The 121896-nt window shown below is 45.8% G+C and overlaps 1 protein-coding gene across 1 annotated transcript; it reads left to right on the plus strand.

Moving 5' to 3' along the window:
- The first annotated feature begins 59289 nt into the window (after positions 1-59289).
- Positions 59290-120478, plus strand: ALDH1L1 (aldehyde dehydrogenase 1 family member L1). Its single transcript, XM_038739928.1, has 23 exons — positions 59290-59429; positions 74241-74396; positions 80869-81103; positions 83865-84030; positions 87872-87973; positions 88181-88270; positions 89138-89275; positions 90802-90927; positions 91952-92043; positions 94721-94868; positions 95700-95819; positions 97387-97514; positions 98741-98891; positions 101125-101195; positions 104096-104201; positions 105025-105112; positions 107202-107295; positions 108495-108594; positions 109886-109984; positions 110599-110764; positions 112394-112499; positions 114932-115131; positions 119803-120478. The coding sequence occupies exons 2-23, from the start codon at positions 74270-74272 to the stop codon at positions 119856-119858; spliced, it is 2709 nt and encodes a 902-aa protein (XP_038595856.1). The 5' UTR covers positions 59290-59429; positions 74241-74269; the 3' UTR covers positions 119859-120478.
- The last annotated feature ends 1418 nt before the right edge of the window (positions 120479-121896 follow it).

Raw genomic sequence — 121896 nt, forward strand, 5'->3', positions numbered from 1 at the left:
ACTAGAGATGTTGTGCAGAATATGTTCGCACCCAGAGGATTTCAGTTTAGATGCAAAATAACAGGTCTTTCCTTAATCACTCACTTGGTGAATGTGGTCAAGTGAATATGTGTGTGTTCATTCATTCATTCATTCAATCGTATTTATTGAGTGCTTACTGTGTGCAGAACACTGTACTAAGTGCTTGGGAAGTACAAGCTGGCAACATATAGAGACGGTCCCTACCCAACAGCGGGCTCACAGTCTAGAAGGGTGTGTGGGTGTGTGTGTGTGTGTGTCTATGTGAGTGTGTTTGTTGAGTGGGGTGGCTGTCAAGAGAATGGCTTCAGTTGCTTTCCTTCCCCTGATGTGTTCTGGAATGAGAGCCCAGATTCTTCTATATTTAAGACACGCTTGGGGGGATGAAATTTGGAATAAGTAGGAACGATGTTGTGGTGGTTTGGGGGTCATTCCAGCCCTTTCCCAGAATAACCCCAGGAGCCAATTTTAAGAGATTGGCCATCCAGAGGTGCTCCCAGGCTCCAGCACAGTTGGTTTTCTCTCTGTTAATGTAAGGGGTGGTTTTTTGGAGTTCAACCTAGCATATTTCTCTGCAGTCTCACTTTTCTTCCTGCCTTCAAGACATCGTTACTTGGATGTCCCGCTGTCACCTCAAACTTAACATAACAAAACAGAACTCCTTATCTTCCCACCCTAATCCTGTCCTCCCCTGACTGTCCCATCCCTGAAGATGGCACCACCATTCTTCCAGTCTTACGAGCCCGAAACCATGGTGTTATCTTTGACTCCTCTCTCCCATTCAACCCACATATTGAATCCATCATTAAATCCTGTCAGTTCAACCTTCACAACCACTAAAATCCACCCTTTCCTCTCCATCTAAACTGCTACCACATTAGTCAAAGCACTTATCCTATCCCACCTTGATTACTGTATCATCCTCCTTACTGATCTCCCAGTCGCCTATCCCTCCCCACTCCTGTCCATAGTTCACTCTGCTGCCCGGATCATTTTTTTCAAATACATTCAGGACATGTTTCCTCACCCCTCAGTAGTTGCCCATTCACCTCCACATCAAACAGAAACTCCTCACCATTGGCTTTAAAGCATTCAATAACCTTGCCTGCTCCTACCTCACCTCACTACTCTCCTACTACAACCCAGCCCGCACACTTCTCCACTCTAATGCTAAGGCCTAAATGAAGGTACATCTCCTCCAAGAGACCTTCCCTGAATAAGCCCTCCTTCAACTCCCATCTGCATCACCCTGACTTGCTCCTTTTATTCACCCCCCCTCCCAGTCCCATGGTACTTATGGACACATCTGTAATTTATTTATTCATATTAATGTCTGTCTCCCCCTCTAGACGGTAAGCTCATTGTGAGCAGTTAATGTGTCTGTTCTACTGTTATATTGTATTCTCCCAAGTGCTTAGTACAATGCTCTGCACACTGTAAGCACTCAATAAATATGATTGACTGACTGACCCCTTCCTTCAAGACATCTCTACTTGGATGTTCCACCAACTCCTCAAACTTAACAGGTCCAAAACAGAACTCCTTATCTTCCCACACAAATTCTGTGGACAGCACATCACTGTAGGCAGCAGCACCATCCTTCCTGTTTTGTAACCCCTTAACCTTGGTGTTATCCTTGACTCCCCTTTCTCACTCAACCCACATATTCAATCTATCACTAAATCCTGTCTATTCAACCTTCACAACATTGCTAAATTCCACCCTTTCCTCTCCATTCAAACTTCTCTGTGCTTAGAAACAGTGCCAGTGCTCAGAACAGTGCTTGACACATAGTAAGTGCTTAACCAATGCCATTTTATTATTATTAACCTAAGCACTTATCCTATCCCACCTTAATTACTGTCAGCCACTTTGCTGGCTGCCCTGCCTCCTTTCTCTCCCCATTCCTATCCATACTTCACTCTGCTACCCAGATCATTTTTCTACAAAAACCTTCAGTCCATGTTTCCCCTGTCCTGAAGAACCTCCAGTGGTTGCCCATCCACCTCCACATCAAACAGAAACTCTTTACCATCGACTTTAAAGCACTGAATCACTGTCCCCACTCCTCTATCACCTCCAGTGCTCTTCCACTACAACCCAGCCCACACACTTCTCTCCTCTAAGGCCAACATATTCACTGTATCTCAATCTCATCTAAATCTCTGCCAACTTCTTACGCACATCCTGCCTATGGCCTGGAATGTTCTCCCTCTTCCTATCTGATAGAAAATTAATCTCTCCACCTTCAAAGCATTATTGAAGGCACAGCTCTTCCAAGAGGCCTTCCCTGACTAAGCCCTCATTTCCTCTTTTCCCACTCCCTGATTTGCTCCCTTTATTCACCCCTCCCTCAGCCCCACAACACTAATGTATCAGTAACTTATTCATTTATTTTCATATTTGCTTCCCCTTCTAATCTGTGAGCTCATTCTGGGCAGGGAATGTGTTTACCAACTCTGTTCTATTGTACTCTCTCAAGTGCTGAGTGCAGTGCTCTGCACACAGTAAGCACTCAATAAATATGATTGATTGATTGATTCCCTTTGGCAGGAGTTACTCAGGAGTATGTAATGTCTTTTTCCAAAAATCTCTGGACTTGTTTACTCCTACCTTTAGGCATGGTCTAGCCTATTTCGACAGTCTCAGAGGAAAATAACCTGGAGGAGATAGCATGGGATGGGAGGGTGAGTGCAGAGAGGATGTAAAGAGCTGGAGGAAATTGGGCCCTGAGCTTGAAGGAGGAGTATTATCATCTGAAATAAGTAATATCACAATGAACTTGGGACCAGGTTTCTCAATGTGTGTGTGTGTGTGTGTGTGTGTGTGTGAAAGAGAGAGAGAGAAAGAAAAAAAATTATATAACACCAAAGTTCGTATCTATGTGTGGAATTGACTATGATGCTTTGAAGCAGTAGGAGAATTCAGGTAGAACAACTGTATGCTATCAGAAGCATCTGTCCTGCCATAGATCACCTCTCTGCTGTCCAGATGAACAGCCAGGGGATAGGGATAAGCCAGCTGCATGTCGCAAACATCTGATTTAAATTTTGCACTCCTGTCTCTATGAGACTGGAGCAGAAGACATTCTCTTGGTGGGAGTGGGACGGGGGTGGGGGTAGGAAACTACTCAGAGCTCCGGAAAATTGGACAGAATGTTGGAGGGTGAAGTGCCAGTAAACTAAATAGCAGAGACCCAGCTTTAAATAAGACTAGGAAAGTGCTTGACAGGCTCAGAAGGTGTGTCCAGAATGCTGATTAGTGTGGGCCGTGAGCTATCAAAGCATACGTGCTGGGAAATTTAGAGAGTGTGTGCTGGAATAGGGTAACTCTAGGCACCGGGACCTATTGAGAGCCCTCTCAAACACCAGACAAGGAATCACATGTGACATCACATGCATTATGCTGGACAAGCAGTGTAACATGATGATGCCTTGGAGCATCTTTCCTAGAATGTTTTACCAACGGGTACTCATGAACCACCCTCTCCCCCTCCCCCTCCACTGACTTGCTTCAAGGAGCCTTTGTGTTCCCCTCCCAGGTCAGCATGAAGTCCAGTGCAAGATCCAAGTTGTGGAAATCAGTGACAGGAGTGAGGCAGGGCACTGAAACTTCAAATCTACATCCAGTACTATATCAAAACTGGCCAGGGGAAAGATCAGCTGAAAACTGGACTGTTTGGGTATAAAATGGGATAACTGGCCACTCAATATTGAGTTCTTCCCAGATTTGCTGGGAAACTGAGTGGAGCTGGAGCTAGAAGAGGAGAGAGAGTGGGAAATAAGAAGGAGCAAGGCCAGTAGCCCCCTTGTTACTTGAGTTTGCTCTTGCTAAACTTGGTTCTGCATTTTTCCAGGAGCCTGGAATGTAATGTGGCTAAAATCAGCAGCAGCCAAACTCCAATCATACTCCACCAACAAGTATGTTGGGAAATAATCTAAAACCCTGAAATGCCATGTCTGGAGATTTCCTTCTTCAAACCTTTGGTGTTTTTGGTGTGTGTGTGTGTGTGTGTGTGTGTGTGTGTGTGTGTGTGTGTGTGTGTGTGTGTGTGTGTGTGTGTGTGTGTGTGTGTGTGTGTGTGTGTGTGTGTGTGTGTGTGTGTGTGTGTTTGGCTCATATTCCAGAGTAGGGACTTCGTGCTCAACTCTGTGGGTAGCTCTGGCAGATTTTTCCTCTCTGGCTCCATTTGGAAATAGAGGGAGCCAGCGATTATGAAGAAGCCATTTAAAATAAGGTTTGGGGACGGGCAGGGTCAAGAAACTGAAAGTTGTTTATAGCTCATACACAGACAGGTTTTGTGTTAAAACAGAAAAGCTGGGAAATGTGGATGTGAAGGGCAGATGGATTCTGGAAAAAGGCAAGAAAGCCCACAGGAGGTCTGATAGTGGGAGAGATCTCCCTCCACCTGACATCTTCCCAGATGAGTTGCTTGCACACATCTTCCCTATTTCTGTGGGTCATTTCAGTTCAAAATACGATTTTATTTCTTATTATTTTGCCTCTAACAAAAACCTAGGACACTAGTTTCTCTGAGCTCTTTTTTTCAGGAAATGTCAGCCAAATCAAACCCAGTGGAAATGAGCCCCATGTTTGCATTGGCTCCCTTGCCCCCCTGATGCTTTTCCAATAGCAAAAGCAGAAAGGAACTAAACCTGAAGTAAAGGAGATTTGGCCTTCAGCTTTGGCTGCAGCTCACTGGGCTTGTGTGTGCTGGGCCAAATCTGAAGGCAGAGCTGTGCCAACTGGCTCTTTTCTGTTGCTCTGCCAAGCCCCTGGTAGCCACAAGAATACTCATTTTCATTTTCAAAAAAGAAAACCAAGGCTTCAAGACCCTCCTGTGTCATTTTTATGTCATAGTAAGATTACAGTCAAATCATTGGAAAGTTGAGTGACCCTACAATAAATGCTTTCTACATGTTTGAAATCCAACTAGACAGTAAGTTTCTTGAGGGCAGGGATTTTTGTCTGCTAACTCTATCATGCTCTCCCAAGCCCTTAATGGGAGGCACTCACTAAGGGCAACTGATTGATTGATTGAAGCTCTGGCTGGCACAGAAGACTCCCTTCTGGATCTTTCCATGGTGGATGTCATGACAAGTTACAAGGGGCCATGTTTACAGAAATGAGGCACCTGTCTCATTAGCAGGGCAAAGAAATCCAAGGGAACAGCTGGGGAAGCAGTGTGGCCAAGTAAAAAGAGCATGGGCCTGGGAGTCAGAGGACATGGGTTCTAATTCTCTGGCTCTGCCACATGCTTGTTGTGTGACCTTGAGCAAGTCACGTCACTTCTCTCTGTCTCAGTTGCTTCATCTGAAAATTGAGAATTCAATACCTGTTCTCCCTACCATTTATACTGTGAGTCCTGTGTGGGACAGGGACATTGTCTGACCTGATTATCATGATGATGATGGTATTTCAAAGTACTGGGGTAGATACAAGGTAATCAGGTTGTCCCACGTGTGGCTCACAGTATTAATCCCCATTTTACAGATGAGGTAACTGAGGCACAGAGAAGTTAAGTGACTTGTCCAAGGTCAAATGGCAGAAAGTGGCAGAGCCAGGATTAGAACCCATGACCTCTGACTCCCAAGCTCATGCTCATTCCACTAAACCAGACTGATTATCTGGAATCTTCCTTGGTGCCTAGAACAGTGCTTGATAAATACTACAATTATTATTATTATGAACAATTTTATGGCCCCACCAGAGGAACTAAAATAGAGGATGAGATGAGAGAACACCAAGAGAGCCTTGGTGACCTTAAGCCTCTGTCCCTATCACCCAATCAGAATCACATCAGCATTCTGGAAAGGGTCTGGTGCAGACATCCTTAGCTAAATACAGGCTACTGAGAACTTGTGGGTGCTGTTAAGGAATGGTTTGAAATCATAGCCCACATGCTAAACTAGACCAATGCACAGATGTGGTTTAAAAATACCTTCGAGGACATATGCCCACAGTAATAGATTCTCCTGGCTAGGCAGAAAAGGTTCTATTCCTTTTGCTGTTTTTTCAGTTTCTCTCTCTCCTTTTCACTGGCTGTTACTGAAACCCCTCAGCAAACTGTAAACCACATCATATGCCACCTTGTCAAGCATTCTCTTAAAAAAACTTAGGATCCTTGAAAGAGTGTCTTGGATTGCAGGATCTATGGCTTTTTAAGGAATATTAATTATAAATGTAATGATTATTAAATCAATAGTATTATTAATAATAATAAAAAACCATCACCAGGGACTCTAGATCCCTGGTTTTGTTCCTGTCTCAGCTTCTTACTCCATAGAAACTGCCCTCTCAAAGGTCACCAATCACCTTCTTCTTGCCAAATCCAATGGTCTATAATTCATCGTAATCCTCTTCGACCTCTCAGCCACCATCGATACTGTTGACCATCCCCTTCTCCTGGAAACACTCTCCAACCTTGTCTTCACAGACACTGTCCTCTCCTGGTTCTCCTCCTATCTCTCTGGCCACTCATTCTCAGTCTCTTTCACGAGTTCCTTCTCTATCTCTAACCCTCTAACTGTGGCAGTCACTCTAGGCTCAGTTCTGGGACACTTTCTATTTTCCATCTTCGCCCATGCCTTTGGAGAACTCATTCACTCCCGTGGCTTCAGCTATCACCTCTGTATGGATGATTTTGCCCGGATTGTCTTTGTCCAGAAATGCTCTGGGCATGTTACTCCCCTCCTCAAAAATCTCCAGTGGCTACCAATCAACCTAAGCATCGGGCAGAAACTCCTCACCCTCGGCTTCAAGGCTCTCCATCACCTCGCCCCCTCGTACCTCACCTCCCTTCTCTCCTTCTACAGCCCAGCCCGCACCCTCCGCTCCTCTGCCGCTAATCTCCTCACCGTGCCTCATTCTCACCTGTCCCGCCGTCGACTTCTGGCCCACGTCATCCCCCTGGCCTGGAATGCCCTCCCTCCCTGCATCCGCCAAGCTAGCTCTCTTCTTCCCTTCAAGGCCCTACTGAGAGCTCACCTCCTCCAGGAGGCCTTCCCAGACTGAGCCCCCTCCTTCCTCTCCCCCTCGTCCCCCTCCCCATCCCTCCTGCCTTACCTCCTTCCCCTCCCCACAGCAACTGTATATATGTATATATGTTTGTATGTATTTATTACTCTATTTATTTTACTTGTACATATTTATTCTATTTATTTTATTTTGTTAATATGTTTTGTTTTGTTCTCTGTCTCCCCCTTCTAGACTGTGAGCCCACTGTTGGGTAGGGACCGTCTCTATATGTTGCCAACTTGTACTTCCCAAGCGCTTAGTACAGTGCTCTGCACACAGTAAGCACTCAATTAATACGATTGAATGAATGAATGATTCCAAATTTACATCTCCAACCCTGACCTCTCTCCTCTGCAGTCTCACATTTTCTCCTCCCTTCAGAACATCTCTTCTTAGATGTCTGATTGACATAGCATACATAACATGTTCAAAACAGGAGTTATCTTCCTACCTAAACCCTGTCACCACCTCCCCCACCACCGAATTTCCTATCACTGTAGACAGCACCACCATCCTCCCCGTCTCACAAGCCCGAAACCTTGGCTTTATACCTGACTCAGCTCTCACTCTCTTTTTTCATGGTATTTGTTAAAGTTCTTACTATGTACCAGACACTGTACTAAGCACCGGGGAAGTTACAAGCTAATCAGGTTGGATATAGTCCATGCCCCACATAGGGCTCACAGTCTTAATCCCCATTTTACAGATGAGGTAACTGAGGCTCAGAGAAGTTAAGTGACTTACCCAAGGTCAAACAACCTACAGGTGATGGATCCAGGACTAGAACCCAGGTCCTTCTGAATCCCAGGGCCGGGCCCTTTCCACTAGGCCATGCTGCTTCTCATTAAATCCACAAATTCAATTTGTCACCATATCCTGTCAGGTTCACCTTCATAACATCTATAAAATCTGCCCTTTCCTCACCATCCAAACTGCTACTATGCTAATCTAAGCACTTATCATATTCCTGCCTTTACTACTATCTCAGTCTCCTTGCTGACCTTCTTGGCTCTTGTCTCTCCCCACTCCAGTCCATACTTCACTCTCCTATCACTTGTTGCCAGCCCCTGGCACATACCAACCAGGACCTTCCTGGACCAGGGGAGCTTCAGTGGCACGTAGTAGAGTCAAATCACACCACTGACCACCAAGATTCATGTGCAAAGTTTTTTACTTAGTTTTACCAATATGCAAAGGAGTGACACATACACACTCTCACTCACTCCACTCCACCAAGGGTCCAATACCAGTCTGCTGGTCAAGGGAACCCGTTGGGCCAGTACTTCTTATTCTTCTTCCAAGCGCTGCTGCCTCCTGCTGCTTTCGACTGCTGCACTCCTGCTGCTTCTGCTTCAATGTTTGCTCTGCTCCAGGTGCTTCCCTTTGCATGCTTCAGTGCTGCATGCCTCTCTGCTTGCCTCAGCGTGCCTCCTTCCTGCTTCTCCTATGTGTACTCTGCTCCAGGTGCTGGTTCATGCCTTGCTGTATGTGCTTTCTTGTGATTCAAAGTGACCGCCTTTTATCTGCCTTGGGCATCGCAGCTGTGGCTCTCCGTGGCAGTCATTGATTGGTCCAGGCCCATTACCAGGCAGAGCAGGGAGAGAAGGCCATGCCTCCCTCCATGCTCCACTCCCAAAGGCCTTCAACCACTTGTCCTCGAGTAGAGCCCATGAGTGCCTTTGCGAGTCTCTTCCTTGTTGTGGTTCGCAGAATCGCAAACAATCACTAATAAGGCAGCTTGTTGTGGGCTTAGCACACCACTCCCAGAAAGGACTAGTGTAGCAAACACAGAGACAACTGCTGGTTCCAAGTCAGGCACTGGAATTCCACTTTCTCCCAGGAGGACTCAACAGAGGGCTGCTGGCCCAGGTACTGAGTGCAGCCCATTTATACTTGTTGTGTTTTAACACATCCATTCATTTGCATAGGCCCACCCCTGGCTGACACACTCAGCTCCCCTTGACCCTCCCTAAAATGCTTCCACAGGAACAAACCATTATTTGTCTCCATTCTGTAAATCGGGTTCTGCGGCTTCTCGTTGGTGGTTGAGCAGGAAGTTGACATCCCTCGATCTCCAATTTAGCAATCGTATTTATTGAGTGTTTGTATGCCGAGCACTGTACTAAATGCTTGAGTGTGCACTACAACAATATAACATATACAGTCCCTGCCCTCAGTGAGCTTACAGTCTAGAGATGATTTTACAGTCTAGAGTGACACCCTTTCATCGCTCTTAGTCCCTCCTCCAGCAGTCCATTTATCTCCACCTCTTAGCCCAATCTGCCATTTTGGAGCCATGTGGCCCGGGCAGTGATGGGGTATTGGGAGGCAGAGGGGTTGGGGAGGTATAGTAATACTAGAAATACTAAGGTGTTGTGGAGACATGGGGCACTATGTCATAGGTGGCCTCATTGGTGCCTAAATTCCTGAGGCCAGAGGGGAGCAGCTGACCTGTGAGCTATCTTATCTCCTTCCCCACTGAATTGTGCAAAAGATATTGTGTCCTACAAAGATATTGTGCCCTTCTCTCTCCTCCTCTCTTACATCCCTGCTCCCTGTGTGCTCATTTTCCTTTTTCCCTTCCCTTTTCCCAAGCCCTAGCCCTCTCCATCCCTCCCTTTCCCAGCCCTGGGGCTACTGCCACCCTGAACATCCTTGGCCAAATAAAGTAGAGGACCGTGAGTGGTGCAGTCTGGGCTGCTGTGTTGGGAGGGACACTGCATCTGCCATTGACCTGGTATAGAGTCCTACCAGGGTTAGGAAAGAGATTGGGGGAAAAGGGTATGGCTTTCAGCAGGAACAGGAGTTGTGATGGCATACTGTGGGAAGTTTAGGGGGCCTCCCCCTTACAGGCCCTATACCTCTAATCAATCTGCCTCTGCCTGAAGGAAGTGCTGAATTAGGGAATCATCAATTTCATCCCAATTCTCATTCCCCAGCTAAAATCCATTTGACCTAATTTGTATTAATAATAATCATCTTCTTATGCTACATGCCAGAATTTAGAAATTGGGGGGGGGGGGGGAGGTATGGAAATTGCAGTTCAGTCATCCAGGAAACCATTGGCAGAACAATGAAAAGAACCCAGAAATTTCAAATCCACATGCTGCAATCTTTCAGCTAGAAGCATTCTCCAATTTTTAACATCTGTTGCTCCTGACAGGAAGTTCACAAAAGAATTTTTTAAAATCCAGAAAATATACAGGGGTTTATGGAAAAAGTGTCTAGTAGAGAGAATGCTTTTTGAAATTCCAAAAGAGGTTTTGGGAATTATTTCAAGTCAGTGTCCCCATCAAAAACAGTATAGACTTCCCCATGCAAAGGGGAAGAATGAGCTGGTGGCAATTTGAGGGGATGAAGTCCTCCGTACATGTACACTGTGGTGAGCCTTTTGGTCCCAGAGTGTGGCTTTAGCCTAATGTGACCAGGTGTCCCAAAGGCAGGTGGGGAGGGAGGTTTTTGTCCTGCCACTTGAAAAGCCTGAGGTTGGACCTACTGGGTCTTGGTCTTACTGCGGTGAAAGGAACAGATTCCACAGGCTCACACCTTAAGCAGGGATGATTGGAGTTTTGCAGGAGAGAGGAAAAGGAAGAGAAGAAGGAAGTGGAGGAAAAAGATGATGTAGATTGGAAATCATCTTCACTGACTTGTGAGCAGGAAAAAGCAGGTTAGCAGAGGCACTCTCCAAGAGTGTGGTGGAAAAGGAAAAGCATGGCAATCCAATGCTGACAACATGCCTGAATACTAAAACAAGGTAACATTAAATACCAGGAGAGGGACAGGGAGGGGGAATAAGATGCCTAGGGAAGGGGCTCAAGAGGGCTATAATTTTTTTTAGAAAGTTAGGGTTTACCCCTTCACCCCATCCAGGTGACAAGGAAGTGAGCCTCTTTTTAATTATTTTTTTTCAAGATATTTGTTAAGTGTTTAATATGTGCCAGGCACTGGGGCTGGAGTAGATAGAAAGTAATCAGATTGGGCACAAGTCCATGTCCCACATAGGGCTCATGGTGTTAAACCCCATTTAACAGATGAGGGAACTGAGGCACAGAGAAGTTAAGTGACTTCCCCAAGGTCACACGGAAGAAAAGTGTGGGAGCTGGAAGTAGAACCCTGGTCTTTCTGACTCCCTGGCCCATGTTGTAACTCTAAGCTATGCTGCTTCTCTTTTTATGTAGGTGTGATCTCTTATTAGGTTTGTAGCTTGTAGCATAACTCAGGACCGTAAGCTTATCACTAGACTGTAAGCTCAGTGTTGGCAGGGAACATGTCTACTCTGTTGTACTCTTCCAAGCACTTAGTACAGTGCTCTGCACATGGTAAGCATGCAATAAATTTCATTTTTATTGTACTTGTTAAGTGCTTATTTATGTGCCAGGCACTAAGCAATGGTATAGATTATAAAATAATCGGGTTGGACATAGTCCATGTCCCACCTGGTGCTCACAATCTTAATCCCCATTTTATAGAAGAGGGAACTGAGGTACAGTGAAGTTAAGTGGTTTGCCCAAGGTCACACAGAAGACGAGTGGTGGAGCCGAGGTTAAAACCCAAGTCCTCTGACTCCCAGGCTGGTGCTCTTTCCACTAGGCCACACTGCTTCTCTTTCATTGATTGATCGATTGATTGATTAATGTGAAGCTTGTCCATAGGGCACAGGCAGGAACATGACTCTTGAGTGTACTAGATCAAGTCTCCCCTAGTTACAGTTCTGGGAAAATTGTGCTAAAACTGAATTAGGTTATTAATAAATGTAATGTTTCACTTTCATTTTGGATGCTCCTTTTGGAAGTGATTTTTTTAATCAGCACATTCTTTCCCTCCTAATAGAAAGAATCAGTCCCTATTCATTGTTGGAGTAGGGGAATAGCCCTCTGAACTCTGATGATCTGAATGCTGGTCATCTATCTGACGATACTCAAAATGGGAGGGAAATCAGCCCACTCAGAGAGTGTGGAGGGGAAGTGTATCAAATAGTAGCTCTATCCTAAAATGTGCATTCTCAACAGTATTTATTAAATAATAATAATGTTGGTATTTGTTAAGCACTTCTATGTGCCAAGCAATGTTCTAAGCACTGGGGTAGATACAAGGCAATTAGGATGTCCCACATGGAGCTCACAGTCTTAAACCCCATTTTACAGATGAGGTAACTGAGGCATAGAGAAGTTAAGTGACTTACCCAAAGTCACATAGCTGACAAGTGGAGGAGTCAGGATTCGAACCCTTGACCTCTAACTCCCAAGTCCGGGCTCTGTCCACTAAGCCACCCTGCTGACTACATGCAGAACACTGTTCTAGAGAAGCAATGTGATCCAGTGGGAAGAGAATGGGGCCTGGGAGTCAGAGGACCTAGGTCCTCATCCTGCCTTTGCCATTTGTCTTTCTGTGTGGCCTTGGGGAAGTCACTTCACTTCTCAGTGTCTCCCTTTCCTAATCTGTACAATGGGGATTCAATACTTGTTCTCATTCCTATTTGCACTCTGGGTCCCCTGTGGGACAGGAATTGTATCCGACCTGATTATCTTGATTCTTCACTAGTGCTTAGAATGGTGCTCCACACATAGTAAGTTCTTATCAAGTGCTTAATTAGTAATAATGATAATAATGACTATTATTATCATTATTATTATGTGTTTGGAAAGCATACAGAAGTATAAGATGCCACCCTTCCCATGGGAACCTTACCACCCCCCACAGCAGGTGTCAAGCACCTGTTTGAGAATATGACTGTTTTCAGTTGTTTCCTTGTGAGTTAGTGACAGAAGGATCCCAAGAAGGGGACCTAGAAGGTTACTGTCCTCTAAGCCGATAGCTGGATATTCACTTTTGCCTGACTGTCCCTATTTTGATAAGCTAAAGAAACGTTGATCCAAATCAGCTTGAAAACTCCTATTGCAATTCCCTCAGACTGACATTTACCCCCATCCCCCAAGATACCCACCCTTACACAGAGGATGCCCACTTAATAAATACCCCCTGGTCTTGTAGGCTGATCCAAACCTGGCTTTCTCAGCTGAATGGACTAGAATGGTCTAATGGTTTAGCTATGGCACCTAAGTGAATGAATAGTTGAAATGTAAGAGTAAAATATTTTATTGATGCAATCACTTGCTGCCTGAGCTGAATGGTTGGAATGTTGTACAACTCTGTTATATTGTGCTTCCCCAATTGCTTAGTACAGTGCTCTGCACACAGTAAGCATTCAGTAAATAGGATTGATTGATTGATTTTTTTCATGGCATTTGTTAAGTCTTACTATGTGCCAGACACTGTATTAAGCACTGGGGTAAGCACCAGATATTCAGGCTGGACACAGTCCATGTCCCACATGGGGCTCACAGCTTTAATCCCCATTTTAGATATGAGATAATGGAAGCACAGAGAAGTGAAGTGACTGGCCCAAGATCACACAACAGACATTTGGCAGAGCCGGGATTAGAACCCAAGTCCACTGACTCCTAGGCCCATGCTCTTTCTGCTAGGGCAGGCTGCTTCTGATTGATTGACACCATTTATTTTCATGTCTGCCTCCCCCCACTAAATTGAATGCTTCTTGAATGCAGAGGTCATGTCTGTATCATACAGTTCCTGGCACACAGTAAGCCCTAAATAAATGCCATTGATTGATTGATTGATGGTCACCATTTGAAATCCTAAAATCAATCAATCAGTGGTTTTTGTAGAGCATTTATTATTCCTACTAATAATAATGATGGTATTTGTTAAGTGCTTACTTTGTGCCAAGCACTGTTCTGAGCACTGGGGGAGATACACTGTTATCAGGTTGTCCCAGGTGGGGTTCACAATCTTCATCCCCATTTTACAGATGAGGTAGCAGAGGCACTGAAAAGTTAAATGACTTGCCCAAAGTCACATAGCTGACAAGTGGGGGAGCCAGTATTAGAACCCATGACCTCTGACTCCCAAGCCCGTGTTCTTTCCACTAAGCCACGTTGCTCCTCAATTATTGTGTAGGGCAAAGCCAAAAAAGGGGGGAAAATGAATAAACATATCCAAACCCCAACTTCTTACCACCTTGGCTACAGCAGCTAAATAGGACTTCAGAAAAAACAAGCTGGGAAGTAGTGAGATCTTCAAAGCTTCGCTTTGAACGTAACTATTGACTCTCTGGTTTGAGATAATACACCTCCACTGTTTCTGCCAGAAAGGGTGTGAGGAAGTAAGGAGCTGGCTTTTCCACTACCCCTGAAGTAGTTTTGTGTGTTTATTTCAGAAATATTTTGAGTGTTTAATTAAGCTGTCATGAAACTTCTTTGGCTGACAGAACATAAGTACTGCCTTCATAACCCCCTTCATCTGTCACACAAAGTTGGGATTCGATAAACCCTGTCAATAGAAACTATTTGTCCTGTGGCTGTGGCTCCTAAACTAATAAACAGTTGAAATTTCGGAGAAAAATCCTTCATTGCTGTATCACTATTTTTCTTCATTTATCAAACTGAACTCTGTGTCCTTTTAAAAAAACAAATTCTGTTCATGAAGATTGAAAAAAAACAAGCCATCCTTTCAATTCCTTTGCTGGATCAAACTTCATTGGGTTTTGATGTCAACTTAAGTGTATTTGGCAGTGTTGCTGTTACATAATACAGTCCTGTCTTTAACACAAAAGAACTCTGTGCTACTAATATGCAAAGGTTTAGCCCACTGATTTGCACCAATTCATGACAACTGTCAAAACAACACTAATACATTTTTCATGGTATAGATTGATATATATTCAAAACTCCCATGTGGATAGAAACTCCAGAAAGTTAACAAAATATATTTTTATTTAAGCAAGGACAGCATTTTAAATTTTGGAAACTATCATGAAAACAGTCATTTATGTTAAAAAATGCTATATATATGTATATTTAAACATATATTATATATATATATATGTCTTCATTCATTCATTCAATCGTATTTATTGAGCGCTTACTGTGTGCAGAGCACTGTACTAAGCGCTTGGGAAGTATAAGTTGGCAACACATAGAGACGGTCCCTACCCAACAATGGGCTCACAGTCTAGAAGGGGGAGACAGAGAACAAAACAAAACATATTAACAAAATAAAATAGAGTAAATATGTATAAATAACATAAATAAATAGAGTAATAAAAATACATACAAACATATATACATATATACAGGTGCTGTGGGGAGGGGAAGGAGGTAAGGCGTTGGGGATGGAGAGGGGGAGGAGGGGGAGAGGAAGGAGGGGGCTCAGTCTGGGAAGGCCTCCTGGAGGAGGTGAGCTCTCAGTAGGGCCTTGAAGGGAGGAAGAGAGCTAGCTTGGTGGATGTGCGGAGGGAGGGCATTCCAGGCCAGGGGGATGATGTGGGCCGGGGGTCGATGGGGGGACAGGCGAGAACGAGGCACGGTGAGGAGATTAGCGGAAGAGGAGTGGAGGGTGCAGGCTGGGCTGTAGAAGGAGAGAAGGGAGGTGAGGTAGGAGGGGGCGAGGTGATGGAGAGCCTTGAAGCCGAGGGTGAGGAGTTTCTGCCTGATGCGTAGGTTGATTGGTAGCTACTGGGTCTTTATCCAAATAGATAAAAAGTTCTAATCTATCAAATATAATATTGGAAAAAAACTAACATGCAATTTTCAAACCCGTATTTGTTACAGACAATTTGTTAAATGAGGTAAATATTGAAGAAGGTGATTTTTGTTTTTAGCATATGTTAAGAACATGGAAAGCAGAAATAACTTTGGAATTGGCTATTAGCTGCAGGAAGGAACAGGTTAAAGCACTTCATTTATTTTCTGACTACATCTTTGGCTTGAAAACTAGGACATTAGCTTGCATGATTTTCCCTTCTCACTCAATGAAAATGAGAGGGGGAGGTGGGGAAAATGTAGGATTAAAATCACCCTGCAATCTAGAACACCCATATTACAAGTCCCAGAATGCTGAGGGTCCTCAACTGAACTTATACTAAGTATGTGCCAGCCCAGATGTGGAAGTCTGATCTTCATTTTGAACCCCAATATTCAGTCTGTCATCAGTTCCTGTCGATGTTTCCTCCACAACATCCCCAGAATCTACCAACCCTTCCTTTCCAACCAAATGTCCACTATGCTACCCCAAGCACTTGGTGTATCGTGCCTTGACTACAGTATCAGCCTCCTAGGGAGGGCCTGCTCAGGTCTCTCCACCTCCAGTTTCTCCCCTCAGCAATCCATACTTCATTCTGCTGTCTGGATCATTTTTCTAAAAAATAGTTCTGCTCATGTCTCCCCACTCCTCAAAAGCCTCCAATGGTTGCCTAACCACCTCTGCATCAAGCAGAAACTCCTGACTGTTAAATATCTCTGTCCCCTTTACTTATTCTTGCTCATCTCTCACTAAGTGCTTAGTACAGTGCTCTGCACACAGTAAGTGCTCAATAAATACGATTGAATGAATGAATACCCCCCTCCCACATTTTGCTCGACAACCTACCTGCTGTGCCTTGTTCCTATCTCTCCCACTGCTGACTTCTTGCTCATGCACTCTCCACTGTACTTGTTACATTCAGTCACCTTGAGGCAGAGAGAAAATGTCTCTTCCTTCCCCCACAATGCCATCCTGGTGACTGTCCTTCAGTGAAGTATCCCAGGCAGCTCAACTCCAATATGCAGCAATCACTTTGATGCTGAAGCGGTGGTCATCTTAGGAAGGTAGATGGCCAGTCATCCAGTTTTATACTGCACAGTACAGTTTCAAACTGTCCCCCCAACCCCTTCTTGTTTTTTTTTTTAAATTTTTTTAAATTTTTACTTTTGGCACAGACGCTTCCTCCACTGACATCTCCTGATGCTGAGTTCCACTGATCAGACATGGCAGCAGAGTTCATATGGACCTGGGAGGGGAATGACAACCCTCTAAAGTGATTGTGGAGTTTAGGGATCCCCCTTGTGTATGTCTGCAAAATAGTGCCCATAATTCCATTATGCATGCTGCATGCCCAGCTTAAGGTGTGTCTTCTTGTTTGGTATACAGTAGAGTTATCTGGGCTACCCTATTGGGATTCTTGGAAGCACTGTCTATCTTTGAGAAAGGCAGCTGACCCTGCCATCTTTGAAAAAATCTGTTTAGTCCTGCGTGATTGCCCCTGCCATACTGGGCTTTTAGCTAATGGCTTACCTTGATTACTGTCTGAAGTAACAGTAGTAGCATTAGTATTTGTTGAGCACCCGCTTAGTGCAGTGAAGAAAAAAAGAGTACAGAATAAAGAAATGACACCTTCCCTGCCCACAAGGAGTTTACACTTTAACTGGGGAGCCAAACATAAAAATTCTTTCAGGAGTAGGTTCAGGAATGTGGCAAAGGGTAGATTTTTCCCCCTTCTCTGTGTAGGAAGACATGCAACTAGTTTGTGCCTGTCCTGAAGAGAAAATTGCTTTCAGGACACTGGTGACTTACATAGGCACCAACGAAACAAGTTCTTATGCTGATGCTTAAGTGGCAACTGAGAGCAGTTGCAAGGGAATGAGGAGGCAGTTGTAGGGGAGCTGCAGTAAGTCAACACAAAGAACCTGAAGCAGCCACTAGGACAGATCTTTAAATTTGGGAACTGCCCCACTTCAAATTGAAACATTTCATCTGGCAACTTAGTTCACTGCCAATCACCACTCCTTTTCTATCTTGATAGTACTGATTCACTCTTAACCACATGCACCTCCGACAGTGAAGATAAGCCCAAAGCCCAGGTGTGCCCAGTAGGTACTCAATAAATACAGTTGATGCTGATGATGAAGGCTCAGACTGGATCAGGACTGTAGGAGGGAATAGAAGGTCAAAGACAATACAAGGGGAAGAGGTAAAATACATCAGTCTTCTTGGTGGTCAGAAACCCAGGTTGTGCCTACCTTCTCACCTGGACCAAGTGCAAAAAGGAGTCATTAGGGGGATTGGAGTGTAAAATTTGCTGGGAATTGTTATGTCTGACAAGATGGGATCACAACAGCCCTTTTTTTTCCTCCCGTGATAGGTCATTTTGCATTCTGCAACTCAAGGGTGGGGAGGTGGGGTGTGTGTGTGTGTACATGTGTGAAGAAACTTGAGTGACCAATTTCCAAATCCAAATAGAGGCCAAAGGAAGGCAGCTAGTTTGTAGTAGGTTGATTTGTAGTAGGTAGTTTGCTTTGTGTCTCCATGAGTCTTATGTCTGAATGTACATCATATTTTTCTGGTGTCCAAAGTGTGCCTGTTGTGGGCAGGGATTGTCTCTCTTTATTTGTTGTATAGAGAAACAGCATGGCTCAGTGGAAAGAGTACAGGCTTGGGAGTCAGAGGTCATGGGTTCAAATCCCAGCTCCACCACTTGTCAGCTGTGTGACTTTGGGCAAGTCACTTAACTTCTCTGTGCCTCAGTTACCTCATCTGTAAAATGGGGATTAAGATTGTGAGCCCCATATGGGACGACCTGATCACCTTATATCCTCCCAAGCGCTTAGAACAGTGCTTTGCACATAGTGAATGCTTAACAAATACCAAAATTATTATTATTATTATTTTACTTTCCAAGCACCTAGTACAATGCTCTGCACTCAGTAAATGCTCAATAAATTTGACTGAATGAATGAATGGGATGTAGCTCTGCATGGGACACATTTTAGGGCTCCACCACACCTGACCTCTTCCCTGTCTTAGCCATAGCCTGACCTGCACTAACATTTTGGGGTCTGTCCAACCCTAATTAGGAGGACAGACAGGGGTACAGACACACCTATCCCCATATGAACCCACAGGGATATACCCACCTACATACATAAACACCCCAACATCCAAACACACAGAACCCCAGACAGGTCACATCCCCAGAATTCACCCTCTAAGACCTGTCCACCATCCCACTTTGAACCTCCCAAAATAGGGTCTCTTAATTAAGGTTGGACAGACACCAAAATGTCAGTGTGTGTCAGGCTCAGGCTGAGAGAGGGACCAGGTCAGGTGTGGTAGAGCCCTGAAATCTGCCCCATGAAGAGCTACATCCCACACTTTGGACACCAGAAAAATATGATGTACATTCACATGCACTACCTCTGGAGACACAAAGCAACCTCATCCAATTATTGCTGCTGTCTTTTGCTCCTGTTGGCCACTGCGGGAGCTGCCCAGTCTCAACTGCAGCACTTGGACACCCGTGCTACCCCTGTGGAATCGGACTGAGCCTCCAACAACCGTAAGATAGTTCCAGCAGTTTTTGGAACAGGTGGAACAGATACAATTCTAGCTGGATTGAGAGTCTCCAAGCAACCAATTCAGAAGTGGCAGTGGTGGTAGCAGCAAATGGGAGGAGAAAGAGGTAAAAAGGGAAGAGAAGTAGGTAGCATTTCCTCCACGCCTCCATTTTACTGATGGTGCTGCAACTGCCCTGAAGGTAAGCAGGAGTTAACCAGGCCCTCTGGCCATTTTTCAGGTTATGGATATGGGAACCCTGATATAAGGCACTGTCCCACTTAATATGGGATGGTTGTGTTACCTTACACTTGAATCTCTAGATTTTAAATGATTTGCATATGACCATGAATACTAGCAAAGGGGTCATTGGTCCTTTAAATGCTGATCCAGGCTTTTAACAACCTGTAACTTGGTAAATCAGATATAAATAACTTCTTTTTAGTTTTATCTCCTGCAGAGAATGGAGGGGAAAGCCAAAATAAATCAGAAAATTTAAATATGTATTTAACCCCCTTTAGTCTGACTGCTTAGCATTCTAGGGGGCAAACAGTACATGGAAGTGTGTATGCCAGGGGTGCTATCTGAGCCCATCCAAACCTGATTGGAATTGGTTTTCTGCTATCCTTGCAGACTCAAGACCTGGGCGCAGTCCCTAAGGGCTTTCAAGTGGAGTGATCATTGGGTTGAGCAGGGCTATGCTATGTGCTGGGAAGAGCTGCTTTGGGGTAGAGGGGTAACAAGAGGAGGCAATTATTGTGAGAAGAGTGGGGTAGAGGATTGTGGGAAGGCAGTGGGAGGGTGAAGGGTCAAGGGAAAGCAGTGAAGTTGGGCGGAAGGCAGGAGTGGGGCAAGGGGATGTTAAGGATTACAGCCCTGCCTCAGGCTAGAATCAGAGGCAAGACCCAAAGGAGATTTATTTGCCTTGATACTGGCTTTCTTCCCAGGAGGAGAAGCCAGCCAAAGATCCAGGGGAAAGAGGAGTCTTGGAGTCTCCTGGCTCCATTTAGTCACTCATTTTGGGCAAATCATCTAACTGCCCCCTCACTCCTGTAGCTCATTTTGTATTTTACAAAGTGGCACTGACCCTTGCAGAATTGCATTAGGGAAAGGTAGAAAAAATAGGACCAGATCAGAAAGCAACCCAGATTATAGAAATGAAAGGAGCGCACTCTTCCTACACCTTTCTTCTTCTCTGGGCTAATCTGAATTTACCAATCTCCCATAAAGTGTAATTCTCACTCAGGTATCGACAGGAATGGAATGGTGGATCAGTGTTATGTATAGAATGAAAATAGGTAATCTGCAAGATAGTAGTAGACTTGTCTTTCACTTTGGAGATGGCACTGCAAATGGAGAGCCTGCTTCCCTGAATCTGAATGTCTTTGAGAGATAGTCTCTTGCATCCTTGCCCACTGGGTCCACAACAATACAGGAATTCAACTCTTCTGGCCCCTGGCTATTTGGGTAAGCATCGTTCAGACACTGGTGGTCAAGAGGGGAAAGGCATGTCCTACTACAAATGAACATTTTTTTAATGATATTTGTTATGTGTCAAGCTGTGTTCTAAGCACTGGGGTAGATGCAAGTTAATCAGGGAGAATACAGTCCCTGTCCCACATGGGGCTCACAGTGTAAGTATGAGGGAGAATAGGTATTGAATCTCCATTTTGCATTTGAGGAAACTGAGGCATAGAGAAGTGAAATGACTTGCCCCAGGTCATACAGCAGGGCAAGTGGTGGAGCTGGGATTAGAACCCAGGTTCCCTGACTCCCAGGCTGGTGCTTTATCTGCTAGGCTAACTGCTTCCCCTATTCATCTTTGGCATAGTGGATAGAGCATGGGCCTGGGAGTCAGAAGGTCGTGGGTTCTAATCCCGGTTCCACCACATATCTGCTGTGTGACTACAGGCAAGTCATGTCACTTCCCTGGGCCTCAGTTACCTCATCTGTAAAATGGGGATTGAGACTGTGAGCCTCACATGAGACAGGCACACAATTTGCCAAAACAATTTCCTTGTATTCACCCCAGTGCTTAGTACAGAGAAGCAGCGTGGCTCAGTGGAAAGAGCACGGGCTTGGGAGTCAGAGGTCATGGATTCTAATCCCAGCTCCGCCACTGTGTGACTTTGGGCAAGTCACTTCTCTTCTCTGTGCCTCAGTTACCTCATCTGGAAAATGGAGATTAAGACTATGAGCCCCATGTGGGACAACCTGATTAGCTTGTATCCCCACCCCCAGCACTTAGAACAGTGCTTGGCACATAATAAGCGCTTAACAAATGCCATCATTATTACACTGCCTGGCACATAGTTAGTGCTTAACAAGTACCATAATTATTATTCAGGGAAATAGATAGCTCTTTGCCCTTACAACTTCCCCTTCAACTCTCAGAATCTCAGCCTAAACTTAGCACTTGCAAAAAAAAAGTTTGTATTTTCACAGCAGTTAAATCAGGTCTGGGAGAATGTAGGTTAGGGGGAGGAAGGCAAAAAGGAAAATGAGAGGAGGCCCACAGATAATCAGAATCTTATGAGTTGGGCTAATCTTAATGAAAGGTGTTTAAGGAGAACAAGTGTTGTGGGGCTGAGGTGGGTGAATAAAGGGAGCAAATCAGGGTGATGTAGAAGGGAGTGGGAGAAAAGGAAATGAGGACTTATTCAGAGAAGGCCTCTTGGGGGAGAGGCCTTCAAAGCCTTCAGTAGGGCAGAAGGTAGGAAGGGTGATTGTCTGTCAGACATGAAGAGGGAGGGCATTGCAGGCCAGAGGCAGGATGTGGGCGAGAGGATGTGAGGTAGACAGGATCAAGGTACAGTGAGTAGGTCAGCATTAGAGGAATGAAGTGTGTGGGCTGGGTTGTAGTAGGAGAGTAGCAAGGTGAGGTAGGAGGAGGCAAGGTGATTGAGTGCTTTAAGGCCAATGGTAAGAACCATGGCCTGAACGTTTTTGTAGAAAAATGATCTGGGCAACAGAGTGAAGTATGGACTGGTGTGGGAGGAGACAGGAGGCAGGGAGGTCAGGGACGTCAGCAAGGAGGTTGCTACAGTAATCAAGGCGAGATAGAATAAGTGATTGGATTAGCTTGGTAGCAATTTGGATGGAGTGGAAAGGGTGGATTTTAGCAATGTTGTGAAGGTTAAACTGACAGGATTTAGTGATAGATTGACTATGTGTGTTTGTGAGAGAGGAGTCGAGCGCCCCATTGAAAAAGGTCCTTGGTTGATTTGTGAAACCTTAGGGAAAAGCTATTTTGAATGTTATGCCCAATGCCAAACAGTATCAGTGTGGGACATAAATGTCCCTTGCAAAAGTTGAGTTCTTTTTTTTCCATAAATATGCCTTTCATTAGATTGTGAATTCATCAAGACTTGCTCAATCCATTTAATAATGGAAGTTTAATGATCCCAAAGCATCAATAACATGCACATACACTGGATTATAGAAACCAAACGACTTCAAAATTATGAGATGAAACTCATCAAAAGAGAAAAAAGGAAAATGAACTGTTGTAATAAAAATGACAACACTGACCTTAAAATAATTAAAAAGAGTGCATCAAGTCTGGTAGGTCACAGAATTCCCAGAAAAATATATGTGACACGGGATTGTTGCTTTGGTTTGAGGTAAAGCACTAATGTGGCTGAATTTGAAAGGAAAGAGGATCTGTTTCATGTCAAAGATTTCAAGGAAGTCCCTTCCATATGGAGTTCTTATTGTTATAATTTAGGACATCTGAGGCAAACTCAAGAGCCAAAGAGCATAAAATAGGACAAACATCGTATTTCAATTAGCCATTAACTTTCATTCTTGGAGAGATGGAGAAGAAAGATTGAAAATTGGGACCAAAGTGATTGTACCCTCTTTATGTCAGCTATCTTGGGTTTGAGCACCCCAGCTTTAAGAGTACGGATAGTCATTATTTTGTCTGCTTTAGCCAACTATTGTCTTTTTTCTTATGGAGTAATGTAAAATTATTGTCAAACTTCATGTATACATGATACAAGAACACCCAATCAGATTTTTGCGGGGAGGGGAGCCAAACATTTTTCTTTCCTTTTTCCAGATATATGCTTGACCAGAACAGAGACCAGAGAAGCTGCTCGAATTCTATAGGTCAAATTCTATAGAGGGCAAAGCTTGGAAAGATAGCAATTTTATATACCCAGTTACAGAAACTTCACAGAAAATCTATGCTGCCCTTGGCTATGAAGACAAAGAATTTCGAAGAGGGGTGGTAGAGACTGGGAGAAACCTTTTCTATTCTCCCCCTTGGATATTTAAAATGGTATATTCTAATCTTGCTTCAAAACATTCCCTAAGGTTTGGTTAAAAATTGGGATAAATCCAAAATAAAAAGGATTTTAGACACCCCAAGGGAGCTCAAACTTCAGGCCATATTTAAGAAAGGTACTTCTCCTGCTTCAACTCAAGGTTACTTTGGGCATTTTGGTAGTAAAGGCACCAGGGAAAAGCCATTTTCTGTCATTGATATCAGATGCTCAATGTTATCTATGGATCTACGCATCTGGATTGGTCTGGATCTGAGTCTCTCTTGGAATTAAGCACTGCATTCTCCTCAGCATTCCTCAACTAACAGCCACCAACTCACTACTGCTGTCTTTCCTGGGATAGTAGTGCCTCTGCTAGTAAAGGGGCCTCTCTTCAGTCCCCATTTTCCCTCCATGCCCAAAACACATCCATCCTCTCTGCCTTCCACTCTAGCTCCTTCTTATTCAACTTCTACTCCATAACAGCTCCCAATTCATACCTCACCCAGGGTAAGCCTCTGGCTCTTGGGGCCCCTGTTTGAGTAATAGTGGACTCATCTTAAATGATATAGGACCAGTCAACCTCTGGGATATTTGAATTGGCTTTCTACTTTGGCTTGTTATGATTAGCGTGGCTCCTGCCAGGGGAATTGAGCAACTTCCCATCGTGGAGTGGGGAGGTGGGGGAGGAGGATGCAAGGGGATGGGGGGCACAGAGCAGGTGCTCCATTGCAAAAAGGTTAATATGGTGGTCTGCAATTTGAGGCCTCACTGTCGGCAGTCTGACTCTTCCATGAGGCGACCCTTGGTTACCCAAATACACACCCCCCTTATCACAGTTTATACATGAGTTCTCAGAGACATTTTCTCCCATATCTGCTCACCAATAATCTTTGCAAGCAAAATGATAAACTGGATGGAGTGTGATTCCCAAAATAAATATAATAATAATGATCATTATTATTATTAATCAATTAATCATATTTATTGAACTTACTATGTGGAGAGCACTGTGCTAAATTTCTTGGGAGAGTGCAATATAACAACAGAACAGAGTTGGTAAACATATTCCCTGCCCACATCGAGCTTACAGTGTTGAAGGGGAGACAGACTTCCCCTTGTCTAATCAAGTCCAACTTGATTAGCTTCTACAGCCCAACCCTCACACTTCATTCCTCTAGTGCTAACCTTCTCAATGGGACTTGATCTCCTCTGTTTCACTGCTGACCCCTAGCCCACATCCTGTCTTTGGCCTCCCTCCTCAAATCTGACAGACAATTACTCTCCCCTCCTTCAAAGTCTTACTGAAGGCACATCTACTCCAAGAGGCCTTCCCAGACAAAACCCCACTTTTCCTCATCTCCCACACCCTTCTGCATCTCCCTGACTTGCTCCCTTTGCTTGTCCCCCTGCCCAGCCCCACAGCACTTATGTACATATCTGTAGTTTTATTTATTTGTATTGATGTCTGCCTCCCCCACCTCTAGACTTTAAACTCGCTGTGGGTAGGGAATGTCACTATTTATTGTTGTGTCATACTTTCCCAATCAATCAATCAATCGTATTTCTTGAGCGCTTACTGTGTGCAGAGCACTGTACTAAGCGCTTGGGAAGTACAAGTTGGCAACACATAGAGACAGTCCCTACCCAACAGCAGGCTCACAGTCTAGAAGGGGGAGACAAAGGAAAAAACCAAACATACTAACAAAATAAAATAAATAGAATAGATATGCACAAGTAAGATCAATAAATAAATAAATATAGTAATAAATATGTACAAACATATTTACATATATACAGGTGCTGTGGGGAAGGGAAAGAGGAAAGATGGGGGAGATGGGGAGGGGGACATGGGGGAGAGGAAGGAAGGGGCTCAGTCTGGAAAGGCCTCCTGGAGGAGGTGAGCTCTCAGTAGGGCCTTGAAGGGAGGAAGAGAGCTAGCTTGGCGGATGGGCAGAGGGAGGGCATTCCAGGCCCGGGGGATGACGTGGGCCGGGGGTCGATGGCGGGACAGGCAAGAACGAGGCATGGTGAGGAGATTAGCGGCGGAGGAGTGGAGGGTGCGGGGTGGGCTGTAGAAGGAGAGAAGGGAGGTGAGGTAGGAGGGGGCGAGGTGATGGAGAGCCTTGAAGCCCAGGGTGAGGAGTTTCTGCCTGATGTGCAGATTGATTGGTAGCCACTGGAGATTTTTGAGGAGGGGAGTAACATGCCCAGAGCATTTCTGGACAAAGACAATCCGGGCAGCAGCATGAAGTATGGATTGAAGTGGGGAGAGACAAGAGGATGGGAGATCAGAGAGAAGGCTGATGCAGTAGTCCAGACGGGATAGGATGAGAGCTTGAACGAGCAGGGTAGTGGTTTGGATGGAGAGGAAAGGGTGGATCTTGGTGGTGTTGCGGAGCTGAGACCGGCAGGTTTTGGTGACGGCTGGGATGTGAGGGGTGAATGAGAGAGCGGAGTCGAGGATGACACCAAGGTTGCGGGCTTGTGAGACAGGAACGATGGTAGTGCCGTCAACAGAGATGGGAAAGTCAGGGAGAGGGCAGGGTTTGGGAGGGAAGACAAGGAGTTCAGTCTTGGACATGTTGAGTTTTAGGTGGCGGGCAGACATCCAGATGGAGATGTCCTGAAGGCATGAGGAGATGCGAGCCTGGAGAGAGGGAGAGAGAGCAGGGGCGGAGATGTAGATCTGGGTGTCATCAGCATAGAGATGATAGTTGAAGCCGTGGGAGCGAATGAGGTCACCAAGGGAGTGAGTATAGATCGAGAACAGAAGGGGACCAAGCACTGAACCTTGGGGAACCCCCACAGTAAGGGGATGGGAGGGGGAGGAGAAGCCTGCAAAAGAGACCGAGAATGAACGACCGGAGAGATAAGAGGAGAACCAGGAGAGGACGGAGTCTGTGAAGCCAAGGTCGGATAGCGTGTTGAGGAGAAGGGGGTGATCCACAGTGTCAAAGGCAGCTGAGAGGTCGAGGAGGATGAGGATAGAGTAGGAGCCGTTGGATTTGGCAAGCAGGAGGTCATTGGTGACCTTTGAGAGGGCAGTTTCCGTGGAATGTAGGGGACAGAAGCCAGACTGGAGGGGGTCGAGGAGAGAGTTGGTGTTGAGGAATTCGAGGCAGCACGTGTAGACGACTCGTTCAAGGAGTTTGGAAAGGAATGGTAGGAGGGATATGGGGCGATAACTAGAAGGTGAGGTGGGGTCAAGAGAGGGTTTTTTTAGGATGGGAGAGACATGGGCATGTTTAAAGGCAGAGGGGAAGGAACCAGTGGAGAGTGAGCGGTTAAAGATGGAAGTTAAGGAGGAGCACTTAGTACAATGCTCCGCATACAGTAAGCGCTCAATAAATATGATTCAATGAATGAATTCCTGTCAATTGAACCTCCATAACATTACTAAAATCTGCCCTTTCCTCTCCATCCAAATTGCTACCATGATAATCCAAGCACTTATTCTATCTCACCTTGATTACTGTATCTGTCTCCTTGCTGACCTCCCTGTCTCCTATCTTTTCTATCTCTGAGTGAGTCCAGATCATTTTTCTAGAAAAGTGTTCAGCCCATGTTTCCTCACCTCTCAAGAACCTCAAGTGGTTACCCATCCTCCTCTGCATCCAACAGAAACTCCTTAGCATTGCCTTGACCCCTCCTATCTTACCTGGTATTTCTCCTACTACAACCCAGTCTGCACACGTCACTCCTCTAATGCCAACTCGCTGTACTTCAATCTTGTCTATCTTGCCTCCAACCTCTCACCTACCTCCTGCCTTTGGCCTGGAATGCCTACTGTCTTCATATTTGACAATTACTCCCACTACCTTCAAAGCCTTATTGAAGACACATCTCCCAGAAGCCTTCCCTGACTAAGCCCTCATTTTCTCTTCTCCCACTCCCTTCTGCATCTCTCTTGCACTGTATTTGACCCTTTATTCAGCCCTCCCTTAGTCCCACAGCACTTATGTACATATCCATAATTTATTCATTTATATTGATATCTGTCTCCCCCTTTAGGCTGTAAACTCACTGTGGTCAGGGAACATGACTACCAACTCTGTTATATTGTACTCTCCCAAGTGCTTAATATAGTGCTCTGCACATAGTAAGCCCTCAATAAATATGATTGATTGATGGATGGATTGATTTAGCTATGTTCTGAAGGTTGAACTGAGAGGATTTGGTGACAGACTGAATATGTAGGTTGAATGAGAGAGATGAGTCAAGAATAATACCAAGGTTACAGGCTTGTGAGACAGGGAGGGTGGTGGTGTTGTCTACAGTGATGGGAAAGCCATGGGTGTGAATGTGAGGAGTTCTGTTTTGGGCATGTTATTTTTGAGATGTCGGTAGGACATCCAACTAAAGATGGCCTGAAGGCAGGAGGACATGTGAAAGTGAAGAGAAGGAGAGCTATCAGTGCTGGAGATGTGGATTTGTGAATCATCTGCGTAGAGATGGTAGTTGAAACCATGGGAATGAATGAATTCTCTAAGGGAGTGGGTGAAGATAGAGAATAGAAGGGGACCCAGAAATGAGCCTTGAGATATTCTCACAGTTAGGGGATGGGAGGAAGAGGTGGAACCCATGAAAGCAATTGAGAATGAGCAGCCAGAGAGATAACAATTGATCAGTGAAAGGTACTTATTGAGTGCTTACTACACAAAGAGCACTGTACTAACCTCTTGGGAGAGTACAGTACAGCAGAGTGGGTAGACACATTCCCGACCCACAATGAACTTACAGTCTAGAGGGAGAGACAGACATTGATATCATTAAGTAATTTATAAGATATAATTTAATGATTTGCATATAAGTGCTGTGGGGTTGAGGGTGGGTTGAATATCAAATACCCAAAGGTCCCAGATCCTGGCACATACTAAGCACTTAACAAGTACCATCATTATTATATATGATGCAGAAGGAAGAGCAAGCCAGGGAAAAGAGGGATTAATCGGATAAGGCCTCTTGTAGGAGATGTGACCTTAATAATGCTTTGAAGGTGGGGAGAGAGGGGAACTGGCATATGTGGATGGGGAGGGAGTTCCAGGTTAGGGGAGGATGTGGGAAAGGGGTTAGTGGCAAGATAGACAAGATCAAGGCCCAGAGAGTAAGCTGGCATTAGAGGAGCAGAGTGTGCAGGTTGGATTGTAGTAGATCACTGAGATGAGGTAGGAGGGGGCAAGCTGATTGAGAGCTTTTCAACCTCTCTGTGCCTCAGTTACCTCATCTGTAAAATGGGCAGCAAGACTGATAGTCCCATGTGGGTCCAACCTGACTACCTTGCATCTACCCCAGTGCTTAGAACAGTGCTTGGCTTAAGTGCTTAGCAAATACCATACTTATTTTTATTATCTGTACCTTTTGGGCACTTGATATTCACCCCACCCCACAGCACTTATATACACCCGCATAAATTATTTATTTATATTAATGTCTGTCTCCTCCTCTAGGCTTCAAGCTCCTGTGTACTCTCCCAAGCACTTAGTACAGTGTTCTGCATGCAGAAAGCACTCAATAAGCACTTATTGATTGTCCTTGGTGAGCTTGTCCTGCCATTTGGAGGATTCAATTCTTTCCCTTTATTTCCCCCACATCCCAGCACAAAGCCATGCTGGTTGAGCAGTAGGTTTTTTTCAAAGATATTCCATACAACCCTGATGAATAGAGGTGTGGCTGAGTTAACAGAATCTCCTAGCCTCCCAACCCCTGCAGTTATTACTGGGGAATATGCTGCCCAGGAGCAGGGCATTTATTTTGTAGCACCACAAAATCACCTTTCACCATTCAAGTCATATCTTCACCTGGCTTGACCCTCAGCCAACCTATCCCAAGCATTTTGAAGCCCACTACCTCAACCAATCGTGCCCTTTACCTTTACTCACAGTTAGCGAGAAAAGGAGAAACAGTGTGGTCTAGTGGAACGAGGACAGGTTTGAGAGTCAGGGGACCTGGGTTCTAATCCAGGCTTTGCCACTTGCTTGTTGTGTGAACTTGAGCAATCAGTGAATTGATCAATTCATATTTATTGAGCCCTTACTGTGTGCAGAATTTATCTGTGCCTCATTTGTGAAATGAGGATTAAATACCTGTTCTCCTGCTCCTTTAGACTGTGAGCTGGGGGTGGGATAGGGCTGTGTGCAGACTGTACTAAGTGCTTGTAAAAATACAATATACCAGAGCTGGTAGACATGTTCCATGTCCACAAGAAGCTCATAGTCTAGAGGGGGAGACAGATATGAGAATGAATTACAGATATGTACATAAGTACTGCGGGATACAGGATACAAATCCAAATGCAAGGGTGAAGCAGAAGGGAGAGGGAGTAGGGGGAATGAGGGCTTATTCAGGGAAGGCCTCTTGGAGAAAATGCGATTTGAATAAGGCTTTGAAGAAGGGGAAAGCAATCATCTGGAAGTACAGTGCTTGGCACATAGTAAGTGCTTAAGAAATACTACTATTATTATTATTATTAGTGGTAATTTTTGAGAGTCCCACTGATGATCCATCGAACAACTTCCATCCTCTTCTATTTAAAATATGCCAAAAAAGGCAAACCTTTTGAAAATGATATAAAGACGCTCCATGGTATTTGACAGAGGGATAAGTTGGCAGAGGGATGAAGCCCAAGATAATTAAATTACAGATGGTAATTTGCTTTCACTTGGATCTGAACTTTTGCTATGTTTTGCAGTTTTGAGAAAAACAGATAGACCTTAAATGTGATTTGAACAGCGATTTTATTTTTAATAATACAAATGTCCCTATCTTACTTGGAGCTGAGCTTTGGCATACAATGGTGGGATTTCAGGGAATTATAACACAAAGAGCATTGTCCTATTGCAAATAATAAAATACTCTGCCAGGCCAATTAAACAACAACTGGATATGTGTGTGCTTAGGAAACAAACCCTTAGATTTGTATACCCATTTCATTCTCACCAATAGATTTGGCTCCTGTGGCCATCATTTCATTTAATATGAATCCTACCTACTCCAGCTTCCAATTTCACTTTTTTATTTTTCTCCTGATCTCACTAAAATGACATCAGAAGAAGGGAAACAAGTAGAACAAGAGCAGCAAATGCCAGAACTGGAACCAGCAGCACTGGGAAGGAAGTATAATAAGGTTGGGCCCTGCCAAGGCTGGATGGAGCAATACAAGCAAAAGGGAAATGAAAAACGTTCCTGGCAAGGGACTGCTGATTTCGCCAACTGAAAATGCATTCCAGCCCACACCATTGCAACCCATAATCTATGTTTCCCTGGAGAAAATACAGATGTTTGTAATATTTTGCACTCTCTTTTGCAAATGTACAAATGAAATTACTGTTATTTTGAAAGAGTCCTCCAGGATCTGCTATTGCAAATGTTTTGTTCAATAGTAAAATTGCTGACTTCAATGTAATATATTCATGCTTGTGCATGCAGGTGTGAACACAAATACACACATGCACACACACATACACACAGTGATCCCACACACAATCAGTAAATTAGCTTCCAGGAGTAAAATATACCCAAGTATGAACAAAGTCCTAAAGAATAAAGAAAAGAAATAGCTCAGCAATTGGAAACAGAATCCACAGGAAAAACAACCGCAGTTCAGTGTTGTGGTGGAATTTGATCCTGATGGTGTATTTTTTAATGGTATTTATGAAGCACTTACTGTGTACCAGGCACCGTGCTAAGCACTGGGGTAGATACGAGCTAATCAGGTTGGACATAATCCATGGCCTGTAGGGGGCTCAGTCATGGTGTAGTGGATAGAGGTATGAGTCAGAAAATCATGGTTTCTAATCCCGGCTCTGCCACTAGTCTGCTGTGTGACCTTGCTGTGTGTGTCGCTTCACTTCTCTGGGCCTCAGTTCCCTCATCTGTAAAATGGGGATTAAGACTGTGAGCCCCACGTGGGACAGGAACTGTGTCCACCCCAATTTGCTTGTATCTACTCCAGTGCTTAGTACAATGCCTGGCACATAGTAAGCACTTAACAAATACCACAATTATTATTATTATTATTCTTAATAATAATAATCTCCATTTTACAGAGGAGTTAACTGAGAAGTGAAGTGACTTGCCCAAGGTCACAGAGCAGAAAAGTGGCGGAGCCAGGATTAGAACACAGGTCCTTCCGACTCTCCGGTACAGAGGAGTTAACTGAGAAGTGAAGTGACTTGCCCAAGGTCACAGAGCAGAAAAGTGGCGGAGCCAGGATTAGAACACAGGTCCTTCCGACTCTCCGGCCCATGCTCTATCTACTAGGCAACATTGCTTCTTCTTTATGCATTATGTGCTTTTTATGCTTTATGCCTTTTGGCAGCTCCCTATATAAAATTGTATGGTATTGAGTGATACGTCTATATTGATCCCAATTCTCCTCCCACTTCCTGGGGAAGAGAGAGTTGTCTATAAGCATACATGGAGAAATCTTCTGTGGATTAATTGGTTTATGCACGCTCCATCTCACTCTCTTGTCCTTTCCCTCCCCAATATGCTCAAATATAGCCAGGTCATTGTTTATTTCTCCAAGAAAGAATCCAAAATGATTGACTTCCTGACTGAGAAACCTAGGGGTGGGATTGGGGGTAGGGATAAAATGCCTGAATATTTCTGTACCGGGAGACCATTGCTGAAGAGAAATGAGGAGCCCTGGACAGCTCTTTGGTGGTGGTCAGGTCAGGGAACCTCTTTAAAAACAGCACCTTCCTCCACTTCTCTTTTCCTGGCTTAGACATTTGCTCTCTGGATGCCTTTCCCCATGATCAGAAGTTCTGAACTCACATCCTGTGCATTCTGTCGGACAAAAAGGGGCAATCTGTGGGGCAGAACCTGAATCCAACCTGGTTGTTTCTATGCCAGCACTTAGTAAAGTGCTTGGCATTTAGTAAACACTTAAAAAGTGTCATTAAGAAAAAAATACTGAAGGCCAGTCTCAGGCCCAGTGGAGTTCACAACATCTCTCAAATACAATGGATCCCAGACTGCATGTGACAGCATACATGTTATGCTGTCCTGTGATGTAATGTGATGACTCACAAGCGCTTAGTACAGTGCTCTGCACACAGTAAGCACTCAATAAATACGATTGAATGAATGAATGAATGACAATATATGGATGCCAATTTTTGCCAAAATCAGCTCAATTCCAGCTGAATTTTCCTGAATCTAGAGAGTTTTTCCAGGCTACTCTCACCCCCCCCACCCCCTGACTTGCTTTAAGAGCCATTGTGTACCCCATCAAGGTCACTGTAAATGAAGGTGTCACTACTGAGCCTTAGGAGGGTGGTTTGGGGTTTAAAATCACATTTATGTCCAATGCTGCATTGGTACTGTTCACAGGGAAGACCAGCTGAATGCAGGAATGTTTATTATAGAGCTGGACTCATGGCCACCCCATTCAGGTCAAACAGCAGGAAGGTGAGCCAGGCTCCATATTTTGATTTCTGGTTTATTTTCTTCACACTGGAGACTGACTTCTAGACTTATGTTTTCTTGGCTTATGCATATGCTGTTCTGTCACCTGGTGCATTTTCTGTAGGGTGGTGATTTGTCCAGTGTTATGATGTATAGTCCAGTTTTGAGCTCATCTGCCTCCTGACATTAGCAGCAGGATGCTTGGAGGAACTGTGAGATGGTTGTCCTCTTGAAACAGCCATTTTCACAGTTAGGGATGGACCATCTAACATCTAACACCCCTAACTTTTCATCAATCAATCCATCCATCCATCCATCAAACTCTAACTTTCCGTCTAGTAACTTATTATGGACTGTTCATCCTTAAATTGATCCAAACCCCTTTTGAACCTTGCCCCTTTGATTATGAATTCCAGGTGTTCACCATCCATTGAGGGCAACACTGTTTTAGGAGAATATAGGGCAAGCCTCTAAACACTAATGCTCTTAAGACGTGCTTTCATCCTCTAACATGTATCTCAACTCTTAAATATTCAGAAAATACCTTCAACAAGCATGACTCAAGTTTTAGAAGGACCCAAGGTACACAGAGCTCACATTTTATTTAGACATATGCCTCAATTTCCTTTGCATATCGATGATATTTCTAAAGGTCTGACTCCCAAGCATGCTGCATAATTGGACAATACAGGAGCAGAGCTGTGGCTACATATTACTGAGCCCATGGCAAGGCTGTTTTGCTTAGCTACCCTTCAGATACCTGAACTTGTTTGAAAGGCTCCTCACCCAGACCACAAACCATAGCCTGCCACCAAGATAACTAGCCTGAAGCAAAGGTCACCCTTTCTGTGTCTTTGGCACAGCCCTGATCAAGAGAGGTATAGCACTGTCATTTAATAAATAGCTAATGAACTGACTAAACAAAATCATCTTGATAATCCCTAGTCTCTGAGAAGTGGGCTATTGAAAGGCATATAAAGCTCCCTTAAATGCCCTCAAAATGGGCAAGAATCTTTCTTCCCCTCAATCCTCCTTACACAGTTGTGGTGCTGCTTTATAGTGGGCCTTCACCTTAGGCTGAGGAAAAGGTGACAATAATTTGGTAATCTTGGCTGGGGTGGAAGTGCAACTTCCCAGAGGGTGGGGTTTACACAACAATTCTAGTCCTGGTTAAGCGATGTGCCAAACACAGTACTTAAGCTCTGGAGTAGAGGCAAGATAATCAGGATGGACACAGTCCAACAGGAGCCAGGTTCAGAAAATTGGGTAGGAGGAGGGAGAGAGAGAGAGAGAGGGAGAGAGAGAGAGAGGAAGAGAGAGAGAGAGAGAGAGAGAAGAAAAAAGGATCGAGGGGAAGGGAAAGAAGTAAAGGGGAAATTAATGGGGAGATTGAAAAGGGAGAGGAAAAATTGAAATAGGAGGGAAAATAGAAAGAGATGGAGAGTGGGGAGAGATAGCGATGAGGAGGTGGGGGAACTTAGCTCCTTCTTTTCATCTGCTGCTATCTTCCATTTTCTATTGTATTTCTCCCTCTGGCCAGAAGGGTAGGTGACCTTAATTGCCCACCAGGGCCGTTGTCTCCCCAGTTAGGCAGCTGTGGCCAGGGATGTGTAGTTGTGGTAACAGACAGCAGTGAGTTGCCCCAGCAGTTGTGTGTGGCTGGTGATGACAAGCCTTCACGCCAAAACTGGTCCAGAAGTGTCTGGAGAATGCTCTTCTAGTTGCATTCAATGTTTTTGAGTCAATTAGCAGTAGGATAAAATATTTCCTAATTCAGAAGAACCTGTTTCTGGATCTTTTCGGCATTGCTTGGAAGCTCTCAGATTTTGTTGGAGAATGGTGATAAGCAAGTCTGGAATCCTGTTCAATAACCTGAAGGGGGAAAGTAATGGCCTTGCCACTCTTCTGTTGTTTGGCACCTAAGACCTCAACCATTATGCGATTGATCCTGTTGGGAAAACCTACCCTGAGAGAGAGGGAGCAGTCTGTGAAAGTAGTCTATCACTCCAGCCGGGCATTAGCTTGGCTGAATGGAAGAGATCCAGATGGTGATCGGAGATGGAGGTAGGAGGGAAGTTAAGGTGTCAGACAAGAGAAGACAGTGCATGGCCTAATGGAAAAATCAACATGCTATCCAACCTTGGCTTCACAGACTCCGTCCTCTCCTGGTTCTCCTCTTATCTCTCTGGCCGTTCATTCTCAGTCTCCTTGGTGGGCTCCTCCTTCCCCTCCCATCCCCTTACTGTAGGGGTTCCTCAGTGGTCAGTTCTTGGTCCCCTTCTGTTCTCTATCTACAATCACTCGCATAGTGAACTCATTCACTCCCTCAGTTTCAACGATCATCTCTATGCTGATGACACCCAAATCTACATCTCTGCCCCTGCTCTCTCTCCCTCCCTCCAGGCTTATATCTCCTCCTGCCTTCAGAACATCGCCATCTGGTTGCCTGCCCACCATCTAAAACTCAACATGTCCAAGACTGAACTCCTAATCTTCCCTCCCAAACCCTGCCCTCTCCCTGACATTCCCATCACTGTAGACGGCACGACCATCATCATCATCATCATCATCATCAATCGTATTTATTGAGCACTTACTATGTGCAGAGCACTGTACTAAGCGCTTGGGAAGTACAAATTGGCAACATATAGAGACAGTCCCTACCCAACAGTGGGCTCACAGTCGGAAAGGGGGAGACAGAGAACAAAACCAAACATACTAACAAAATAAAATAAATAGAATAGATATGTACAAGTAAAATAAATAAATAAATAAATAGAGTAATAAATACGTACAAACATATATACATATATACAGGTGCTGTGGCGAAGGGAAGGAGGTAAGATGGTGGGGATGGAGAGGGGGACGAGGGGGAGAGGAAGGAAGGGACTCAGTCTGGAAAGGCCTCCTGGAGGAGGTGAGCTCCCAGCAGAGCCTTGAAGGGAGGAAGAGAGCTAGCTTGGCGGATGGGCAGAGGGAGGGCATTCCAGGCCCGGGGGATGACGTGGGCCGGGGGTCGATGGCGGGACAGGCGAGAACGAGGTACGGTGAGGAGATTAGCGGCAGAGGAGCGGAGGGTGCGGGCTGGGCTGTAGAAGGAGAGAAAGGAGGTGAGGTAGGAGGGGGCATGGTGATGGAGAGCCTTGAAGCCCAGCGTGAGGAGTTTCTGCCTGATGCGCAGATTGACTGGTAGCCACTGGAGATTTTTGAGGAAGGGAGTAATATGACCAGAGCGTTTCTGGACAAAGATAATCCGGGCAGCAGCATGAAGTATGGATTGAAGTGGAGAGAGACACGAGGTTGGGAGATCAGAGAGAAGGCTGATGCAGTAGTCCAGATGGGATAGGATGAGAGCTTGAATGAGCAGGGTAGCGGTATGGATGGAGAGGAAAGGGCAGATCTTGGCAATGTTGCGGAGCCGAGACCGGCAGGTTTTGGTGACGGTTTGGATGTGAGGGGTGAATGAGAGAGCGAAGTCGAGGATGACACCAAGGTTGTGGGCTTGTGAGACGGGAAGGATGGTAGTGCCGTCAACAGAGATGGGAAAGTCAGGGAGAGGACAAGGTTTGGGAGGGAAGACAAGGAGTTCAGTCTTCGACATGTTGAGCTTTAGGTGGCGGGCAGACATCCAGACCATCCTTCCCGTCTCACAAGCCCTTGACAAGCTACCTTGGTGTCATCCTCGACTCTGCTCTCTCGTTCACCCCTCACATCCAATCCGTCACCAGAAACTGATGGTCTCACCTCCGCAACATCGCCAAGATCCGCCCTTTCCTCTCCATCCAAACTGCTACCCTGCTGGTTCAATCTCTCATCCTATCCCGACTGGATTACTGCATCAGCCTCCTCTCTGAGCTCCCATCCTCCTGTCTCTCCCCACTTCAGTCTATACTTCATGCTGCTGCCTGGATCATCTTATTATCATCTAGGCAAGTGACAGGACAAGATAGAGACAGTCACACAAGAGAGAGCAAGAAACAGAGAGAAGGCAGAGAGATACAGACTAAAAGAGAAAAAGAAAGAGACAGACCTAAAGCAAAGATAAGAACCTAACATAACATAAGCAACACTATTCCTGGACAGACCAGTGGTTCACCCATCCCAGAATTCTTTCTTCAGCAGGGTCAGCAGACTACTTAGAGAAACTATGTGATTGTCACCTTCCTGGATATCCAATGGATTTGGAAAGAGAGAGAGAGAGAGAAGGAGAAATGCTATTTGGCTGTTCACTCCTCTCCCCAGGTATCTCTGCTCCCTGACCCCCCCCTTAACAGGTCCACCCCACTCCAGCACATAATAGTTTGTATCTGCTCTCTGTGACATCATTATCTGCCAATTTTATTATTGCCATAGAATGTTAATCGTTAACTACTCCCTGTGATGCCATCACCTATTTATATCATTGCTACTGTTTTATCGCTTCTGCATCTCAATTGTTAACCTCCTGCTGTACTGTCACTCGCCCTGCTGACCTCACCATGAACTTTCAATTCCCTTGCTCCCAACTGCCATTCCCATTCCTCACCTTCCCCTTCCCCTTTTCCACCCAGCTTTTTCCCTCCCTCTCCCCGACCAGGACCACTCCCCCTCACCCCCTACCAAGGATCCCTCTGTACCAGCGCCAATCCTCCACTCCTCCCTCCCAGCCCCTTCCTCCCCGCCCCCACCCCATCCCAGTTCTCCTTTCCCATCGCCACCCTTCTTCCCACTCTCCCCGCCTAGGCCCCCATGAACTCATCCCAATCCAAACCCTCTCCACCCCTCGCACCCTTCCCCCTCCCTCCCCTCCCTCGACAGCTACTGCCAAGTGTGGCCTCTGGAACCCCTGCTCCGTTATAAGTAAGATCCCTTTCATCCTGGACCTATTCCTTTCCAGCTCTTTACTCCTCCTCGCCCTAACTGAAACATGGCTGTCTGCAGACGACACGGTCTCTTCTGCTGCTCTCTCCAGTGGAGGCCTCTTCTTCTCCCACTCCCCCAGACTCACCGGAAAAGGAGGAGGTGTCGGTTTCCTTCTCGCCCCCCAATGTCGCTTTCGCACTATCCCTCCTCCCCCTTCCCTTTCCTTCCCTTGAAGCCCACATTATTCGCCTCTACCACCCCCTCCAGATTCTGGTAGCTGTCATTTACCCGCCCCCCCCGGCCCCACCTCCAACTTCTTTAATGATTTTAACCCCTTCCTCACCTTCCTTCTCTCCTTTTCCATGCCCACTCTGATCCTCGGAGACTTCAACATCCACATGGATATCCCTGGTGACTCCTCTGCCACCCGCCTTCTATCTCTCCTTGACGCTGCCAACCTCTTGCTCCACCCCACCTCACCCACTCACCAACTTGGTCATACCCTCGACCTCATCATCTCCTACCACTGTACTGTGTCCACCCTCACCAACTCTGAAATCCCTCTCTCTGATCATAATCTTCTCACCTGCCTCCTCACTCACACTCCTTTCCCCTGTAAATCCATATTACTCCCTCACAGAGATCTCCGCTCTCTTGACCCCATCCGTCTATCTGAGCGCCTCACACCCCACCTCACCTCCCTCTCCTCTCTACCCAGTCTTGATGATCAGATTACTGCTCTCAACTCTACCCTTTCTACTCAGCTAGACTCACTCGCTCCCCTTTTCCTTCACCGCTCTCGGACCACTAACCCACAGCCCTGGATCACTGCCACTGTCCGCCTCCTTCGCTCTTATGCTCGAGCTGCTGAACACTGCTGGTGAAAGTCTAAACACTATGCCAATCTCGTTCACTTCAAGTTTATCTTTTCCTGCCTTAACTCAGCCTTCTCCTCTGCCAGACAAAACTATTTCTCCTCCCTTATTGACACCCATGCCCATTATCCCTGTCAGCTCTTCCGTACATTCAACTCCCTTCTCAGGCCCCCGGTTCCTCCCCCTCCTCCTTCCCTCACCCCCAAAGATCTGGCCTCCTACTTCATTAATAAAATTAAATCCATCAGGTCTGAATTCCCCAAAGCCATTCCCCTCCCCCTTCTCCAACACCCCAGCTCTCAACGCTCTCGGAAGCTTTCCTGCCTCCTCTCAAGTGCTACTCTGGCCACCTGTGCTTCTGACCCCATTCCCTCTCATCTCATGAAATCTCTCGCTCCATCCCTTCTCCCCTCCTTAACTTCCATCTTCAACCACTCACTCTCCACTGGTTCCTTCCCCTCTGCCTTCAAACATGCCCATGTCTCTCCCATCCTAAAAAAACTCTCTCTTGACCCCACCTCACCTTCTAGTTATCGCCCCATCTCCCTCCTACCATTCCTTTCCAAACTCCTTGAACGAGTCGTCTACACACGCTGCCTCGAATTCCTCAACACCAACTCTCTCCTCAACCCCCTCCAGTCTGGCTTCCGTCCCCTACATTCCACGGAAACTGCCCTCTCAAAGGTCACCAATAACCTCCTGCTTGCCAAATCCAATGGCTCATACTCTATCCTAATCCTCCTCGACCTCTCAGCTGCCTTCGACACTGTGGACCACCCCCTTCTCCTCAACACGCTATCCAACCTTGGCTTCACTGACTCCGTCCTCTCCTGGTTCTCCTCTTATCTCTCCGGTCGTTCATTCTCAGTCTCTTTTGCAGGCTCCTCCTACCCCTCCCATCCCTTTACTGTGGGGGTACCTCAAGGTTCGGTTCTTGGTCCCCTTCTGTTCTCGATCTACATTCACTCTCTTGGTGACCTCATTCGCTCCCACAGCTTCAACTATCATCTCTAAACTGATGACACCCCAATCTACATCTCTGCCCCTGCTCTCTCCCCCTCCCTCCAGGCTTGCATCTCCTCCTGCCTTCAGGACATCTCCACCTGGATGTCTGCCCACCACATAAAACTCAACATGTCCAAAACTGAACTCCTTGTCTTCCCTCCCAAACCCTGCCCTCTCCCTGACTTTCCTATCACTGTTGACAGCACTACCATCCTTCCCATCTCACAAGCCCGCAACCTTGGTGTCATCCTCGACTCTGCTCTCTCGTTCACCTCTCACATCCAAGCCGTCACCAAATCCTGCTGGTCTCAGCTCCACAACACTGCCAAGATCTGCCCTTTCCTCTCCATCCAAACCGCTACTCTGCTCGTTTAAGCTCTCATCCTATCCCATCTGGACTACCGTATCAGCCTCCTCTCCGATCTCCCATCCTCTTGTCTCTCCCCACTTCAATCCATACTTCACGCCGCTGCCCAGATTGTCTTTGTCCAGAAACGCTCTGGGCATGTTACTCCCCTCCTCAAAAACCTCCGGTGGCTACCAATCAACCTATGCATCAGGCAGAAACTCCTCACCCTCAGCTTCAAGGCTCTCCATCACCTCGCCCCCTCGTAATAATAATAATAATGGCATTTGTTAAGCACTTACTATGTGCAAAGCACTGTTCTAAGCGCTGGGGGGAATACTAGGTGATCAGGTTGTCCCGCGTGGGGCTCACAGTCATCATCCCCATTTTACAGATGAGGTAACTGGGGCTCCAAGAAGTTAAGTGACTTGCCCAAGGTCACACAGCAGACATGTGGCAGAGCCAGGATTCGAACCCATGACCTCTGACTCCAAAGCCCGGGCTCTTTCCACTGAGCCATGCTGCTTCTCATACCATAACTCGTACCTCACCTCCCTTCTCTCCTTCTACAGCCCAGCCCACACCCTCCGCTCCTCTGCCACTAATCTCCTCATCGTGCCTCGTTCTCGCCTGTCCCTCCATCGACCCCCGGCCCATGTCATCCCCCTGGCCTGGAATGCCCTCCCTCCCCACATCCGCCAAGCTAGCTCTCCTCCTCCCTTCAAGGCCCTACTGAGAGCTCACCTCCTCCAGGAGGCCTTGCCAGACTGAGCCCCCTCCTTCCTCTCCCCCTCCTCCCCCTCTCCATCCCCCCGCCTTCATCATCATCATCATCATCATCATCAATCATATTTACTGAGCGCTTACTATGTGCAGAGCACTGTACTAAGCGCTTGGGAAGTACAAATTGGCAACATATAGAGACAGTCCCTACCCAACAGTGGGCTCACAGTCTAAAAGGGGAAGACAGAGAACAAAACCAAACATACTAACAAAATAAAATAAATAGAATAGATATGTACAAGTAAAATAAATAGAGTAATAAATATGTACAAACATATATACATATATACAGGTGCTGTGGGGAAGAGAAGGAGGTAAGAAGGGGGGGATGGAGAGGGGGATGAGGGGGAGAGGAAGGAAGGGGCTCAGTCTGGGAAGGCCTCCTGGAGGAGGTGAGCTCTCAATAGGGCCTTGAAGGGAGGAAGAGAGCTAGCTTGCCGGATGGGCAGAGGGAGGGCATTCTAGGCCCGGGGGATGACGTGGGCCGGGGGTCGATGGCGGGACAGGCGAGAATGAGTTATGGTGAGGAGATTAGCGGTGGAGGAGCGGAGGGTGCGGGCTGGGCTGTAGAAGGAGAGAAGGGAGGTGAGGTAGGAGGGGGCGAGGTGATGGAGAGCCTTGAAGCCCAGGGTGAGGAGTTTCTGCCTGATGCGCTGATTGATTGGTAGCCACTGGAGATTTCTGAGGAGGGGAGTGATATGCCCAGAGCATTTCTGGACAAAGATAATACGGGCAGCAGCATGAAGTATGGATTGAAGTGGAGAGAGACATGAGGATGGGAGATCAGAGAGAAGGCTGATGCAGTAGTCCAGACGGGATAGGATGAGAGCTTGAATGAGCAGGGTAGCGGTATGGATGGAGAGGAAAGGGCGGGTCTTGGCAATGTTGCGGAGCTGAAACCAGAAGGTTTTGGTGATGGCTCGGATGTGAGGGGTGAATGAGAGAGCGGAGTCGAGGATGACACCAAGGTTGCGGGCTTGTGAGACGGGAAGGATGGTAGTGCCGTCAACAGAGATGGGAAAGTCAGGGAGAGGGCAAGGTTTGGGAGGGAAAACAAGGAGTTCAGTCTTCGACATGTTGAGCTTTAGGTGGCGGGCAGACATCCAGATGGAGATGTCCTGAAGGCAGGAGGAGATGCGAGCCTGGAGAGAGGGGGAGAGAGCAGGGGCAGAGATGTAGATCTGGGTATCATCAGCGTAGAGATGATAGTTGAAGCCGTGGGAGCGAATGAGGTCACCAAGGGAGTGCGTGTAGATCGAGAATAGAAGGGGACCAAGCACTGAACCTTGGGGAACCCCCACAGTAAGAGGATGGGAGGGGGAGGAGGAGCCTGCAAAAGAGACTGCAAAAAAAGAGCCTGCAAAAGAGCCTTACCTCCTTCCCTTCCCCACAGCACCTGTATATATGTATATATGTTTGTACATATTCATTACTCTATGTATTTTACTTGTACATATCTATTCTATTTATTTTATTTTGTTAATATGTTTGGTTTTGTTCTCTGTCTCCCCCTTCTAGACTGTGAGCCCACTGTTGGGTAGGGACCTTCTCTATATGTTGTAACTTGTACTTCCCAAGTGCTTAGTACAGTGATCTGCACACAGTAAGCACTCAATAAATACGATTGATTGATTGATTGACTGAAGAATAATGATCTGTGCCGAAGAGTGAAGTATGGACTGGAGTGGGCAGAAACAGGAGGTATGCAGGTCAACAAGGTGGCAGATGCAGTACTACTAGTCTCCCTCTAGTTTATTTTTCTTTTTGTGCAAGATGTTGTAGACAAATTTAATTCAGGGTTTTAGTTCCAAATTTTTCCATATCTGTATCTAAAGATCCCTTCTATATGTTTTACCTGAAGGCAGGGGATCAGACTAAGTGACCTTAGATGTCCCTTCTGCCTCTACTGCCAAGTCTAAATGGCACATGAGTAGATAACGTTATCCAGAAATTTCAGGCAGCTATTATCTGCCACACTGAACAAACCAGGTCAAAAATGTGACTTTTTCCTATAGAAACTGACTTTCTGTTTTTACAAATGAGGCTTTTCAGCTCTGAAGTTTCCCAAGTACCAGAGCTTTTGTAGGCCTGCCTCAACGATCTCTGGAAGAAAGCAAGGGGTGCCTGAAAGAAGGAGCTGGGATGGACGTAATGGGCCAAGCTATGCCTTGAGGATCACATGGATTTCAGAAAAACATCAAGAACATCTTTCATTTTCAAACATTCCCAGCCAAGGACTTCCATCTGTACAGCAATCATACCATCCTTAAAATGTTCTTATACTGCTTTAAAGTGAATGGATTTATTTTGCCATTGCTCAAAGCTTCCAGTACATCATATTTCAATAAAACATGTAATTGTGCAAGTGCTTCTTGTATGGGATTAGTGCATGAAGTGCACATGTGTACACACACGCACGCACATACACACACACATTCTCCCTCTCTCTCGCACTCACACACTGAGGAATTTGATCTAAAGCAGCAGAGTTCCAGTTTGTGCTTGCCCTGATATGTTATAATTGTGCGCTCCGGAAGTACAAGTTGGCAACATATAGAGACGGTCCCTACCCAACAGTGGGCTCACAGTCTAGAAGGGGGAGACAGAGAACAAAACCAAACATATTAACAAAATAAAATAAATAGAATAGATATGTTCAAATAAAATAGAGTAATAAATATGTACAAACATATATACATATATACAGGTGCTGTGGGGAAGGGAAGATTTCAAAATGGAAATGGCCTGATGGTCTGTAGGGCTGTTTTTCCTGGAAGTGTCTCCTGAATCTGAGCTGCTTCACATTCTCTCACCATGCATCTGCATGAGGAGCCCATTTAAAATAGGTCATTGCTGTGTTTGGGACAAAGCATGACTCAGTCCCTAGGTATGTATTAAGGACCCACTGGGTACTGTACTTTGGATAAGGGTTAAAAGAGCAACATGGTCTGTCTTTGAGGAGCTCATGATTTAAAGTGAGGGGGGAGGAGGCACATAGCAAAAATGGTCATTTCATACTGAATAAACTTGACAGTGAAAAAGAAACATTCATACAGCACTTGTGGGGGCCTCTGTTTAGATCAGTCACACTGCTGCTCTGAACCCCTGTGCCTCCAGGCATTTTTCAGTTTATCAGCTCAGCTGCTCTTTGCTCTTTGTGCCCTGTCCCTTTGGAGAATGAAGGAACATCTGAGCTCAACTGGGCTGTATCAAACAGGCCAGCTAGCAAGACTGGGGTGACTAGATGAGACCAGTCATAGGACTGCAGAGATCCTAGAATACCTGAGCTCAGTTTGGGACAGTTGAGTAGAACCTCGAGTAGAGTCTGTAGTTGACAGAGCCAATGAAAAGCAATGACCTGAAACTCGGGTGCCTGGCCTGCTCAAACCGGAGAGTGATGTGTAAGTAGATAAGAACAACTATGGGACAGTCTTGACTGCCATCAATAATATGTAAGTGACATCCACAGAGTGAAGAGCCCTCTATATGAATTGAATGTGAAAAATGCCCTACCTAAAGCCAAAACCTCCTTTCTTCCCTCCCACTCTGATACCCAGCTCTTTTGGGCCACCAGATATCAGTGGAGTGTCATCCATTTTACTCTTAGCAAAATCTTTGCCTGCTTTTCTGTCAAATGGTTTGATCCTGGTGAAAATGGAAAATCTGGGAACTTGATTTCTATGAGTTTCCTCCCAAACCCTCCCCCCCACCCTGCAACTGCACTGTTTCGTCCATATTGCTATTTAGCAGAAGACTAAACAGCAAATATTGTACACTTCAAAGCACCTAGTACAGTGCTCTGCACACAGTAAGCACTCAATAAATATCATTGGCTGACTGACCAACAACACTTCAGGCTAGATTTTTCCCCCTTTATTAGGAGAAATGGGTGGCATAGATATGGAGAGTCAATATGCCTCACCACTCCTCTCCTGTATTTTCCTTTTTAATCAGGATAAAGGGAAGAAATGTTGACTGCCCCACTTACAGTCTGTGCAGTACCTGGCAAAAAGGCTTTCCTTAGACATTTTTGTATGCCCGTTTTTCTGCAGCATGTCTATACATAGCTTGCCCCATTACTTAAAGCAGTGTATTCTTCTTCTTATCTGTGAATTATTTTAGTCTCTGTCTCACATACTAGATTGTAAGCTCCTTGACGGCAGGGATTATGTCAACTAACTCCATCGCACTTGCCCAAGCAAGAGCTCAGTACAGTGCTGAGTACACAGAAGGTTCTCAATAAATACAATTGACTGGTGGATAGAGGCAGTCAACGGGTGCACTTCCATAGGATACGGTACCATCACATTCCCTCCTTGACTCCACCATGCTGCCTTAGGACGGGTGGAGTGATCAATCAATTGTAATCAATCGTATTTATTGAGCGCTTACTGTGTGCAGAGCACTGTACTAAGCGCTTCATATCATCTCTTCATTTCAGTATATACTGGTCATGGCAACCAGTCTACTCCCCCGACATACTCGGAGGAGATTGCAGACAGACTAGAAACCAACATAAACGAGCCAGTCTTTGAGCTAATCAATGCACAAGAGCAGGGCCCTGAAAATGAATTAGCTGAAAAGCCCTTGCTTTTATCTATTCACGTTTCCTCTAAGTATGGCCCATTTAAGCATCAAAAACAATGAGCCAAAGTGGTAATATGTGTAAATGTTGGGCATCTATTTAAGTAATTTACATTATTGCTGGCTGCCTGCATAATTTCCTTGAGGTTTGGTCCCTGTCATTTGACTCTGGATGTTAAATATATAAGAAGGCTGTATGTGTTTAAGCAATTTAATAATACTACCAATAATAATTGTGGAATTTGTTAAGCACTTATTATGTTCCAAACACTATGCAAAGCGCTGGGGTGGATACAATACAGTCAGATCAGACACAGTATATGTTCCACAGGAGGCTCACAGTCTAAGAGGAAGAGAGATCAGGTGGGTGAATGGCCTGAGACTCAATCCTCATTCACAACAGCAGACTTCACCATTGTCCACATCATCATCATCATCACTTTGTACAAGACAATTCACTAGGTACTCAGGAGAATACGATAAGAGTAAAAGATATGGCCCCTGCCTTCAAGGATTGTACAGTCTGATCCAGGATGTAAATCCAGGCCCCAGATCAGATTTGTGGGAGCTAAGGATGATCCAATTAACCAAAAGACCTCACTACAAAGGGTATTCATTACCTGGTGTTGAGAAGCAGCGTGGCTCAGTGGAAAGAGTGCAGTCTTGGGAGTCAGAGGTCAAGGATTCTAATCCCCGCTCCACTGCTTGTCAGTTGTGTGACTTTGGGTAAGTCACTTCACTTCTCTGTGTCTCAGTTACCTCATCTGTAAAATGGGGATTAATACTGTGAGCCCCATGTGGGGAAACCTGATCACCTGTATCCACCCCAGCACTTAGAACAGTGCTTCGCACTTAGGAAGAGCTTTACAAATGTCATTATTATTATTCTGACAGCCCTGGAGAAACGGTGATTGGAAAAGGTGAAAATTTTATTCTAACAACTATTCTTAGCTAAATGGCGATTCTTACCAATTCCCTTTGTAAACTGAAAGATCTGGGTGGGCAGGGATCACATCTATAAACTGTTATATTGTACTTTCCCAAGTGCTGCGTTCAGTACCACTGATTGACTGACTGCTGGATCTGTGGGGCCTTTCCTTATCAATCTTGAAGATTAATGAAGTTAGTAGGGCCCCAATAAGGGAATAATTAGATGTCTAATAAAAGATATGCAAAGGTAGAGATCAATCTGGGCTAAAATCAGGTGGGAAATCATAGGATCATAGAATCAAAGGGATAGAACAGATCTTTAGAAATCATTTAGCCCATTCTCTTGGCTCCAAAAGGTTTCACTTTCATCACCCCAAATGGTGGGCGTCTATACTGTTCTTAAATATCTCCAGGAATAGAGCATCTATAACCCCTCTCAGCAGTTCATCCTAGTGATTGTTCTTATGCCAAATTTAAATCTCTCCTGTGGCAATTTACATATGTCTCATTTCTATTAAGTAGAGAAGGGAAATATTCCATTTGTACTCCACCTTCATATAGTTAAAGACCATTTTGGTCAGTTAACCCTCTAATTGGGGTGGGGGAGGAAACAACTCCCATGTACTTCTCACCCCTGAGCCATAATAATAATAATAATAATAATAATAATAATGATGATGGCATTTGTTAAGGGCTTACTATGTGCAAAGCACTGTTCTAAGTGCTGGGGGGGGGTACAATGTGATCAAGTTGTCCCACGTAGGGCTCACAGTCTTAATCCCCATTTTTACAGATGAGGGCACTGAGAATCAGAGAAGTTAACTGACTTGCCCAAGGTCACACAGCAGACTTGTGGTGGAGCCGGGATTTGAACCCATGACCTCTGACTCCAAAGCCCGTGCTCTTTCCACTGAGCCAATATTCATGCCACCCCCTGCCTCACTCAGCATGCTCACTTCCATACTCTTCACCAATCAGTATTTCCTCTCCTTCAACACTGTGTAAAAATCCCTACCTCCCTCCACAGCACCTACCGGATTAACCCAATCCTTGCTGCCACACCTCCCTCCAGTTATAACCCCAACTCCCTCCCCTCCTACTATTTCTCTCCAAATTCCTTGTGTGAGTTGTCTATACCTGCTGTCTCCAGTTCCTCTCCTCCTGCTGTCTCCAGTTCCTCTCCTCCAATTCTCTCTTGACCCCCTCCAATCTGGCTTCTGCCCACTTCACTCCCTGGAAAAAGCCCTCTCAAAGTCACCAGTAACCTCCTTCTTGCTAAATCCAATGGCCTCTATTCCAGCCAAATCCTCCTCCTTGACCTCTCAGCTGTCTTCGATACTGTGGCCCACCCCTTTCTCCTGGAAACTTTATCTAACCTCGGCTTCACTGACACTGCTCTCTTCCAGTTCTCCTCCTATCTCTCTGGCTGATCATTCTCTTTCACAGGCTCCTCTTCTGCCTCCCACTTCCTGACTGTGGGAGCCCCTCAAGGTTCAGTTCTGGGTCCCCTTCTATCTTCCATCTACACCCACTCCCTTGCAGAACTCATTCACTCTCATCACTTCTACTACCATCTCTGTGTAGATGATTACCCAAATCTACATCTCCAGCCCTGCCCTCTCTCCTTATCTTCAGTCTTGCATTTCTTTCTGTCTTCAGGACATCTCTACTTGGATGTCCCACTGACACTTCAAACTTAACATGTCCAAAACATAACTCCTACTCTTCCCACCCAAACCCTGTCCTCCTCCTAACTTTCCTATCACTGTAGACAGCACCATCATCCTCTCTATCTCACAAGGCCATAACCTTGGCATTTCCTCAACTCATCTCTCTCATTCAACCCACCTATTCAATCTGTCACCAAATCCTGTTGGTTCTACCATCACAACACTGCTAAAATCTCCCCTTTCCTCTCCAACAAACTGCTACCCCTTATCCTATCCAGGCACTTATCCTCTCTCTCTTTGACTACTAAATTAGCCTCTTTGCTGACCTCCTTGCCTCCTGTCTCTCCCCATTCCAGTCCAAACTATCAGTAGGCAGTTTTGCAGGGCTGGAACAGAGAACAAAAGAAGGGGTGAATGGGAGTTGAATGGGAATAGGAGGAAAGCCTTGAAATCCAGTCAGGAATTGTTGTTTGATGAGATGAACAACTGGGAGTGGCTATAGGCACCCAAAAAAGAAGTGACATGATCAGATCAGCTTGAGAAGAAGGTAATCCTTGCTGCTGGGTATCAGTAAATTAGAATAGGGGAGAGGCTGGAAGAAAGATGACAAGCCTTCCCTGACTAAGCCCTCCTTTCCTCTTCTCCCTCTCCCTTCAGCACTGCCCTGACCTGCTCCCTTTATTCATGGCCCCCTCCTGGCCCCACAGCACTTACATACCTATCTGTAATTTATTTATTTATATTAATGTCTGTTTCCCCATCTAGACTGTAAGCTCGTTGTGAGTCGGGAATGTGTCTGTTTATTGTTGTATTGTACTCTCCCAAGCACCCAGTACAGTGGTCTGCACACAGTAAGCACTCAATAAATACAATTGCATGAATGAATGAAAGAGGCTTTTCCAAGTGATGCAAGCATATGGTGATGAGGGTCTGGACCAGGGTAAGAGCTGTGGAAATGGAGAGGAAGGGATGGATCCAGGTGTTATTTCTGAGAGAGAATTGGTAGGTCTTAGTTGTGGATTAGATGTAGAGGGCAAAAAAATGAGGGACGTCAAAGGTGATTTCCAGTTTGTGAGAACAGGAAACAAGGAGGATTGCTCTGGCAATGGAGAAGTTTAGAAGTGCTATTTTAGAGGAAAATTATGGTTTTGACATGTTAGGTTTTAAGACAATAACAGAATGACCAATTGGAGTATATTGGAAAAAATAATCATTTTAGGACAGGGAGAAAGTTAAAGGGCACAGCAATATATGAAGATCAGATTATCCAGATGGTAATTGGGGCCCTGCAAACAGAAATGTTCCCTAAGGGAGCGTTTTAAGGGAAAAGAGCCAATTGAAACCATGGAGGACACCCACTGGAAAGTGCAGAGGGAGAGAGGGGAAAACGTGGGAAAAAAGAGGTGGAATCAGAGATGTCTGGGGAAATCCAAGAATGTATGATGTCCTGAATGCCAAAGTGAAAGCCTCTGGTAACCAGATGGAGGTTCCTCTTAGCCCCATTGGACTTCAGAACCCAGATGGGGAGTCTGTGAGTTCTTCAGGCTCCTGTTCTGGGCAGGATTGGGAGAATTTTCCTTCCCACATTAGGCAATGGGGCAGCTGAGGGTAGCATGAGCCTTCACTGAACCACTCAGGAGGGGAGACTTCCACCCACTCAAAACCATGCTCCCTGAACCCCACATGCCCAAGTTGTCCCACTCCTCAAATCTTCCATAATTGTCAAAATGAAACTTTGGTACCCTTCCTGGGACTGCTGGGACAAGCCCTTCAAGCCATGAATAGGGTACCATATGGGAAAGCATTTGAGATTTTGAGGTGTGTGTATATCAAAGCCAGTTAGATAGTGAAGGGGTTTGTTTGAAAATTGGGCATATCGTGTTCTCCTGTTGCCCTCTTGTGGCAAAACAGTAGAATCCTATTATTTTCCTGGGTGATGATGGAGTCATGATGCTACTTTACCACTAAGACTACAAACAAGATTTTTATAAAAAAAAAAAAGTCCTGTAAATATCAAGATTCAGGACTGAGGATAGCTGTGTGATTGGGGAAGGGCCAGAAAAAGAATAAAGGGAGCGGCAGATGTAGGAGTACTCAAGAGCACTGGTCCCAGAGAAAATAACAGAGGGCTCTGAATAAATATTGATGGTGGCAGGGCAGGGTAGCCCCATCCTCCCTTCCCTTATCAATCAAAAATATTTACTGAGTGCTTACTTATCTTTTCCTAGCCTGGGTGTTTGCTCTCCTGCTGTGACTTTTGGAATTTACTGAATCCTTACTGTGTTTTTTTCACCTTCCCATTTGGCAGAGGAGCAGAAAGTGCTTTCCCTTGTGTTTCTGCCAAAAACAAATCCTAATTGCTACTGCTCTTTTAGATCTATTTAGTGTCTTTTTTCCAAAGACCACAGAAAGAAGCCAGTGGACCTGGGTTCTAATGCTGGTTCTGCCACTATCCTACTGTGTGACCTTGGGCAAGTGACTTAACTTCTCAATGGCTCAGTTTCCTCACCTGCAAAATGGGGATTCAATACCTGCTCTCCCTCCTACTTAGACTGGAGCCCCAGGAGGGACCTGATTATCTTGTATTGTCCCAAGCACTTAGTACAGTGCTTGGCACATCGTAAGTGCTTAACTCCCTTATTACATGAAGGGAGTTTAAGGCAGGAAGGAAGGTGTGAGTAAGAGGTTGGCAGTGGGAGACATGAGAAAGTGAGTAGGTTGGATCAACAGGAACAAAGAATGCAAGCTGGGGTGTATTGGGAGAAGAAAATGGATAAGTAGAAGGGAGAGAACTTACTGCGTGCCGTAAAAGCAACGATCAAGAGTTTCTGCTTTATGCAAAGAGGAATGGGCAATAATAACTGGAGGAAGAAAAAAAAGTAAGAGGAGAGAAAAAAATGAGTTTAGAAAGATGGGACCTGCTGGTGGTGGCAACAACTCAGTAGTTAGCTTTACCACTCCATGGTGGTGGCAGTGCTCTAGGGCTGTTGTAGAAGTAGGCTGTTCTCAAGTAGAGTCAAAGTTGTTCTGAAGATGCCTTGATAAGCAATAAATCACTTCATGAAATTGACCTCCATTGTCATGGAACCATTTTTAGGGCAATCCAGAGAAAAGTGGGTGTATGGATGTTGGCCAAGGTCCATTGATTAACTGCAAAGGCCCCAGTTATCATGGCTGAACCAGATTCAAAAACAGAATAATGGTGAAAGTCAAGATTTAATCAATGTTACAAACTGGAAAGAGTACCAGCAAGAGAATACACAGACTGAACTTTACAGCTAAAGCCAGTGAGGTCTAAAGTAGCAAATGTGATGTTTGATTACTTTATGGCAAGGTCACTAACCATATGCTTTGTCACATGGGTAGCCCAAGACTTGGGACAGGGAGTACAAAATGGTCAGCTGAAATGACTCCAAATTAAGCCATCCTCATTATTATGTGGAGGATCTCTAGGCAGTATCCAGGCAGAAAGAACCAAGTATCCAGGCCAGAAGTCAAAGCAACACCCACAGACAGAGACATTTTTTAGGGTTCCCTCTTCAGAAAACTCGGGCCCACCCAGAAGGGCAGGTGGAGCTATCATTGGTCAGAGAAGCCACATGCCTCCCATAATGCCTTAATGGCTTCTAGGAGGGGTAGGTGAAACCAATCCCTTTGGGCTGTAGTTCCTCTAGTCCTTTGTTTCCCTGGAATTATCTGGCCAGTCTTTTAATCGGGCCTTTTGAAAGGGTTCTTAATGCACATTGCTTCAGCTGTGGCCTCACCATCTAAGAAGGGTATACTTATTTTCTGGCCCTAAATAACAATTATTATACTCTAAAACTAATGTAATTCAAATAACTGTTAAGGGTCTATAGAATACAGGCATACCCCACAGTAGAGCTCTGATGTGTTCCTTGAAAACATGGATGTATTGTGAAAGGCTGTAAATGGGTACACGTTCCCTTAGACTTATGTGTTATAAATAAGGATCTTTTCCAAAGCCTCTGAAAATATATGAAATTTCCTTACATGCATTATTAAGACTGTGAGCCTCATGCGGAAAAGGGACTGTGTCCAAACCAAATTGCTTGTATCCACCCTAGTGATTAGTACAGTGACTGGCACATAGTAAGCACTTAACAAACACCACAATTATTATCATACTGTTACATCAAGCATCACTAAACAATCTTTGTTATAGTAATCCAACACATAGCATTGCCACATTAACATGTGTCACAGTGTGATTATGAATCTTTGCAGGAGACTTCCAAAGTAGAAGCCTATTCTGCTGTCTATGGTAGTGGTTTTTCAACTTCAGTGGAGCTTTTGTTCAGTTCAGATTAAGCAATAGCCTTCTCTTTGTTTTTAAAAAGTACCTTGTAGCAGACCAACTCCTTTTGAATACCTCTTCACATCTCTCTACTCCTCTCCAGCAGGGTCTTCTTCAATATTTTTTAAATAAATTAAAATGATTTCTTTCAAATTGATGTAAGACTTCTGAATTCCAGTAGTTTATCTGTTCGTACATTTTGTACTGATGCATTGGATTGTCTCAGCGTCCTCTTGGTGCAAGTAAAAAACAAATCAAAATCATCCAAAAAACCCAGAAATACCTGTTCTCCCTCCTTCTTAGTCTGTGAGCACTGTGCAGGATAGGGACTTTGTCCAGCTGGATAATCTTTTGCTTAGCACAGTGTTTGGCACCTAGTAAGTGTTGTATAAACAGCAACATTATTAGCAGTATTGTTATTGGTGTTATACATCATAAAGTGGCTTTAATCTGATGTATGCCTGTACCTCATTCAGGAGTGAGTTTAAATTCTCTTTCAATCCTCTCGGTCTTCTTTTCTCACCATAGTGGCTGCATTTATCCCTTGCTTTGTTGACAACAGTTTCAACTTCTGAATTTCTTTTTGTCATTTACCGTTTCAGTGTTTTAAACTCTGCTTAGTCTGTCAAATCTGCATGTCTAAATGTGTCCTTAACATTACCACCAAGTGCTTTTATGAGAGGGAAGGAAGCAGTCAAACAGTAAATCAATGGTATTTATTGAGCACTTACTAAGAGCAGAGCCCCATATTTAAGCATTCGAGCAGTGTACTAACCGCTTGTGCTTGAGCCTCCTACACAGGGACCAGGCTTCCAGGAAACCCTGAGGCCTCAGAAGGCACCCCCACTTATAGACATGCTACCTGCCATTTTAGTGTTGAAGTCCCACCCCTACCCACTTCAGTAGCAGAAGGCAGGTGACAGAGGTGAAGGAGGAAAGTGATAAGGACTGGAGCCTTAGGAGAACTGAAATATTTTGCTCTGCTGTAAAATCAAAGGGAAAGGAGCTTTGTCGGGGGTGGGGGGCAGGGAAACAAAACAAACACGGCATCATATGGGTAAAATCCACCCCAGTGGGCCATCCAAAAAAGAGCCCTCACCGCTGTTCCCTGCAGCACTTTTGGCTTTGTCTTTTGGTAACAATGAAATGCTGGCCCAACCTCTCTAATCTGTAAACCTAATAGACACTTTCATTCATTCATTCAATTGTATTTATTGAGCACTTACTGTATGCAAAGCATTGTAATAACCACTTGAGAGAGTATAATATAACAACAAACAGACATGTTCCCTGCCCCCAAAGAGCTCACAGTCTAGGGGGGGAGACAGATATTAATATACATAAATAAATAAATAACAGATATATACATATGTGCTGTGGGGATGGGAGATTACTTGGATTAGCATGTAAGGCTGAGTTACTCGGATTGTGGCCTTTATATACTTTTGCATGTACTCATTTTTCAGTTTACTGGGCTGGCGAAAGCAGATAGAGAAGAAAGATAGGGATCACTGTTCTACTCTGCACAATGTTGCTAAGCAGCACTTCTTTTTCTTTCCCTCTCTGGCTCTCTCTTTCTGTCTGTCCAGCCTATTCAGCCCCTCCTCCTGGAGTCCTCACCCCCTGCTCCTGATACCTATTGCATTTTCAGCGGCCCAAAATAAGGTTACTTTACCAAGTCACAGTTGCCTTTGAGCTGCCCCAGTGGGTACTGAAAGAAACAGGAACCTTCCTGAACCTAAGCAGGACTCCAGTTCAGAGTAAGGAAGGTGTGTGGGGTGGACAGGGAGCCTGTTCCATTGGAGAGGTCCCTCATGGTCATGCCATGGCCCCATCCCACAAGGCACTTGCCATTCACTGACGACGCTCCACTCCCTTCTGCAATGCAGCAGTCAGCTGAGGTCAAATTTGGGCAGATTTTCCCAGGCTCCACCAACTCTCTTTTAAAAGCCAAATTGACCACCAGGCCAGCCCCATGACAAGGGCTGCACACCTTCGCTCCACAGAAACCGCCCTCTCAAAGGTCAACAATGATCTCCCTCTTGCCAAATCCAACGGCCTCTACTCCATCCTAATCCCCCTCGACCTCTCATCTGCCTTCGACATTGTCGACCAACCCCTTCTCCTGGAAACATTATCCAACTTTGGCTTCACTGACACTGTCCTCTCCTGGTTCTCCTCTTATCTCTATGGCAATTCATTCTCAGTCTCCTTCACGGGCTCCTTCTCTATTTCCTACCCTCTAACTGTGGGTGTCCCTCAAGGTTCAGTTCTGGGTCCCCTTCCATTCTTCCTGTACACCCACTCCCTTGGAGAACTCATTTGCTCCCATGGCTTCAACTACCACTTGTATGTGGATGATACCCAAATCTACATCTCCAGCCCTGATCCCTCTCCCTCTAGGCAGTCTCTCATTTCCTCCTGCCTTCAAGACATCTGTACTTGGATGTCCTCCCCTCACCTCAAGCTTCACATGTCCAAAACAGAACTCTTTATATTCTCACCCAAACCCTCTCCTCTCCATGACTTTTCAATCACTGTATACAGCACAACCATCCTTCCTGTATCACAAGCCTGTAACCTTGGCATTATCCTTGACTCCTCCCTCTCATTCAACTCACATATTCAATCCATCACTAAATTCTGTCAGTCCCACCTTCACAACATTACTAAAATCCTCCCTTTCCTCTCCATCCAAACTGCTACCTTGTTAATGTAATCATTCATCCTATCTCATCTGGATTACTGAATCAGCCTCCTTGCCTCCTGTTTCTCCCCACTCCAGTCCATACTTCACCCTGCTGCCTGGATCACTTTTCTACAAAAATGTTCAGGACATGTTTCCCCACTCCTCAAAAACTCCAGTGGTTGCCCATCCACCTCCACATCAAACAAAAGATCCTCACCGTTGGCTTTAAAAATCTCAATCACCTTGCACCTTCCTACCTCACCTCGCCACTCTCCTACTATGACCCAGGCCACACACTCTGCTCCTCTAATGCTACCCTTCTCACTGTGCCTTAGTCTCGTCAATCTTGCTACCACTGACCCCTCGCCCACATCCTGCCTCTGACCTGGAACGCCCTCCCTCCTCAAATCCGACTGACAATTACTCTCCCCACCTTCAAAGCCTTATTGAAGGCACATCTCCTCCAAGAAGCATTCCCTGTCTAAGCCCCTCTTTCCTCTTCTCCCACCCCCTTCTGCGTCACCCTGACCTGCTCCCCTTGTTCTTCCCATCCCCAGCCCCACAGAACTTCTGTACAAATCTGTAATTTATTTATTTATATTAATGTCTGTCTTCCCCTGCTCTAGACTGTAAACTTGTTGTGGGCAGGGAATATGTCTGTTTATTGTTGTATTGTACTCTCCCAAGCGCTTAGTACAACACTCTGCACACAGTAAGTGCTCAATAAATATGACTGAATGAAGAAAGGAAGGAAGGAAGGACTAGAGCCTTGGGTGAACTGAAATCTTCTGCTGTGCTGTGTAAAGAACTTTTCAAGGGACCAGGGAAACACAACAAATGTGGCATCAAATGGATAAAATCCACCCCAGTGAGGAATCCAAACATGGGCCCTGATCACTGCTCCCTGCAGCATTCTTGCCTTTTCCTTTTGGTAACAATGAAATGCTGGCCCACTCTCTCTGATCTGTGAGCCCACTGGGCACTTGCTTGGTTTAACAAGTAAGGCTGAGTTACTCTAGAAGGCAGGAAGGGAGGGCCCCCTGGGGTATGAATGAAGGGAACTCAAGAGGCTCCAGGAAGACTGGGAAAGACTCAAAGACCAGAAGAGATTGTTCTGGCCAACTCACAGAATATACCCAGTTCTCCCTGACAAGAGCTTGGCACAGAGAAAGCAAAGAATAAAGAACTTGTCCTGTGGACCCTGTTGAAGCATTTTGATAAATTGCCATCCCATGAGGAAACTAGCTTCAGCCAAAGGTCTCTCCTAATCATCATGTTTGCTCTAGATAAAAGTCCCCTCAGTTGCCCCACCTCAGTGATTGGAAGAGAGGAGTAGGAGGGTGGAGGGGGTAGTAAAATCCAGAGGACTTCTTTTCTTGTACTTTTAGTGATCCTTGGAATGAAGGACAGGGGAATCAGCCTGATTTCTGTAGCCCAGACACTGACTCCAGTCACCTTTTTCAGTGTCTGAGCAGAATTACAGTCAGTGGTCCAAATCTTGTTAACTGCTTTCTGCCTCATTTTCCCTGACTGGAAATTAGGGACTGTATTAACTGCCTCACAGCTACACTGGGAAAGTAATTTTGATCAGCCAGTCCAATATTACCAGTCCAATGCAAGGCAAGCAGTCAAATCCTTCCCACCCTATATTCACAGGTGCTGGCCTGGATAGATACCAGTTGATCAAGTCAGATATAGTCCCTGTCCCACATGGAGCTCACAGTCTAAGTAGGAGGATGAACAGATACTACATTCCCATTTTGCAGTTGAGGAAGCTGAGGCACAGAGAAGTGAAGTGACTTGCCCAAGGTCACCCAGCAGGCAAGTGGTGGAGTTGGGATTAGAACCCAGCTTCTCTGGCTTCCAGGCCCGTACTTTATCTACTAGGCTATGCTGTTAGTTCAGACTGTGAGCCCGTTGTTGGGTAGGGACCGTCTCTATATGTTGCCGATTTGTACTTCCCAAGCATTTAGTACAGTGTTCTGCACACAGTAAGCTCTCAATAAATATGATTGAATGAATGAATGAATGAATGCAGCAATTGAAAGAGCCATTAATCAGTTAATAAATGGCATTCACTCAGTGTTCACTGTTTGCAGAGCATTGCACCAAGCACCGAGGAGAGCACAATGCAACAGAATCCATAGATATGATCTCTGCCACAAGGAGCAGTGCTTAGCAGTGCTTGCCACGTAGTAAGTGCTTAGCAGCCTGAGAAGCAGCATGGCTTAGTGGATAGAGCACAGGCCTTGGAGTGAAAAGGACCTGAGTTCGAATCCCAGATCTGCCACTTGTCTCCTGTGTGACCTTGGGCAAGTCTCTTAAGATCTCTGTGCCTCAGTTGCCTCATCTGTAAAATGGAGATTAAGAGTGTGAGCCTCATATGAGAAATGGACTGTGTCCAACCTAATTAACTTGTATCTACCCCAGAGCTTAGTACAGTGCTTGGCACATAGTAAGCGTCCAGCCTCTAGTGAACAACCTAAAAAGAGGAAGTGTTAAAGGGTAGGTGGAGAAGCCTTCTCCTTTCTTCTCCTTTGTCTATCAGCCTATCCCCTGATGGCCCTATCCTGACTCCCTACCAGACACACACACACACAAACACACACACACACACACACACACACACACACACACACACACACACACACACCACCTGCTGCATTCTCAACTCCAAGAGCTGCAAGTTGGCCATGAGGTTAGCACACCACTGTCCCCTCCCCTCCAATCTGCTCCATGACCCCAGTCCCAATCACTGTCTCAGCCTGGGGAGGAGAGCCACTCTGGCTGCCTGGACGGGGGGCAGCTGTGGGTTCCCACGGGTTCCAAGGACCCTCAGGAATTCAGTGGGTATTGGGTGCTCAGGAGTCAGTCCCCAGGATGAGGCCAGATGGACAGGTCTGCAGTCAGGGCCAGTGCTGGGGCTGAACTCTGACTCCCCACCCTTCCTCTCAGTTGACCACCATCCCTTCCCGACTCATCTGGGACTCCAGCTCCCTCCTCTTTTCCCCAGCCCACCCACTCCCATTGTTCCTTCCCTTCATCATCCATCATTGCATCATTGCCCAGTCATGCACCAATGCACCCCCATGCCTGGGTTCTGAAGGCCTCTGTGGAGGTGGGAGGGGAGAGAGGATGAAGGGAGGGAAATCAGCAATCCCACTGAGTTTAAAAAAGGCAATAAAAAAGACCTTGTAGAGACTTTTTAATTTAGGTGACTGCAGCAGCAGAGACGGAGGACTTTTGCAGGCCTTTAGGCTCCTCACTGCCACTCCCACCACCGTCGCCAAAGTTCCAGCAGTCGGGGGGTGGGGCAAGGGGGCAGGTGGGCAATGCTGGGAACGCAGGCAAAAGTCCCTAGAAGGAGTGGTGGCAGCAGTGATGGGAAGGCCAAGCAGAAACTGATCTGGGTGGAGGGTGGTGAGGAGGAGGGTTTAGGGTCTGGGTAGTAGAAGAAGGCAGCAGTGGCCAGGGAGCCAAGGGCAGGGTGACTGGGTGGGGGAGTGCCACTTCAAGCTCCAGTGTCATCCTAACACATCTAATGGTATGCCATCCTGATTAGGTCAAATACACACTTCATGTCCTAAGCGTCAGCCATCTTGAAAGAGTCAGGATACACTTGGCCACTATAAAGTAATGGTTGATCTTGTTACTGTCCAAAGCTGTGGCTGCAAAGGGCCCAAAATAATGAGTTCAATGGGTGTCCACTTTGGGGCTCAGTTCTGTCAGGTCAAAAAGTTGAAGAGACTCCTTGCCAAGCCAGTAGACACATTCCTTTTAACTGTTCCTTTCTCCCCACCCCTAAGTCCATGAGTCATTGGTTCCCGGGTCCAGCCCCACTCAATTTGTCTATGGCCAAGTTTTTGGTCATGTTAGGATAGGTGGGTGGAAAAAAAAATGTTAGTGAAGTGGGGTTTTTTGCATAATTTAGTGGGGAAAGTAAGTTTTGACCAAGAAAGCCAAAGCATTAATCCTAGCAGAGAAAACCAGAAAACCTAAATTTCACCAAATCTGGGTCAATAGGTGTGTATTTACCCTTAGAGCTTTCTTGATTGTTGCTTTGAAAGAGAGGTCCATAACTCTTTTTAAATGTCATGAGCTCAGTCAGGCAAATTATAATCCTTTCATTCTCCTGGCTCAAATGTTCCTGAAAACCTGATCTCCTCCCTGACCCTGCTTCCTCCCCCTCAAAAAGGGACTGTGTGAAAGGGTATTGGTCTTTAAAGTTGCAAAATAATGTGTTTACCAACCCTGGGATCAGTAGTTAAGCTTTAACAATCCTTTAAGGTTGCTAGAACCCAGGAAATCATTAGTAAGGTTATAAATAGACTCCTCCTCCTACCAACAACACTGCCCTCTCTTTCCCAGTTCACCCGTTGATATTTCAAGGCAAGCAAGAGAAACAGCAGGACTCTCCCAAGAGTTTTCCTAACACCAGAAGCTCTTGGCCCTTTGGTTTGCCTGCCGGAGTTTCTCCAATTCTCAGAGGAGCTGTTTCCTTTCCGGTAAGTTTATATTTTTAAGACACATCGTCAAAACCCCTTAATACAGGGATTACATTCTTGTTCTGGTGATTATTACCATACTTACTGTGAACTGCAGATATCTGTAAACAGATACATGAGAGAACTCAAAACTGCCTTATAAAAATGTAGAGTTTAATTAATGGACTGAAAATGTTTAATAGTAAATTTGTAGTCTTACTAAAGTGCTTCTGAGTAGTTTACAGTCTTTGGGTTGGAGTAAACACCTTAGAACTGCAGAGAAGAGCAGAACTGAATCTTCCTAAGTAGGGTTAGTTGTCCTTTGGAGCAGAACTGTTAGTTTTAGAAACAGCATAAAAATGTTCCAGCTCTTCTGGGCCGTTCTTCATACAAAGCTGGTTGTTGTTTTGGGGTTTTTTTGCCCCTGCCATTTGATTAAAGAAATTGTTTCACTGAGGATCCAGTAAAAGAGGGTTCCCAAAATGTCAGGTTATCCACAAGTACGCATTGGTCTCTTTGTGAGAAAGAGCACACTGAGGGTCTTTGGACACAATAACTGTGCACCTGTGTATTTGATAGTACAGATGAATTTGAACTGCACATACATACAAAGATGCTGTAAAGAATAAATAGCCCTTTGATTGTGTCTTTAATTTGTTATGGTATTTGTGAAGTCCTTAGTATGTGCCAGGCACTGTACTAAACACTGGGATAGATACAAGAAGCAGCGTGGCTCAGTGGAAAGATCCTGGGCTTGGGAGTCAGAGGTCGTGGGTTCTAATTCCGGCTCCGCCACTTGTCAGCTGTGTGACCTTGGGCAAGTCACTTAACTTCTCTGTGAGTCCGGATTAGAACACAGGTCCTTCTGACTCCCAGGCCCATGCTCCATCCATTAGGCCACTGTGCTTCCTCTGACAAATAAGACATTACTTTTTCTTTTCATAATCCACTCCCATACTTCTGTACACAAGCAGTGTATCAGGAATAATACCAACCTATTTGGAGAACACTCTGGCATACCTTGTTTTGAATTTTCCCACGTTCCACATTATATTGCCCTGAAAGAAGTTGCTTTCTGGTTTTTCTGAAGCTAAAAAGATGAGCAAGTTTTCCTGAAACTCTGACTGCATGTGAAATCTTCTGGAACACAGAAATGCCCTCAGGGGAAAAATAGGGCCTTCTCGCTCACATATTTGGTTAATTGTAGTGACTGGGCTGGGCTTTACATCCCAGACCATTGCCCTGTCACAGTAACAGTCTCGCTCCTGGCTTGCAACATGGAGGAAAAGACCTTTCCACTCCCATATTTCTCAGCTTGGGGAGGGGAGAGGAGGAAAGGGTAAAGGATCTAGGGAAGGTAAATGTGGAATTGTCAGAGTAGTTTCAACACTTCCTCCCTCCTGGACCCTCCTCTGCCCCACCCCTGTGGGGCAGGCTGCCCTGTGGGGCAGAAGCCCAGGCTGCCTTCTGGAGCAAAGCAGCTGCAACCCCTCCACCTGACTCCTCCACCCCTAATAATAATCATAAGCCTAATCATAACCGCGATGTTGTTAAGTGACTGCTATGTGTCAAGCACTGCACTAAGCACTGGGGTCTTGTCTTGTCTTATGCTGTTGAGTCGTCTCCGAACCATAGTGACACTATGGAAACATCTCTCCCAGAACGCCCCACCTCCATCTGCAATCGTTCTGGTAGTGTATCCATAAAGTTTTCTTGCTAAAAATATGGAAGTGCTTTACCATTGCCTTCTTAAGTGCTGGAGTAGACACACTCTAATCATATAGGATACTGCTGCAGTCCTATACAAGGTAGTCCAGACCATAGTTACATAGGTATTCTCCCCCCTACTGCTCATCTTAATTTGCTCAAAATATTTCAACCATCTTATCTAGTTTTTTGCCCACCATATTCCCATATCCCTGAGAGGAGGGAAGGACAGAGATTACTCTTTCCATTTGAGAAATAGGGGAACAGCCCCAGGATGGGGATGGGGACATCTCCCAACAAGTCAGGAAAGTCAGAACTTGTTCAATGGTTTGTCATTCAAGACATTGCCTGAATGACCTTTGAACATTTGTCTCTGCAATGGCACATAAACATTTTATAAGGGAAAAACCTGGTAAAATCAGTACTGGGGACTTGTTCTATTATGGCAGTGCTGGACCTTCCCAGACATTTCATCAAAATCTGGGTTCCACCCCAGTGTGTCTTGACATACTGAGGGAAGGGACTGAACCTAAATATCTTTTAGGTCTTGCAACTCCCAAATGGTCTGCTCATTCAAGCTTTTGGCCCTGACCCCTCAAACTGATTGGGTCACTGACTGGCAAGATCACATACCAGCAGGCAGTCATCCCAGAGGTCAACTCCAAACTTAAAGCTAAGAGTAGCCGGGGTCATGATTGGTGACTCCAGAATGATAGCATGAAATCTGAACTTGTCAATCAATCAATCCATAAATCATATTTCTTGAGCACTTCCTGTGTGCCCAGCACTGTTCTAAGCGCTTGGGAGAGTACACTGTAACACAGCTGGTAGACACATTCCCTGCCCACAACAAGCTTTCACCTAGAGGGAGAGACAGGCGTAAATATAAATAAATAAATTACGGATATGTACATAAATTCTATGGGGCTGAGGTGGGGTGAATATAGGGTGCAAATCCAATCCAGTGCTTAGAACAGTGCTTTGCACATAGTAAGCGCTTAACAAATACCATTAAAAAAAAGTGCAAAGGTGACACAGACGGGAGTGGGAAAAGAGGAAATGAAGGCTTAATCGGATATGGCCTCTTGGAGGAGATGTGATTTTAATAAGGCTTTGAAAGTGGGTAGAGTGAAGGTATGTCAGATATTAAGGGGGGGAGCAAGGATGAAGGCAAGGCAGGATGTGGGCGAGGTGTTGGTGACAAGATAGATGCCACTGAGGTATAGTGAATAGGTTGGCATTAGAGGAGCAAAGTGTGCAAGTTGGTTTGTAGAAGGAAATCAGAAAGGTTAGTGTCAGAGTGCCAGTCACCCCTTGGGACAACAGAGGCTTGGGGTCTGACACAAGCTCACAGAGCACTGAGACCTCAGGAGACTTTGTGCCCTGGGCGTGCCCCACATGGAGCCAGATATTCCAAGGTGTGCAGAGGTCAGACCGGTAACAAGATAGCACACCCCTCAATGTAGTGCCATACCATAGTGCGGTGCCTAGATTGATTCCTTACCAGAGACTATACAAAAGGATCTGCACTAGGCTAAATGGGAGGTGAGTTTCCCTTCCATACCTCCATTACAACCCACTTAAAACCATGGAGGGCAGGTTCCATGGTTGTAAGTTTCCTTGTTCTCCAGTGATCTGTCATTTCTCCTGATGGAAGCAGTGAAAATTGCTGTACCTGTCCAGTGGCCTGAAGGAAAACCTGCTCTTTTCAAGGGTGGGGTTAGTAGGGGGGAGCAATGATTTCAGTGGATCAAGTTCTGCTTGTGCCTGTCATCACGTGGGAAAAGCACAGGCCTGGAAGTCAGGACATGGGTTCTAATCCTGGTTCCAACACCTGTCTGCTGTGTGACTATGTGCAATTCATTTAACTTCTCTGTGCTTCAATTCCCTCATCTGCAAAATGGGGATTCAAAACCTGTGCCCTCTCCTATTTAGAATGTGAGCCCCACGTGGGACCTGATTAACTTGTATCTACCCCAGAACTTAGAACAGTGCTGGGCACACAGTAAACATTTAACAAACACCACAATTATGATTATAATTATTAAGTCAAGGTACTCCAGAGACTCCATCCAATGATCTTGCCCCTTGGGGATATGCCTGGCCAGCTGGGCCCCTGGGGTGGTCCCAGGAACTAGCTCGCAAGTTCTTTTGTCCTTATGTTCTAGACTCTAGAGGGAAGCACTGGCAAGCTATTTATGCCTAGCTCTGCCTCTGCTTTCTCCCTTTATCGGTTCTGGTCATTCTCCTCCTTCTCCTCCAGGACCAGGCCGCTACAGGATCACCCTGCTGACCAGTAGATCTATGGGAGGAAGTGTCACAGAGACTGAACAGTTGATCGCAGCGAGGTTATCCACGTTATCTGTCTCCCACATCCTGCAGCCTGTAGTCCAGGGCTCTAAGGGTATCCTCCAAGTCTGGACATCCCATGTCCATTAACCAGCTGGATATCAGATCACACTCAGCAGCAGAACCTCAGGATACATTTCTGGGTTCCACTCTCTGTTTTGGCCTTTGGGTGAGGTGTTCTAAGCTGCTTCTTTTGACACCACATGTTCTAACAGGCTCACACCATTCGCCAAATAGTCCCTAAGTTCCTAACAATATTCTAACCAAAATGTGTAGCTCAAACACACATTCACCACAGAATCAAGTATATTAAGGACTGGGAAAAGACACAAGGACATTGATCAAACATGGCCACTAGTTCATGGGAGGCTCATGACCTAATTTGAGGGGGTGGGGGGAGGCAGTCACCTACAAGGAAAGGTTAATGGTGAAAAGGAGACAAAATAGGAAAAACAAATGGAATGCAACAGCTGAATGGCTGTAGCAAAAGAAATGAAAAAAAATGGCTAAGTACTGTGTGGCAGAGTTCTTGGGGGCCTCACTACTCTGAGCAACAGTACTGTAGGAGTGTGGGAGGATCTGCCACAGTGGCCCCAGAGTTTTAAAGGTTTTCCCTGGAAATGGCAATAGAGAAGGAAATGGGACACCTAAGTCCTCAGGCATCCCCATGCAACCTGGGGAACTCCAAGATGCTTGGTAGAGGCTTCTACCCACCTTCTGCTTCTGTGGTGAGGAACACAGCTTCCCCTGAAACACAGCAGCAAGGAAGGAGGAGTCACTGTGATCCCCAGAACTCCAAATGGAGTAAGATGCTAGTGGGGGATTGAAGGTCCAGAGCCCTAAAGCCTTCTTATCTAAGCCCAGACTCTAACCCTAACCTTACCCTTTTGCTTTCTACCCAGAAGCCAAATATAGCTGGGCCTAAAAAGAACCCTGTTGAGTTTGGCCCAGGTTTGGACAGAGACAGTATGGCCCCATCAATCAATCAATCAGTGAGAGTGGCCCCATGCCACTGTTTTGGGTTTCCTCTGGCCAGGGGAGCTACCACTCCTGGACAGAGTTTAATTTATGTTGGGGACTAATGAGACTCAGCCCCAGCATTTATGGACAGAACTCTGCCCATATCAAGAAATCCTATAAGCTTCCTCTGACTCGAGAGCAGAAGGTTGCATGTTCCCATCATGACGGGGTCAAGATAAATTTTCCCCTCTAGCATGTAAGCTCTTTGTGGGCAGGGGACATGTCTACCAACTCTGTTGCATTGTACTCACCCAAGCACATAATACAATGTAAGTGCTCATAAACACCATGTCCCAAGTCCCAGCATGCCACAGGGATGAACGGCCCCACCCCCACCTGTTGGACCTGGCCTAGCTTCAGATGAGTAGTAGGTCTGCAGTATTGGAGCTCAAGCCAGGCTAGATTCAGGCTCATCCCGAATGGGCCTGGGATGGAGTAGTGAGTAGCACAGTTTTGCACCTGATGGTCCATGTTTCAACTAGTCTGTCTCCTGTCAGGAATGTATATATATATATATATACATATATATATATATATATATATATATGTATGGCATCATTTTTTTTATGACCTAGTATTTTAATTTCAGCACCCAGCCTCAGTCTGCTTAAACTCCTGTCCCCAGGACCCATGACTCAGAAGAAGTGGAGAAGTGGTGTGGCCTAGTGGAAAAAGCACAAGCCTGGGAGTCAGAAGGACCTAGGTTCTAATCCTGGCTCTGGGTGACCTTGGGTAAATCACTTAACTTCTCTGTGCCTCAGTTTTCTCAATTGTAAAAGGGGCATACCTGTTCTCTCTCCTACTTGGACTGCGAGGCCCATAAAAAAGGGACTATGTCCAACCTTACTTATACCAACCTCAGAGCTTAGAACAGTGTTCGACACATAGTAAGTACTTAACAAATACCATAAAAAGTGCCTCTGTTCATAGGGACCTGGAAAGGGAATTGCAATGCCTCTCTAGCAGGGTATGGGGGCCAGGGGTCTTCCCCATAGAAATGCTCTGTTCTCAGACAGACTTCCTCAAAATGGCATGTCTTGTATACCTGAAGTCATATGCATCTCATTGTACAATATTCCTGAGGGTCATGCATTCAATCGTATTTATTGAGGGTACTCTACTAAGCATTTGGGAGAGTACAATACAACAATAAACAGAAATAGTCTCTGCCCACAAAGCGCTTATAGTCTAGAGTAGGGGAGACAGGCATTAATATAAATTAATAAATTACATGTATGTACATAAGTTCTGTGGGGCTGGGAGGGGGGATGAACAAAGGGGATGAACAAAGCAAGTAAGGGTGATGCAGAAGGGAGTGGGACAAGAGGAAAGGGGGGTTTAGTCAGGGAAGGCCTCTTGGGTCATCAGTGGCTTCCTAGCTTGGGTCCAAGATTTTACTCTATACAGGATTCAATTAATAGCATTAATTGAGCACTTACTTTGTGCAAAGCACTCTAAGCACTTGGGAGAGTACAGTATACTAGAAGCAGCGTGGCTCAGTGGAAAGAGCCTGGGTGTGGGAGTCAGAGATCATGGGTTCTAATCCCAGCTCTGCTGCTTGTCAGCTGTGTGACCTTGGGCAAGTCACTTAACTTCTCTGTGCCTCAGTTACCTCATCTGTAAAATGGGGAGGAAGACTGTGAGCCCCACGTGGGACAACCTGATAATCTTGTATCCTCCCCAGCGTTTAGAACAGTGCTTGGCACATAGTAAGTGCTTAATAAATGCCACTATTATTATTATTATTATTATCACAATGGTAGTCATTAAATGTTCACTATGTGCCACACATTGTACTGATCACTGCAGTAGATACAAGATAATTCAGTTGGACACAGTCTATGTCCCACATGTAGCTCACCATCTAAGTAGGAGGGAGAACAGGTATGGAAACCTGATTTTACAGCATTATCCATGTACGCAAGTATGGCTGACAACATTAATACACAACTGACAACAGTTCATATCTGCTAATTCTATTGTACTCTCTCAAGCACTTAGCTCTGCACATGGTAGGTCCTTGGTAAATACCACTGACTGATGGATTGGGCATCCCTGTCAGTTTCGTTCCTTCCAGTCTTGTTCTTGTTGGGGCATGAAATGCACCAAACGAGTGGGTGGGCAGGGTTGCAGCACATGTGTGATCCTTGACTATTTTAGCCAGCTCCTGGTAGAGCTAGGACTAGACCCATGTCCCCCGATTCCCAAGGCATTGCTCTTTCCCCTGGAATTATAGCTGGACTTAGGGTAAACAGAAGAAATGCTTTAAAAATGCAGTAAAGCAAAATCTGAAACAATGGGGCACAGAAGTGGGTGGCGAGGAGACAGAAACAGAAGGCAGGTCATTGTGGGATCCAGTAATCAGAAATAGAGTGATTGCTTTAAAGTAGAGGCTTGGAGAAGATCATGTCACCCAAGAGGAAGGGGAGCAAACCAGGATCAGGTACTGTAGGAAAAATGCAACAGTACTGGAAGGGATGACCTTTACACACCCACAGTTTGGAAGGAATTGTTGGTAATGCACTGATCTTATTAGTTACACTTGGCAAACACCAAAAAAAACTCACTAGTGGGTCAAAACTCGACTTGACGGCCAGCTAATAGATAGGTTTCCCTCGCTAACAAGTTTTGCGCATCCACACTCCAGTTTCTGCATTCTAATTTGACTGCCATTTAATTTGGAGTAAATGCAATGTTCCGTGGCCATACATACCACTACCTGTTATTTCAAGCTCCACTCTCCCCACTTACACTCTCGCTTATTATCTTTAGCACCAGGAACAGATTGTACTTTGCCACTACTATATCAGGATTTCATTAGCCAGGAACCTTAATGTTCACTGTGTGCTTTTAAACCACTGTCATTAAGTTCCCTACCAATGGGATATGAAATCATAATAAAAAAAACTGAGGAATTTGTTAAGCAGAATGTATCAAGCACAGAGGTAGATTCTAGATGCAGATCAGACACAGTCCCTATCCCAGATGAAATATCCCCGAGTAACCTCTGAGTCCTGGGAACAAGCCATGTGAAGCCTGGAAGCCAGAGCCCACTGTTGGGTAGGGACTGTCTCTATATGTTGCCAACTTGTACTTCCCAAGTGCTTAGTACAGTGCTCTGCACACAGTAAGCACTCAATAAATACAATTGATTGATTGATTGTTCTCCACCCTCATCATCAGTTCTCAGTGGTGCCGGTTGTTGGCTGGGGAGAATAAAGGGGATCAATAGGGGCTTTCACCATTATCACTCCTATCACACCTTGTCTCTACCCCTTGGAGACAAAAAACGTGGAGTGGGCGTGAGGGTTGGGGAGAAGGAGGCAAATTTGAATCATTTACCTGGTAAATGTATTAAATTGTGCATAGCAAGAGACACAGAAGTCAGTTAGCATGCTGTGAAGCAGGTGTATGACAGGTTTGTGATTTGCTATGTAAAACTCAAATGTGAGGAACTCTGTCTATCAAGTCAGATTGGCTTCACGGTACCTGCAAAGAATGGCTTTAAGGACCCTTGTCCTGCTCCTTGGCACCCCATCCCTACCGGGCCCAAAGCCTCCTTTAGGGAGACTAGATAGCAGCCATATGTTGGTGCCTAGTCAGGTAAGCATGATAAGGGATTCCTGTCCAAGCCTGGGAACTACATCTGGGAGTGCTAAGCATGTCAGAGAACCAGGTAACTGAGTTTCTTCACCACTGACTATCCTGGTGCTCAACCAAGTAGTTTTCTCCTCACTCTGCAGGGTCATTGAGCAGGAACAAAAAGCCACTTTCCCACAGCATTACTTTCTGGATGAGCCTTCATGAATTTCACAGAATAGTCAAGGACCTACATTTGCAACAGAAAACGATGTGATTTTCATTCAAAGAGACTGCTTACTCCCTTCATAAAGATGAGAAACTAAATTTAGCAGAATGAGATTTCCTTATCTGGCTGGTGGCCTGGGATCATTGAGTTCCTGGAAGAGTAAAGTAAGACCTTGGGGGTTCCAGGAGCTTGGAAGAATTGAAGTGGTTGGATTTGCTGCATCCTTGAGCTGGAGGATCTGGTTTCTGAGCAACGCTGTCAATTAGCTGTGAAAGGGACAGCTTCCTCACTCTCTGCAGCCTCTCTGGAGTTCTGAGTCAGTCACAACTTCGTCGACATCTCTCTCTCTCCAGAAGCAAAACTTTCTTTGGCTTCCTCTGAGGAACTGCTCCCAGAATTCCTTCTGAGTTTCAGAGCACCTTATTAAGTAAAATGCCATTATCCATTAGCAGGTGAAACAAGGATCATGCCACCAAGAGATCATGGTACGCCAATTCAGCAGAATCTACAGAGCACCTTAAGGTTCATCTACATCACTTGGAGCTGAGTTCAGATCCCCACAGCAATGTGAATTGCTGATACTTTGGGGGTGCTGCTGATTCTTGGTTTGAAAAACATGCACAAAAAAGGGTCCAGAGTAGTACTCACTAGATGCAGCTCTGACCCTTTGGTCTTTTTAAACTTGTTTCTAAGTGCCTTACATTAACTCTAAGGAATTGAGGACTCCTAGAGCTGGAAGAGACCCCTAGAAATTTTCCAATTCAGTCCCCTGCATCAACCAACCAGGACAGATGGATGTCATTTTTAAGTTGTACTAGTAATGGTGTTTACTAAGGGCTTACTGAATGTAATCCAGGGCACTAAGCACCTGGGATGTACAACAGAAGCCCAAGGCACATTCCCTGTCCACAAGAGGCTTACAGTCTCCCTAATAGGAGAGGTAAAGTAATGTGGCCAAATGGAAAGAGCACAGTCCTGGGAGACAGAAGACCTGGGTTCTAATCCTGACTCTGACGCTTGCCTGCTGAGTGACCTTGGGAAAGTTAACTTATCTGGGCCTTGGTTTCCTCATCTGTAAAATGGAGATAAAATACCTATTCTCCCTCCTTCTTTGGGTGTTCCTGTCTTCCCCATCTTTCCCATCACTATAGACAACACCACCATCCTCCCTGTCTCACCAGCAGGTAACCTTGGCATTATCTGCAACTCATCTCTCTCATTCAACCCACATATTCAATCTATCACCAAATCCTGTTGGTTCTACCTCCACAACATCATTAAAATCCACCCTTTCCTCTCATTCATTCATTTATCATTCAATTGTATTTATTGAGCATTTACTGTGTGCAAATCACTGTACTAGGCGCTTGGGAGAGTACAATATAACAACAGACACAATCCAGCCCACAATGAGCTCACAGTCTAGAGGGGGAGACAGATATTCATGTGAATAAATAAATAAATTACAGGTATATACAGATATATACACATGTGCTCCGGGGATAGGAGGGCGGCTGAATGAAGGAGTAAGTAAGAGCAGCTCGGAAGGGAGTGAGAGAAGAGGAGAGCTTCCCAAGTGCTTAGTACAGTGCTCTGCACACAATAAGTGCTCAATAAATACGATTGAATGAATGAATGAACGAGAGGAGGGCTTAGTCAGGGAAGTCTTCTTGGAGGAGATGTGCCTTCAATAAGGTTCTGAAGTGGGGGAGTGCAATTATCTGTCTGATATGAGCAGGGAGGGTATTCCAGGCCAGAGTCAGGATGTGGGCGAGAGGTCGGCGGCGGAGATAGACGAGGTCGAGGTACTGTGAGAAGGTTAGCATTAGAGGAACTAAGTGTGAGGGCTGGGTTGTAGTAGGAGAGTAGCAAGGTGAGGTGGGAGCGGGCAAGGTGATTGAGTGTTTTAAAGCCAATGGTGAGGAGTTTTTGTTTGATGTGGAGGTGGGTGGGCAACCACTGGAGTTTCTTGAGGAGTGGGGAAGCATGGTTTGAATGTTTTTGAAGGAAAATGATTTGGTAAGCAGAATGGAGTACAGACTGGAGTGGGGAGAGACAGGAGGCAAGGAGGTTAGCAAGGAGGCTGATACAATAATCAAGGTGGGATAGGATAAGTGTTTGCATTAATATGGTAGCAATTTGGACGGGGAGGAAGGAGCGGATTTTGGTGATGTTGTGAATGTAGAACTGACAGGATTTAGTGAGGGCTTGAATATGTGGGTGGAATGAGAGAGAGGAGTCAACGAAAATGCCGTACTCTCCAGACCAACTGCTACTGTATCTGCCTCTTTGTTGACCTTCCTGCCTTCCCCATTTCACTCCAGACTTCACTCTGGTGCTCAGATCATTTTTCAAAAAAAAAATAGCATTTAGTCCATGTCTCCCCACTCATCAAGAATCTCTAGTGGCTGCCCATCCACCTCCACATCCAACAGAAATGCCTTACCATAGGCTTTAAAACATTCAATCAACTCACCCCCTCAGACCTTATCTTGTTAATTTATGACCTCAACCCAATCTGCACACTTTGCTCCTCTAATACCAACCTACTCATTGTACCTCAATATTTTTTTAAATGGTATTTATTCTATGAGCCAGACACTGTACGCTGAATCGCTGGGATAGATTCAAGATAATCAGGTTCGATGGTCCATGTCCCACATGGGGCTCACAATCTTAATTCCTATATTACAGGGATTAAGTGAGGCCCAGAGGAGTTAAGTGACTTGCCCAAGGTCACACAGCAGACAAGTGGCAGAGCCAGTATTAGAATCCAGATCCTTCTGACTCCCAGGCCTGTGCTCTATCCACTAGGTCATGCTGCTTCTCGATCTCATCTATCTCACCACCAACCCTTGCCCACAACCTTCTTTTGGCTTGGAACTCCCCGCTTCCCCTTTCATATTCATTCATTCATTCAATCATATTTATTGAGTGCTTACTGTGTGCAGAACACTGTACTAAGCACTTGGGAAATACAAGTCAGCAACATATAGAGACGGTCCCTACCCAACAATGGGCACACAGTCTAGAAGAGGGAGACAGACAACAAAACAAAACATCACCAGTCCCCTCACCTTCAAAGCCATATATAATCAGTCTCCTCCAAGAGGCCTATCCCATTAAGCCCTCTTTTCCCCTACTTCATCTCCCTTCTACATTGTCAATGCACTTGGGTCTGTATCCTTGAAATACTTGATATTCACCCCACTGTCAGCCCCATAGTATTTATGTACATACCTGAATGTATTTTAATGGCTGTCTCCACTTCTAGGCTGAACTCTCCTTATGGGCAGGGAACAAGCTTATCAACTCTGTTGTATTGTATTCTCCCCAGTGCTTAGAAGAGAGCTCTGCACCCAGTAAGCGCTCTATAAATGTTATTGACTGATTGATTGAACTGTGGTGTTCTACTTCCATGTGCCCCTTAACACAGGCACTGCTACAGACTCAGGTTTGAACTACCACCACACCCACACTACCATTCATGTTGAATCACCATCCTTGACATGTGCTCTGAGGTGATTGCTGATCTGGCTTACCATTTAAAGCTAGCCCTGCTAATATGGTCCAGACTAAAATTAAATTCAAACAACATCGCTATTGCTTCCCCCATTCTTTGGGGTCTGTCACTATCATAGAAAGAATTTAAAATCTTTAAAGTCTGAAGCAATGCACTCTCTTCACAAAGCCACACTGATTGTTTAGGAGGATCTTTTGCTAAGTGGTTGCCAATTAATAATACTAATTCCCTTAAAGTCCATCAATCAATCAACAGTATTTACTAAGCACTTACTGCATACAGAGCAATATACAGAAGTGCTTGGAAAAGTACAATAGCTTAAGTAGACACAAGAGCTGCTCTTAGGGATCTTATAATGTAGTGAGACAGACATTAAAATAAATCATTGGTAGGGAAGCATCCAAGTATAAGAACGTGTGTCCATAAGCACTACAGAGATGGGGTGTGTTCCAAAGTGCTTGGGAGTGTGGGGCGGCAGTACAGATTCAAATGCATAGGCTAGTGAGGGGACTGGGACTAAGGGTAGTGTTTTAACGTAGTCTTAACTGTGTTGATTTGGGCTAGGATTATAGCTCAAAATGAACTAACCTTTGTTTCGAAAATTGGAAGTCTCTCTTCCATAATCCTTCTCACATTTTACCCACCTGGACAGCCTGCCTCGGGCTACAGCCATTCTTGCTACACCCTCCTCCAAGTCCTATGCCTAGTTGATGATGATGATGATGATGATGTTGGCATTTGTTAAGAGCTTACTGTGTGGCAAGCATTGTGCTAAACGCTGGGATAGATACAAGGTAATTAGGTTGTCCCATGTGGGGCTCACAGTCATTCATTCATTCACTCACCCAATCATATTTATTGAGCGCTTACTGTATGCAGAGCACTGTACTAAATGCTTGGGAAGTACAAGTTGGCAACACATAGAGACGGTCTCTACCCAACAACGGGCTCACAGTCTAGAAGGGGGAGACAGACAACAAAACATGTGGACAGGTGTCATCAGAATGAATAGAAGTAAAGCTAGATGTACATCATAAACAAAATAAATAGAATAGTTAATATGTACAAGTAAAATAAATAGAGTAATAAATCTATACAAACAGGTGCTGTGGGGAGGGGAAGGAGGTAGGGCGAGAGGATGGGGAGGAGAAGAGGAAAAAGGGGGCTCAGTCTTAATCCCCATTTTACTGATGAGGTAACTGAGGCACTGAGAAGTTAAGTGACTTACCCAAAGTCACACAGCTGACAAAGGGCGGAGCCGGGATTAGAACCCACAACCCCTGACTCCCAAGCCCGGACTCTTTCCACCAAGCCACACTGCTTCTCTAGTTCCAGTCAGTGAAGGATTCCCAGGATTGGGGGTCTGCTATTTTTCTTTGAAATTGAAAGGAGAGGCTGGAGGCAACTTAAAAAGACAGTGCTGGTATTCCAAAAATAACTAAAATGGCCAGTTTTTGTACCTCTTCAGTAACTAGGAGAAATTAATTCATTGAATTCCTTCCCAGGTAATTGCCATATTTACTCACATAATTGTCCTACTTTTTTGTGTAATTTTTGTAATAATTAAGCCGGGGTAGGGCTATTATGCAGACTATATAAGAATGAAGTCTAGCAATAAGGGAAGCAGGCTGAAGAAAAAAGGGGAGAGAAGAAAAAGGAAGGTAAAAAGACACTTGAGACTGTATCTCTTAGTTCTTTACTCTCCCAAGTGCTGCATACAGTAGACTCTGAATGAATTAATCACCCTCACTCCTCCAATGTCGTCCCATTTCCTCCTCCCTGGACCGGATAGTCTTAGTGAATTAACTCCCTTACCGTTTTATTCTCTCGGTACTTCCTCGTGGATCCAGCAGTCTTAATACATTAGTTAACTCCACCTACTTTGTTGCATCATCACCCTTCTGCTTCTCCTCCCCCTCCCCCACCCCCACCCGCAGTGCATTGCCTACATTTCTATGATATAAAAAATAATCTTTTATTTCTTCCTCCAAAATTTGAGTGGGGCAATTGCATAAGAAAATACGGTAACTCAAACCAAAAAACTTTGCAGCATTTGCTGAAAAATTGAATGAGGCAGGAAGCCTGGTCACTGTCTTTGTTCTCTGCCTCCTCACTGCCTCCTCCGCTGTTACCCCACAGGCCCCACTAATCTTTGGAACAGTAAAGCTTCCCTTTAGCTCCCTGAGTCTGTTTTGGGAGAACCAGATCATGATTTCCATTCTGGATACCAAGGAGATGGGCCTAAACTGACTGCAGCCCTGTGTGAATTTAGACCATGTGCTGAGATCTTTAGGAATATAATTAGCTCTCTAGTATGTGCAAAGTATGCTTATGGCCCAGAGGAAGAAGATATTTTTATATCTAAAACATGAGGCACCGGGACCAGATATAGTAACAGCACTAACTTTAAGATTTGTTCCTTCAGGACAGTGACTAAGATCCTGAGACGTTACCATGAGGATTGCAATAATTGGACAGAGCCTTTTTGGGCTAGAAGTTTACTCCCAGCTTCGGAAGGAAGGACATGAAGTGGTGGGTGTGTTCACCATCCCGGATAAAGATGGAAAAGCAGATCCCCTCGGTGGGTATCTGGGGCTATTAGATTTGCCTGACAGAAGGCAGGGTGGTTCTAGTAGGTGAGGAAGGGGGAAGAGACTAACTGCTAAGCAGTGTTGAAAGCTGCTGCTTGTTCCTAGGTACCTGTGAATTGATTTCAAGTCCAAATTGAGGTAGGGGAAGGTGGGAAGGAGGAGGGGAAGGTGGGAAGGAGGAGGGGAAGGGGTCGATTCTATGGGGGGCCTGGGAACTAGTAACATCTGCTTCCCCAGCACAGTACACAGCAACCTTCTGGGGCTGCCCAGGATAAAGGGAGGGACAAAATAGGCAAGGGGATTCTGCAAACACTCTATCTCCCTTCTCGACTGTTAAGGGAACCAACAGGTCAGATGTTCAGGCTTCCTGAAGCACGGAAGTTTGGCATTCTTAAATATCCTTGTATTTTGCGGTACCTCTAGAGGGAAGGAGAGAAAGAGGAAAGAAGGAAAGGAGGGAGGAAGCAGGGCTTCGAAGAGGATCCCAGATTCAGTTCATTCATCAACCAATGAATCAATCATATTTATTGATCACTTACTGTTATCAGAGCACTGTACTCTACAGCACTTGGGAAATACACTAGAAGAGAATTGGTTGAAACATTCCCTGCCCACAACAAGCCTACAGTCTAGAGGGGGAGACAGACATTGATATAAATAAATAAAATACAGATACGTACATAAGTGCTGTGGGGCTTAGGGAGGAGTCGATCGATCATTCAATCATAGACTGAGCCCCTTCCTTCCTCTCCCCCTCGTCCCCCTCTCCATCCCCCCATCTTACCTCCTTCCCTTCCCCACAGCACCTGTATATATGTATATATGTTCGTACATATTTATTACTCTATTTATTTATTTATTTATTTATTTTACTTGTACACATCTATTCTATTTATTTTATTTTGTTAGTATGTTTGGTTTTGTTCTCTGTCTCCCCCTTTTAGACTGTGAGCCCACTGCTGGGTAGGGACTGTCTCTATATGTTGCCAACTTGTACTTCCCAAGTGCTTAGTACAGTGCTCTGCACACAGTAAGCGCTCAATAAATACGATTGATGATGAGTGAATGAAGGATACAAAGAGAAGCAGCATGGCTCAGTGAAAAGAGCGCAGGCTTGGGAGTCAGAGGTCATGGGTTCGAATCCCGGCTCCACCACTTGTCAGCTGTGTGACCTTTGGCAAGCCACTTAACTTCTCTGTGCCTCAGTTACCTCATTTGTACAATGGGGATTAAGACTGTAAACCCTACGTGCGACAACCTGATCACCTTGTATCCCCCAGTGCTTAGAACAGTGCTTCACACATAGTAAGCGCTTAACAGTGCTTCACACACAGTAAGCGCTTAACAAATACCATCATTATTTATTACTATTATACAAATCTTAGTGGAAGATGACACAGAATAGAGTGGGAGGAGAGGAATTGAGGACTTAGTGAGAGAAGGCCTCTTGGAGGATATGTGATATTAATAAGGCTTAAAAGTGGGGAGAGTGATTGTCAGATAGGAAGGGGGAGGGCATTCCAGGACAGAGGCAGGATGTGGGCAAGTGGTCAGCAGAGAGATAGCCAAGATCGAGGTACAGTGAGTAGTTTGGCATTAGAGGAGCAAAGTGTGCAGGCTGCATTGTAGTAGGAAATCAGGGAGGGAAGGTAGGAGGGGGCAAGATGATTGAGTGCTTTAGACTGATGGTAAGGAGTTTCTGCTTGACGTGGAGGTGGATGAGCAACCACTGGAGGTTCATGAGAAGTGGGGAAATATGGACTGAGCAGTTTTGTAGAAAAATGATCCAGGCAGCAGAGTTAAGTATGGACTGAAGTGGGAAGAGACAGGAGGCAAGGAGGCTGATACAGTTAAACATATTTCCTTCTAGAACTAAGGGGAAGGGGGCAGGGCAAAGGGGAAGCAGTTAAAAGCATCAGTCCCACACTCATCCCATCCCAACCATGATGCTTTCTAGAGCTGGGTGATAGCAGAGCAGCCTCTGGCCTCAGTTTCTCCATTTATGCCTGGGAGGGAGTAAACTCTCACTCTCTGTCCTAGTAAAATTTTATACCAGCCTCCTATCACCTTCGCAAATTGAGCTTTATATGGGCTTTACATCTGGGAGAGCTATAGCAACCAGCCATCCCAACCCAAATGGAAGAGAGCCCTCCTTCCTCCAACTTCCTGGATCCTCTTGAGATGTGGTTGGTGGGGACAGAGGGGCTCTCACCCATTTAAGGGCAGAATCACTCACCAGGTACCACCTCAAGAGCTGCAGTTGGGAAACAGGATGGCCAGGGAACCAGAAGAGTGTGTAGATCCTCCAGTCTCTTCTCTTTTCAGAGCTTCCCCCTTAGGCTATGCTGCATTCTCTCTCTGTACTTCCTCCCCTACTCTTCCACACAAAAAGCAAATCCACATTAGCATCCAGCTTCCTCTCTTTGTGGGTTAAAATTAATTTCAAGGACATAGTGACCCAGAAGTGGTTTGGTGCCATGAGAAGCAGTGGAAAGAGGGAAAGAGCACAGCTTTGGAGTCAGAGGTCATGGGTTCAAATCCCAGCTCCACCAACTGTCAGCTGTGTGACTTTGGGCAAGTCACTTAACTTCTCTGTGCCTCAGTTACCTCATCTGTAAAATGGGGATTAAGACTGTGAGTCCCCAGTGGGACAACCTGATCACCAGAGGCTGCTCTGCTATCACCCAGCTCTAGAAAGCATCATGGTTGGGATGGGATGAGTGTGGGACTGGTGGGACTGAATGTTTCTTTAGAAAGATACCTTTAGAAAGATTATCTTTAGAAAGATAATCTGGGTAGCTGAGTGAAGATGGACTGAAGTGGGGAGAGGCAGGAGGCTGGGAGGTCAGAAAGGAGGCTGATGTAGTAATCCAGTCGGGACAGGATGAGTGATTGTACTGATGTGGTAGCAGTTTGGATGGAGAGGAAGGGGCGGATCTTGGCGATGTGAAGGTGAGACTGGCAGGATTTGGTGATGGATTGGATGTGTGGGGTGAATGAGAGAGCAGAGTCAAGGATGACACCAAGGTTACGGACTTGTGAGACAGGAAGGATGGTTGTGCCATCTATACCAACGGGAAAGTTTGGGAGAGGACAGGGTTTGGGAGGGAAGATAAGGAGCTCAGTCTTGGACATGTTGAGTTTAGGTGGCGGGAGAACACCCAAGTAGAGATGTCCTCAAGGCAGGAGGAAATGCAAGCCTGGAGGAAGAGAGAACAGGGTAGGAGATGTAGATTTGGGTGTCATCTGGATAGAGATGATAGTTGAAGCCATGGAAGAGAATGAGTTCTCCAAGGAAGTGAGTGTAGATGGAGAATGGCAGGGGACCAAGAACTGAACCTTGAAGGCCCCCTGCAGTTAGGGAATTGGTGGGGGGGGGGGGGAGGAGTCCACGAAGGAGACAGAGAATGAATGGCCAGAGAGATAATAATAATAATGGTATTTGTTAAGCACTTACTATGTGCCAAGCACTGTTCTAAGCACTGGGGTAGATACAAGGTAATCAGGTTGTCCCACTTGGGGCTCACAGTCTTAATCCACATTTTACAAATGAGGTAACTGAGGCACAGAGAAGTTAAGTGGCTTGCCCAAGGCCACACAGCAGACAAATGGCAGCACTTACTGTGTGCCGAGCTCTCTTGGGGGAGTAAAACACCACAATATAACAGTCATTTCCTACCCACAGTCCCTGCCCACAACAAGCTTATACTCTAAAGGGACAAGTTTACAGTCTAGAGGGATGAGCTTTCAGAAAATGATCAGGAGTTTTGGTTTGATCTGGAGAGGATTGGAGGTTTTTGAGCAGTGGAGAGGATTGTACATATGATGTTTTTGAAAGATGATTAGAACAGCAGAGTGAATATAGACTGGAAAGGGGAGAGGCTGGAGGAAGGGAGACAAGTGAGGAGGATGATTCAATAGTCAAGTTGGGGGATATTGAATGTGGGTGTGGCTATTTGGATGGGGTGGAAAGGGTGGATCCAGTAAATATTGTGGAGGAAAAACCAACAGGATTGAACGATGGCTGGATGCGAACGAGAGCATGGAGTCTAATCTGCCATCTTCAACTGTTCGCTCTCTAGTGGCTTCTTCCCCACTGCTTTCAAACATGTCCATGTCTCCCCTATCCTAACAAAAACCCTCCCTTGACCCCACAGCTCCCTCCAGTTATCACTCCATCTCCTTCCTTCCATTCCTCTCCAAACTCTTTGAGCAAATTGTCTATACCCACTGCCTCAATTTCCTCTCCTCCAATACTCTCCTTGAACTCCTCCAGTTTGGCTTCCATTCCCTTCATTCTACAGAAACTGCCCTCTCAAAGGTCACCAATGATCTTCTCACCAAATCTAATGGCCTCTACTCCATCCTAATCCTCCTCGACCTCTCAGCTGCTTTCAACACTGTTGACCACCCCCTTCTCCTCTCCTGGTTCTCCTCCTATCTCCCTGGCCACTCATTTTCAGTCTCTTTCACAGGCTCCTCATCTCCCTCCCACCACCTAACTGTGGGGGTCCCTCAAGGTTCAATTCTGGGTCCCCTACTATTCTCCACCTACACCCATTCCCTTGGAGAACTCAATCAGTCACATGGCTTCAACTACCACCTCTATGCAGATGATTCCCAAATCTACATCTCCAGCCCTGATTTCTCTCCCTCTCTGCATTCTCACCTTTCCTCCTGCCTTCAAGACATCTCTACTTGGATATCCTCCCTTCACCTCAAGCTCAACATGACCAAAATAAAACTCTTTATCTTCCCACCCAAACCCTGTCCTCCCCTAACTTTCCCATCATTGTAGACAACACTACTATACTTCCTGTCTCAAAAGCCCATAACCTTGGTGTTTTCCTTGACTCCCTTCTCTCATTCAACCCACATATTCAATCCATCACTAAAACCTGTCAGTTCCCCTTCAAAACTTCACTAATATCTGCACTTTCCTCTACATCCAAACTTCTACCACATTAATCCAATCACTTATCCTACCCCGCCTTGATTACTTTGTCAGCCTCCTTGCTAAACTCCCTGCCTCCTCTCTCTCCCAAGTCCAGTCCATACTTCACTCTGCTGCCCGGATCATTTTTTCTATGGAAACATTCAAGGCCATGTTTCCCAACTCCTCAAGAAACTCCATTGGTTGCCCATCCACTTCTGCATCAAACAGAAGCTCCTTAAAACTTCAAAACTTTAAAGCTTTAAAGCACTCAATCATCTTGCCCCCTCCTGCCTCATCTCACTACTCTGCTAATACAACCAAGGTGACTCACTTCACTCCTCTAATGCTAACCCTCTCACTGTACCTAGATCTCTTCCATCTCACTGCTGACCTCTCGCCTACGTCCTACCTCTGGCCTGGAATGCCCTCCCGCCTCGTATCCGACAGATTCTCTCCCCCTTCAAAGCCTTACTGAAGGCATAGCTACCCCAAGAGGCCTTCCTTGACTAAGGCCCTTCTTTCCTCTTCTCTCTCTCCCTTTTATGTCACCCTGACTTGCTCCCTTCATTCATTCCCCCATTCCCAGCCATGCAGCAATTATGTAATTTATTTATATTAATGTCTGTCTCCCCTCTAGACTGTAAGCTCGTTGTGGACAGGGAATTCATTCAATTATATTTATTGAGCGCTTACTGTGTGCAGAACATGGTACCAAGCACTTGGAAAAGTACAATACAACAATAAACACATTCCCTGCCCACAATGAGCTTACCGTCTAGAGGGATGTGTCTGTTTATTGTTATATTGTACTTTCCCAAGTGCTTAGTACAGTGCTCTGTACACAGTAAGGGCTCAATAAATACAGTTGAATGAATGAATGGATAATAGCAAGGTTGCAGTCTTCAGAGACAGGAAAGATGCTAGTGTTGTCAACTGTGATGAGAAAGTTAGGAGGATAAGTGGATTTGGGTGTGCGATGTGGAGTTTGGTTTAGATATATTGAGCTTAAGATGCCACTGGGACTCCACCTGAAGATGTCTTGGAGGTAAGAGAAAATTGACTATTGCAGAGGATGTAAGTCAGTCGATCAGTCAGTCACTCAATAACAATGATAGAGAAAATAAGATTTGTATGTAAGTGTGCCGGGGGCTGTGAGTACTGGTCGCACAGAAGTACTGATGTTACCGATCTCTATAAAGCACAACAGAAGAGGCAGGGGCAGGGGAGGTGGGAGGAAGGTGGCATTTCTGGGGACAGAAAGAGGATGAGGTCCTGGGCTGTTAGAAGAGAGGTAGATGGTGGGTGATGTGATCGGAGCACTGGTGTGGGATCTAGGATAGGGGTTGCTTTGGGTGCTCAGTGAGTTGCCGAGTGGGTTTCAGGGTGGTCAGTTTACTGCCAGGCTGTGACAAGGCTGACAGGCCTGGGATTTCCAGGGAAGTCAACAGGGTGGGAGGTGACTAGGTCTGGCCTTGGACATTGCTAGGGGATCTGGAATGTTAAAACATCTACTTTGTCTTTTGCAGCTTTGGAAGCTGAGAAGGATAGCGTATCAGTGTACAAGTTTCCCCGATGGAGAGTGAAAGGCCAGGCCATCCCAGAAGTGGTGGAGAAATACAGATCTCTGGGAGCAGAGCTAAATGTTCTGCCTTTCTGCAGCCAGTTCATTCCCATGGAGGTCATCAATGCACCCAAGCACGGATCCATAATCTATCACCCTTCCATCCTCCCACGGCACAGGGGGGCATCTGCCATTAATTGGTAAGAGGATTTGACCAGCAAATGAGCCACCTGATGCTCTTCCTGTTAGGATATATCCTAGAGCCCCAAAGGGTTCAGCCTTTCACTAAGCAACATTTCACTAGAACCCAAAACACATGACAGAGGTAAAACAGAGCCAGTGTGGCCTGGATGGAGAAGCAGCATGGTCTAGTGGAAAGAGTACAGGGCTGGGAGTCGGAGGACTTGAGTTCTAATCTTGGCTCTGCCACTTTCCTGCTCTGTGACCTTGGGCCAGTCATTTTATTAAAAATGGTATTTGTTAAGCACTTACTATGTACCAGGCACTGTACTAATTGCTGGGGTAGATACAAGCTAATCAGGTTGGACACAGTCCATGTCCCACATGGGGTTCACAGTCATAATCCCCATTTAACAGACGAGGGAACTGAGGCTCAATGACTTGCCCAAGGTCACACAGCAGACAAGTGGCGAAGCTAGGATTAGAACCCAGGTCTTTCTGACTCCCTGACCTGTGCTTTATCCACTAGTATAAACCCCATTTTCCTCTCTTATCTCCCATAGTGGGGAGCAGACCAAGGAAAGAGGGAAATCACTCCAGTTGGATTCTAGGTCATTAGTGGGTGGCACTGTCCTGAAATGGGTTGGTTGAGGGTGAGAATTCTGGTTTCTTCTCCACCAGAGCTTTCCTATCAGTGTTCCTAGCCCTTCTAGTTGTATTTCACAGATACCAGGTGGGCCTTGGCTCAAACTCTTTGGGAAATCACTGTAGTATTTACCATAGGATTCACTATACCATCTTACCATTTTACTATCTTCCCATACTTACCACACCATAGGATTTACCACACCATCAAACTATTAAGAGCTGTATGCAACTTTTTCTATTAATGTAGCAGTTCTCTTGCCAAATGAAACCTTTAACCAAAAACCAACAACTGTTTCCCACCAGAAGAAGAAAGCTCAAACAGAAAGTAAGCAAACACTCAGCAGGGAGAGCTATTGCTGGCACCAAAGGTCGAGAAGAGCTATTATCGGCTTTCCAGACTCCCAGACTAAAAGAGAAGCATTTGGCAAACAGAAGGGGGTTGCTAGGAGAAGAGGCGACATGGACAGAAAAGTAATGCATCAAGGAGAAAACAAAGTAATAATAATAATAATTGTGGTATTCATTAAGGCTTACTATGTTCCAAGCACTACACTTGTGTCAGGTCAGACATAGTCCCTGTCCCCCATGGGGCTCAGAGTCTAAAGGAGTTGAAATCCACCCCTGTCCCATTAATCCATTCTGATAATTGGTGATCTACTGCACTTTTCCAAAGGATGCTCGCCTGTTTACCTTAGATAACTCTTGTTTAGCATACCTTATTTTGGTGTTCCTTCTGAGTTAACCAACAGGACTTCCCTCTTCCTCGAAGGCCTCTGTGGTACAGCATGGGGAGCAAGCATTCACTGGGGTAAGCCCAGGGTCTCCCAGGGAGAGTATACACAGTTGGCCACTGGGAAACCAGGAAGGCAGCTTCAGGTGGCCAGTTGGGCTATTTCCTATGCTTATATGCACCAGACAACATGGGAAGAGGTGGATGGGGGTGGTTGGAGGCTTCTCCCCTCTGCATTCAATCTGAAGCTGTATAGTTATCAGCTTTTCTCCAGCCCCATCGAGAACAGAACAAGGAAACGTGAGCTCGAATTGCAGCGGGGGGATTGGGAGATTTGTGATAGACCTAGGCAAATTCTTCTTGACCTTAGAAGTTAAAAAGGCCTGGAATCTACTATCCAAGAAGGTGGAAGAATCAAACACAATGAAAAATGTGCTGCATTCACTCCCCTACAACCTCTGGTATGCCAGCTCTTTCTCCCCTCCCCAATTCAAAGAGGTCAGCTACTGTGAGTTTCTGTTAATACAGGTACTTATCCTATCCCACCTTGATTATTGTTTCAGGCTCCTTGCTGACCTCCCTGCCTCCGATCTTTCCCCACTCCAGTACATACTCTGCTGCCCAAATTATTTTCCTTCAAACCATGTTTTCACACTCCTCAAGAAACTCCAGTGGTTGACCATCCGCCTCTGCATCAAACTCCTCATCATTGGCTTTAAAACACTTAATCACCTTGCCCCCTCCTACCTCACCTCACTACTCTCCTAGTAAAACCCAGCCCGCACACTTTGTTCTTCTACTCCTAACCTTCTCACTCTACCTCAATCTCGTCTATCTAGCTGCCAACCCCTCGCCTTCATCCTACCTCTGGCCTGGAATGGCCCTCTCTCCTCATATCAGACAGACAACTGCTCTCTCCCACTTCAAAGCCTTAGTGAAGGCATATCTCCTCCAAGAAGCCTTCCCTGACTGAGCCCTCCTCCTCTCCTCTTCTCCCATGCCCTTCTGTGTCACCCTGACTTGCTCCTTTCATTCACCCCCCCCCCAGTCCCATGACACTTATGTATACATCTGTAATTTATTTATTTATTTATATTAATGTCTGTCTCCCCTTCTAGACTGTGAGCTAGTTGTGGGCAAGGAATGTGTCTGTTTATTGTTATATTGTACTCTCCCAAGCGCTTAGTACATTGCTTTGTACACAGTAAGCACTCAATAAATATGAATGAATGAATGAATGAATGATCTGAGACTTGGCCCAGTTGAGTCCCTTACCCTGTGAATGTCAAATCAGGGCCAGGCTGATGATCAGACTTGTCCCCTCTCCACCTTTCCATTCCTGCCCTAAAGAAACAACCAGAAGGGCCTCAGGAAATCATTCCCTTTCCCTGTATCTCTTTCAGGACTCTGATCCACGGAGACCCTAAAGGGGGCTTTACTATTTTTTGGGCGGATGATGGTTTGGACACAGGACCAATCCTGCTGCAGAAGGAGTGTGATGTCCTTCTCAATGACACTGTGAACACACTCTATAAAAGGTTCCTCTTTCCTGAAGGGGTGAACGGAATGGTAAGGTCCACTGTCACAACCCCGCCCACATAAATAATAATAATGATGGTATTTGTTAAGCGCTTACTATGTGCAAAGCACTGTTCTAAGCGCTGGGGAGGTTACAAGGTGAACAGGTTGTCCCACGTGGGGCTCACAGTCTTAATCCCCATTTTACAGATGAGGTAACTGAGGCATAGAGAAGTGAAGTGACTTGCCCAAAGTCACACAGCTGACAAGTGGCGGAGCTGGGATTTGAACCCATGACCTCTGACTCCAGAGCCCGGGCTCTTTCCACTGAGCCACACTGCTTCTCTGAGTGGAGTACATCTTTGAGTGGAAGCCAGCAAGGTCTAAGAGGGCTCTCATCCAGGCTCTGCCTGGGGGGACAGACCTAAACTGGGGGACCTGCAAATAATAATAATAATAATAATGGCATTTATTAAGCGCTTACTATGTGTAAAGCACTGTTCTAAGTGCTGGGGAGGTTACGATAATAATAATAATAATTATGGCATTTATTAAGCGCTTACTATGTGCAAAGCACTGTTCTAAGTGCTGGGGAGGTTACAAGGTGATCAAGTTGTCCCACGGGGGGCTCACAGTCTTAATCCCCATTTTACAGATGAGGTAACTGAGGCCCAGAGAAGTTAAGTGACTTGCCCAAAGTCACACAGCTGACAATTGGCGGAGCTGGGATTAGAATCCATGACCTCTGACTCCAAAGCCCGTGCTCTTTCCACTGAGCCACGCTGCTTCTCGTAAAGTTACCCACCCTCTCTAAGCCTCAGTTTATCTGCCTGTAAAAGGATGGGTATCTGATAACCACCTCATATCATAAAATAATATATAATTGAGACTGAGTTAACAACAATTCCATGCTTATAGTTCCTCTGAAAATAGGTTGACCATAAATCACTATTTGATGGGGAAGTTTCACCTGGTTTCTGAAAAACATCAAAATTGGTAGGAACTGCAAGGCTCAGAGTGGAGTTAGTTATTTTTAACCCACCCTCCATCCTGAGCCCCATGCCACTGGCAGCACCATGGTGTCAAGATGGTGGTGATTTCCAGAGGGCCTAGAAGCTGTTTACAAAAGATGCTAGGTATAAACAAGGGATATGGTCCAAATGCTACTTAGCTCTGACTAGTTGGGTCAAACTTGTCTGGAGTTGATGTATGGATTTCCCCAGTGGAGGAAGAAAGGTCAGGAGCAACCAGAGGTGACAGACCACCCCCTGCAATTCCTTAATTGTATTTAAATAATCTAATAGGGGCAAATTACTTCAAAAAGGTGAGCCCCCTTACTTCCCGTAGGATCTGGATTTCACTCCTTTATAACACAGGCTTTGGCTCCTGTTCCTCTAGTGTAGTCCCTGATGCTCCTATTCATTCATTCATTCAATCGTATTTATTGAGCACATACTGTGTGCAGAGCACTGTACTAAGCGCTTGGGAAGTACAAGTCGGCAACATATAGAGACGGTCCCTACCCAATAACGGGTTCACAGTCTAGAAGGGGGAGACAACAAAACAGAACATGTAGACAGGTGTCAAAATCGTCAGAACAAATAGAATTAAAGCTATATGCACATCATTAACAAAATAAATAGAATAGTAAATATGTACAAGTAAAATAAATAGAGTAATAAATATGAACAAATATATATACAAGTGCTGTGGGGAGGGGAAGGAGGTAGGGCAGGGAGGATGGGGAGGAGGAGAGGAAAAAGGGGGCTCAGTCTGGGAAGGCCTCCTGGAGGAGGTGAGCTCTCAGTAGGGCTTTGAAGGGAGGAAGAGAGCTAGCTTGGCGGATGTGTGGAGGGAGGGCATTCCAGGCCAGGGGAAGGACGTGGGCCGGGGGTCGATGGCGGGACAGGCGAGAACGAGGCACAGTGAGGAGGTGACCGGCAGAGGAGCGGAGGGTGCAGGCTGGGCTGTAGAAGGAGAGAAGGGAGGTGAGGTAGGAGGGGGAGAGGTGATGGAGAGCCTTGAAGCCGAGAGTGTGGAGTTTTTGCTTGATTCGTAGGTTGACAGGCAACCACTGGAGATTTTTGAGGAGGGGAGTAACATGCCCAGAGCGTTTCTGCAAAAAGATGATCCAGGCAGCAGAGTGAAGTATAGATTGAGGGGATGGGAGATCAGAGAGGAGGCTGATGCAGTAATCCAGTCGGGATAGGATGAGAGATTGAGCCAGCAAGGTAGCGGTTTGGCTGGAGAGGAAAGAGTGGATCTTGGTGATGTTGTGTAGGTGAGACCGGCAGGTTTTGGTGATGGATTGGATGTGTGGGGTGAACGAGAGAGCGGAGTCGAGGATGACACCAAAGTTGCAGGCTTGTGAGACAGGAAGGATGGTAGTGCTGTCTACAGTGATGGGAAAGTCACGCAGATGGCTCTCTCCAGTACATACTAGCTCCCTGAGGGCAGGGATTGTGTCTACCTACTCCATTTTACTACCCCAACTGCTTAGTACAGTGCTCTACACAGAGTAAGTGGTCAATAAATACCATTGATTGATAAACACACACAAACACACACACACACACACACACACACACGAATTGTACTTTCCAAGCACTTAGTACAGTGCTCTGCACCCAGTAAGCACTCAATAAATACGATTGAATGAATCATTCTCCTGCCAATCCCCATGACCTCGTTCACCTTTAGACACCCCCTACCCTCTTTCAGAACCCATCCCTCTGGATTCCAAACATAGCAGAGCTTCTATTTCATTAGAGAAGCAGCATGGCGCAGTGGAAAGTGCACAGGTCTGGGAGTCAGGGGACCTTGGTTTTCATCCTGGCTCTGCCACTTGCCTGCTCTGTGACCTTCGGCAAATCACTAAATTTCTTTAGGCCTCCATTTCCTCATCTACAAAATCAGAATTCAATATCTATTCTTCCTTCCCCTTAGATATGGGCCCCATGTGGGACAGGGACTGTTTCTGATCTGATTGCAGTTATCCCAGTGCTTGACACCCAGGAAGTACTTAACAAATGCCACAATTTGTTAATGATAATATTAGTAATAATAATTATCAGATAGCATTTACCCCAGGCCAAGTAGCCTTTCAATTAAGTTTAGAACAAGCTCCACAAATCCTCACTGCCCCAGGCCCTAGCTGCTGAGCTCCATCAATCAGTCAATCAGTCAATGGTATTTATTGAGCACTTACTATATGCAGAATACTCTACTAAATGCTTGGGAGAGTACAGTATAACAGAATTATCAGACACATTCCCTGCCCATAACAAGCTTACAGTCTAGTAGTCTTTGGTCTGCACAGTCTACAATCCATCCTCTCTTCTCCCTTGGGCAAGGGTGGAAGGGCATAAGGGGATGCTGCTAAAGCTATTCCAGGGTTTCTGTATGTTACCTTGATGGAAAGTGAAAAGCCGGGCACTCTCAGAGGTTCTGGACTGCCCCTGCTGAGGAAGACAACTAGACAGCTTTCCAACACACCTAGTCCTGGCCAGCATAGGCTGTCATAGGTCACAATAAAGGATCAGTTGGCATGAGAAACAGCATGGACTAGTGGAAAGAGCATGGGCCTGGCAGTCAGAGAACCTGGGTTCTGATCCCAGATCGGCCAACTGCTTGCAGTGTGATCTTGAGCAAATCACTTAACTGTGCCGCATTTTCCTCAACTGTAAAATGGGAATTCAATACTAGTTATCCCTCCTACTTAGATTGTGACCCTCACGTGTGACGACCTAATTTAACTCGTCCCTACCCCAGGACTTAGATCACATATTCATTCATTCATTCATATTTATTGAGCGCTTGCTGTGTGCAGAGCACTGTACTGCTTGGGAATACCATTAAAATAAAAAAAAGTTATTGCACTATGTACCCACAGGTAGAAGCCGTGAGGTTGATTGCCCAAGGAAAAGCCCCGAGAATCCCTCAAATGGAGGAGGGAGCTACCTATGAAGGGATTCAGAAGAAAGAAAATGCCAAGGTGAGTTCCTGAGAATCTCAGGTTCCTATCCCACCCCAGGTTCATTATTCATCTCCATAGGATACGGTGGCTCAACTACACACTATACAACTTGGTGGTGGAGCTTGAGGAACCAAAAGTCTGTATCTGCTGTATATGGTGATGAAAAGGAAGCTTCATGCACAGTGAATCCCAAACAAACCTCCTGGGATGCTGTCATTCCTGCAGATCAACTGGGATCAGCCAGCAGAGGCCATTCATAACTGGATCCGGGGAAACGACAAGGTTCCTGGAGCCTGGACTGAAGTTGATGGACAGGTACATGTTGTAATTAATGCAGGAATTCCCTCACTGAAAGGTAGAGGCACACTTCCAGTCTCAGCTTTGAAAATGACTCATGACTCATTCTCCTGGTACAAATGTCATTGGGTCTTTGATTCCCTAGAATCAGTCAATCAGTCAATCATGTTTATTGAGCACTTACTGTGTGCAGAGCACTATACTAAAGTGCTTGTAAGCAAGAAGTTTCACATCAATTAATCAGTGATAACTAATCATTCTTAAGTAAAAACCCACTTCTCCAGACATCGCTTATCTGAAAATTCAGTTACCCAGAATTTCCCAGCTCATCCTTGCTGGTTCAGGAGACCCACGCTTTGCAATCTGGAGTTCTATGCACTGGAAAACCTCTATGTAGAAAGATTGGGTGCAAATGAGAAATTTAAATCATCTGCAAACCCAGTTGAACATACAAGTTTAACACATAATAAGCCTCAACCATGTGCATAGTTTCATTGGTCTGAAAATGAAAAATTTTCCATGCCTATTATCATCTATATTTATTCCTCTTTCATAAGTATACTTTGACAAACTTGTGAGGACATTTGAACATCAGTTAAAGACTGATGCATCCAACAATCAAATATTAAGATATTAAAAGGTATCATGAATGCTCAAAACAATTGTCCAAACCCTAAGCTTTATCCAAAGCCCTAGCCCTAGCCTCATCCAAATCTTTGAAAGATCCAGTTTGTTCAAAAGTATTTTTTTCAATGACTGAACTTCAATATTTCACGGGGTCAATTTCTTGTACTCGGCAATTCCTGACCATTCAGAAGGAAATTGCTTCTGCTCCATCAGAAAGTATTGCTTCATCATTCCTTGGTTTCCATTTCCTCCCCGCAGAAGCTGACATTCTTTGGCTCAACTCTTCTCGGTAATGGCACTGTGCCACAAGGAGACGCCCTCGAAATCCAAGGAGCCAGTAGACCAGGTGTTGTCACCAAAACTGGTCTTGTGCTCTTTGGAAATGACAGCCAAATGGTATCTTCCGCTCTTTCTTTTTTCTGAATTATCCATTGTCATCATTTGTCCTACTGGTTTTGGCAAGGTTCTTTGTCTGAATAGGTTTAGTCTCTCTTGCTTTGATAAGTCCTGTTTTTCCTTCCACTCGCACATCCCGGTATGTAGATGCCACTAATCATTCATTCATTCATTCTTTCAATCAAATTTAGAGTGCTTACTGTGCGCAGAGCACTGTACTAAGCACTTGGGAGAGTACAACACAACAATAAACAGATATATTCCCTGCCCAAAACAAGCTTATGGTCTAGAGGGGTGGAGACATACATTTATATAAATACATAAATAAATGTTACAGATATATACGTAAGTTCTGTGAGACTGGGAGGGGGGATGAAAAAAGGGAACAAGTCAGGGCAATGCAGAAGGGAGTTGGGGAAGAGGAAAGAGGGGCTTAGTCAGGGAAGGCCTCTTCGAGGAAATATGCCTTCAACAAGGCTTTGAATTGGGGGAGAGTAATTTTCTGTTGGATTTGAGGAGGGAGGGCATTCCAGGCCAGAGGCAGCATGTGGGCGAGGGGTTGACGGCGAGATAGATGAGATCGAAGCACAGTGAGAAGGTTAGCATTAGAGAAGCAAAGTGTGCAGACTGGGTTGTAGTAGGAGAGTAGCGAGGTGAGGAAGGAGGGGGCAAGGTGATTGAGGGCTTTAAAGCCAATGGTGAGGAGTTTTTGTTCAATGCAGAGTTGAATGGGAAACCACTAGAGTTGTTTGAGGAGTGGGGGAACATGTCCTGAATGTTTTTGTAGAAAAATGATCAGGGCAGTATGGATGGAGTTGAGAGAGAGAGGAGGCTGGGAGGTCAGCAAGGAGGCTGATACAGTTATCCAGACAGGATAGGATGAGTAATTATATTAATGTGGTAGCAGTTTGGATGGAAAGGAAAGGGGGAATTTTAGTAATGCTGTGAAGGTGGGACCAATGGGATTTAGTGAAGGATTGAATATGTGGGTTGAATGAGAGGGAGGTGCCAAGGTTACGGGTTTGTGAGGCAGGAAAGATGGTGATGCTGTTTGCAGTGATGGGAAAGTCATGGGGAGGACAGGGTTTGGGTGGGAATATAAGGAGTTCTGTTTTGGACTTGCAAGGATCAAATTTAGGATCAGTCTGGACCATGATACCTCCCTTAAGGTCCCTGTCTACAAAAGGTGTCAGAAAAAGAGAAGGAAGAGGGGGGCAGGAAGGGCAAACCAGTTTCAGTTTCACCCAGGACTCACAGGATCCATAACAGGCTATTTATTGGTCTATCTATTCAGAACACGGTCTTTCCTTAGTGCTCTAGGCTTTGTCGCTTTCCAGATGCTATTTAGCTTCCCTGCCCAAAAGTGTGTGGCCTGACTTACTGAAGGGGGAGGATTCATCACACTAGTGAGTTGACTGCTTGAGTATTCAGGTGAATAACCATAAATACATAGTGCTGGACTTTTCCAAGAAAGGGTACAATGCAAATCTGAAAAATAAATAAGCAAAGAATTCCACTTTCTGCAGCTGATGGTGAAAAGCATACAGTTTGAAGATGGTAAAATGATCCCAGCATCCCACTTCTTCAAATCTCTGGAAAGTACCACTCTGGAGCTGTCTGAGGAAGAATTGGCCATGTCACAGAAGATACAGGTAAGAGAAGAATTTGCTTCTCATTTCTCTTTATCATTCCGCACAGGGGGAGGCATTCCCATAACCCCAGCAACTTGGCACAACAACCAGAAGGTTTGATTAGACTTACTGTGCAGCGCTTATTTTTCACAAATGTGAGAGGCCGGTTGCTAGTGGCTTGTTTATATTCAGTGTTGGATTGGCTTCAGATATAAATAGTTTCACTTTCCTGTTGTTCATTCATTCATTCATTCATTCAATCATATTTATTGAGCACTCACTGTGTGCAGAGCACTGTACTAAGTTCTTGGGAAGTACAAATTGGCAGCATATAGAGACAGTCCCTATCCAACAATGGGCTCACAGTCTAGAAGGGGGAGACAGACAACACAACAAAACAAAACAAGTAGACAGGCGTCAATACCATCAGAATGAATAGAATTATAACTATATGCACATCATTAATAAAATAGAGTAATAAATATGCACAAATATACACAAGTGCTGTGGGGAGGGGAGGGAGGTAGGGCAGAGGGAGGGAGTGGGGGCGATGGGGAGGGGAGGAGGAGGAGAGAAAAAGGGGGGGGCTCAGTCTGGGAAGGCCTCCTGGAGGAGGTGAGCTCTCAGTAGGGTTTTGAAGGGAGGAAGAGAGCTGGTTTGGTGGATGTTTGGAGGGAGGGCACTCCAGGCCAGAGGTAGGACGTGGGCCGGGGGTTGACAGCGGGACAGGCGAGAACAAGGCACAGTGAGGAGGTTAGCGGCAGAGGAGCGGAGTGTGAGGGCTGAGCTGTAGAAGGAGAGAAGGGAGGTGAGGTAGGAGGAGGCAAGGTGATGGAGAGCTTAGAAGCCGAGAGTGAAGAGTTTTTGTTTCCTACTTCATAGGCAACCACTGGAGATTTTTGAGGAGGGGAGTGACATGCTGAGAGCATTTCTGTTGTTTACTGTCAAAATACTGACTTTGCCTTGCCTTGGGAACTGAAAGCTCACGTATCAGCTGCCCAGCTTCCCCCTTAAGAAAAGTGTTTTTGTATGATGTTTGCTCTAGAATGCTTGGAAAAGGCTTCTCCCGAATGTAGCAGAGATTGAAGATGTCACAGACTTTTTCAAATCCGGTGCTGCCTCTGTGGATGTTGTGAGGTGAGCCCTGGATAATAATAGTTATGAGAATTGTGGTATTTGTTAAATGCTTACCCTATGCCAAACACTGTACTAAAGTGTTGTGTTAGATACAGGATAATCAGGTCTCACGTGAGGCTCATAGAGTAAGTAGGAGGGAGAACGTGAATTGAATCCTCATTTTGCAGATGAGGGAACTAAGGCTTAGAGAAGTTAAATGACTTGCCTAAGATCACACAGCAGACAATTGGCAGAGTGGGGATTAGAACCCAGGGTCTCTGACTCCCAGGCCCGGGCTCTTTCCACTAGGCAATGCTGTTTCCCTGGATGTGAGTTGCTTCCATGTTTTCTTTTGTTTTTTTACTCCAAGGGAGTCTCCATAGGCTTTGGAATGAAGATATGGGGCTGACTGCCCCCAGAATCTACTGTTCAGCTGTGAGAGTGCGTGTGGAAAAACAACCAATATTCCGTTAGCTTTTTGAGTAGCTTTCCCATTCAATCAACAGGAACCTGCTTCTCTCTCTCTCTCTCTCTCTCTCTCTCTCTCTCACACACACACACACACACACACACACACACACACATATCAGGCTACAAAGTATCAGCCAAATCCTACCATTCTTTACCCAGCACATCTCTCTTATCTGCCCCTTTCTACTGGCTGCTCATAGAATATGTTCAGGCTCTGGCTAACTGAACCAATCCCTGTCCATTAGATTCCAGACTCTTCCAATGCACTGCCCCTATTCCCACCCTCCTCACCATCCCTTTACACAGTTCTCCCTCCCCCACCTCTGAGCCTATCTTTAGGGCCCCCCCACGCCTGGAACAGCCTCCCCTGTCCTCTCTGGCATTCCACACTGCCATCTCCCCAAGCCTTTTGAATGCAGCTCAAATCCCACCTCTCCCAGGTAGCCTCCCTTGATCAACCCAGTTTTGTGGACCATTCCCATTGCTCCCAACCAACCCTCACTCCTGTATTACACCTTAATATATAGTTGTTATTCATGCCTCCTGTATTACCTCTGCACTGTTCCTCTGGTCTGTAAGCTTGTTGTGGGCAGGGAATGCATCTGTTATATTGTTGTGTTGTACTCTCCCAAGAGCTTACTACAGTACCCTGCACAGAGTAAGCACTCAATACATACAATTGATTGATTGTTTAGTTTGTTTATATTTAGTTAGCTCTGTTCTTGTATAATCCTCTTAATGAGACTGCAAGCTTCCTTGCAGACAGGTTCTGTGTCCAATGGTTACTTTGTTGATCGCAGAGAGCCTAAATACAGTGTCACATTCTCTGTGAGCACTCATCAGTGTCTGCTGCTGCTGCTGCTCCTACTAATGGGGCTTGCCAGCTGAACGTAAGCCTGATCTCTCAGTCCCTATGGACGCTGAGATCTGTATTCATTCATTCATTCAATCGTATTTATTGAGCACTGACTGTGTGCAGAGCACTGTACTAAGCACTTGGGAAGTACAAGTTGGCAACATATAGAGACGGTCCCTACCCAACAACGGGCTCACAGTCTAGAAGGGGGAGACAGACAACAAAACAAAACATGTGGACAGGTGTCAAGTCATCAGAACAAATAGAATTAAAGCTAAATACACATCATTAACAAAATTAATAGAATAGTAAATATGTACAAGTAAAATAAATTGAGTAATAAATCTGTACAAACATACACAGGTGCTGTGGGGAGGCGAGGGGGGTAGGGTGGGGCGGAAGGGGAGGAGGAGAGGCAAAAGGAGGCTCAGTCTGGGAAGTCCTCTTGGTGGAGGTGAGCTCTCAGTAGGGCTTTGAAGGGAGGAAGAGAGCTAGCTTGGCTGATGTGTGGAGGAAGGGCATTCCAGGCCAGGGGGAGGACGTGGGCCAGGGGTCGATGGTGGGACAGGTGAGAACGAGGTACAGTGAGGAGCAGAGGAGCGAAGGGTGTGGGCTGGGCTGTAGAAAGAGAGAAGGGAGGTGAAGTAGGAGGGGGCGAGGGGATGGAGAGCCTTGAAGCCGAGAGTGAGGAGTTTTTGCTTGAGGAGGGGAGTAACACGCCCGGAGCATTTCTGCACAAAGATGATCTGGGCAGCAGCGTGAAGTATAGACTGAAGTGGAGAGAGACAGGAGGATGGGAGATCAGAGAGGAGGCTGATGCAGTCATCCAGTGGGGATAGGATGAGAGAATGAACCAGCAAGGTAGCAGTTTGGATGGAGAGGAAAGGGCAGATCTTGGCGATGTTGCGGAGGTGAGACTGGCAGGTTTTGGTGACGGATTGGATGTGAGGGGTGAACGAGAGAGCGGAGTCGAGGGTGACACCAAGGTTGCGGGCTTATGAGACGGGAAGGATGGTAGTGCCGTCTACAGTGACGGGAAAGTCAGGGAGACAGCAGGGTTTGGGAGGGAAGATAAGGAGTTCAGTCTCAGACATATTGAGTTTTAGGTGGTGGGCAGACATCCAGATGGAGATGTCCTGAAGGCAGGAGGAGACACAAGCCTGAAGGGAGGGAGAGAGAGCTGGGGCAGAGATGTAGATTTTGGTGTCATCAGCAGAGGTGATCATTAAAGCCGTGGGAACAAATGAGTTCACCAAGGGCGTGAGTGTAGAGAACAGGAGGGGAACAAGAACTGACCCTTGAGGAACTCCTGTATTGGCCCAGTGATGGTCACTGACTGGGCTCCTTTGTCCTCTGACTTCCCCCTGCCAGACTGGTGGAAGAAGTGAAGCTGACATGTAATGGCCTCGAGTTAGAGAATGAAGATGTGTACATGGCCACTACCTTTGGAGACTTCATCCAGATGCTAGTGAGAAAACTGAGAGGGGAAGATGGAGACGAGGAACAACGTATAGACTACGTAAGTGTTGGGACTTCCTGGAGCAGGAATGACACTGACTCCTCACCCAGAATGTCGACTGGAAATAATGTTTCCTGGGATTCCCAAGGACTGCTTTGGTCACCCAAGCCCTTCACCTCATTTTCCTGGGGTCAGAGACCCTCTGCCTCCTTGGGAAACCCCTGGGCTTAGAGGAAGAGATGCAGCTGAGAGTCTTGGACTGATAAAAAGAAATCGAATTCCAGCTGGCTTTAAGTCCAGTGCATAGGAGTAATTCTGTGCCTTTTCCTACTGGGTCCTTGCCAAAAGTGTGGCAATTGAGGCTGCCCGTACAGGTGCAGTGCTATGGGAGGCAGGGTCATGGGAGGAGGAGATATCAGTCAGGGTGCCCTCCCGTGCCAACACTTCCTCTTCCAATGGCAATCCTCTGTGGCTTACCAGGCAGCTCTGCTTGTATTGGACTCACTATGGGTCCAATGAGGGTCAGGGCTGTTGGCAATAGATGGTGAAGGATTGATTATCCCTGGCACTGTGAGGCCCAGCCTTGACCCTAGCGTGATGTTTAGTGGAACTAGACCCTTCTGGATGCTTCCCAGGTGCTATGTGGCCTTGGTTTTACTCCCCAGGAAGGACACAATTTGGAACCCTGGCCCTGGACAAGGGAATGAATGTAGGCAATATGCCCTCCAGTGTTCTCAATAGAGGCATTAGGGTTGGAAAATTTTTCTGCCTCCTCCCACCAGGGAGATTTGGACTGTCCTTCACCAGGAAGATGAAGACCCTGTAGAGATACTAACATTCTGTCCTGAGGAGGTGGGAAAGAAAGGATTAATGAATAACTTTCTTTCTCAGGTTGAGATGACCATAAATAATCTCACCATCCACATGCCCCACCAGCTCTTCATTAAAGGAGAGTTTGTAGATGCCGAAGGAGATAAAACCTATGAAACCATCAACCCAACTGATGGAACAGTGAGTTGTGATGCCTAACAGTTCAGCTTGCTCCCTCTGAAGGAACATTTTCTTTTTCTCTTTTCCCTCCCATCTCCCCATGCAGTCGAGCCCATCTGTGCTTTTTAAGGGCAATTGCTCATTTTGTCAGGTTTCCAACAGTTCTGGGAGAACCTCTCTTCTAAGGTGGCTAACAGAGCCTTTCTGGTTACCACTTCCTAAACCTATTTAGGCCTGGGAAGTAGCATAGGATGTTGGTGTGATTTATTTTACTCCCTAGATGCTGTCAGGACAGTTGGAAAGAAGTGGACTGGAGTTATTGGGTATCTGTAGGAACATACTGCTTTAATGTAAGAACAGATATCTGGAGGAAAGCATGAGAAGAATCTTAGCAATCTACTGCTCAACAGCTGTGGTGCTCCTAACCTTTTTCAATCAAATGCAGAATGGGTTTGGCATCTTGTGAGTTTGATTGAAACTGGGCCCATGCACTTTAAGAATGGCAATTAGACTTGAGGAGACAGATCCATTCATAGTGTCACTTTCTTGAACACAATTCTTGATTGGCTCACGAGTGTTCAGGATTGAGAGTTGATGCCCATGCCCATGACCTGCTAGGCCAGTGACCAGGCGAGAGGACATTGGTGGGGCGGTGGCAAAGTCTGAGAAGCCCTCTGTCCATCAGGATAATGGTCAGATGTCAGAATTACATCTACTCCACCCTCCCGTTGCCAGCATTCAGCACCAGGTGTCAGCTTTGGCCAGAATGGAACTTTCTACTAAAACTTTATCAGCATTAACATTCATTCAGCCTGTTTACACAGGCTAAATGTTACAGCCGAAAACTGTCAGCTGATGCTTAGCTGGGTCTAACTAATGATGGCAGTGAGTTGGCTAGATGTAACATGTGTAAAACTAGTTCCACTTTCATTCATTCATTCAATTCATTCAATCGTATTTATTTAGCGCTTACTGTGTGCAAAGCACTGTACTAAGCACTTGGGAAGTACAAGTCGGCAACACATAGAGACGGTCCCTACCCAACAACAGGCTCACAGTCTAGAAGGGGGAGACAGACAACAAAACAAAACATGTAGACAGGTGTCAAAACCATCAGAATAAATAGAATTATAGCAATATGTGCATTATTAATGAAATAGAGTAGTAAATATGTACAAGTAAAATAAATAGAGTAATAAATATGTACAAATATATACAAGTGCTGTGGGGGTGGGGGGGGGGGAAGAGGTTGTGGGGGCGATGGGGAAGGGAGGAGGAGAGGAGAAAGGGGGCTCAGTCCGGGAAGGCCTCCACTTCCCATCTGCAGAACTATCAATATGCAAAATCCATTAAGCCAAAGTCTAGGCTAAGAGGGCCAGGGCCCAGCCTGGACAATCAAATGATCAATCAATCAATGGTACTTATTGAGAGCTTACTAGGTGCAGAGCACTGTACTAGCACCTGGGAAAGTATAGTAGAATTAGTAGGCACATTCCTTGCCTATAATGAGCTTACAGTCCAGAGGGAAATGAGAAGGAACTGGGTCCTCTGACCTTCGATGAGATTTCTGTGCCTTTGCTTGCTTTAGGCCATCTGCAAGGTGTCACTGGCCCAGCTCTCCGATGTTGACCATGCTGTAGCTGCAGCTAAAGAAGCCTTTGAGAATGGAGTATGGGGAAAAATCAATGCCAGGGATCGTGGGAAACTCCTATACAAGTAAGCAACAGACTTTCCCTCTCCCAGGTGATGCTAGTGACTGGTTGGATTATCAGTAAAGATATCTATATTTCTCTACATATACCTCTAGCTATATCTACATATATAGTGAGAGATATAGATACACAGTAGCCATGGGCAAGAAGTTCAACCTGTCTCTACATGTGCCAACCTACCAACTCCCGTTAGTCTGTAAGCTACAGCTCCTTGCGGGCAGGGATTTTGTCTACCAACTCGATTGTACTGTACTCTCCCAAGCACTCTGCACATAGTAAGTGCTCAAAAAATACCACTGATTGATTGATGATAATAATAATAATAATAATAATAATAATAATGATAATGTTGGTATTTGTTAAGTGCTTACTATGTGCCAAGCACTGTTCTAAGCGCTGGGGCATGTTCAAGGTAATAAGGCTGTCCCACGTATGGCTCACAGTCTTAATCCCCATTTTACGGATGAGGTAACCGAGGCACAGAGAAGTTAAGTGACTTGCCCTAAGTCACACAGCAGACAAGTGGTGGGGCCGAGATTAGAACCCACGACCTCTGACTCCCAAACCCATGCTCTTTCCACTAAGCCACACTGCTTCTCCTTGATGGGCCCTCCAAAGGTCACTCCACTTCTTGAAGGATCAGGAGGGGTAAAAAGCAGGCATCCCGCTGACACAAGCCTGAACAGTTTTCAAAACTCATTAGGTTCCAGAATTTCAACTGTACCAACAAAGATTGCATTGGTGCTACCCACATTTGAGCACTCTGTTCCTACTCCTTGTCATCTTCTTCGTTTCAACATTCACCATGGTGTTAGACTGAAACTGCAAGGATCTGGAAGCAAGCCCTATTGTGGATGCCTTCTGGTTGGCTTGGAGTCCATGTGATTGTCAGCTGGTGACTAGGAATCATTCAGTACGAATGGGCTAAATCAGGAATTAGGGGTGCAGGCCTCTGTGATGGGTTACTGGATTAACCCATCTTAAGCACTCTGATCATGTACTGGGCCCTAGGCATCAACCTTGCCCATCTAGGAGGGTGGCAAAGACTGAAGTCTCTACAGGGAATATTTACCCCTCTTCCTACAGCTACTCATTTTTGAACTGTCATGGAAGCAAATTTTTACTAGCAGGTGGGACTTCAGCTGCCCCAGCCCTATGTTTGACCAGTCTGAAGTGGCACCTTCCTAGACAGAAGTTGCCAGGTTTTTTCCTTACCCTCTGTCAATCCAGGTTGGCTGACCTCATGGAGAAGCACCAGGAAGAGCTGGCCACCATCGAATCTATTGACTCTGGAGCAGTGTACACCCTGGCGTTGAAGACTCACGTGGGGATGTCCATCCAAACCTTTCGCTATTTTGCTGGGTGGTGTGACAAAATCCAGGTGAGACAGATCTCTCTGAAGCTACATCAGAATGGACCCAGGACTTGAACCAGGCTAGCCCTGAATGCCATGTCCAACCATTCTGCTGGTTCCATCCTTGAGGCCAAGTCCACTCTGGCCAAATCCTCTGGTTTCAACTGGGACCAGTCTAACTTGGGGCTTCATCAGTGAGGTCACTAACCCTGCAGTGGGCCCAAAGGATTCAGACTTACCTCTACTTATTCCCTTTGTCTGAAGGGCTTGCTTCTGGGAACTCCCTAGGTTCAAGAGAACCAGCATTCTGCCTGGGCATTGGGATTCCTGGGTCCTAATCCAGCAACTTGTCTACTGTGTGACCTCGGGCAAGTCAGTTAATTTATCTGTAAAATGGGGATTAAGACTGTGAGCCCCATGTGAGACGTGGGCTCTGTCCAACCTGATTAGCTTGTATCTGCCCCAGTGCTTAGTACAGTGTCTAGCACACAGTAAGCGCTTAGCAAGTACCATAAAAAAAATGACCCCAACTCTGCTACTTGCTTTCTGTGTGACATTAAGCAAGGCATTTAACTTCTCCAGGCCTCAATTTCCTTATCTTTAAAATAGGGATTTAATACCTGTTATGAGCCCCATGTGGGACAGGATTGGTTATGACCTGATTATATTGTATCTACTCTAGAGCTTAGTACAGTGCTTGGCACAGAGGTTAACAAATGCTACAAGTATTATTATCATTATCATCATCATCATCACCATCATCATCATTATTAGCAGGACTATCATCAATGATCTCATCATCAATTGTATTTATTGAGTACTTACTATGTGCAGAGCACTGTACTAAGCACTTGGGAGAGTATGATACAACAGAGTTGGTAGACACGTTCCCTGCCAACAATAAATTTACAATCTAGAGAGGAAATGCTCAAAGGGGCCCCATACTGGGTCCCTGATCCCACCAAACATTAATCAAACTCCAGAGAGGCCCCAGAAATGAACAAATCTCTCAGGTTTCTGAATCCCTGGGGGCACTATGGAAGGTAGCAGACTGTCCTTGGGGAAGGCTAGGACAGTTTAGTTCTGACCCTAACCTAAAGGTTCACCCAGGACCAGTTTGTTTGTGTCCCATCATCCAGCTCACTTAGACTCTTCCTATCTTGAAGAAGAAAACAAATTTTCTAAACCTCCAAATATTCTAGGATCTGTAAACTCTAGAACAGAGCAATCTGGGCCCATCTGGGCTGGCTTTCTCTGTGTTGTTATGATTTCTTGTCTTTCTCTTCCCTGATAAAGCATTGTTTCTGAGCTTTAAAACCTCACAATTGCACTAAGCATACTTAGCAATCAATCAATCAAATAATTGTATTTATTGAGTGCTTACTGTGTGCAGAATACTGTATTAAGCACTTGGAAGGTACAATATAACAGAGTTGGTAGAAAAGATCACTGAGGCAGGTAAGCAAAAGTGCTAATCCTAGTGGGACAGATAAAGATGTTGGGTCTATGGTCCCTACCCATTATTCCCTTATTTGGGACTAGGCAGGAAGTCCCTCAATTCTCTCTCCAGTCTGGGATCTCACATTCTCCCAGCAGAGGGAAAGACCCCTCGATCCTGCTACCTTTGCCCAGATTTATGCCTATGAGGAGAGTTGTGCTCCCAACTTTGTGTGGGAGCTGCCCCCCCAATGCCTGCTTCAGCTCTGATGCAACTACTGGCTAGAGCACAATCCACTCAACCACTAGAAACCTCTTCCTTAAATATGTGTATATGGCAAAAAAAATCCCTGTACAAAATACTTCTTTGTCGTTCCTATATGTTCCTATGTGTTCTCTGTGTTTGGTTGTCATTTCTCTTATACTTTGTCCTATTTTGTGTGTATCTTTGTGTATTTGTGTTTTTATCATAGAGGGAAGGTTGTTTTCATTCCTCTTACACTCCTTATAGCTTCCAACCAATTCAGTGGTGTGCCCATAGAGAGTCTTCAGTATAGACTGATGACTGACTGACTCTATGGGCCCATTTCCTACCTAGAGCTGAGAGAATTGGATGACTATTAATCAGTACTAATGCCTGACGTTGGTCCTTCTGTGGGGATCTCTGTCTGCCTGGACACATGTGGTTGAAGCCTGAGACATAACTCAGAGCCTTGTCCAACCCTGACAGTGATATCCACTGAGGAGCTGGGCAGGTATGTCAGAGAGGTTTACTGTGAAGAATGTTCTCTTCCAGTGAATTTAATTTTCCCTTTATTTCTAGGGCTCCACCATCCCAATTAATCAAGCCCGGCCAAACCACAACCTGACGTTGACTAAGAAAGAACCAATTGGGTGAGGTTCTTGATACTGATGCAAGCATTTTTCTGCAGAGAATTTCAGATGTGGTCATAGAAGAGTTTTCAGTGCATCCATCCCCCTCAGTCCCCCTGTGGGGCTCTGTGTAACATCAGCAGCAGCATTGATTGAGTGTTCTGGGTGTAAAGCACTGTACTAAATGCTAAGGAAGCATACGAAAGCAGTAAAGGCACAATCCCTGACCTTGAGTGGTTTACTATCTAACAGGGAAGAAAAACAGACACTAAACTGACAAATGAAGGACCTGGGTTCCAATCCCCGCTCCACCACTTGTTTGCTGTGTGACCTTGGGCAAGTCACTTAACTTCTCTGTGGCAAGTAGAGAAGCAGCATGGCTCAGTGGAAAGAGCACGGGCTTTGGAGTCAGAGGTCAGGGGTTCAAATCCCGGCTCCGCCAATTGTCAGCTGTGTGACTTTGGGCAAGTCACTTAACTTCTCTGTGCCTCAGTTACCTCATCTGTAAAATGGGAATTAAGACTGAGAGCCCCCGTGGGACAATCTGATCACCTTGTAACCTCCCTAGCATTTAGAACAGTGCTTTGCACATAGTAAGTGCTTAATAAATGCCATTATTATTATTATTAAATCACTTAACTTCTCCTCAGTTACCTCATCTGAAACTTGGGAGTTAGACTGTGAACCCCATGTGGAGCATGGACTGTGTCCAACCTGATTATCTTGTGTCTACACCAGTGCTTAGTACAGTGCCTGGCACATAGTAAGCGCTTAACAAATACCATAATTATTATTACCCCAGTGCTTAGAACAGGGCCTAGCACATAGTAAGTGTTTAACAAATACCATTAAAAAAATTGGACAGCATGAAAGTAGACATGAATAGTAACCACAGATGGTAGGTAAATAAAACAGTAACAAATTAACAGTGCATAGGAATACAGAGGTAGCTGTGTGGACAGCATGATTGATAAGGTGAAGGATTTGATTAGAGAACACCTCCTGGAGGAGGTGACTTGTGTAAAGGGGCTTTGATGGAGGGGAGGGAAACGGTTAGGTGCCACTGAATGGAGAGGGCATCCCAAGCAAGGGGAAAGGTGCGAATAATGGATTGAAGACAGGAAAATGAAGAGTCAGAGGGCAATTAGTAAAAACGTCACCATCCTGTGAAGAGTCAAGTGAGTATTGCCCATGATAGTTGGTGAAGTTCACATGGCTGGTGTACTACAAGACTGCAAACTTAGAGACAAAATAAAGTTTTGTTATGGCATCAGTGTGCCTCAAAAATTGGCTTTGTGTCCCTGGGCAACATGGAGGTGTATTTGTGGTTCTCAGCAGAAATGTCATGAAACTCTGGCCTGGGAAGCAATCACAGAGCTGCTTCACCTCAGTAAAGACCTCAAGCCTCTTCCTTCGCCAATCTTAAGAAAACAATCAGAGCCCATCATTCCCCTATTCAAAAACCTCCAATGGTTCGCCATTTCTTCTGGCATAAAATCAAAACTCTTAACCATTGGAGTCAGGATTCTTCACCAGCTGTCTCCTTCTTAAAGACTTATTCTCATTCCCCAGTAAACCCCAGGTTACCCTCTTCAGACTCCTCAATCAAACCTTCTAACGCTACTTTCTTCATAACTCTTTCATTTCCCATTTCTTCTCCCACCTTGCCCCCTGCATGAAACTCACTCCTCCTTGAGCTTCGTCTTACTCCTCCTACCTTCAAAGCACCCTTAAAAGGTTACTTCTTCCAGGAGGATTCCCTTATTAATATCCTAGCTTCCTAGACAGGCCATTTCATCAGCCACCTTACAAAACTTGAATATATTTATTTACTTGTGATTCATTTATTTGGTACTTGTGTTTATCATTCACTCATTCTTTTACCTTTTGAATTTGTTTGTTTGTTTCTACTTGCTTCCCCCATTAGATTGAATGCTCTTTGAAGGTAAAGAGCATATTTTTGAGGACAGAGAGCATGTATTAAGCCACTCAAAAACGGCTGTTGATAATGATGTTGAGGCATGCATATTGCACACACATTTGAGGAAGAAGTTAGGAATTGCATGATCCAGAGTAAAGCGAACCCCTGGGGCTCGCCCCTAAGGTCCTATAGGTCAGAGGTTTTACTAGCTCTCGATTCCAAGCAGCTCAGCTCCAGAACTGGGGGTGCTGGGGAGGAAGGATAGTCCCCTGATCCACTAAGAAGTTTGCATTGCAGGGAGGAGGGGCGGGGGGCACAGAGGGAAGAATGATAGAGAGGGAAGAATGATAGGCAGGGAAAACCAGAATCATTCATGCCTAGCTGAGCTTGAAACTGTGCCGGGCACTTAATGCAAATTGTTCATATCCAGCCTAAGCCTTCAAGTAGCTTCCAATCTAATACAGGGAGGGCCAAAGTGGCTCATGTGCCCCTTGAGACTCTCCTTCACTTTCCTTGCAGCTCATATTGAAAAACTCGGACAACAAACATCTGCTTTGGTATTATTATTTAGCTACAGTGCTGGGCAGCAGTGTGCTACTGCACACTTTTAACTCTTTCAGCAGCAAGTCTTGTGCCCCCACCCACTAGGGCCATGGTCAGGAAGGGGTGCAGCACTCCGCCCTCTCCCAGCCCCTTACCAGAATGCCTCTTCCCTATTCCAATTAAAGGAATTTGTTTTGCATCTATGCCTCATAGTCATATTTATGGTTTATGGCTCTCCAGTTCCTGAGTTTTGGCCACCCCTGGTCTGATCCATACAATTTACTTACTTCCTTTACTATTGCCACCACCCCTGTCCACTAAGATCTGTTGAAGGACTAAACCTCTGTCTGGTAGAGTTTGTGCAGTTTTTGAATTTCTGACCTATCTCACATGTAGTAGAAGTAATTTCCTCATTAGGACAGAAACTCACTGAAGCACTGATTTTATTTTTCTCTAGGGTCTGTGGCATTATTATCCCCTGGAATTATCCCCTGATGATGCTATCCTGGAAAACAGCAGCCTGCCTGGCTGCTGGAAACACAGTAGTCCTAAAGCCAGCTCAGGTGAGTGTCTCAGAACAGTGGGTTTGGCTTTTGTTTTGTTTGAGCACATTCAATGACCAGTCACCACTCCCTCTTCCCGAAGCAGAAATATTCAGAGTCCCTTAGCAGTGTTGAAACAAATGTGAAGATCCAGGGCAGAAAAAAAAATAAATCATTTTCTCCATGACTGGCTCCACATACACTGGTTAAACATCTTTTGGATTTCTTATGCTAGTAACAAATACTTCAGTGCATTATGAAATGAACATTAGAGGCTATTGTGTGGGGCACAGACTGACTACAGATCGGGCTGGTTGTTTTGTAGCACTTAAAACTCCCTTTTGCCAAATAGTGGTTCACTTCCTAAATGGCAGATCTGATGCCAGGAAGGCCCTATCTTGGACCGCCAGTTCTCAGAGATACGCAAACCTTGGGAAGCAATCACTAATAGAAATGCCAGGCAACAGGCCTTCACTCAGGCTATTGTACTGTATTTTAGGAATACACGGGTCTCATAGTCCCTATTGCCCCCAAAGCAGGTGTGGAGACCACTGACAGTATCCTAAATGATAGAGAGGCACCTGTGGCTACCAGGGACTGTCCCTTTTCAGGATACAACCAGGGATTATAACTGAAATGAATGCTGGGACCTCGGTGGCCTCACATCTGGCCAGGATTAGTTTAAGTGACATTGACCATTAAGTGACAGTTACATCCTGGGCTCCAGCATCCCCTCGGGGGTGGAGGAGGGGGGCGTGTGTGCTTTACTTCACCTTCCTAATGGCTTGGACTAGGCAGAACTTACACTTTGTCTCCTCTTTGCAATTTTTGCTTTTGCCACTAGGTGACTCCTCTCACCGCCTTGAAGTTTGCCGAGTTAACCGTGAAAGCCGGCTTTCCAAAAGGAGTGATCAACGTCCTTCCTGGGGCAGGTAAATACGAATGGGGGCTTTTGGAATTGTGCCCATTTCAAGAATATCTGGCAAGTTTGAGATTGTACTCGGGCTCTGACATGATTTGGATTTTTCTAGACTACCTTAAGCAGTGGAAATGTGGATGGAGGAGGCAGATAGATATAGAATTAAGCCTTTGTCATTGCTAAACAAACTAAAATTGTCTAAATCCAACCAACACCGAATTTTACCAAGGAGTTGTTGCCCTTCCAACAGACAAAGTAGCTCAATCAGCTCTTTCCCTACTACTTATCCTCCCTCCTTTCCCACTACAACCCACAGCACTAATGTACATGTCTGTAATTTTTTATATTAATGTCTGTCTCCTCACCTAGAATGTAAACTCCTTGTCTGTAGGGAACATGTTTACCAACTCTGTTATATTGTACTCTCCCAAGCACGTAATGCAGTGCTCTGTACACAGTAAGTGGTCAGTGAATACAAGTGATTGATTGATTGATTGCCCCCAGCCTGCACACTTCACTCCTCTAACAGCAACCTACTCACAATGTCTCTCTTGCTGTTGACCACTTGCTCACACCCTTCCCTTCTGCTTGGAACTCCCTCCCACTTCACATCCAACAGACCACTGCTCTCTCCATTTTCAGAACCCTTTGAAATCAAATCTCCAGGAGGCCTTCCCTGATTAATCTCATCTCCCCATCCGATTCCTTCCCCACCTCACTTCCACTCCAGCCACTTGTCACTTAAGTACTTGAGTACTCTATCCTTTCCTCCCTCCCTTGTAGCCCTTATGTACATGATCTGTAAACTCTGTTTCTTCTCCTACCTATCATTTATTTTAGCATCTGTCTCTTCCACTAGATTGTAAACTCCTGAGGGCAGGGAGTGTGTCTAGTAACTCTATTGCACTCTCCCAAGTGGCTAAGTACTGTGCTAAGCATAGAGTAAGTACTCAATAACATATATTGATTCATTGAAAAGCAGAGGGCATCAACTCTCTAAATGCCCAACTCTGCATTGTTCTTTTCAATTTGAAAGCCAAAGCCATGGTGCATGCAGAGTCTGGTGGGATGGTGAGGGATGAAAAAAGGATCAAGAAAAATGCTTTTGCCTGATGGGTCTCTTCTGTGGAGTGGATTCCTTTAGTAGACATGGGGTGGGGGCGGGGGGGGACAGGAGCTTCTTTTAGGTTCTGAGTACTGCTGCGAAAAAGGGGATTCTTCTTTCCCTCCACTTCTTCCTCTATCTCTTCCTCCTCTTCTACACACACAATGCAGAGTAGGTACTAGGCTTTATGGGATTTCCCCCTAAACCTGGTGCCCTGGGCTGCAGCCAACATCATTTTTTATGAGGTGGATGGTTGGAACATGGGATGGATGCAGATTGTGATCTTGAAACAGGATATCTCTGTCCATCATCTCAGCAGGAGACTCTGTTGTGTCCTCATCTGGCTTGTATGCTGTTGTTGAGTGAAGCGTTCACATCCACTGTACCAATCACTGGGGGTTTCTCTGGGAAACCAGGTGTGATCTGTGGCCCTGAAACAAAATAGCTCTGAGAGCCCCATCAGCAGCATATCCTGCTATGCTCTCATCTGGTTTATACAACTAGACCTTTCCTTTCAGAGCTGAGTCTAGAGCAATGCACTATTCTTAACTCCTGTATGATAAGCTCACAGCGGGGGTCCATCCAGGAGGTTTCTCCAGGGATTCATGGCAGCCCACTTCCAGCTCCAGTACCTGTTATTTGCCGGAACAATCAGACTCTATATTACCAATTCCCTTTCAATGACAAATGTATTTAAACAGATGCCAGTTAGACTAGAGAATTTCCCAGCCAGTGAACCCTTAAAACCTGTAGTGTCCCCAGAATGCTCGAGGGCTGGCAACAGGATGTTGGGTTAGGCCCAGGGAGACCTCTAGCTATTACTGCACTATTATAATTATTAAGCACTTATTGTGCGCAGAGCCCTAAGTGCTGGGAAAGAACACACATTTGGGAATTAGATACAAATCAGAAAGCTACTTTAGTATACTGCCATGTTGCTATTTTAGAAATGTTTGTCCTGAGTTTGCTCCTTGGTGCTCCTGTCTCCTTGTCTCAGGTTCCCCAGTGGGGCAGAGGATCTCTGATCATCCAGATGTGAGAAAAATTGGGTTCACAGGATCCACTGAGGTTGGAAAGCACATCATGAAGAGGTAAGTAGATTTTAAGATTGGGAGAAATCATTTTGTCCAATTGCCCCAGCCCCTTAGAAGTTCTCTAGACCTGGAAGGAGAGTCTCAGGCCAGAATAGGCTCCTTCCCAGGAGGGTACTCTAGGCTTGGAGGGACTGAACCAGAACAGAATAGTCTTCCTAGGACTTCTCTAGACCTGAAGGGAGAAGCCCAGACCAATACAGGCTCCCCCAGGAGGGTATGGGTAGGAGTAGTTTCCCTGGACCCAAGCTATCTCTTCTGAGTGGTCTCAGGGCTTGTGGTCTTACTTGGGCCACATCAATTGTGATCAGTCATCCCATGGCTCCTGGCATGAGCAGATTGCTCCCCCCTCCCCAACCCTGAAATTTCAGTCAGCAGGGAAGCTGCCAACAGGAACAGTGCCATTCTGCTGGCACTCTCTATATATAACTAATAAGGGCAATGAGAGCCGTCCATTAGATTGTAAGCTCCTTGAGGACAGGGTCCATATCTTCTACTTTCAATGTATGTTCCCAAGCAGCTAGTACAGTATTCTGTATACAGTGAGGCACTCAGTCAATACTGATGATGATGACGAGGAGGAAGAGGATGATGGCAACTCATTTCAGGGTGGGAAGGGAAGAGTTTACATATAGGCTGTCTACTGATGGCCCTATGCATACCAGACAGTAAGATACACATAACAGTATGTTCATTATTCTGGGCCCTCAACTCTGTGGGGAATTCTGACCGCCCCTACCCAACACACACACACGCACACACATATATTTCTCTCCCTGTAAACCCAGTGGCTGATTCTGAACTGCAGAACTCGGTGGCAGGAGCTGAGCTGGTGGGAGACAGGAAGCTAAAACTAAAAATACGAGACATAAAGGTGTCCCATGCCATATCCATGCTGGACTGAGGACAGGCCAGCTGAAAACTGGACTATCCAGAATCAAACTAGATGTATGGCCACATACCCATGTGTTCAAAGTGGCAAAGATGAAAAATAACTTTTGGTATCTTTCTTCAGATCCAATTTATATTTCAAACACAGTTTGCCCCTACCCTTCAACTTAATTTCTTAACTCTGCCCCTTTTTCACCTTCACCACCTGCCAAAGGTGGTTCATTTCAAATTGGCTCATGAGATTGCAATTCCCAACCTGCAACAAAATGTGGTCTTGCTAATTTCATCATTATCTCGACCCTTTTCAGCTGTGCCCTGAAAAACTTGAAAAAAGTTTCCCTGGAGCTGGGAGGAAAATCTCCACTCATCATCTTTCGAGACTGCGACCTGAACAAGGCTGTGCAAATGGTAGTCAGGCCTCTGTTACTCTCCTCCTCAAAAATCTCCAGTGGATACCAATCACTCCGCATCAGGCAGAAACTCCTCACCCTGGACTTCAAGGCTCTCCATCACCTCACCCCCTCCTACCTCACCTCCCTTCTCTCCTTCTACAGCTGAGCCCGCACCCTCCGCTCCTCTGCAGCTAATCTCCTCACCGTGCCTCGTTCTCGCCTGTCCCGCCATCGACCCCCAGCCCACATCATCTCCTGGGCCTGGAATGCCCTCCCTCTGCCCATCTGCCAAGCTAGCTCTCTTCCTCCCTTCAAGGCCCTACTGAGAGCTCACCTCCTCCAGGAGGCCTTCCCAGACTGAGCCCCTTCCTTCCTCTCCCCCTCGTCCCCCTCTCCATCCCATCTTACCTCCTTCCCTTCCCCACAGCACCTGTATATATGTATATATGTTTGTACATATTTATTACTCTATTTTACCTGTACATATCTATTCTATTTTATTTTGTTAGTATGTTTGGTTTTGTTCTCTGTCTCCCCCTTTTAGACTGTGAGCCCACTGTTGGGTAGGGACTGTCTCTATATGTTGCCAACTTGTACTTCCCAAGCGCTTACTACAGTGCTCTGCACACAGTAAGTGCTCAATAAATACGATTGATTGATTGATTGATTGTGGGAGTATGCTGGTTCCCTCTGGGGTACCTCTGTGGCCTATGCCTTGAGATTTAGAATAGGTCAAGTTGAGTCCCACCTACAAGGCTCCCCTGGCCCCCATTTTGCTCTGCCCCAGCCGGCACAATAGGGAAGAGTCCATCCTCCCTGCTTTCTTTCTCCTTGAATCCAGTGAACAAAGTCTTCATCCTCACCGCCAACCTGAGGTAGCCTCTCATCAGGTACCTGTCCAGTGCATACCAATTCTGGGCCTAAGAGGGAAAATGGAATTTGCCACAGTCCTAAAAGCTGGGAGAGGAAGGTGATTAGTATCTCCTTTATCAACTTTCTTGTTTGGTTTTGCTATCACTGTCACCTGTTCTTCCACAGGCTCCAGTATTAGTTAGTTTTGTGGCAGCCCTGCAGGAGAGTTATTCGAGTCCTGGACAAGCAGTTTCCTAGGGCTGCACAGGCTTCTCGAGGAAGGAGGCTGAAGTTAAAGTTGCTTTCCCATCTAGGGTGTAGGGGGGGTGTTGCGTGTTTCTGCAAAGATTGAGCTTGTGGTCAAGCACCAAAAACCCATCAGTATGTAAAACAAAGCCCCAGTGGAATTCCCTAACATTCGTCAAGCTGCCTTAATATTTTTGCTTTTTCTGAAGGGGATGAGTTCAGTTTTCTTTAACAAAGGTGAAAACTGCATCGCAGCTGGCCGGCTTTTCCTGGAAGAATCCATCCATGATGAGTTTGTGCACAAAGTGGTGAGTGCCAAACCTGTTCGCCAAAAGTAGTGGCCTAGCTTTAACATCCCACCTATAGAACCTGCCAACACAAGGCTCAGCAGGTTTAGCCAGGCCCTGGTTAGACCAAAATGGTACACTTGGCTCGGCCCAACCCCAGTCTGACCCAAGCCCAAATCAACAAGTGAAATTCCTAGAGCTGGCCTAACCCCCATGTTTTTATTGGCCAAGCCTAGCCAATCCCAACTTAATTTCCTGAAGGTGTAGGTGTGGGTAAGGGAGTCGGGACTTGTGTATATTTCACAGTAGGTAACTGCACATGTGCTCATTAGTCCTTCAGAGGTGTGTTGGTACAATTGGCAATTGCAAGCTGCTCAGTGGATGGATTATTGAGTGATGTAATCACTGTTCAGGTGCAATTTCTACATTTCTGAAGTGCCCGTGGAAGGTCCAAAGCAGTCTCATACAGGAAGGAGTCAGGCCAGCCTGAGCAGGTCCCTGCCCAAACCCAGGCTGAGACTGGACTGTTTGTCCATTGCCTAGCCCACAGCCAGACCTAGGTCTGCTTTTCCCAGAGCAGTTTGGGTACTGAAGACACTGCCAAGTGTTTTATGCATGTCAATGGCCTTTGACAGGTAGAAGAGGTGAAGAAGATCAAGATTGGGGATCCCTTGGATCGGACCACTGACCATGGACCTCAGAATCATCAAGCCCACTTAAATAAGCTGATAGCATACTGCCAGATGGGGGTAAAGGAGGGGGCCACCCTGGTCTACGGAGGGAAGCAGGTTCCTCGACCAGGTATACAGCGACAGGGCAGGCCCGTAATGGGCACTTCGCCTACAGGCCTCAGGAAGCTGGTCGGGAGTGACCCTGCAGTCCTGCTATATTAGGCAAAAAATGCCATTATCCTAAGTACCCAGGGATCTGGCCCTCCCTCAGTCTTAGGCATTCAGAATAAGAGAGTTTGTACTTTGCCGCTTAACACTACAAAACTGCAGGTGGTGAGTTACAACAGTTCATTAAAACAGGTATTTCCCCAGGATCAATGGGGCAACTGTCCGAAGGGGTGGGGGTGGGGTCAAGTTCTTTCCCTTGCTACACATGGATACTTGCTACACAGTCTCCATGACATAGGTGCCCATTCCACAGGACAGGAGTGATTGAGGGTGATGGCCCCACAGCTTTCTGAACTGTACTTCCAGACTTGCTGGTCCTAGGTCTCTGGCGAGACCTGAAAGTTTCCCATCAGGGTTGGAAAGACCCCAAAAAGGAGACTTACTGGTCTACTAGTTCCCTGAAATCTGCCTCCTCCCAGTCCTCTTCTCCCCTCCCCCACATAAAATCCCTGCTCCATTTTACCCTGGTGCTTGAAATGAAAAGTTGGCCCCTATGGGGGGGGGGAGGTTTGCAGTGCCCAGCAAGCACAGTACAAAGGGGGTAAACTGAGAATGGGGAGCTAGGGGGAATTACCAAAAAGTGCCCTTATCTTATGCTCTGCTACTCCCTCTCCACTGTAGGTGAGGGCTATGGTCCAGCCTGCTCCACTCTGAGGGAAAGATGTAGCAGCTGCTTCACCTCAGCTTGGGTGGAGGGAGGGAAGGGAGGAAGAGAAAGGGAGGAGTGTCAGATAAAAGGATTATGCAGGAATATTTAGCCTCAGATCTGCCTTTTCTTCTCAATCTGTCCTGTGCACAGTTGTCAGTATCCTTGTTCAGGCCTTTCTGTTGTACCCTAACCCTCCCAGTTCCATTTGTGTGGCAGTGTTTGCATTACCACAGCATTCTGCCTTGCAAACAGATCTGTATTGAACTGCACTATTATAACCACCCAAGAAAGATGCCAGACTAGATTTGCAAGGCAGCCTACCCACTGATACATGTGTGGATCTGAAAAGTGATCCATTTGGATGCCCCCAAGAGCCATACTTTTCCAGGGCTGATTGGAAATCCATTTGAAACCTCCAGCAATTGTATCTTGCTTTTCAAATGAAAAACCTCCCTTTGTTTATATGATGGAAAATGATAGTAATTTAGCTAAAAGTAATTTAGGTAATTTATTTAATATGGATATGATCTTAAAAGTCTTCGAAGCTTAAGGAGGAGGAGTCAGAGGAGGGATAAAGGGAGAGGGAAAGTGATGTGGAATCACCTCCTCTCCCAATTGTACAGTGGAGAACCCTGACCGAGTCAGGGCTCTTGCTAAATGTCCTAGTGATGGCCCTGAAAGGGTGTGGTACAGTAGGTAGAGACAATAAATCCTGCTGAGTGATGCTACATGCTAGTCCTTTACCGGAGAGGTACAGTGAGGGGTAGTAAATATACCTGGTGTAGAGGGTGGTAAACAGAACTACTGCTTCTACCTGAACTTGGGTTTACATCTTGGTCTACTGGGATGGCAGCATAACAAAATCCAATACTTTCTCTGTAGGCTTTTTCTTCGAGCCAACTATTTTCACCAAAGTGGAGGATCACATGTTCGTTGCCAAGGAAGAGTCCTTTGGGCCTATTATGATCATTTCCAGTTTTCCAGATGGGTATGAGTTGCTTATGCAATTTTCTGGTTTTCCTGACACTCTCATTATTTAACTGGGGCTAGATCAGGAGCTCTCATAATCCAAGGCCCAAAGTTTGTCCTAAGGAAGGGAATACACTGGGGAGCAGCAGTTTCTTCTCCAGGACTTCCTGCTGCAGTTGCATCCGGAGCGGGATTAACCTCCCCATGGGCCCAGAGTTGATCCATCTTGCAACCCCTTCCCCCTACCGTTAACTCCCCATGCTTACTCCCTTTGACTTGCTATACTCCTACCTCCACCAGGTATAAGGAGAGGGGTGTTGGAAGACCTCTTTCTTGGCAGTCAAGTCTAATCCATCCCCTCACCTGCCCTGCTCACCAGAGACTATTCCCCTCCCCTAGGTGGAGAGGAGAGCTTTGATCACTGTTGCCATGGCTGGGTGGTCCATGAGGGAAACAGGAGCCTTGCTGAGGAGGAAAAGGGGAAGGCCTGAGCCCCAGCAGTCCCCAGTGGACTGGACTTTTGCCAGTGGGTTTCAGGTGTGTGTGTGTGTGTGTCCCACTATCTACCTCACATATGCTTGCTGACACAGAGGTTCCCACTCTGGCCCTGGCCATGGGGAAGGGACAGGACTAGGAGCAAGCTCAAACACGAGCAACAGAGGAAGACCAGGCAGCGATCCCCACTGGCAAAGAGCCAAGACAGCCACACCTGCCCCCGCTCCCCACCCATCTAAACTTCCTCTCTACCCTTGGCAGATTTTACCAGAGTTGGCAGAGGAGACAGAGGGGATCCCACAGTCAAACCTCACCTGCTGTCTCTAGGACCTGTAGGCTCCTCTCTTAGGCTGCCCGTCCCCAGTCTACCTTGAGCCAGGGCTGAGCTGCTTAAAGGGGCAGCATCCCCTTTAAGCCAGCCCCGGACTTGGGCAGACAGTAGGCTGTGCTCGCCTGGGAGGATATGTGGGAGCAAGTGGCAGCAGAGCCAGGACCACCTTACAGCAGCACCTAGGGACTGACGCTGAATTCTGAGATTCCCCACCTCAACTCCTCCATGTCATCCTCTCCTTCACAGAGTGGGGCAATTTAAAATGCCCACACACACATGCAGCATCAGAGGGACTAAAGATGAGAGGTCAAGTAGTGGGGACTATAGGCTAATTCCAGTTTCACCCTGCTCCCTCTGACATTGCACAGGTACAGTGGCCATCTTGGGAGGGTCTCTTGTGGGCTTCATCTTCGTAACGTCCCAAACGGCAGACATGTTGGAAGGGTCAGAAGGTGCAGTATTACCATCTGAAGTAGCAGCAACCCAAGACATGCATCTCTGGGCAGTCCCTCTCCCTTCCTCCACATTGACTTGAGGTCTAGGCTGAAACCTCTAGAGCCCCAGATTGTATCATCATCATCAATGGTATTTATGGAGCGCTTACTATGTGCAGAGCACTGTACTAAGTGCTTGGGAGAATGCAATACAATAATGTTGGTAGACACATTCCCTGCCCACAATGAGCTTATAGTATAGAGAGGGAGAGAAAGCAGTGATTCCCTCCTTTTAGTTTGGGGCTACTCTGGTTCAGTCTGAATCTCCTGGGGTGAGACTGCAGAGAGACCAGTCTGAGACAATAATAATAATAATTGTGGTATTTGTTAAGCGCTTACTGAGTGCCAGGCACTGAACTAAGCACTGGAGTGGATTCAAGCAAGTCAGGTTGGACACAGTCCCTGTCCCACATAGTGCCCACAGTCTTAATCCCCATTTTACAGATGAGGGATCAGAGGTACAGAGAAGTTAAGTGACTTGCCCAAGTCACACAGCAGACAAGTGGCAGAGTCAGAATTTAAACTCAGGTCCTTCTGACTCCCAGGTCCATGCTCTATTTACTAAGCAGGCTACTTTTCAGTAGGCCACACTGCTTCTTCCCGGAGGGTTTGCCCCATGCCCTCTGAAAAGTTCCGACAGAAGATGCTGCACACTAGTTGGGTCCAAAACAGTTGGGGCTAAATTGATGACTAGCTGGGATTTATCAAACCTTAAGTAAAAGCCTATTACAAGTTGGAAGTTCAAGGTTCAGGATTGACACCTCTATTATAACATACCTATGTTAGGGGCTACCACTAAGCCCTTCAGTGCCCGGCCCTGCCCGGCCCAGCCAGCAGGAGATCATGGAGGCAGAGGCTAGGAAAGTCTTCAAGAATTTTTTAAGTTTTGGGGTCTCTGTTACAGCCAACTTCTGCTAGGTTTCCATTCCCTGGCTCCTCTTCCTATCTCCTCACCAACCAAAAGGGGTTCATCTCCTTCTTTACCTGCTCCCCATAGGATTCCACATGAAAAGCCCTCCGGGAAGGTAAATTTGGCTAATCTTTTTTAGAAACTGTAATCTCGAAAGACATTTCAATTCCCACAATTTATGTTCAGCTAACAACGTGGGGGGAATTTCTTTGTCTTCCCAGGGATATAGACAACGTCCTGCAGCGTGCCAATGCCACAGAGTTTGGGCTGGCCTCCGGAGTCTTCACCCGGGATATTAACAAAGCCCTGTACATCAGTGAGAAGCTCCAAGCAGGGACGGTGTTTGTCAACACTTACAACAAAACGGATGTGGCCGCCCCATTTGGAGGGTACAAGCAGTCTGGATTCGGGAAAGACCTGGGTAATGTGATGTTTCCCCTTTTCTAGCAACCCTAGGCATCCCTGAGCAATAAAACAACCAACCATTTAGCACAGCCACTCAATCCTAGGGAAGTTATGGGCCTATTTGGTGCCTGGCAGCTTGAACCCATTAGAGCATCTCTAATGGGCACTGCTTGTCCATAGGGTGGCTGGGGACATTCCTCAATCCCCTGAGCAGTAAAGGGCCTCTGGGGGAACAGGAGGACAAACACAAAGACACACAGGGAAGGAAAGAGTGAAAAGGAAGTGGGCTAAGATAACGGGATCACCAACGACCATAACAATAACAGCCAATTTCTGCTTGGGCTGAAGTCTTCGACTGTCTCAGCTCCTCACTACTCCATTCCCAGCCATCCTGGACCAAACTGCTAAAACCTTCCCAACACTCCAACAGCTGTGGAGGAAACCTCTGTTTGCCCTCCTCTCCTGGAACTTCACTCTCATGGGGTTGGGTGAGGGATAGGAGGTTGTTCTGACCATGAAACACCCCCTCCACAGACCTCGTAACCTAGGTGGCTTGGGAGGCTGCAGACTGCTTGGGTCTTAAATTCAGGAAGCAGGTGTGGACTTAGGTAGACTTTGAAAGATGGAAGGGGCACAGATGGGCATCAGCAAAAGCACAGTAACAGAAGTACTTGATGCTAAGGGTAATGATTAGGTGAGCTGAGCAAGAAGGAACTGGGACTTAACAAGCGATGAGGGCAGATAAGTGGAGGACTGGGAATTTTTTTAAAGTATTTGTTAAGTGTCAATTTACTATGTGTCAAGCACTGTTCTAAGTCCTGGAGTAGATGCAAGTTATTCAGGTCAAACACAGTCCCTGTCCCACACAGGGCTCACAGTCTAAGTAGGAGGGAGAACAAGTGTTGAACCCCCATTTTGCAGATGAGGAAACTGAGGTACAGAGAAATGAAGTGACTTGTCTAAGGTCACGCAGCAGGCAAGTGGTGGAGCTGGGATTAGAACCCAGGTCCTCTGACTCCCAGGCCTGACACTGCTGGTTCATGCAGCAATTGGAAGGGCCATCAATCAGTCAATCAATGGAATTTATTGAGTGGTTACTATGTGCAGAGTACTGTACTAAGCACTTGGGTGAGTACAAAAGAATTGGTAGATATGATCCCTGCCCATGAGGAGTTTATAGTCTAGAGAAGGAGGCAGATACCTTCTCTCTGTGCCTCAATCTCGCCTATCTCAGCATTGAGCCCTTGCCCACATCCTGCCTCTGGCCTAGAAAGCCCTCCCTCCTCAAATCTGACAATTACTCTCCCTCCCTTCAAGGCCTGATTGAAGGCTCATCTCCTCCAGGAGGCCTTCCCTGACTAAGCACCTCCCCCTTTCCTCTTCTACTCCCTTTTGCATCATCCTGACTTGCTCCCTTTGTTCTTCCCCCCTCCCAGCCCCACAGCACTTATATACATAGCTGTAATTTATTTATTTATACTAATGCCTGTCTCCCTCCCCCGCCCCAGACTGGAGGCTCATTGTGGGCAGGGATTGTGTCTGTTTATTGTTGTACTGTACTCTCCCAAGCGCTTAGTACAGTGCTCTGCACACAGTAAGTGTGCAATAAATACACCTGAATGCATGAATGACATTAATATCAGTTACAGATAGGGGAAACAGCAGAGTATAAAGAGCCATACTTATGTGCTGTGAGCCTGGGTGGGGCAAGTATCAAAGTGCTTAAAGGTGACACACCCAAGTGCCTCAGTGACACAGAGGGGAGGCTGAATAGGGTGGGGAAATGATAGGTTAGTAAGAGAAGGCCTCTTGGAAGAGGTGATTTTAAGAAGGTTTTGGAGGAGGGGAGAGTGGTGGTCTTAGTATATGAAGAGGGAGGGAGTTCCAGACCAGGGGGCAGGGGGTTGGCAAACAAAACAAGACAGATAAGATTGTGATATAATCATAACATTGAGAAGCAGTGTGGCCTAGTAGAAAGAGCATGGCCCTGGGAGTCAGAGGACCTGCGTTCTAATTCTGGTTCCGCCACTTGCCTGCTGTGTGACCTTGAGCAAAGTCACTTAATTTCTCTGTGCCTATTACCTCATCTGCAGAATGGAGGTTAAATCCTCCTCCCTCTGTCTTATAATGTGAGCCCTATGTGGGACAGGGACTGTGTCCAACCTGATTATCTTGTCTCTATTCCAGTGCTGAATAGTGCTTGACACAGAGTAAGTGCTTAAAAAACAAGCAAACAAAAATTAGGCTTGAGGAATATGTGTGTAGACCGATAAAGAGAGGAGAGGATGAAGGCTTTATCATCAGCCAATCATTGAGTGCTTACTGTGTGTAGAGTGCGCTTGGGAGAGTATAACAATATAACAGACACATTCCCTGCCCACAAAGAGCTTACAGTCTAGATGGGGAGACAGACATTAATATAAACAAATAAAATTACAGATATGTACAAAAGTGCTGTGGGGTTGGGAGGGGGGATGAATAAAGGGAGCAAGTCAAGGCAACACAGAAGGGAGTGGGAGAAGAGGAAAGGAGGTCTTAATCAGGGAAGGCCTCTTGAAGGAGAAGGTGCCTTCAGTAAGGCTTTGAAAGAGGGGAGAGTAATTGTCTGTCAGATGTGAAGGAGAGTGTTCCAGGCCAGAGGCAGGATGTGGACAAGAGGTCAGCGGCGAGATAGACATAATTAAGGTACAGTTAGAATGTTGGCACTAGAGGAGCAAAGTGTGGGGGCTGGGTTGTAGTAGGAGAGTAGCGAGGTGAGGTAGGAGAGGGTAGGTGATTGAGCACTTTAAAGCTGATGGTAAGGAGTTTCTGTTTGCTGCGGAGGTGGATGGGCAACCACTGGAGCTTCTTGACGAGTGGGAAAACGTGGCCTGAACGTTTTTGTAGAAAAAATGATCGGGCAGCAGAGTGAAATATGGACTGGAGTGGGAAGATACAGGAGGCTGGGAGGTCAGCAAGGAGGTTGATACAGTAATCAAGGTGGGATAGGATAAATGCTTGGGTTAACATGGTAGCAATTTGGATGGAGAGGATACGTTAGATTTTCATAATGCTGTCAAGGGGTCAAACTGACGAGATTTAGTGATGGATTGAATGTGTGGGTTGAATGAGAGAGAGGAGTCAGGGATAACACCAAGGTTATGGACTTGTGAGACAGGAAGGATGATGGTGCCATCTACAGTGATGGGAAGTTCGGGGGAAGGACAGGCTTTGGCTAGGAAGATATTGTTACTCACCTGTATAGATGGAGAGGAAAGAGTTGGTCCTAGGGTTGGTTCTAGACTGTGAGCCCGTTGTTGGGTAGGGACCGTCTCTATATGTTGCCAATTGTACTTCTCAAGAGCTTAGTAGAGTGCTCTGCACACAGTAAGTGCTCAATAAATACGATTGAATGAATAATACTGAGGAAGAAGCAACAGAAAGTAGAGTTGGGCATATTGAGCAAAGCAAAGACATCGATCACACTCCAAGCAAGGGTGCAAGAGTGAGAGACTGTGTATCAAGTGGAGGCTTTGGCATTAATGGGTAAGGTGAGAATAAGTGAAGGATTAATTAGACAGGACAATAATGAGTTTTAGATATATTTAGATTAACATGGCAGCAGGACATTCCATACATGTCCACTGGTGTTGGTGCTTGGGTTACCAAGTTAGAGCTGTCCAAGTGCTTAGTGCTTTAGAAGCCAAGCCAGCTGAATTACAGGCCCCTAGCAACATGCCCATTATGGTGAACATCAATAAACTCTTGGTACATTCAGACCAGATCTATCTTAGGGGAATCACTCCAGTATTAATCCAAGTCATTTTCAAGAGACTACACAACCCTAGGCCTTGTCTCTTCTCCCTCTGCAGTGACAAATACACAGACTACTATGACCTTGGAAGGACCTCCTGATTTGCCATGGCTTCAGCCCTGCCTCACTAGAACCCTGGCCAAAAAAACCTTACAAAAACCCCCCAAAAAACCTGGTGCCAGGAGCTCCCTGCCATGATAGTGAAACAGCCTATTGCCAAAGAAGTAAGGTGATGGAGTGAAGCCCCAGGACCAACATTCTTACCCAAAAGCGCCCGTGCCTGCACAGAATCTTAGCTCCCTAACCCCAGGCCCACAGCTCCCCAGATTAACTGCCCAAACTCCTTCTGGGCTCCACTAAAACTGTTCTTAGCTTGAATGTGGGTGGGACGGGCTTATGCTACAAACTGTCCTATTTTCACTGAGCCAGTTTTAGGGAGACTCAGAGCCTGGCTGAGGAGCCATGGGGTCGGGGATGGGGGGCAAAACAGGGTAGGGTACAAAGCAGTTAGGTCCAAGGATATGTCCAGACATGATCACACATGATCACCCTAAAGACCCCAAAAATGTTGCTCTCATGGTCTTCCTAATCATGATTGCAGCAGCCGGTTCTAAACTGTGCCAGCCAGCCCAGGGCTATTGAAACCTTCAACTAGGTCCCCACCACCCAGTTGGAGAAACCACATTTGGTTTCACCAAATGCCATCCACATTTTCCTAGAGATCTCGCAGGACATCTATTCCCAAGAGGACAATTCATGCAGATGATTTCCATCATGGAGTCAGAGTATTGTATTTATTGGGTACCCTCAGAAGCAGATCACTGAACTTGTACCAACCACTTTGCAAAGATGGCACTATCTGTATTGGTTTGAATCACATGTTGTTTCTTGCAGGTGAGGCAGCTCTGAATGAATACCTGAACACCAAGACAATCACTATTGAGTTTTGAAGAGAAAAGTTCAGCACTGTACTAGTGAAAGCAAAGCTCAGACCCAGCATTAGTGCTCCAAATGAGAAGAACAAGGAAGCGTGGTAGTTTGTATATCATTCAATCATTTCATTTCTGTAATTTATGTTACTGCCTCCCCCTCTAGACTGTAAGCTCCTGTGGGTAGGTACCGTGTCTACCAACTCTACTGCACTGTACTTCCCCAAGCACTTAGTGTAGTGCTCTGCCCACAGTAAACCTCAATAAATACCAATAATTGATTGATTAATCCTGAAAAGAAACAGCATCATATGCCACCTCATCCCAACTTATTTCAAAGCCAGTCTGAAATGTATCTATGGTAATTTGTTCAAAATCCACTTTGCCCACCCCACTAAATCTCCTGCTTCCACTAGGGATTTCTTGTGGAGCTCCTGAAAAGTCAATGGACGTGCACCAGAAACCCACCCAAAGGGGAATTACTGGGACCTTGGTTCCGCTTCTGCTAGAGAAATGCCATCCATATTTGTCTAGACCTCCTCCCAATCCCTTCAATCTTACTGCTAATTATCTGACCAGAAACACTACTTCCTGTCCTCTTGGTATGGATAGAAAAATAAACAAGCTTTTTTTCCTCACCACTTCTGGAGTTCTTCTTTGATGAACATCTTTCTTACAAAGAAACAAAACTCTATTAAACTGCTTTATGAGAAAGGAATAGGCTTGATGCATCTGTTCTTCCAACCAAAATACCACTTGAGTGGGCCATAGCAACTTTTTCCTTCTGTTCTGAAGCATGAAGCTGGGATGGAGGCTTGAGGATATGGGACTGAGAGATAGGAAGGAGTATTAGTTGCTTTTTCAAAGCTGTCTTAGATGCAGGAGACCAGTTGCCCCACATTGTGATTTGCTAGCAGAGCAATCAGACACAGAGGTTTCATTTTTAACATGCAAGGAAAGAAACACGGGGAAAACAGACCCTCTCCAAAAGTTTATACTTTACTAATTATATAGGCTTCAGTAAATACAGGTGCTCCCATAAACACACAACCTTCCATAAATACACCTAGTACAAATTTCACATAAGCTTTCTTGGGCTTGTGCCAATTAAGTTTCACCCTACGGCTAGAGGGAACTGCACCTCAGAGAGGAGTAAGTCAGCAAAAAGCCAGGGAAGGGAGAGAGCTGCAGCCCCTCTGCTCTTGAATTGAAGAATGCTGTCCAGCTCAGTGTCTGACCAGTGTCGCTATCCTCTCAGAAGGTTAGTAATTCTGGACCCTGGAAATACAGTTCCCAGGGAGAGAGCCACCTGACTAGGCTTCCTAGTCTCCCTTCTGCACTCTGGATGTGGGCAGGGGTGGGTTTAGATAAGGTTCACTGATGTTGAATGAATGAATGAAAGCATACTGTCAGGATGCCCAGGGTAAGCTATGGCCAGGACAAAGTACTCAGAAGGACAAGGACAGAACAGCCCCCTATGTCCTCAAAGAGGAATAATTAGGCTGGCATAGAAGCAGTTGCTCTGCTGCCTGGCTGCAGAGACCCACAGGGCCTTCAGTTTACTCATCCCTTGCAGGTACCCACAGCAAACTTGCAGGCTATGGGCTGGGTAAGTAAATATTTGGGGTAGGAACAGGTGGGTGACCAATGGGAATGGGTTAAAGGCAGGAGACATCAGACCAACCACCCCTCCATCACCACCAAAGGATGGAATCCCTATACCCTGCCAGAGTAGGGGGCGGGCACCTTGAAATCCACATGGCCCAAAGACCAGGACCAACGCCGCTGGACCAGACACTCTGTCACCACCACTGTGGGTCAGGTGGCTTCCTTTAGAACCTACAAAAAGCTGGGGAGACTGCTGCAGTTGCATGGAGTGGTTCTATTTATTGGCCTATCCCCAGTTAGACTGAATCACTTGTGGGACAAGGAACCCTGTCTGATCTGGTTATCCCATACTTTCCCTAAAGCTTAGCACATAAGAATCACTTAATAAAAGCCATAACTAACTAGGAGAGCAAACTAGGTTTGCTTGAGCAGAGTGAAGAACATGAGCTGT

This window comes from Tachyglossus aculeatus, chromosome X1, assembly GCF_015852505.1.
Source record: "Tachyglossus aculeatus isolate mTacAcu1 chromosome X1, mTacAcu1.pri, whole genome shotgun sequence".
In the NCBI taxonomy this organism is placed as follows: Eukaryota; Metazoa; Chordata; class Mammalia; order Monotremata; family Tachyglossidae; genus Tachyglossus; species Tachyglossus aculeatus.

Bases quoted from the DNA above. Each gene is read 5' to 3' on its own strand.
- ALDH1L1 (XM_038739928.1), top strand. From the start codon at position 74,270: ATGAGGATTGCAATAATTGGACAGAGCCTTTTTGGGCTAGAAGTTTAC. The intron at 95,820-97,386 runs GTGAGTTGTGAT...TGCTTGCTTTAG, and splicing joins TCAACCCAACTGATGGAACA to GCCATCTGCAAGGTGTCACT. The intron at 105,113-107,201 runs GTAAATACGAAT...TCCTTGTCTCAG, and splicing joins CAACGTCCTTCCTGGGGCAG to GTTCCCCAGTGGGGCAGAGG.